General features: G+C 47.9%; 3 protein-coding genes across 18 annotated transcripts; all 3 read right to left on the reverse strand.

The window, feature by feature from the left end:
• Nucleotides 1-6509: 6509 nt before the first annotated feature.
• On the reverse strand, nt 6510-8038 carry LOC149337544 (uncharacterized). Its single transcript, XM_089554898.1, has one exon. It carries the CDS (start codon nt 8030-8032, stop codon nt 6821-6823), a length of 1212 nt encoding a protein of 403 aa, XP_089411024.1. The 5' UTR covers nt 8033-8038; the 3' UTR covers nt 6510-6820.
• A 6641-nt stretch (nt 8039-14679) lies between these two features.
• On the reverse strand, nt 14680-17816 carry LOC149337545 (uncharacterized). Its single transcript, XM_089554451.1, has 3 exons — nt 17813-17816; nt 16246-16397; nt 14680-15280 (listed from the first exon to the last, which is right to left on the reverse strand). The coding sequence occupies exons 1-3, from the start codon at nt 17814-17816 to the stop codon at nt 15011-15013; spliced, it is 426 nt and encodes a 141-aa protein (XP_089410577.1). The 3' UTR covers nt 14680-15010.
• Nucleotides 17817-30244: 12428 nt separating this feature from the next.
• Nucleotides 30245-115557, reverse strand: LOC149337546 (uncharacterized). 16 transcript variants are annotated; one of them, XM_089553461.1, is made up of 6 exons: nt 115129-115557; nt 113929-113953; nt 101992-102025; nt 98943-99088; nt 32244-32395; nt 30245-31278 (listed from the first exon to the last, which is right to left on the reverse strand). In XM_089553461.1, exons 4-6 carry the CDS (start codon nt 99085-99087, stop codon nt 31009-31011), a joined length of 567 nt encoding a protein of 188 aa, XP_089409587.1. In that variant the 5' UTR covers nt 99088; nt 101992-102025; nt 113929-113953; nt 115129-115557; the 3' UTR covers nt 30245-31008. The 16 variants fall into 16 exon arrangements, with proteins under 16 accessions (XP_089409587.1, XP_089409581.1, XP_089409584.1 ...); XM_089553455.1 differs by lacking the exon at nt 101992-102025; XM_089553458.1 differs by lacking the exon at nt 115129-115557 and having other exon boundaries at nt 101992-107079; nt 113929-114010.
• Nucleotides 115558-143631: the final 28074 nt, after the last annotated feature.

Raw genomic sequence — 143631 nt, forward strand, 5'->3', positions numbered from 1 at the left:
TTTAACGAAGCGTATACTTCGCTATATATTCTTATAAGCAGTCTAGTACTTCACGCTTTCGCAACCTATATATATATGTATATATACACGTGTGGGTCTTGGGTCGGTCGGGTCAGTCGGGTCTTGGGTCGTCGTGTCTTGAGGCCCGGGCTGGGGACGGGGCTGGGGTGAGCGGCGAGGTCGGTTCAGGTCGGGCGGGCTGGGGCATGGCCGGGCGGCGTGGACCAGGCACTCACGGCCGACGCCCACGACAGGCGCAGGACACCGAAGCTCCGCGACCAGGATGGCGATGAAGGGATCCCAGCACCTCCACCAAATGTAACGAGGCGGCCAGCCGAAGAATGAAGCGTGATGAACCATGAACAAGAGATGATTTAATGGCCGCTGGCCTAGCGCGAGCGCTCCGTCTCGCGCAACTGCCAGTTTCGTCGTCTTCGTCACAATATATATATATGTATATATATATATATATATATATAGCACAATAAGATAAACGTACTTGGTTGCTAGAAATGAGATGCGAAATTAAGAAACGCTTCTTTTAAGTAAACATTTGTTGGGAGTCGACGTTCCGGACAGAGCCTGTCCTTTTTCAAGTCTTCTTGAAAAAGGACAGGCTCTGTCCGAAACGTCGACTCCCAATAAATGTTTACTTAAAAGAAGCGTTTCTTAATTTCGCATATATATATATATATATATATATATATATATATATATATATATATATATATATATATATATATATATATATATATATATATATATATATATATATATATATATATATAATACTGCCATTAAAGAAATCAATTTATTTACTCCGAGGTGGCAGCTAGCAGCAATGGGCTTTTTCCAGGGGTGCACTCAGAGCAGTGAAACAGAAAATTGGTCGACAGTTACGCTCCTCGGTAATGCGAGATTTGAGCGCAGGTGCAGCAGTACGTTCGACCATACGCGACCATAGATAGAACACGCAGTGCCGAACGGAGGTGGACATGGGTTAGGGCTTCGGCAGTCAGCACAGGAATCCACCGCCGCTGAGCCTATAGCAGAGCCTCTCGTCGGGGATGCCTCACTCGATCATTACCGCTTTAGTCGCGTGATAGTGACGCAAGCAAGGAATTCAACTCAGGCTAATGTCATTCGTCGGAAATGACATTCAATTCGGCCCCTGAAAGACGGCAGTTGCCGTTCCATGGAATTCAGTGGGTTCTGCAGGGCAATTCAGTGCCTATTCACCGTCTGCCCTCTTCTCGAAATTCCTTTAATTTCGAGTGATCATCACCTCTCCACATCTGGTCGCACCTCTCTATGAGCTCCTTCAAAACACCGCGAGTGCCAGTGGACGCAATGGTGCAAAAAAGGCACTCGAAGTAACTAAGTAAATTACGGAAGTGGAGTACTAGCCTAGTTCTACGACCCCGCAAAGCTAACCAGGCTTAGTTGTAATTCTTCCTTTTACGGCTTGGAAGCTGTCATTTTCCATGAGATGCCGAACTGCACTGACCAATTGTTAACGTATCGCATTCATTACGCGCACTTTATCCAGCAGCAGGTGGAACTATGCTAGCGAAAAAATTAGCAGCGGTTTGTTACGCCTAGTGGTCGAGCGATAGCTGTGCTTGCGTCTACCATGATTTGGCCGTTTCTTACCTCTTGGCTCCACTTGTTGCTAGCGCCTGGTGACCCGGGTTAAATTTCATGATTGCAATCGTGATGCCCATAGTCAAATTAGCCTGGGCATCGATTTTGGTCCATATAGAAGGTCAAATTTCGGGGATGGGTGCGCCAAATTTTGCAACTGACTCCGGTCCAATTTGGATACTACCATCGTATTAAAGGGGCACCGCGATGACGTCCTCAGTATCGATAAATATCATAAATAATAGATTCACCATGCGTTCCAGAGTGCAAAAAGAATTCTTGAAATCGGAGCACGCAAACGAAAGTTATTCCAGTTTGAAAATTCGAAATGAAAAGATCAGACGAAAACGCGTGTCACTCGCCCAGTACTGAGATTGCATGGAGGAAAAAAAACTGAGGAGGGAGCGGCCGGCTTCAACCTTGAAGCCTAGTCTTAACAAGAAAAGATATACTAAAAAAAAAAGAGTGTCCCCCCCCCCCCCCGGGATCACACCACGTGATAGCGTGCGGTAAAATCTAGCCTTGCTGCACGCGCGCATGCGCAGATTAGCGCGGCAGACTGACTGTAGATCAACCTCCTTGCTGTAGACGCACGCGCCGCGGGTCGCACATACGCGCGCACTAAAACATACCAGAATCGAAACATAAAGGACTGACTCGGAGAGCGAAAAACTGAGGGAGAAAACGGCTTCGTAAACACTCGGCTTGCGAACGCTGGTGGCGTGACGTCACGCTCCCTCCTTAGTTTTTTTTTTCCTCCATGTGAGATTGGGCTTCTTCGATTATCAGTCCCGGACTCACCGCGGACTCACCACGACGCCGGCCCGAAGCTCGTTTTTCTCCGGCAGGGCGCGAAGCTCCGCGCACCAGTCCGCAACCTGCCGGAAGCGCACTCGATTTTCTCCGTCTGGCTCACCGCGTACTGCCGGAGCTGCTGGGACCCACACGAGCCGGCAGCTAGCAGACGACGCTGCCCGAGAAGCTAGCAGACGAAGCGCATTTACGCGTGCTTTCGCTCCCGTTGTTTTGACGCCGACGGCTGCGCGACATGGCCTACGAAACAATTTTGCTCGACGGATTCGAGACGCGCGCGCACCCGGAGCTTGGCCCGGACGGCATGCCCGTCATAGAAGAAGTATTGCCGGTGTATGTCACCGACGGTACGTACTACTTTGCATGCGCCTGCCATAGTACTATAGTTCCAAGTACAATACCGCATTACCAAGTGCCATATACTCCTTGTCGCATTTACTAGCTAAGCATATCACATTTTGCAGGTGGCGTTCTGCAGGTACAGGCGCAGAAAGCGCCGACTTTCGCGGGCATGAAACAGCCGCCGTAGGCTCGGACAGCGCCGACTTTAGCGGGCATGAAACAGCCGCCGTAGGCTCGGACAGCGCCTCGGATGAACTTTGGCCGAGACAGAAGACTTTGGTCCTGATCCAGCTCTATAAAGAATTTAAAGAAAATAAACCCTGCAAGGCGACTAAAGACGAGAAAACAGATGTGGGAGATGCTGGCGGCCAGGTTGAACGACGTTTTCGGAGGCAACCTAGCACCTAGCCAAATTGAAAACAAGTGGCGTACGCTTGAGAGAGCATACATGGCACCAATGGCACCAATGACGTCTGGCAGGCCAACAGGCTCTCCGTGGCGAGTGTACAGAGCACGAAATGCCCGTTTGTTGAGACCCTGCTCTTCACGATGCGGCCAGCGGATCTCCCTTCCACTTACAGACCATATAAAGTCCAGGACTCAGTTTATGGCGACGTGGGCGGTTGATTCACTGACATCAAATTTGTCGGCGATCTGATAGAGCGCCCATTGGGTCCCGATGTAAGTGAGAGCGATCAGGACAGTTTTCTCGGCTGCGATTTTTGGCCTCCCTCTTAGGCCTTCGGGGTAGAAAGAGGAGTGCTGGAACTCGTCCACTGGAGTCGCCGCGGTTGATCGTGATAGTCGAAAAAGCTTCCTGAACTCAAAATCCAAGTAGCGCGGCACAACCTCTTCCACATATTTATATTTATATTTATTTATTTATTTATTTTATACACAGTACCTACAGCGCCCTCACTGGGGCATTATTGTAGGGGGGAAACATCATAAATAAGAACAAACATCTAGTACACAATAAATTAGGCAAATGATGCGGTCTACAGAGAAAATACAGAAAACCATTGTAGAAAGGCAAACATACCGTAATCACACACACACACACACAAAAAAGATACATTTTAAAATACAGCACTGCTTAAAGAATAAAGCTTTAGGAATAGTCAACTTTGTAAAAATTTCAAAAAAAGTAGCATGATACACTCGGACAAGAATTATTGCACTTATATTGACAGGTGGCTTTGCAAATCGGCCAGAAACGATGTAGGAGGAGCGGTAGCGACCCGAGAAGGGAGACAGTTCCAGTCATGCACTGTTCGTGGGAAAAAACTATATTTGAATACGTTTATACGGCTATTGTACTTGCGCACCTTAAGTGGGTGGTCAGTGCGGGCGGAAATGTAGCTGGGTTCATTAATGTATTTCTCTTTTGGAATTCCAGTTTTATTATTAAGCACATTATAAAAGAAAGAGAGTCTCAAATATTTGCGCCTGTTTTCAAGTAACGGCCATCCCAACTTCTCGCGCAAACCAGAAGAACTTTTTTGGAAATTGTAATCGGCAGACACAAACCTAGCAGCCCGTTTCTGGACGCGCTCCAGCTCCTCAATATTCAGTTTTGTATGCGGGTCCCAAACCGCGCAAGCATACTCAAGTATCGGACGTACAGTAGACATGTATAATGTCTCCTTCAGCGTAAGGGGAGCGTCCTTAAAGTTACGTCTGAGAAAGTTTAATGTGCGGCTGGCTTTAGCAGATATGTAATTTACGTGTGTATTCCATGATAGGTCAGTAGAAAAAAAGACTCCCAAGTACTTATAAGTTGAAACTGTGGATAATTCAGTGCTACCAAGGAAATAGTCTGTTTGGAAGAATTGTTTCTTTTTTGTAAACCGGACCAGATTGCATTTGGAGATATTTAGCGCCATATTCCAGTTGTTGCACCAAGAGAATACAGAGTTGAGGTCATGCTGTAGTGAAATTGCATCTGCTTCAGAAGAAATGTTGCGGTAGATACAACAGTCATCAGCATAAAGTCTGATTATACTTGAAATGTTACTAGTGAGGTCATTTATAAAAATGAGAAAAAGAAGAGGGCCCAAAACCGACCCCTGCGGAACACCTGAAGTTACACCCACACCTTCCGAGCTGACACCGTCGATAACCACGCACTGTTTCCTTTCCGCAAGATACGCTTCAATCCAGGATAAGAGTGAGGTAGGAATATTTAATTCTGAAAGTTTCTGTAGCAATAGGTTGTGAGCAACTAAATCGAACGCTTTTCGAAAATCTAAAAATATACAATCTACCTGACCGGCAGAGTTTAAGGAAACAGAAATGTCATGTGTGAATTCCACGAGCTGTGTTTCACATGAGAAGCCGGACCTAAATCCATGTTGTGTCAAACAGAAAAAACTATTGTTTTGTAGATGGCTAATTAACTGAGTATAAATGACATGTTCCAGTGTTTTGCACGACACGCTCGTCAGCGATATGGGCCTATAGTTACATGTTTTAGTTTTGTCACCACCCTTATGAATCGGAACGACATTGGCACTTCTCCAGTCAAGGGGTAAAGAAGAATTCTCTAACGATTTCTGAAATAATGCAACTAGATACGGGGCAACCGAAGCCGCACAATTTTCAAAACGTAATTGGAAATGTTGTCAGGCCCTGGTGCTGATGTAACTTTAATTTTCTGTAATAAAAGCATGATCCCTCGTTCAGAAATTTCTACGTCATTCATTCTGGTCAGGGTGCTGGAAGATTGAAAATCAGTATGTATATTAATGGGATCGGAAAACACCGATTGGAAATAAAGATTGAAACTTCTCGCTTTACCTTTTGAATCCCTTCCAAAATCAGTTTCGTCTAGTATATCAGGCGCAGAGACCCTGCTGTTTCTCTTATTTTTAACATATTTCCAGACTGCCTTCGGGTTTGTCTTTAGTTGTTGGCCTAGTGTGCTGAAGTATGCCCTTTTTGCTTTACGGATTTCTTTCGATAAGTTGTTAGTTTGCTTTTTCATCTCGGAGTACAAAGTTAGTGCGGGCGTATCACAATATCTGCGAAACAGCCGTTTCCGCCGGTTGATCATTGCCCGCAACTGTCTATTCATCCAATGCATATCGTCACGACGCTTGGCTGAAATCAAGCGGGATGGGATGAAAGTCTGCGTCAGTGACAAAATTTTAGTTTTAAACAAGTTCCAGAAGGAATCGATATCCAGAGATGGCCGATGTGAAAGAAACTCAGGAAAAAATGCGTCGAGATCCCGTGATAGCGAAGCATAATCCCCTTTTTCATAAAAATACACTTTGCGTGGTTGGGTGTAGTGGGTCTTCATAGCATTACAGGATACTTTTGCTAAAACTACATCGTGGTCGCTTATGCCTGGCAGCGTTATGACAGACGAGACTAGGCTAGGGTCATTGCAGAAAAACAAGTCTAATACATTAGCACTGGTAAGGCCGAGTCTGGTAGGGGTTTGAACAAGCTGGAATAATGAGTGAGCACCAATTACTTCACGGAAAGCGGTATACAAGAGCGATGCAGTGCGAATTACTGGTTTAAAAGAAGACCATTCTACGCAGGGCATATTAAAATCACCGGCAAGGATAATATGTGTTGCATCTAAGGCTAATAATGTGTTGCTAAGTTCAAAAAATGGCTGTGCGCAGGTTGAACCGGGCGTCCTATAAAAAGAGCCAATTGCGAAAGAAGTACCATCGCCGAGCTGTACCTTGCACCAGACAGCTTCACAGGAATCGTTTTCTAGGTTAACAGACACGCTTTTCAAACTGCTATGAACGAGGATGAACACACCACCACCGCGTACATTGCGATCCTTCCTATACGTGGTATAGGATGGAGGAAATATTTCACCATCGCTTATGTTGCTGTCCAGCCATGACTCGGTTCCAATCACCACATGTGCGTTTGTCATTTGTAAGAGTGAGGAGAATTGGTCAGTTTTGTTTTTTAGACTGCGACAATTAACAACAATACAGACAAGTTCATTTTTAATAGCAGTCTGTGGGCAAGCTAAAAGCCTCGGTGATGGCTATTGGTTTACGCAAGTGATATCGTCTGTTTCAATGTTGTACATATAGGTTTTGTTGTCCAGGTTTAGCTTATTAAACCGCAGTTTCAACTTTCCGCCGCGTGCCTTAGCAAACTGCATGAGCTTTTTTCTTTGTTGCCGTACTTTGGCCGAATAGTCTTCGCTTATCGCCCAGTCAGTATCTTTTAGTTTGGCAGCATTTGAAAGAACACGATTCTTCTCTTTAAAGGACAAGAATTTAACGATCAGGGGTCTGTGCTTGTCAGGCGCATATCTTCCTAGTCTGTGCGCTCTTTCAATAGCAGCGGCGTCAACGGAAAGCTCTAACTTTTCAGCGCAAAAAGAGATAATTTTAGTCTCAGACTGTTCCCACGATTCGGTTTCTTTGTCATGGATGCCGTAGAATATTAAGTTATTTCTTCGTGATTGGTTCTCCAGGTCATCGTGCGATGACTGGAGGGCCGTGCACGCAACAGCAAGTTTCTGGGAACTTTGAGATAATCTTTCTACTTCAGGCTTTAGCGGGAGCACCAGTGACACATTATCTTCAACGCTCTTGACTTTTTCTGCGAGTTTTGTTAGTTTTTCTTCGAGATTCTTTTGCTCAAGCCGAATGGAACGTAGTTCGTCCAATATTTCGGTCTGTTGCTGTTGTATCACTGGTATTGTCATGATAGTATCGAACATCTGCTTTTCCTGCTCAGCAGACAGAGGCCCAGGGTTTTGCTCTACGTCTCCCGCAAGCAAAAGCTTTCTTTTAAACAAACCTATGTATCCTGAACAGCTCGCGGACACATCGTACAGAAGGCGTAAAAACATGCACACAGCAAAGTTGGGATCTGGCGTCGACTTCCTAAATGGTTTCCCATTAACAGAAAGGTAAGAGTAACAAACCTGAAGAAGAACAAGATGTAAGCGTCTGGCTGCCATGTCGGCGCCAGATCCCGGTGTGGCTGGGTACAACAGCTGCTTATGTAGGTCATGCTTGTGCTGAAGATTCCAGGGTTGCCAGTCGATGAAACGTTCGAGCGCCGGTAGCGCTGTGAGGTCCAAAGGCGAAGCGTCACTCAAAAAAGCCAGGTCAGCAGGACAGACTTGCTCGGTAGAAGCGGCTCCATTCATTGGAAGGCACGTCGTCATCGCGGCAGGATCAAAAATCGCCATCATTTGCAGCATCTGAAGAAGAACAAGATGTAAGCGTCTGGCTGCCATGTCGGCGCCAGATCCCCAACTTCACAACTACAACTACAACTTCACAACTTCACAAACATACAACTTCACCCTGTGTCGGTCCTTGCGTTCCAACTGTGTAAGGAGAAGGCACATTACAAATGTGTCTCCAAAATCGTCGTCGTCGGATTCCTCAGAGTCTGAGCTATCAGACTCCAACATGTGGTCTGCTGCACAAAGCGCGCCAAATTTCTCGAGCGGCATCGCTCCCCTCTTCCCTCTGCGCTGACTGCCCGCGGGCTGCCAGCCGGCACCGCTCGCCCGTGATCATGACGTAGCTTCCTGCTTGACAGGAAACCGCGAACTGCCCGAGGACTATCAGAGCTCGGTAAATCGAAGAAGCCCATTGTGATAGTCCCGAAGGACTATGGCGCTTCCAGTCAGAACCGCGCCCAGCGTACACGCAGCGGCAGGGCTGTAGTGGTGGTTTTATTATGCACTGAATATGGAAGGAAAAAGACTTTTTGCTAGCCCCGGCATCTGCTATCGCTGCTGGAAGCGCCTGAGCTGGGGCAGCGGAAATAAAGAATAGCAGGCAGTGTGTAGAAGTGAAATGAGAGAGGTGAGGGGATAGTAGAAAAGACAGAGGGAGGGGTACACTGGCTAAGGGCTGTCAGCAGCCGCGTATTTTGACGGTGTCTTCCCCCTGTGAACGCGGCGCCGTAGACAGGGCAGAGGTGACTTACAACAAAGGAAGTTCCCCGATGCTTCTTTTTTGGTCGTACAGGATATGGCTGTCGCCAGTACCCCTTCCCCCCCCCCCTTCAAAACTCACCTCCCGTCTCCTGTCCGGCCTCTCTCTTCACAATTTTCGGCAGGGTGTGTGTTGGGTGTGTCGACTGGCTTTTTTCTTGAAGCGAAAAGCTTCACTAGGCTAGTCAAACTCGAGTCTGGCGTATGCTCAGTGATCAGCATTAGCCCCAGGCCCCCAGCTGCGCATCCGCAGAATCGAGGGACGTCACAGGAGAGGCGCAAAAAAAACAAACAAAGACAAAGAGTGCGCCAGGAAACACTCATATCTCGGTGCACACCCGAACCGCGCCAGGAAGGAAAATGAAAATTACGAGGAACTTTATCGGCTAAAGTGGCGAAAGGCGAAAGCCTGAGCGCTGCATTCTGCTACGCGATTGTTCACTTTAAATTCTGTTGGTGCAGTAATTAACTGCCGATTAATGACGCTTAATCTTTGCCTTTAGGAGTGGAACGCGACGGCGTGTTGTAGCGCTGCCAGGCAGTCCACGGAACGCCACCACCCGTTCGGCCCGATGCGTTGCCCTTTGAATGCAACGCTTTTTGAGGAAAGGTTCTACGCCTTGCTCGTCGGTAAATTGGTTTTTGAGGAAAGGAAATGTATCTGTCTCGCGTATATCGGTGGACACCTGAACCTCGCCGTAACGAGAAGGGAGGAAGATGGGAGTGAACGAAGACGCGCCTTTTTTCATTCTGAACCATCGAGCTGGCATAGCGGGGTGGTAGCGTGCTCGTCTCGCACTCCGGAGACCGGGGTTCGATTCCCGAGCTCGAGCAATTTCCTACTCAGTTTTATTTATTTATCTGGTCTGACTAGAAAGGTTAATTAATTAGGCTAATTGGTTAAGCAAGTCCCACGAACTTGGAGCATCACTATACGATCCCTTTAATTGGTTGCATGCTTAGTAGCCAAAGTACAATTGGTGGTGGTGGTGGTAGTGGTTTATTTAAAAAATAAAAAAGTGAAGCAAAAGAGTGTTGCCGGCCGCGGCAATTGCGCACTGTGACGTCACGACCGTTTCGACCAATTGAAAAGCGTGACATTTCTGTCGACAACTCCTGCTTACAACGATGAGGCATTAAAGGCTTCCGCCTTAAAATAAAATTGGTTTTAAGGAAAGAAAACGACTCCAAGCTGCCTCTCTCATATTTCGGTGGATACCCGAACCGCGCCGTAAGGGCCTTAAGAAAAATGAAATGAAATGAAAATTGCTTTTAAGGAAAGCAAATGCCTCTCTCTCATATCTTGGTGTACACCCGAGAGGAATGCACACCGCAGTACAAAGCAACCTTCCAAGACAGCACCGTATTCACTACACGCACGGCTCCTCCGCGTCGCCGCAACTTTTCGCTTCGAAATACCCAGGCTTAACCTTACCGAAGCCACAGCCATTTTTTTTTTCGCTGCCTTCTTGGTGTGGTTTCAACCAACGTTTTTTGAACAGCGCTGGCCCCTACGAAGGTTTGAAGCGGAATGGAAAGCGTCGCCCCTAGTGTGTTATTCTTCTAAGTTTTCGTTCGCTTTCACTGCTTCTTTCCAGTTTTTGTGGCATGCGAAAAGCTTTCAGCACTCAGAGACATATTATGGATCCATTTTTCGAGTATAAAGGAACAATATGCAATATGGATGCCACCTCATTTCAGCTGCCGAAAATGGCCGCTGCGTTGCGACACCATCGGCTCGGAAAGAGCATTTCTGGAGAAAATTAAGATATTAAATATTACGATTTCGGCGATCTCAATGGGCGTTCAGGACTCACTATGTCCCTTACAATGCATACAAAGAATAAAGACCTCATGCTTTACCTACGTGGTTCAAATCGAAGGCCGAATTTCGGGGGTGCAGTGAGCCAAACTTTGGGAGTGGCCCAGGTCAAATTTGGAGACTACCATCATATCAAGCACATTCAAATTATCTTGGAGATCGATTTTGGTCCAAATCGATGAAGGTTAAAGTTCGAGGCGGGGTGGGCCAGTTTTGGAGGTGGGATTGGTTACATTTTGTAAACAGCCCGGGTTTAATTAGCACACACTATCTAATGGCCATAGTCTGTCTGCTCCGGCTGCTGACTTAAGGCTGTTGCTATATGAAATATATCCAACTCCAAAGGGCATTTGAAGGTCATGTATACACGGACTGAAACTCAAGTTTTGCACTGAGTAGAGCTATCGCTCTAAAAGAGGCTCTCGCACTCATATCTGGTGTGTGACGGTTTCATCGCCATTTGTGTGGGTGCAAGTTCAGCCCGTCAACCGCCTATCGGACTTCTTGGGGGTGATAAGCTGCTGCCATCCATAGCATCTGCACGAATGCAGAGATGGGCTCTGTCGTTAACAGTGCATCACATGAACTCAAATTTCGCAACACAAGAAAATGGAAGTCGCCAACGCACTGTCACGACTACCGCTGTCAACAGCTTCAGCAACAACGAGGACGGACTGTTTGGCTGCTTCTGTCGCAACCCCATTAACAGCTAGACAAGTTGCTCGGGATATGAAGCCAGACTTCTTTCTAACATGCCTTCATTATCTACATTCTTTTGAGATGACCAGCATATTACCCTGAAGAACTCCAGCCATTTTTAATTCACAGATTAACTGTCTGCAGAACAAGGATACTTGACTTCAAGCAATCGGGTAATTGTGCCAAAAACCTGGCGAGCACATGTACTATCGTTGCTGCACGAAACACGCCTAAGGATGCCTCGTAGGAAGATGCAGGCAGGGTCATACGTCTGGCGGCCTTCCCTTGACAAAAACATACGAGAAACTGTTCGTCAAGTTTGTCAAAGCACCCATCCAGCAAAGTCGGCAGTGCCTCTGCAACCCTGGATGTATCCAGCAAAAGTCTGGGAAAGGATTCACGCTGACTACGCTGTTAAAGATTTACATTCTGCATGCGAATTATAAGTGGAATGAAGTGTTCTTCCTGAGATCAATGACAGCTGCCAGAACTATGGAAAAGCTGGACGCACTGTCCCCAACCTAAGGCTACCCCGAATAAATTGTTAACGATAAGGGCCACAATTCACTTCGGATGGCTGGAGAGTTCATTAGGCACCGGAGTGCCAAACACACAAGGACACCACTGTACCACGCTGCTTTGAATGGAGCCAGAGAGAGGCTGGTAAGAACGACAAAGGAAGATCTCCTAAAACAGGTTCTGAGCGATAAAAATGCCGAAGTGAAGAGTACAATAGAAGAACGTCTGAAAATTTTTTTTTCTATAGAAATATCCCGCACTCAATGACTTCGCGGACACCTGCTGAAGTTTTCCTCGAGTGTTTGCCCTGAATTACATTGTCCCTTCTGAAACGAAGCTTTATAGGGGAGAGGACCTAGCATCTGAGATGAGACACAGAACAATGCAACGACTAAAGAGGACCTGCAGAATCACACACAGGTGATGGAGTCTACGGGAAGAACACATGAGGTGAGCCTGTATCATGGCAAAAAGATACTGTCGAACAAGTGGTCAGCCCAGTCACAAACATGGTTATGGTTTCAGGTCGACTACAGTTTACTGATGTTGATCACCTATGGCCCAGACAAATTACTCTATGGACCAAAGCTACGAACGATGCAACATCACATACAAGTCAGAGGTATGACAGAGGGACCAGTTTAGGGTGCTCAGAAGTTCCCAAAGGTCTTTTTCAAGAATTCTCTTCTCAAAAGGTCTTTTGCAGACTCTCGAAGCGTGAAACCGAGGCGCAAAGCCAACCTTCTTCAAAAAGAGAACCAACTCGGGCAACCTCACCAGAGCCAAGGGAGTCCGACGACAACCAGACTCCCCAGGCCCTACTGCCGAGGCCGCCGCAAGACCCACTAACAGTTGCAGGAGGAGGGAATTCAGGGCTTAACAAGGCCGGGTCCAACCTTACAGCAGATGAAAAGCCTAAAGTAGAGCGAGTTGGTATCGGTCCATTATGAAAAAACAACGCGAATAAGGACAGGGACAAAAGTAAAGAAGGCACAACGAGCGCTCATTGTGTCGTCTTTATACCTTCGTCCCCGTCCTTATTCACGTCATTGTTTCATAGAGGGGCCTAACCCTACAGGCAACCTTTCATCAGCAGCTTTAGTGCAACGAAGCACCCGTGTGTGCAAAATCCTCTAGAGAGACACACTACAGAAGATTTCAGGAAGAAGCAAAGTAGAAATTAGAATGACTTTTGTTTCACTAAGATGGCAAGGATGTGATATGTGATAAGTGCACCACATGCCCATGACATGGGACTTTCTTGATAAGTGCTATATAAGCAGAGATATCCAAGTATAAAAAGTTTACGAGGTGCACTTATCTCCTTACGTGCGTAAATGCGAAAGCTGTGCGCGGTCCGCCACCTGCACCTTCTGCGGGGCCAGTGCCATACACTCCAAAGGGAGTTTTCACTGGGTGCCGCCTGACGACGCTACGACTTTACGTCAAGCATGGAGGAAATTTGGTACTCTCTTGATTGCGACATATGCAACATGTTCAAAATTACTCATGTAGCTGGCCTTAATTAGTACATATCTAAGAAATACGTTTTTAAGAACTGTGCATTCACTAGACGCACTTTTTTCAGTTTCAAATGTCTGTCATGGTGGAGTCTTCCGGAAATACATACGGGCTGGTAGCGCATAGGTATGTACAGAGATTTTTGGCAGCATTGAAATCATAATTATGTGTACACGACTGGCTACCAGGATGGAAAATTTGAAGTTGTTGAGAGAATTTTAAACCTGACAAGGCCTGCCAAGAAGATCTGGCAGGTTGCTGATATCAAGATTTGGTGATTGTCCCTGTAGTTTTTGTAGTCCTTTGTCGAAGTATGGCAATAAAGGAAAAAGAAGTGTCAGAGTGGCAGCGTCCCCATCTCGCACGGCAGCGGCTCGGGTTCGATTCCCAACCAGACCCCAATTTCTTCTGTTATTCTTTTCCTATGATTAACCGCTCCAGTGGACACTTCTGCGGACAGCCTCTGTCTACAACTTCCATCTCAACACTCATGAGCCAAGAAAGGTTTCGCCTTAACACCACTTCTCTAAAAAAGCAAATGATAATGCAGCAGTAATTCTGCTGCGTCAAAGCCTGCACGATGTGTGTTTGCGTAGGCGCACATAGCACCTAATCGGTCGCAAGGTGCACTGCAGTCATCAGTGGGAGCCGATTGGCTCGCTAAGAATGTGACAGCATTCAAGAGCGAGAGGAAGAGCAGAAACAACTTTTATTTTTGGGGCAGAAATAGGGCCTCGTGAAAAGGAGCTGTCACTATACCAGGGCTCCTTGATGGTCTGCCAAGTTTGAATAACACTTAGCATTCCAGGAGGAAGGTGCGAAAACAGCAAGAAGCAATGGCAGTGATACAAGTGGCTTGCCTGATTCATGAAACCTTTCCTTCATTTTTAGTGCCCTGGGTTGGATCGGGTAAGGTTACATCGATGCTCACCATCGACGTTCGGAGTGCGGCGCCTATACATCACCCTTTCGTAGAAACACAGTTCACGCTGCAGCGGTGTTCCGGAAGGCAGTATTAGACACTTTTAGCATAACGTGTACAGTGTTAGCATTATCGGTACCGGAGTACCGGAAGCCTGCGTGCAGCCAATGCGCATGCGTAAATTGCCTTAACAGCGCCAGATGGCGCCACATACCCGGCAGCTGTGGTCGCGCCCGCAGCGTCGGAACCAATCAGTGGGCGGGCTCCCGGTACTCCGGTAACGGTAGCGGTAACGCGGTGCACGGTATGCTAAAAGTGTCTATTGTTCTAGCTCCTCGGGTGAAGCACCATTCAATATACTTCTGCTGGAGGATGAAGTTGTACGCGATGTAGAAATTTATTGTCTTCTTTCTCTATACAAGAAGTCAGCGCGGTCTGTGTGCTCAATTAACATGTCTCCTGGTTGTGGCTGTTTCCACACTGAAAGGCGGCGCAGCATGGATGAACCCTTAGGCACACTACTTGGCGTGGCCCAGTACTACCTTGATAGATGCAACAGCAGCTGGCATCGCAGAACACTTCATGACACTCCAGACTGAGTTTCCCAGTTCAGTATAGGCCGAGTGCTGTGCAGCCTGCCATGAAAGGCAGCCGCACGCAGGTCCTCACTCGTGTGATGTCCCTTGAGTGCAGAGGCTTTGCAAATAGAGTGGTCGAACTCTGCATTCCGCTTTGCAAACGCGTGTGGCCAGAGGGGCCTTGGGAGCAGGTGATAGCCAGGATGTCACCGGTGCCTGATGCGGACGTGCCGGCGCAGGAGGTCTGACCGGGAGAACGCCTTGCAACACACGTGGCACTTGAAGGCCTTCACGGTGGCGTGGTTGCACATGTGCAGATTCAGGTGGTCTTTGCGCGTGAAGGACGCCGAGCACTGGTCGCATCGGAAGGGCCGCTCGCCCGTGTGCGTGCGCTCGTGGCGAGTCAGGTCGTAGTCGCGCGTGAAGGTCGCCGGGCAGAGGCGACACTGGACAGGCCGCCGCTGTTTCGTACTGGCCTGCGAACAGCGCCGGAAAGAGGGAGCGGAGAGCAGGAAGGTTAGCAGATGATGCGGAGCATGTGCGAGCATTGTATAGTGGCGCTTCTATATGCACACAACTGTCCACAGTTAGGCACAAATTAACGGATGGCTTCGCAATGCACGTTGTGCAACGCAGAATTTAGAAAAAAGAAGGGAAACTTCTTTTTCTAGAAGGAGGCTTTCACCGCATCATGCAACGAGTGACTCTTGCTAGTTATAAACAATCTAATAAGGAAAAAATTTGTCGCCGAGATATATGGCCCAAGCTGTGGCATTCACCAAAACAATAGTTCTGAAACAGAAATGAGTGGAAAGTAATCATTTTATTGAATATTTCTCAAACCACCACATCTCCCGCCTGTAAAAGTTCCCGCAGTACGAGATATGACGTCATCCTTACCCGACACAAGTTATCACCAGCACAGACCGCACGAAAGGGAACGCGTTTGAAGCGCTTTTTGCTTCGTTGTAGTCGATTTGGTTCGGCGTCTTTGTGTACACGCTTCAAGATTCGCTGCCTGCATCTCGTGATTCAGTCAGAACTAACTGGAAATCCCCATAGCCTCCAGTGATAGCAAACAAAAAAGCAACATTTCGCAGAGACGCGGTAGCAGTAGTGCCATCTCGCGTACGCAACTGAAACGAGCGGGCAGGGATTTCTGAACTGCGCACTGCCAAGTCAGCCTGCCTATGGCGCTGCTGAGGGTAGGGTCAGTGGGTTCCTTGTAGCGGCGGCCATATTTATGAACCGCTTGGCTGCTGCTCGCATTTTCAAGGCACGGATAAATAGGCGCACGTGTTCCGTGCGTGGTCGGCTACCTTCCACTTTTAATGTGGGGATGCCATTCTTCCGATCCATCGCTTATCAATTCTTTACTGAAAGGGTTGTGCACTGATGTGACAATCGTACTGCAACTTCAACTGTTGAGAGTGAAGAGCACCTTAGGTCCTTTACGTATCGAAGGGGCGGCAGGCACCTCTTGAGTCGCCTCCATGCTTGTGTTGGCACTGGGCTGGTGGCAGGGCTCTGGCTCCCCGCCACTGGAGCACTCCACCTTTGGCACGACAAGCTGGGTATGCAATGCATTCTGACCTGCAAACAAAACCGAAATTTCTTGGAACTCTTACTGCATACTGGCACTACCTTGAAAGCTCCATTTTCCATTACAAACAAAAAATGCTTAACCTGTGCTGCTCCTGATTCGACGCTAAAGGCATGCAGTCAGTGGTCATTCCCCTCCATTTAAGTATCAAAGTTCTTAGTAAAAATTAATTTCAAGGTTATTTCTGACTACGCTGATGTTTGTCCAGCAGCGAAAAGGTACTTTTGTTCAGAGGAAAATTTGATTTAAAAAGGAAAACTTTCCCGTCACTTGATTAAAACTTCTGATGTGAAGACTGAAAGAGGCTCCGTGATCGCTAACAGGAAATGGATCGGCAGGGCAGCTTAGGCTCGGGACTCCACCACACAAAGCTGTCTTGACGTGAACGAGCTTGCTTACAAAAATAGCTAGTGGTGCAAATACGTGATTTTTGTTGTATGACAGATTTTTTCACTCACAAAAGCTACATTTTCTGTGAATGTAGAGTATTTTTCATTATAATTTAGTAACCTGTCGATGCAGAACAACTTCAGTTTTTCCACAGTGTTCATTTAAGCCCTACTGCACCATTAGATATATCAGAAGAAAACTGCAGACATGGTGAGCACATAGTGCAAATGAATTTTCTTCTCGGCACTACTGAGATCAATTTCGTATCATGAAGCCAAATTACCTATGATATTTTTTTCATTACCAGGTGCATTGCTTAACCAAATCCAACAGCACTCTCCCAAGATTTTTTTTTTACTGTTGTTTTTAACCTCCACATGACAACAGGAAGATTTCCCACATGACAATAGGAAGTTTCACAGTTTCTGAAAGTTGATATATTAAGTGACCTAAAAGAACAAAATTACGATATTTTAGTGCAAATGAATTTTCTTCTCAACACTTCTGAGATCAATTTCGTATCATGAAGCCAAATTACCTACGATATTTTTCTCATTACCAGGTGCATTGCTTAACCAATACCAACAGCACTCTCACAAGATTTTTTTTGCTGTTGTTTTTAACCTCCACATGACAACAGGGAGATTTTCCACATGACAATACGATGTTTCACTGTTTCTGAAAGCTGATATATTAAGTGACCTAAACGAACAAAATTATGATATTTTGTGTAGTTTTGTGTCGGAATCATTATATGTGCTGACCTTGATCAGAATTTATACTGAAGTAAGTACCACACATTGAGATACTTTATGGACAAGCACAAGAAAGTGATATATGTTATTACGTATTAGATGTCAAAGAGAATTAAACAACTGAGGATGCCCAAAAGCTTTTTTTTCAGTTGACATCAGCTTGCAGAGAATCTACAAAGCTCGCAACCCCTCATCAGACCGCTGAAAAAATATAGATTGTCAGCTTTAATCAAAATATATTTTCAAAAGTTTGGATGTACCCATGAGCATGCACAAAAAATTTATACCCATAGGTCTAACGGTTTTTTTTTCTATGACCTTTCTCCATGCTCTGTCACTTCAGAAACATGCAATGCCTTACAATGTGCATTTAAATATGTGTGCAGCACAATCTTAATATAATATTAATATATAAATTAAAATCACAAATAATTTCATGGTGAAGTGTAAAAGATTCAGGGGTAATTTGGCTGCCAATAGCAGGAAGCCGATTTTGATAAAAAAAAACCTCTAGGAAGGCTACTCAGAGCACCCCTATACTGCTATGCAATTCTTGAAAAGACGACTAGGCAGATGTGCCGTGAGTACCCTCACACTTCCAATCGCATTTAGGCTGGAGAACTGGAGCATCATTTTTAAGAACAGCCGTAAAAGACAGATGGGCATTAAGATGGACGCAAGTCTGACTATGACATATGTGTGATTCCACAAGTTCTGCCTTGCAAAAGACTGCAAGAAAATGAACCACTACTGTTCCAGACGTGCTTTTTCTCCTCGCCATTGTCAACACTTGCACGGACACTACAGCGAACACACGTCGAAACTACAGTGAACACACGTTTGAAAGCAAAAGAAGACTCTGAACAAAACAAAAGCCACCTGACGCATATTGCAGTTCAACGCAATAAGAAGTCCGCAAGTGTACACATGAAGCACTCAGTACAGTAGCTGCTGAAATGCATACCTGCAGACTGCCCATTTACTCTGTGAGCTACACAGAAGAATCACGGCCTCTTTTCCTACGCAGCAGACTACAGTCCCAGATTGCATAATTAATTTTCTATGAAAACATGATGTAATGCCAATACCCGTCATTTAAGACATATTTATAACAGAACTGCTAAATTTCAATGTTGAATTAAAGAAAACAATTTTCTTGATTAGAAAGAATCTGCTTGGCACCATCTTATTATAAGCTTCCATAGAAGGCGCCACCTACACCAGCAACAGAGTGAAGGTACCAAGGAGAGAACAATGCATCAGGTAGCGAGGGATACTTCGTATGGACAAACTATATGGCACAATGATGTAGTTACAGATGTTCACCCCTGTCACCATCATCATCATCAGCCTGACTACACCCACTGCAGGGCAAAGACCTCTTCCATGTCTCTCCAATTAACCCTGTCCCTCGCCAGTTGCAGCCACCGTATTCCTGCAAATTTCTTAACCTCATCCGCCCACCTAACTTTCTGCCGCCCCCTGCTAGGCTTGCCTTCTCTTGGAATCCACTCCGTTACCGTTAAGGACCAGTGGTTATCTTGCCTTCACATTACATGTCCTGCCCAAGCCCACTTCTTCCTCTTGATTTCGACTAGAATGTCATTAACCCGCGTTTGTTCCCTCACCCACTCCGCCCGCTTCCGACCTATTAGCGTTACACCTATCATTTTTCTTTCCATAACTCGCTGCATTGTCCTTAACTTAAGCTGAACCCTCTTTGTTAGCCTCCACGTTTCTGCCCCATAGGTGAGTACCGGTAAGATACAGCTGTTGTATACTTTTCTCTTGAGGAATGTTGGTAAACTGCCATTCATGACATGAGCGAACCTGCCATATGCGCTCCACCCCATTCTTATTCTTCTAGTTATTTCCCTCTCATGATCCGGATCAGCTGTCACTACCTGCCCTAAACAGACACAATATGTGGTAGACATACGCAGAGCGGGCTTATAAAGAAATGGGTGGCATTTCTCTTAACTGTGATCTAACCGAGCTCTGTAATGAGAACGCAAAGTTGGGTCTGCAAAGATATGGATATGTAAGCACAGAACGCGTTCCTTTCTTTATAAACAAGAGGGTAAAAGTATAAAAAACTGGCTACATGAACACTAACAGATGCTATTTTTATTCTCCCATATCTCATATCTACTTTCATAAGATCTCAAATCTATTTTCAAAGTGAAAAAGAAATGGTGTGCATTCATCACATGCGTAATATTTTAGCAAAAGCTTGTATGTGCCAACCAATTAAGAGGAGTGCTCAGTAAACACCAGAGGCATGCATTAGCTTAATTTTATAATACTCAGCCTTGAAGACGACAACCAGCTGTGAACTTATCCCGTCATACACTGATTTTTTCACTAACTACACTGGCCCTTCTGAACACGTACGAATTTTAGTAACGCTGGTAGGGCCGCCCTGCATTTCAATTTCAATTCATTTTTTTTATTTGCGTTCTCGGTTTTCAAGGGGAGGCTGAGGCTAAAGGCTCTCTGCAGCCTGACAAAGGTCCCAGCCTCCCTGTGTACAGTCTGACACAGTATTTAATGCATTTAATACATTCCTAAGCCATTTGGTCTCACTGGCATTGCCAGTTGATTTGAAGGCACACATATAGTGAGCAACACATATTCATGATGCAGTGATTAAGTGGAAGAGCAGATAAAATGACACTAGTGCAACAACTCGATCAATGGTTCCAGCAAGGGTTGTGGACTCCATTGACGCATTGTCTGGGCCACACTGTCTCCCACCTTTACACAAGGGAAAAGGACAGAGCAATGAAATGTCCCCTGCATCGCCGATTCAAAATACTAAATACAATGTATCCATCGTAAAGTCTTCTTCCCACTACTTAGACAGCTCCGACAAAAGCTGTCTATTAATTGATTAATTATTAATTAATAACTATTAATTAATGAATAACATAAACCTCTTAAAGGGCACAGATACGTACGAGTAGAGCACTACAGTTGGAAGTGATCAAGTTGCTTGTGTTTTGCTTCAAGATAAAGCAACCATGCTCTCAAGACTGAACTTTTCCAAACCGCAAGCCGTTTTTTTTAACCTGTACTACACGCATTAAACGCATCTAACTGTGGAGCCAAAGACAGTTTGAAAAGAATTCTGGCACTGTTCGAAATCAGCACTGCTCGGATACCGTGCAAGAGAAGAGCAACAAATACAAATGCAGTTGTCATTCAGTGTTTCCAGAAGGTGACAGCAAATCACTGTCCACTACCTGAAATAAAAAGAGAACAAGAGTATTAGGCAGTGCAATGCAAGTGGAATCAGCAAAAAAAAAAAAGATGCAGCATTTTCTCACATAACAATCTCTGCATCCAATGCAGTGCCTTCTCTTCCATTCTGCTATACTCCGTTTCATACATAGCAGGCAATGCTGCGGAGGTTGCTGAAGTAGTCTGTCCGCGAAACCATATTACTCCGCCACGCATCATTCGTTCTTCTCGAAACTCTGGTCATTGTTTGGACGAATACAAAGAGCGGTATAAAAAGATGTGGTAGCATTAAAAATCATGGTCGAAGCTGTGAGGCGCTCAGTGTTTGGGTTCTCTGGGCATAATTTTCATGGAGTGTGAACTACTTTTTGGGCGCAGATTTAGTAGAAGCGATTCGCCCTACCAACCGCATATCACACCACCACGTGTACTTTTTGCTTCTCGAAATCTCGAAGAGTCGCAGGATGAAAATGTGGCAAGAGGTAAAACAAAGTCCAGGAGGTGCCAGTCACGGCACTTAAGATTTGTCGCTCTGAAATATGCTTGTGTTCACTTTGGTTGTATGACGAACTACTTTTTGCGTGCGGACTTAGCCTGCACGAACAGGTGCGCTAGCTTTGGCAGCGTTGCCTGCTCTGTATGAAACGGAGTATAGGCACCATCTTGTTACAAGCTTTCATAGGTGGCGCCACCTACAACAGCGTTTTCATTTACGGCTGCCCCATGCTGTATTTGCTGTAGTGCATGGTGAGCACTCAAGCACTAGTGAAGTCATATTCACTTTCAAAATGAATTCACCTTTTCTCAAAAAAAAAACTATGGAAATTAAACAGCGTGCATCATCACATACAAGACAAGAACAGAAAGCTGGGTGAGTTGGTTGTTATCCATTTTTTAACAGCGCGAAAAAGATGACAACATATACACACACAACAACACGAGTGCTGACTTTCAACTGAAGATTTATTATCACAAACGATGTTTATACATAATCCCACCAAAGACACACAAAAACCTACTTATCCTATCTTAATCTTCCAGCAATAACTTCTCAAGAAAGGCAAATTCACGGTTAATAAAAGACAATGACAGTTCTGCGACACACCCGGAAGCCCCCTTATCAATGTGATACGCTTCTACCAATTCTCTTACCGTCTGATCTTCGTGTTTGAAAATTACAGACATCTCTTGAAGCAAGCAAAGGAGTGCAGGCGTGTTCACGTTGTCTGCGATGGAGAGCTAAATTTGATCTGCCTGCTTTATCCAACGAATTAAAATGTGCACATGTCTGCACACCTTTGCTTCAAGAGATGTCTATAATTTTCAAACACAAAGATCAGACAGCAAGAGAATTAGTAGAAGCGTATCACATTGATAAGGGGGATTCCGCGTGTGTCGCAATACCATCGCTATCATTGATTAACCGTGAATTTGCCTTTCTTGAGAAGTCGTTGCCGGAAGATTAAGATAGGATAAGTAGGTTTTTGTGTGTCTTTTGGCGGGATTATGTATGAATGTTGTTTGTGATAATAAATCTTCAGTTGAAAGTCAGCGCTCATGTTGTTGTGTGTGTAAACGTCATCGTCTTTTTCGCGCTGTTAAAAAATGGACATATATAACATATTAGCAAAAGTTTGTCAGTGGGTAAACAAAATGGGAGGAGTCTCATTATGCAAGCAAACACTATAGACACAAAATAGCTCAATTTTCTAACACTCAGCCTTGAAGACAACAATGAAAATTTGTCACTGGACGTGAAGAAAAGAAGAACAAAGTCAGGCCCACAAATGCCGCTGAGGGCTTGAAAAGCAGTGCCCTGCAAGCAGCCAAGATTAATTACAAGTTGGTGCTGCATCATAGAAAACAGCATCACTCTGCACTCACTGGGATGACTAAAACAATAAACAATGCAGCCAAAAAACATCAGGCAGTGGTTAATGATTAGCATGGCTATGCTCATGGGAGTGCTTAGAAAGAAGTGCTCCCTCCTTTGGAATTTGCTGTAACTTGAGGCATTCCCCTAAACACGCTGGACTAAATGCTGCGGCGTATCTCAAGAAAACAGACATTAGGTTATACAAGAGGCACATTTAGCAGACATACACCAAGAGAATGCAAGCGTAGCAGGGGGCAGCAGAAAGTTGGGTGCGTGGATGAGATTAAGCAGTTTGGGGGTGTACGGTGGCCGCAACTGGCAAAGGACAGGGTTAATTGGAGAGACATGGGAGAGGCCTTTGCCCTGCAGTGGGCATAGTTGAGCTGATGATGATTATGGTGATGATGATGACACCTGTGCTGCAAAAAAAAAAGAAAGGGTGAATAGGTAATAAGTTCAAAAAGCATGGCAATGTACAAATCGGGCACCGCCAACTAATGAAAAAACAACTTCCAGAAATATCAGGAACTAGCTAAGTGCGCATGACTGTGAGCCTTCCCCGTTCCCTAGTTATGGCTATAGATAGTTTGCACAAACTTTGTAACGGCTACCATCTTGGGGACCAGAGAGCGGAGTGCAAGCCTGGGCATTTTGCTAATCTGTTTGTCATCAACCAGTTCCTGTATGTGCTTGTACTCCTGTCTTTTAGCGTGTGAGAATGTAGCATCTTGTTTGACAAGTTAACACAGTTCCGACATAAGCTGTCAAAGCTAGCCTCTGTATCTAGAGATGACACCTCTATCAATAGGCATAACAATGCTTTGTTGTGCATGGCTTATTTTATGAGAAACAGAAAAAAAAGTTCAGGAGGCACTTTGGCTCTCTAAAGTGCTGCAAGGCTTTTAAAAGCCTTTCCTGGCGCACTGTTTGGTATTGACTGCAAGGCTGTTTGTGCTGTACTAGTGCTTTATTTGACTACACACTGACTACACATTACAACTACACATTCTGACTGCCGACTTTGACTGCTTCTCTAACACGACTCTCTCTCTGCTTCGATGAGTTCGGCTGTATCCATGGCTCTGTTCGCAGTAATGAGGCATGTAATGTGGTCACCCACGGACGCCTCATGCCCCCTGTCGGAGCAGACGACAACTATTTCATTAGTTGTCATGTGCTCCAAAAGAGGGCGTCAGGCATCCGTGGGTGACCTCATTACTGCGAATGGGTGCACTCTGACGTCATAACCATTTCGGCCAACCGAAAAGCGTGACACCTCTGCTGGCAACCTTCTGCCGAAAACAATGAGACATTAAAGGTTTTCGCCTTAATACAATAAAAATCGCTCAGCTGAACGACAAACTGCAACAAAGATGCAGGGACGCAAAGAAGTGCTATGCTGTACTTAGCAATAGTTTCTTTCATTAACAATCTCCTTTTGCCCCCAAGACATGGAGTGTTTATTAACGCATGCAAGGATGCAACAAGTGTGCATTCTCTTTGCTCAGATAGAACAATGCTGAACTGAGTAAGAATCTTTTGCACGCAGACAAGTACAAACATATTCAGCTTTGAACTTGCCAGAGTATAAACAGCTTAAATAGGGTAAGGACAGTTCTAAAAAATTGAAACTCTAGTCATCGATGACATGCATCATAATCATGAGTATCTCCAAGCAAAGAGGGCAGCATGAAATCTGTAGCATCCTACTAGCAGCTCGTGTAATAACTACACATGTAAGCATTATTCCACAGTACTAATAAAACTGTCTGCTTCAGGACACAGTCCTTTTCAACCGATGTCCGAATGACTGTTACAGACAAGCCATGGCCATCATATCCCTGAAAACCTCGAAATCTCATTTCCCTGCCTGGCCCACTAGCACCTCTTCGCCATGTGCATTTACCTTTGTTGATTTCTGTTCACTATGGCATTCTTTACACAATTTTTCCAACCCCTGCTGCTTTCATTTTGTTTCTAAATGTTATCCCCATCAATTAACTTCCTTTCCATTTATTCCTCTTCATTTCTGCAGAAATATTATCCGCTCGATTTTGTCCTTCAATCCATACATTGGTGTTTTTGTCTGTCAAGGTTACCCCGCATTTCTTTTTTAAGGTGAAAGCTTTTAATGGCTCATACTGTCGTCCGTCAGCTGAGGGTGTTACAGCTTTGGCGGCGTTTAACTAGTGTTAACTCGGGAACTAAAAACGATAGGAGAAAACACATGATTACTTCAGATAGAGGAGGAAAAAATGAACCAGAAAGCCAAGTTTAATGACTGTAGATTAATTAGTTAATTAATTATAAGCAAAAATGTTGAAATTGTGTCGAAATAGCGTGGACATCGATATAGCCACAGGAACGGTGTGACGTCACATCCAATGGAAGTCGTCACGGCATAGTGAAAATTGTCACAGAATGGTCGGAACAATGTCAGATTTGTGTCAAATTAGATGCAAAAATGTGTAATTAAGCGTAATTAACACTTAAAATCACCCAAAAGATGTATAATTTAGGTATCGATATAGCCACAGGAACGGTGTCACGTCACATCCGCCATAAGTCGTCACGGCATAGTGTCCGGCTTTAGGCTCTCAACACTTAAAGGTGCACTGAAGAGGAATCTGAACTTGTCTTTTTGCCACGGGAACTCGATCTACACGTTCCGAGATTTCTTAGAAACCTCGATTTATTGCCCTGTGTGGCCGATTTCCCTAATTAAATCGAATTAACGTCCGGCTCCCGCCTTTTTTTTTTTTTAATTCTCCCTCATACGATGGGCGGAGTCGACCAACGCGGAGAGTGCCTTTCACCCAGTCCCGTGGCGGCTTGCCGCTCTGCCATCTGCGGAGTAATACGTAGTAGTCCGTAGTGGGAAATAGTCCGCACCGATTTTTATTTCTGCGGGCTTATTTTGCGGCTATATTATCTGCGAATGAAACTATTTATTCATGGAAACCTAAAAAAGAAAATAAAGCGAAAGCAAAGCCTCCACAGAGCTGGCTGAAAGGCACTTCACGCGCTGGTCGACTCCGCCCACCGTACGAGGGAGAATTAAAAAAATAAAAGCGGGAGCCGGACGTTAATTCGATTTAATTAGGGAAATCGGCCACACAGGGCAATAAGTCACAGTTTCTAAGAATGCTAGGAACGTGTAGATCGAGTTCCCACGGCAAAAAGACAAGTTCAGAATCCTCTTCAGTGCACCTTTAAGTTGCCAGTGTCCTCAAAATTTTTCCTGCTCACAGCCCACTGCACTGTCATCAACCTGTTCTAAAACTTTCTGTTAGCCTCCCATGTTTCAGCCCTTTAGGCGAGTACTGGCAGGATGCAGCTTATGTACTCTTCTTTAGGCGGACATCGGTATGCTGCTGTTCATATAACCTGAGAGTGCTGGCCGGATGCAATCTTTAGCGCAATGCCTCATTACTGAAAACCATGACAAAGGAGCTGTTCTGACACGACAGACATGAAAGTTCCTGTGACGCGTACAAGTTATGGCCGCCAAAGCATTGAATACACACTCCCCCACACACTGAATGACTTCGCAAAACAAGATATAGACATTACGGCAATTAAAAAAGACGACACAATGCAGTTGTTTGCTAGCGATCATTAGTGTAACTAGAGACTATTCTTTTATACTTTGTTTTTCGCTGCGATTTTTGTTTCTTTTCCTTGTAAAATGAACAAAATTTAAACTGTTACAGTCGTGTCATTGTTGCCAGGGAGCTTTGTCAAGCTGCTGTTGTGCAGCTTTTTCTCCTACCCCCCTTTTTTGCCATGTATATTTTATTTTGGTGAAAATAAGAGATAATTGATTGATTGATTAATTGATTGACTGAAGCAACTCTTTATGGCTGAGAAAGGGCAGGAACTAGGGTTTCTTGACAGCCCACATAAGGTGAACAAGGGGTAGCCTCAGGGTGCTTTGCCAGCATTTCCACGAGAAGACTCGCTTTCTTCTGGGTGAACCATTCATCACTGGCAGGGGTTAAACAGGTCCTTTGCCCTGAGGAGGATGTTTCAGTGGAGATAGTGAGAGTGATGTGGGAGAGAGAGAGAGGAAGGGAGAGAGAGATAGAGGGAGAGAGGGGGACGGAGGGAAAGAGAGAGAGACAGAGACAGGGAGAGATGCAGAGAGAGAAAGACAGAGAGAGGGGAAGGGAGAGAGAGATAGAGGGAGAGAGGGGGACGGAGGGAAAGAAAGAGAGAGTGAGACGGAGAGATGCAGAGAGAGAGACAGAGATAGAGGGAGAGAGGGGGACGGAGGGAAAGAGAGAGAGACAGGGAGAGATGCAGAGAGAGAGAGACAGAGAGAGGGGAAGGGAGAGAGAGATAGAGGGAGAGAGGGGGACGGAGGGAAAGAAAGAGAGAGTGAGCCGGAGAGATGCAGAGAGAGATACAGAGATAGAGGGAGAGAGGAGGACGGAGGGAAAGAGAGAGAGACAGACAGGGAGAGATGCAGAGAGAGAGAGACAGAGAGAGGGGAAGGGAGAGAGAGATAGAGGGAGAGAGGGGGACGGAGGGAAAGAGAGAGTGAGACGGAGAGATGCAGAGAGAGAGACAGAGATAGAGGGAGAGAGGGGGACGGAGGGAAAGAGAGAGAGACAGAGACAGGGAGAGATGCAGAGAGAGAGACAGAGAGAGGGGAAGGGAGAGAGAGATAGAGGGAGAGAGGGGGACGGAGGGAAAGAAAGAGAGAGTGAGATGGAGAGATGCAGAGAGAGAGACAGAGATAGAGGGAGAGAGGGGGACGGAGGGAAAGAGATTGAGACAGGGAGAGATGCAGAGAGAGAGAGACAGAGAGAGGGGAAGGGAGAGAGAGATAGAGGGAGAGAGGGGGACGGAGGGAAAGAACGAGAGAGTGAGACAGAGAGAAATGCAGAGAGAGAGAGACAGAGAGAGGGGAAGGGAGAGAGAGATAGAGGGAGAGAGGGGGGACGGAGGGAAAGAAAGAGAGAGTGAGACGGAGAGATGCAGAGAGAGAGACAGAGATAGAGGGAGAGAGGGGGACGGAGGGAAAGAGAGAGAGAGTGAGACGGAGAGATGCAGAGAGAGAGACAGAGATAGAGGGAGAGAGGGGGACGGAGGGAAAGAGAGAGAGACAGAGACAGGGAGAGATGCAGAGAGAGAGAGACAGAGAGAGGGGAAGGGAGAGAGAGATAGAGGGAGAGAGGGGGACGGAGGGAAAGAAAGAGAGAGTGAGACGGAGAGATGCAGAGAGAGAGACAGAGATAGAGGGAGAGAGGGGGACGGAGGGAAAGAGAGAGAGACAGAGACAGGGAGAGATGCAGAGAGAGAGAGACAGAGAGAGGGGAAGGGAGAGAGAGATAGAGGGAGAGAGGGGGACGGAGGGAAAGAAAGAGAGAGTGAGACGGAGAGATGCAGAGAGAGAGACAGAGATAGAGGGAGAGAGGGGGACGGAGGGAAAGAAAGAGAGAGTGAGACAGGGAGAAATGCAGAGAGAGAGAGACAGAGAGAGGGGAAGGGAGAGAGAGATAGAGGGAGAGAGGGGGACGGAGGGAAAGAAAGAGAGAGTGAGACGGAGAGATGCAGAGAGAGAGACAGAGATAGAGGGAGAGAGGGGGACGGAGGGAAAGAGAGAGAGACAGACAGGGAGAGATGCAGAGAGAGAGAGACAGAGAGAGGGGAAGGGAGAGAGATAGAGGGAGAGAGGGGGACGGAGGGAAAGAAAGAGAGTGAGACGGAGAGATGCAGAGAGAGAGACAGAGATAGAGGGAGAGAGGGGGAAGGAGGGAAAGAAAGAGAGAGAGTGAGACAGGGAGAAATGCAGAGAGAGAGAGACAGAGAGAGGGGAAGGGAGAGAGAGATAGAGGGAGAGAGGGGGACGGAGGGAAAGAGAGAGTGAGACGGAGAGATGCAGAGAGAGAGACAGAGATAGAGGGAGAGAGGGGGACGGAGGGAAAGAGAGAGAGACAGAGACAGGGAGAGATGCAGAGAGAGAGAGACAGAGAGAGGGGAAGGGAGAGAGAGATAGAGGGAGAGAGGGGGACCGAGGGAAAGAGAGAGTGAGACGGAGAGATGCAGAGAGAGAGACAGAGATAGAGGGAGAGAGGGGGGCGGAGGGAAAGAGAGAGAGACAGAGACAGGGAGAGATGCAGAGAGAGAGAGACAGAGAGAGGGGAAGGGAGAGAGAGATAGAGGGAGAGAGGGGGACGGAGGGAAAGAAAGAGAGTGAGATGGAGAGATGCAGAGAGAGAGACAGAGATAGAGGGAGAGAGGGGGACGGAGGGAAAGAGAGAGAGACAGAGACAGGGAGAGATGCTGAGAGAGAGAGACAGAGAGAGGGGAAGGGAGAGAGAGATAGAGGGAGAGAGGGGGACGGAGGGAAAGAAAGAGAGAGTGAGACGGAGAGATGCAGAGAGAGAGACAGAGATAGAGGGAGAGAGGGGGACGGAGGGAAAGAGAGAGAGACAGAGACAGGGAGAGATGCAGAGAGAGAGCGGGACCAGCGCCGTACATTCCAAAGGGAGTTTTCATTGGGTGCCGCCTGATGGCGCTATGACTTCACGTCAAGCATGGAGGAAATTTACCACAAACGGAGGAAATTTGGTACTCGCTTGATTGCGGCATCCGTAACATGCTCATAATTACTCATGTAGCTAGCCTTAGTACATATCTCGGAGATACGTTTTTAAGAACTGTGCATTCACTAGACGTGCTTTTTTCAGCTTCAAACGAAGTGTCGTGGTTGAGTCTCCCGAAAATACATGAGGGCTGGTCACGCGTCAATATATACAAAGATTTTTGTAAGAGTTGCACTCATAATTGTGTGTACCCGATGGGCTACCAGGATGGAAAATTTGAGGTTGTTGAGAGAATTTTAAACCTGACAAGGCCTGCCAAGAAGATCTGGCAGGTTTCTGATATCCAGATTTGGTGAATGTCCCTGTAGTTTTTGAAGTGTTTCGTTGAAGTATGGCAATAAAGGAAAAAGAAGTGTCAGAGTGGCAGCGTCCCCATCTCGCACGGCAGTGGCTCGGGTTTGATTCCCAGCCAGACCCCAATTTCTTCTGTTATTCTTTTCCTATGATTAACTGCTCCAGCGGACACTTCTGCGGACAGCCTCTGTCTACAACTTCCATCTCAACACTCATGAGCCAAGAAAGGGTTTCGCCTTAAAACCACTTCTCTAAAAAAGCAAATGATAACGCAGCAGTAATTCTGCTGCGTCAAAGCCTGCTCGATGTGTGTTCGTGTAGGTGCACACAGCACCTAATGGGTCGCAAGGTGCACTGCAGTCATCAGTGGGAGCCGATTGGCTCGCTAAGAAAGTGACAGCATTCAAGAGCGAGAGGAAGAGCAGAAACAACTTTTATTTTTGGGGCAGAAATAGGGCCTCGTGAAAAGGAGCTGTCACTATACCAGGGCTCCTTGATGGTCTGCCAAGTTTGAATAACACTTAGCATTCCAGGAGGAAGGTGCGAAAACAGCAAGAAGCAATGGCAGTGATACAAGTGGCTTGCCTGATTCATGAAACCTCTCCTTCATTTTTAGTTCCCTGGGTTGGATCGGGTAAGGTTACATCGATGCTCACCATCGATGTTCGGAGTGCGGCGCCTATACATCACCCTTTCGTAGAAACACAGTTCACGCTGCAGCGGTATTCCGGAAGGCAGTATTAGACACTTTTAGCATAACGTGTACAGTGTTAGCATTATCGGTACCGGAGTACCGGAAGCCTGTGTGCAGCCAATGCGCATGCACAAATTGCCTTAACAGCGCCAGATGGCGCCACATACCCGGCAGCTGTGATCGCACCCGCAGTGTCGGAGCCAATCAGTGGACGGGCTCCCGGTACTCCGGTAACGGTAGCGGTAACGCGGTGCACGGTATGCTAAAAGTGTCTATTGTTCTAGCTCCTTGGGCGAAGCACCATTCAATACTTCTGCTGGAGGATGAAGTTGTGCTCGATGTAGAAATTTATTGTCTTCTTTCTCTATACAAGAAGTCAGCGCAGTCTGTGTGTTCAATTAACATGTCTCCTGGTTGTGGCTGTTTCCACACTGAAAGGCGGCGCAGCATGGATGAACCCTTAGGCACACTACTTGGCGTGGCCCAGTACTACCTTGATAGATGCAACAGCAGCTGGCATCGCAGAACACTTCATGACACTCCAGACTGAGTTTCCCAGTTCAGTATAGGCCGAGTGCTGTGCAGCCTGCCATGAAAGGCAGCCGCACGCAGGTCCTCACTCATGTGATGTCCCTTGAGTGCAGAGGCTTTGCAAATAGAGTGGTCGAACTCTGCATTCCGCTTTGCAAACGCGTGTGGCCAGAGGGGCCTTGGGAGCAGGTGATAGCCAGGATGTCACCGGTGCCTGATGCGGACGTGCCGGCGCAGGAGGTCTGACCGGGAGAACGCCTTGCAACACACGTGGCACTTGAAGGCCTTCACGGTGGCGTGGTTGCACATGTGCAGATTCAGGTGGTCTTTGCGCGTGAAGGACGCCGAGCACTGGTCGCATCGGAAGGGCCGCTCGCCCGTGTGCGTGCGCTCGTGGCGAGTCAGGTCGTAGTCGCGCGTGAAGGTCGCCGGGCAGAGGCGACACTGGACAGGCCGCCGCTGTTTCGTACTGGCCTGCGAACAGCGCCGGAAAGAGGGAGCGGAGAGCAGGAAGGTTAGCAGATGATGCGGAGCATGTGCGAGCATTGTATAGTGGCGCTTCTATATGCACACAACTGTCCACAGTTAGGCACAAATTAACGGATGGCTTCGCAATGCACGTTGTGCAACGCAGAATTTAGAAAAAAGAAGGGAAACTTCTTTTTCTAGAAGGAGGCTTTCACCGCATCATGCAACGAGTGACTCTTGCTAGTTATAAACAATCTAATAAGGAAAAAATTTGTCGCCGAGATGTATGGCCCAAGCTGTGGCATTCACCAAAACAATAGTTCTGAAACAGAAATGAGTGGAAAGTAATCATTTTATTGAATATTTCTCAAACCACCACATCTCCCGCCTGTAAAAGTTCCCGCAGTACGAGATATGACGTCATCCTTACCCGACACAAGTTATCACCAGCACAGACCGCACGAAAGGGAACGCGTTTGAAGCGCTTTTTGCTTCGTTGTAGTCGATTTGGTTCGGCGTCTTTGTGTACACGCTTCAAGATTCGCTGCCTGCATCTCGTGATTCAGTCAGAACTAACTGGAAATCCCCATAGCCTCCAGTGATAGCAAACAAAAAAGCAACATTTCGCAGAGACGCGGTAGCAGTAGTGCCATCTCGCGTACGCAACTGAAACGAGCGGGCAGGGATTTCTGAACTGCGCACTGCCAAGTCAGCCTGCCTATGGCGCTGCTGAGGGTAGGGTCAGTGGGTTCCTTGTAGCGGCGGCCATATTTATGAACCGCTTGGCTGCTGCTCGCATTTTCAAGGCACGGATAAATAGGCGCACGTGTTCCGTGCGTGGTCGGCTACCTTCCACTTTTAATGTGGGGATGCCATTCTTCCGATCCATCGCTTATCAATTCTTTACTGAAAGGGTTGTGCACTGATGTGACAATCGTACTGCAACTTCAACTGTTGAGAGTGAAGAGCACCTTAGGTCCTTTACGTATCGAAGGGGCGGCAGGCACCTCTTGAGTCGCCTCCATGCTTGTGTTGGCACTGGGCTGGTGGCAGGGCTCTGGCTCCCCGCCACTGGAGCACTCCACCTTTGGCACGACAAGCTGGGTATGCAATGCATTCTGACCTGCAAACAAAACCGAAATTTCTTGGAACTCTTACTGCATACTGGCACTACCTTGCAAGCTCCATTTTCCATTACAAACAAAAAATGCTTAACCTGTGCTGCTCCTGATTCGACGCTAAAGGCATGCAGTCAGTGGTCATTCCCCTCCATTTAAGTATCAAAGTTCTTAGTAAAAATTAATTTCAAGGTTATTTCTGACTACGCTGATGTTTGTCCAGCAGCGAAAAGGTACTTTTGTTCAGAGGAAAATTTGATTTAAAAAGGAAAACTCTCCCGTCACTTGATTAAAACTTCTGATGTGAAGACTGAAAGAGGCTCCGTGATCGCTAACAGGAAATGGATCGGCAGGGCAGCTTAGGCTCAGGGACTCCACCACACAAAGCTGTCTTGACGTGAACGAGCTTGCTTACAAAAATAGCTAGTGGTGCAAATACGTGATTTTTGTTGTATGACAGATTTTTTCACTCACAAAAGCTACATTTTCTGTGAATGTAGAGTATTTTTCATTATAATTTAGTAACCTGTCGATGCAGAACAACTTCAGTTTTTCCACAGTGTTCATTTAAGCCCTACTGCACCATTAGATATATCAGAAGAAAACTGCAGACATGGTGAGCACATAGTGCAAATGAATTTTCTTCTCGGCACTACTGAGATCAATTTCGTATCATGAAGCCAAATTACCTATGATATTTTTTTCATTACCAGGTGCATTGCTTAACCAAATCCAACAGCACTCTCCCAAGATTTTTTTTTACTGTTGTTTTTAACCTCCACATGACAACAGGAAGATTTCCCACATGACAATAGGAAGTTTCACAGTTTCTGAAAGCTGATATATTAAGTGACCTAAACGAACAAAATTATGATATTTTGTGTAGTTTTGTGTCGGAATCATTATATGTGCTGACCTTGATCAGAATTTATACTGAAGTAAGTACCACACATTGAGATACTTTATGGACAAGCACAAGAAAGTGATATATGTTATTACGTATTAGATGTCAAAGAGAATTAAACAACTGAGGATGCCCAAAAGCTTTTTTTTCAGTTGACATCAGCTTGCAGAGAATCTACAAAGCTCGCAACCCCTCATCAGACCGCTGAAAAAATATAGATTGTCAGCTTTAATCAAAATATATTTTCAAAAGTTTGGATGTACCCATGAGCATGCACAAAAAATTTATACCCATAGGTCTAACGGTTTTTTTTTCTATGACCTTTCTCCATGCTCTGTGCCTTCAGAAACATGCAATGCCTTACAATGTGCATTTAAATATGTGTGCAGCACAATCTTAATATAATATTAATATATAAATTAAAATCACAAATAATTTCATGGTGAAGTGTAAAAGATTCAGGGGTAATTTGGCTGCCAATAGCAGGAAGCCGATTTTGATAAAAAAAAAACCTCTAGGAAGGCTACTCAGAGCACCCCTATACTGCTATGCAATTCTTGAAAAGACGACTAGGCAGATGTGCCGTGAGTACCCTCACACTTCCAATCGCATTTAGGCTGGAGAACTGGAGCATCATTTTTAAGAACAGCCGTAAAAGACAGATGGGCATTAAGATGGACGCAAGTCTAACTATGACATATGTGTGATTCCACAAGTTCTGCCTTGCAAAAGACTGCAAGAAAATGAACCACTACTGTTCCAGACGTGCTTTTTCTCCTCGCCATTGCCAACACTTGCACGGACACTACAGCGAACACACGTCGAAACTACAGTGAACACACGTTTGAAAGCAAAAGAAGACTCTGAACACAACAAAAGCCACCTGACGCATATTGCAGTTCAACGCAATAAGAAGTCTGCAAGTGTACACATGAAGCACTCAGTACAGTAGCTGCTGAAATGCATACCTGCAGACTGCCCATTTACTCTGTGAGCTACACAGAAGAAACACGGCCTCTTTTCCTACGCAGCAGACTACAGTCCCAGATTGCATAATTAATTTTCTATGAAAACATGATGTAATGCCAATACCCGTCATTTAAGACATATTTATAACAGAACTGCTAAATTTCAATGTTGAATTAAAGAAAACAATTTTCTTGATTAGAAAGAATCTGCTTGGCACCATCTTATTATAAGCTTCCATAGAAGGCGCCACCTACACCAGCAACAGAGTGAAGGTACCATGGAGAGAACAATGCATCAGGTAGCGAGGGATACTTCGTATGGACAAACTATATGGCACAATGATGTAGTTACAGATGTTCACCCCTGTCACCATCATCATCATCAGCCTGACTACACCCACTGCAGGGCAAAGACCTCTTCCATGTCTCTCCAATTAACCCTGTCCCTCGCCAGTTGCAGCCACCGTATTCCTGCAAATTTCTTAACCTCATCCGCCCACCTAACTTTCTGCCGCCCCCTGCTAGGCTTGCCTTCTCTTGGAATCCACTCCGTTACCGTTAAGGACCAGTGGTTATCTTGCCTTCACATTACATGTCCTGCCCAAGCCCACTTCTTCCTCTTGATTTCGACTAGAATGTCATTAACCCGCGTTTGTTCCCTCACCCACTCCGCCCGCTTCCGACCTATTAGCGTTACACCTATCATTTTTCTTTCCATAACTCGCTGCATTGTCCTTAACTTAAGCTGAACCCTCTTTGTTAGCCTCCACGTTTCTGCCCCATAGGTGAGTACCGGTAAGATACAGCTGTTGTATACTTTTCTCTTGAGGAATGTTGGTAAACTGCCATTCATGACATGAGCGAACCTGCCATATGCGCTCCACCCCATTCTTATTCTTCTAGTTATTTCCCTCTCATGATCCGGATCAGCTGTCACTACCTGCCCTAAACAGACACAATATGTGGTAGACATACGCAGAGCGGGCTTATAAAGAAATGGGTGGCATTTCTCTTAACTGTGATCTAACCGAGCTCTGTAATGAGAACGCAAAGTTGGGTCTGCAAAGATATGGATATGTAAGCACAGAACGCGTTCCTTTCTTTATAAACAAGAGGGTAAAAGTATAAAAAAACTGGCTACATGAACACTAACAGATGCTATTTTTATTCTCCCATATGTCATATCTACTTTCATAAGATCTCAAATCTATTTTCAAAGTGAAAAAGAAATGGTGTGCATTCATCACATGCGTAATATTTTAGCAAAAGCTTGTATGTGCCAACCAATTAAGAGGAGTGCTCAGTAAACACCAGAGGCATGCATTAGCTTAATTTTATAATACTCAGCCTTGAAGACGACAACCAGCTGTGAACTTATCCCGTCATACACTGATTTTTTCACTAACTACACTGGCTCTTCTGAACACGTACGAATTTTAGTAACGCTGGTAGGGCCGCCCTGCATTTCAATTTCAATTCATTTTTTTTATTTGCGTTCTCGGTTTTCAAGGGGAGGCTGAGGCTAAAGGCTCTCTGCAGCCTGACAAAGGTCCCAGCCTCCCTGTGTACAGTCTGACACAGTATTTAATGCATTTAATACATTCCTAAGCCATTTGGTCTCACTGGCATTGCCAGTTGATTTGAAGGCACACATATAGTGAGGAACACATATTCATGATGCAGTGAATAAGTGGAAGAGCAGATAAAATGACACTAGTGCAACAACTCGATCAATGGTTCCAGCAAGGGTTGTGGACTCCATTGACGCATTGTCTGGGCCACACTGTCTCCCACCTTTACACAAGGGAAAAGGACAGAGCAATGAAATGTCCCCTGCATCGCCGATTCAAAATACTAAATACAATGTATCCATCGTAAAGTCTTCTTCCCACTACTTAGACAGCTCCGACAAAAGCTGTCTATTAATTAATTAATTATTAATTAATAACTATTAATTAATGAATAACATAAACCTCTTAAAGGGCACAGATACGTACGAGTAGAGCACTACAGTTGGAAGTGATCAAGTTGCTTGTGTTTTGCTTCAAGATAAAGCAACCATGCTCTCAAGACTGAACTTTTCCAAACCGCAAGCCGTTTTTTTTAACCTGTACTACACGCATTAAACGCATCTAACTGTGGAGCCAAAGACAGTTTGAAAAGAATTCTGGCACTGTTCGAAATCAGCACTGCTCGGATACCGTGCAAGAGAAGAGCAACAAATACAAATGCAGTTGTCATTCAGTGTTTCCAGAAGGTGACAGCAAATCACTGTCCACTACCTGAAATAAAAAGAGAACAAGAGTATTAGGCAGTGCAATGCAAGTGGAATCAGCAAAAAAAAAAGATGCAGCATTTTCTCACATAACAATCTCTGCATCCAATGCAGTGCCTTCTGTTCCATTCTGCTATACTCCGTTTCATACATAGCAGGCAATGCTGCGGAGGTTGCTGAAGTAGTGTGTCCGCGAAACCATATTACTCCGCCACGCATCATTCGTTCTTCTCGAAACTCTGGTCATTGTTTGGACGAATACAAAGAGCGGTATAAAAAGATGTGGTAGCATTAAAAATCATGGTCGAAGCTGTGAGGCGCTCAGTGTTTGGGTTCTCTGGGCATAATTTTCATGGAGTGTGAACTACTTTTTGGGCGCAGATTTAGTAGAAGCGATTCGCCCTACCAACCGCATATCACACCACCACGTGTACTTTTTGCTTCTCGAAATCTCGAAGAGTCGCAGGATGAAAATGTGGCAAGAGGTAAAACAAAGTCCAGGAGGTGCCAGTCACGGCACTTAAGATTTGTCGCTCTGAAATATGCTTGTGTTCACTTTGGTTGTATGACGAACTACTTTTTGCGTGCGGACTTAGCCTGCACGAACAGGTGCGCTAGCTTTGGCAGCGTTGCCTGCTCTGTATGAAACGGAGTATAGGCACCATCTTGTTACAAGCTTTCATAGGTGGCGCCACCTACAACAGCGTTTTCATTTACGGCTGCCCCATGCTGTATTTGCTGTAGTGCATGGTGAGCACTCAAGCACTAGTGAAGTCATATTCACTTTCAAAATGAATTCACCTTTTCTCAAAAAAAAAAAACTATGGAAATTAAACAGCGTGCATCATCACATACAAGACAAGAACAGAAAGCTGGGTGAGTTGGTTGTTATCCATTTTTTAACAGCGCGAAAAAGATGACAACATATACACACACAACAACACGAGTGCTGACTTTCAACTGAAGATTTATTATCACAAACGATGTTTATACATAATCCCACCAAAGACACACAAAAACCTACTTATCCTATCTTAATCTTCCAGCAATGACTTCTCAAGAAAGGCAAATTCACGGTTAATAAAAGACAATGACAGTTCTGCGACACACCCGGAAGCCCCCTTATCAATGTGATACGCTTCTACCAATTCTCTTACCGTCTGATCTTCGTGTTTGAAAATTACAGACATCTCTTGAAGCAAAGGAGTGCAGGCGTGTTCACGTTGTCTGCGATGGAGAGCTAAATTTGATCTGCCTGCTTTATCCAACGAATTAAAATGTGCACATGTCTGCACACCTTTGCTTCAAGAGATGTCTATAATTTTCAAACACAAAGATCAGACAGCAAGAGAATTAGTAGAAGCGTATCACATTGATAAGGGGGATTCCGCGTGTGTCGCAATACCATCGCTATCATTGATTAACCGTGAATTTGCCTTTCTTGAGAAGTCGTTGCCGGAAGATTAAGATAGGATAAGTAGGTTTTTGTGTGTCTTTTGGCGGGATTATGTATGAATGTTGTTTGTGATAATAAATCTTCAGTTGAAAGTCAGCGCTCATGTTGTTGTGTGTGTAAACGTCATCGTCTTTTTCGCGCTGTTAAAAAATGGACATATATAACATATTAGCAAAAGTTTGTCAGTGGGTAAACAAAATGGGAGGAGTCTCATTATGCAAGCAAACACTATAGACACAAAATAGCTCAATTTTCTAACACTCAGCCTTGAAGACAACAATGAAAATTTGTCACTGGACGTGAAGAAAAGAAGAACAAAGTCAGGCCCACAAATGCCGCTGAGGGCTTGAAAAGCAGTGCCCTGCAAGCAGCCAAGATTAATTACAAGTTGGTGCTGCATCATAGAAAACAGCATCACTCTGCACTCACTGGGATGACTAAAACAATAAACAATGCAGCCAAAAAACATCAGGCAGTGGTTAATGATTAGCATGGCTATGCTCATGGGAGTGCTTAGAAAGAAGTGCTCCCTCCTTTGGAATTTGCTGTAACTTGAGGCATTCCCCTAAACACGCTGGACTAAATGCTGCGGCGTATCTCAAGAAAACAGACATTAGGTTATACAAGAGGCACATTTAGCAGACATACACCAAGAGAATGCAAGCGTAGCAGGGGGCAGCAGAAAGTTGGGTGCGTGGATGAGATTAAGCAGTTTGGGGGTGTACGGTGGCCGCAACTGGCAAAGGACAGGGTTAATTGGAGAGACATGGGAGAGGCCTTTGCCCTGCAGTGGGCATAGTTGAGCTGATGATGATTATGGTGATGATGATGACACCTGTGCTGCAAAAAAAAAAAGAAAGGGTGAATAGGTAATAAGTTCAAAAAGCATGGCAATGTACAAATCGGGCACCGCCAACTAATGAAAAAACAACTTCCAGAAATATCAGGAACTAGCTAAGTGCGCATGACTGTGAGCCTTCCCCGTTCCCTAGTTATGGCTATAGATAGTTTGCACAAACTTTGTAACGGCTACCATCTTGGGGACCAGAGAGCGGAGTGCAAGCCTGGGCATTTTGCTAATCTGTTTGTCATCAACCAGTTCCTGTATGTGCTTGTACTCCTGTCTTTTAGCGTGTGAGAATGTAGCATCTTGTTTGACAAGTTAACACAGTTCCGACATAAGCTGTCAAAGCTAGCCTCTGTATCTAGAGATGACACCTCTATCAATAGGCATAACAATGCTTTGTTGTGCATGGCTTATTTTATGAGAAACAGAAAAAAAAGTTCAGGAGGCACTTTGGCTCTCTAAAGTGCTGCAAGGCTTTTAAAAGCCTTTCCTGGCGCACTGTTTGGTATTGACTGCAAGGCTGTTTGTGCTGTACTAGTGCTTTATTTGACTACACACTGACTACACATTACAACTACACATTCTGACTGCCGACTTTGACTGCTTCTCTAACACGACTCTCTCTCTGCTTCGATGAGTTCGGCTGTATCCATGGCTCTGTTCGCAGTAATGAGGCATGTAATGTGGTCACCCACGGACGCCTCATGCCCCCTGTCGGAGCAGACGACAACTATTTCATTAGTTGTCATGTGCTCCAAAAGAGGGCGTCAGGCATCCGTGGGTGACCTCATTACTGCGAATGGGTGCACTCTGACGTCCTAACCATTTCGACCAACCGAAAAGCGTGACACCTCTGCTGGCAACCTTCTGCCGAAAACAATGAGACATTAAAGGTTTTCGCCTTAATACAATAAAAATCGCTCAGCTGAACGACAAACTGCAACAAAGATGCAGGGACGCAAAGAAGTGCTATGCTGTACTTAGCAATAGTTTCTTTCATTAACAATCTCCTTTTGCCCCCAAGACATGGAGTGTTTATTAACGCATGCAAGGATGCAACAAGTGTGCATTCTCTTTGCTCAGATAGAACAATGCTGAACCGAGTAAGAATCTTTTGCACGCAGACAAGTACAAACATATTCAGCTTTGAACTTGCCAGAGTATAAACAGCTTAAATAGGGTAAGGACAGTTCTAAAAAATTGAAACTCTAGTCATCGATGACATGCATCATAATCATGAGTATCTCCAAGCAAAGAGGGCAGCATGAAATCTGTAGCATCCTACTAGCAGCTCGTGTAATAACTACACATGTAAGCATTATTCCACAGTACTAATAAAACTGTCTGCTTCAGGACACAGTCCTTTTCAACCGATCTCCGAATGACTGTTACAGACAAGCCATGGCCATCATATCCCTGAAAACCTCGAAATCTCATTTCCCTGCCTGGCCCACTAGCACCTCTTCGCCATGTGCATTTACCTTTGTTGATTTCTGTTCACTATGGCATTCTTTACACAATTTTTCCAACCCCTGCTGCTTTCATTTTGTTTCTAAATGTTATCCCCATCAATTAACTTCCTTTCCATTTATTCCTCTTCATTTCTGCAGAAATATTATCCGCTCGATTTTGTCCTTCAATCCATACATTGGTGATTTTGTCTGTCAAGGTTACCCCGCATTTCTTTTTTAAGGTGAAAGCTTTTAATGGCTCATACTGTCGTCCGTCAGCGAGGGTGTTACAGCTTTGGCGGCGTTTAACTAGTGTTAACTCGGGAACTAAAAACGATAGGAGAAAACACATGATTACTTCAGATAGAGGAGGAAAAAATGAACCAGAAAGCCAAGTTTAATGACTGTAGATTAATTAGTTAATTAATTATAAGCAAAAATGTCGAAATTCTGTCGAAATAGCGTGGACATCGATATAGCCACAGGAACGGTGTGACGTCACATCCAATGGAAGTCGTCACGGCATAGTGAAAATTGTCACAGAATGGTCGGAACAATGTCAGATTTGTGTCAAATTAGATGCAAAAATGTGTAATTAAGCGTAATTAACACTTAAAATCACCCAAAAGATGTATAATTTAGGTGTCGATATAGCCACAGGAACGGTGTGACGTCACATCCGCCAGAAGTCGTCACGGCATAGTGTCCGGCTTTAGGCTCTCAACACTTAAAGGTGCACTGAAGAGGAATCTGAACTTGTCTTTTTGCCACGGGAACTCGATCTACACGTTCCGAGCTTTCTTAGAAACCTCGATTTATTGCCCTGTGTGGCCGATTTCCCTAATTAAATCGAATTAACGTCCGGCTTCCGCCTTTTTTTTTTTTAATTCTCCCTCATACGATGGGCGGAGTCGACCAACGCGGAGAGTGCCTTTCACCCAGTCCCGTGGCGGCTTGCCGCTCTGCCATCTGCGGAGTAAAGGCCGGAATACATGGAGCGTTTTTACCGCGGCGAGTCGTCGATTTTCGCCCGACGGCGCAGATTTGACGCCCGGCGTCGAGAAAAACGCCCGCCGCCGCCGATCAGGACCGGCTTGATTTTGACGCGCGGCGTCCGGTGAGACCGGAAGCGGCGGCTGAAGCGAGCCAATAGCAGCGCAGAGAGCCCGCTCTTCCGGTCCTCTGCCTGCCGCCGCCAACATGGCCGCCTTGGCCGTCGAGCTAGGCCGTGTTTTTAGCACGGAAATGTTGTTATTGTGAAAATAAACGCTTCATCAGACTTGAAATGTCGCTTTTTTTGGAGAACACAGCCGAATCTTGGATCGGAATGCCTGCGCTCCCTCCCTGAAGCGAATGTGTTGAAGAAAACCGCAGCCGCTGGTGTCCGCGGCTGAGCGGCCGTCCAAAGGTACGCGACGGAATGCATTCGAGCACGCAAATCTTTATAGATACTTAAGCGCGCGTGCTAAAATTTGTACAATGGTGTCGAAGTGAAACTTTCCTGATTTTAACAGTATGGTCAGCGTCGCGGTTCTCACAGACCTCCTTGCACAGTGGTGTTTGCCACTTGTTGATCACATTTGCTTTCGCGTCGAGGGATACGCGGCGGCGCGCCGCCGCTTCAACGCTCCATGTATCTCCAGCCGGGCGTCGCGCCGCCGCGATGTTTTCTCCCGCGCGAATGTCGTCGAAAAAAACGTCGCATGTATCCCGGCCTTAAAGGCCGGAATACATGGAGCGTTTTTACCGCGGCGAGTCGTCGATTTTCACCCGACGGCGCAGATTTGACGCCCGGCGTCGAGAAAAACGCCCGCCGCCGCCGATCAGGACCGGCTTGATTTTGACGCGCGGCGTCCGGTGAGACCGGAAGCGGCGGCTGAAGCGAGCCAATAGCAGCGCAGAGAGCCCGCTCTTCCGGTCCTCTGCCTGCCGCCGCCAACATGGCCGCCTTGGCCGTCGAGCTAGGCCGTGTTTTTAGCACGGAAATGTTGTTATTGTGAAAATAAACGCTTCATCAGACTTGAAATGTCGCTTTTTTTGGAGAACACGGCCGAATCTTGGATCGGAATGCCTGCGCTCCCTCCCTGAAGCGAATGTGTTGAAGAAAACCGCAGCCGCTGGTGTCCGCGGCTGAGCGGCCGTCCAAAGGTACGCGACGGAATGCATTCGAGCACGCAAATCTTTATAGATACTTAAGCGCGCGTGCTAAAATTTGTACAATGGTGTCGAAGTGAAACTTTCCTGATTTTAACAGTATGGTCAGCGTCGCGGTTCTCACAGACCTCCTTGCACAGTGGTGTTTGCCACTTGTTGATCACATTTGCTTTCGCGTCGAGGGATACGCGGCGGCGCGCCGCCGCTTCAACGCTCCATGTATCTCCAGCCGGGCGTCGCGCCGCCGCGATGTTTTCTCCCGCGCGAATGTCGTCGAAAAAAACGTCGCATGTATCCCGGCCTTAATACGTAGTAGTCCGTAGTGGGAAATAGTCCGCACCGATTTTTATTTCTGCGGGCTTATTTTGCGGCTATATTATCTGCGAATGAAACTATTTATTCATGGAAACCTAAAAAAGAAAATAAAGCGAAAGCAAAGCCTCCACAGAGCTGGCTGAAAGGCACTTCACGCGCTGGTCGACTCCGCCCACCGTACGAGGGAGAATTAAAAAAATAAAAGCGGGAGCCGGACGTTAATTCGATTTAATTAGGGAAATCGGCCACACAGGGCAATAAGTCACAGTTTCTAAGAATGCTAGGAACGTGTAGATCGAGTTCCCACGGCAAAAAGACAAGTTCAGAATCCTCTTCAGTGCACCTTTAAGTTGCCAGTGTCCTCAAAATTTTTCCTGCTCACAGCCCACTGCACTGTCATCAACCTGTTCTCAAACTTTCTGTTAGCCTCCCATGTTTCAGCCCCTTAGGCGAGTACTGGCAGGATGCAGCTTATGTACTCTTCTTTAGGCGGACATCGGTATGCTGCTGTTCATATAACCTGAGAGTGCTGGCCGGATGCAATCTTTAGCGCAATGCCTCATTACTGAAAACCATGACAAAGGAGCTGTTCTGACACGACAGACATGAAAGTTCCTGTGACGCGTACAAGTTATGGCCGCCAAAGCATTGAATACACACTCCCCCACACACTGAATGACTTCGCAAAACAAGATATAGACATTACGGCAATTAACAAAGACGACACAATGCAGTTGTTTGCTAGCGATCATTAGTGTAACTAGAGACTATTCTTTTATACTTTGTTTTTCGCTGCGATTTTTGTTTCTTTTCCTTGTAAAATGAACAAAATTTAAACTGTTACAGTCGTGTCATTGTTGCCAGGGAGCTTTGTCAAGCTGCTGTTGTGCAGCTTTTTCTCCTACCCCCCTTTTTTGCCATGTATATTTTATTTTGGTGAAAATAAGAGATAATTGATTGATTGATTAATTGATTGACTGAAGCAACTCTTTATGGCTGAGAAAGGGCAGGAACTAGGGTTTCTTGACAGCCCACATAAGGTGAACAAGGGGTAGCCTCAGGGTGCTTTGCCAGCATTTCCACGAGAAGACTCGCTTTCTTCTGGGTGAACCATTCATCACTGGCAGGGGTTAAACAGGTCCTTTGCCCTGAGGAGGATGTTTCAGTGGAGATAGTGAGAGTGATGTGGGAGAGAGAGAGAGGAAGGGAGAGAGAGATAGAGGGAGAGAGGGGGACGGAGGGAAAGAGAGAGAGACAGAGACAGGGAGAGATGCAGAGAGAGAAAGACAGAGAGAGGGGAAGGGAGAGAGAGATAGAGGGAGAGAGGGGGACGGAGGGAAAGAAAGAGAGAGTGAGACGGAGAGATGCAGAGAGAGCGACAGAGATAGAGGGAGAGAGGGGGACGGAGGGAAAGAGAGAGAGACAGGGAGAGATGCAGAGAGAGAGAGACAGAGAGAGGGGAAGGGAGAGATAGAGGGAGAGAGGGGGACGGAGGGAAAGAAAGAGAGAGTTAGAAATATTATAGCGCAAACAAAGACACGGACAAAAAAGAGAGGAAACACACACACGAGCGCCTCACGATCCTTCGGCCTATAAAAAGGTGTGGCTTTCACCGAATAAATTCAGTTGACAGTTAGCGCTCGTGTGTGTGTTTCCTCTCTTTTTTGTCCGTGTCTTTGTTTGCGCTATAATATTTCTAATTCAATATGAACTACCAACTCGCCCAACAGGAAGTTTTAATAAAGAGAGAGTGAGACGGAGAGATGCAGAGAGAGAGACAGAGATAGAGGGAGAGAGGGGGACGGAGGGAAAGAGAGAGAGACAGAGACAGTGAGAGATGCAGAGAGAGAGAGACAGAGAGAGGGGAAGGGAGAGAGAGATAGAGGGAGAGAGGGGGACGGAGGGAAAGAAAGAGAGAGTGAGACGGAGAGATGCAGAGAGAGAGACAGAGATAGAGGGAGAGAGGGGGACGGAGGGAAAGAGAGAGAGACAGAGACAGGGAGAGATGCAGAGAGAGAGAGACAGAGAGGGGAAGGGAGAGAGAGATAGAGGGAGAGAGGGGGACGGAGGGAAAGAGAGAGTGAGACGGAGAGATGCAGAGAGAGAGACAGAGATAGAGGGAGAGAGGGGGGCGGAGGGAAAGAGAGAGAGACAGAGACAGGGAGAGATGCAGAGAGAGAAAGACAGAGAGAGGGGAAGGGAGAGAGAGATAGAGGGAGAGAGGGGGACGGAGGGAAAGAAAGAGAGAGTGAGACGGAGAGATGGAGAGAGAGAGACAGAGATAGAGGGAGAGAGGGGGACGGAGGGAAAGAAAGAGAGACAGAGACAGGGAGAGATGCAGAGAGAGAGAGACAGAGAGAGGGGAAGGGAGAGAGAGATAGAGGGAGAGAGGGGGACGGAGGGAAAGAAAGAGTGAGACGGAGAGATGCAGAGAGAGAGACAGAGATAGAGGGAGAGAGGAGGACGGAGGGAAAGAGAGAGAGACAGAGACAGGGAGAGATGCAGAGAGAGACAGAGAGAGGGGAAGGGAGAGAGAGATAGAGGGAGAGAGGGGGACGGAGGGAAAGAAAGAGAGAGTGAGACGGAGAGATGCAGAGAGAGAGACAGAGATAGAGGGAGAGAGGGGGACGGAGGGAAAGAGAGAGAGAGTGAGACGCAGAGATGCAGAGAGAGAGAGAGAGATAGAGGGAGAGAGGGGGACGGAGGGAAAGAGAGAGAGACAGAGACAGGGAGAGATGCAGAGAGAGAGAGACAGAGAGAGGGGAAGGGAGAGAGAGATAGAGGGAGAGAGGGGGACGGAGGGAAAGAAAGAGAGAGACGGAGAGATGCAGAGAGAGAGACAGAGATAGAGGGAGAGAGGGGGGCGGAGGGAAAGAGAGAGAGACAGAGACAGGGAGAGATGCAGAGAGAGAAAGACAGAGAGAGGGGAAGGGAGAGAGAGATAGAGGGAGAGAGGGGGACGGAGGGAAAGAAAGAGAGAGTGAGACGGAGAGATGGAGAGAGAGAGAGAGACAGAGATAGAGGGAGAGAGGGGGACGGAGGGAAAGAAAGAGAGACAGAGACAGGGAGAGATGCAGAGAGAGAGAGACAGAGAGAGGGGAAGGGAGAGAGAGATAGAGGGAGAGAGGGGACGGAGGGAAAGAAAGAGTGAGACGGAGAGATGCAGAGAGAGAGACAGAGATAGAGGGAGAGAGGGGGACGGAGGGAAAGAGAGAGAGACAGAGACAGGGAGAGATGCAGAGAGAGACAGAGAGAGGGGAAGGGAGAGAGAGATAGAGGGAGAGAGGGGGACGGAGGGAAAGAAAGAGAGAGTGAGACGGAGAGATGCAGAGAGAGAGACAGAGATAGAGGGAGAGAGGGGGACGGAGGGAAAGAGAGAGAGACAGAGACAGGGAGAGATGCAGAGAGAGAGACACAGAGAGAGGGGAAGGGAGAGAGAGATAGAGGGAGAGAGGGGGACGGAGGGAAAGAGAGAGTGAGACGGAGAGATGCAGAGAGAGAGACAGAGATAGAGGGAGAGAGGGGGACGGAGGGAAAGAAAGAGAGACAGACACAGGGAGAGATGCAGAGAGAGAGAGACAGAGAGAGGGGAAGGGAGAGAGAGATAGAGGGAGAGATGGGGACGGAGGGAAAGAGAGAGTGAGACGGAGAGATGCAGAGAGAGAGATAGAGGGAGAGAGGGGGACGGAGGGAGAGAGAGACAGAGACAGGGAGAGATGCAGAGAGAGAGACAGAGAGAGGGGAAGGGAGAGAGAGATAGAGGGAGAGAGGGGGACGGAGGGAAAGAAAGAGAGTGAGACGGAGAGATGCAGAGAGAGAGACAGAGATAGAGGGAGAGAGGGGGACGGAGGGAAGAGAGAGAGACAGAGACAGGGAGAGATGCAGAGAGAGACAGAGAGAGGGGAAGGGAGAGAGAGATAGAGGGAGAGAGGGGGACGGAGGGAAAGAAAGAGAGAGTGAGACGGAGAGATGCAGAGAGAGAGACAGAGATAGAGGGAGAGAGGGGGACGGAGGGAAAGAGAGAGAGACAGAGACAGGGAGAGATGCAGAGAGAGAGAGACAGAGAGAGGGGAAGGGAGAGAGAGATAGAGGGAGAGAGGGGGACGGAGGGAAAGAAAGAGAGAGTGAGACGGAGAGATGCAGAGAGAGAGACAGAGATAGAGGGAGAGAGGGGGACGGAGGGAAAGAGAGAGAGACAGAGACAGGGAGAGATGCAGAGAGAGAGAGACAGAGAGAGGGGAAGGGAGAGAGAGATAGAGGGAGAGAGGGGGACGGAGGGAAAGAAAGAGAGAGTGAGACGGAGAGATGCAGAGAGAGAGACAGAGATAGAGGGAGAGAGGGGGACGGAGGGAAAGAGAGAGACCGAGACAGGGAGAGATGCAGAGAGAGAGAGACAGAGAGAGGGGAAGGGAGAGAGAGATAGAGGGAGAGATGGGGACGGAGGGAAAGAGAGAGTGAGACGGAGAGATGCAGAGAGAGAGACAGAGATAGAGGGAGAGAGGGGGACGGAGGGAAAGAGAGAGAGACAGAGACAGGGAGAGATGCAGAGAGAGACAGAGAGAGGGGAAGGGAGAGAGAGATAGAGGGAGAGAGGGGGACGGAGGGAAAGAAAGAGAGAGTGAGACAGAGAGATGCAGAGAGAGAGACAGAGATAGAGGGAGAGAGGGGGACGGAGGGAAAGAGAGAGAGACAGAGACAGGGAGAGATGCAGAGAGAGAGAGACAGAGAGAGTGGAAGAGAGAGAGAGATAGAGGGAGAGAGGGGGACGGAGGGAAAGAAAGAGAGAGAGTGAGACGGAGAGATGCAGAGAGAGAGAGACAGAGATAGAGGGAGAGAGGGGGACGGAGGGAAAGAGAGAGAGACAAAGACAGGGAGAGATGCAGAGAGAGAGAGACAGAGAGAGGGGAAGGGAGAGAGAGATAGAGGGAGAGAGGGGGACGGAGGGAAAGAAAGAGAGAGTGAGACGGAGAGATTCAGAGAGAGAGACAGAGATAGAGGGAGAGAGGGGGACGGAGGGAAAGAAAGAGAGAGAGAGTGAGACAGAGAGAAATGCAGAGAGAGACAGAGAGGGGGGAAGGGAGAGAGAGATAGAGGGAGAGAGGGGGACGGAGGGAAAGAAAGAGAGAGTGAGACGGAGAGATGCAGAGAGAGAGACAGAGATAGAGGGAGAGAGGGGGACGGAGGGAAAGAGAGAGAGAGTGAGATGGAGAGATGCAGAGAGAGAGACAGAGATAGAGGGAGAGAGGGGGACGGAGGGAAAGAGAGAGAGACAGAGACAGGGAGAGATGCAGAGAGAGAAAGACAGAGAGAGGGGAAGGGAGAGAGAGATAGAGGGAGAGAGGGGGACGGAGGGAAAGAAAGAGAGAGTGAGACGGAGAGATGCAGAGAGAGAGACAGATAGAGGGAGAGAGGGGGACGGAGGGAAAGAGAGAGAGACAGAGACAGGGAGAGATGCAGAGAGAGAGAGACAGAGAGAGGGGAAGGGAGAGAGAGATAGAGGGAGAGAGGGGGACGGAGGGAAAGAAAGAGAGAGTGAGACGGAGAGATGCAGAGAGAGAGACAGAGATAGAGGGAGAGAGGGGGACGGAGGGAAAGAGAGAGAGACAGAGACAGGGAGAGATGCAGAGAGAGAGACAGAGAGAGGGGAAGGGAGAGAGAGATAGAGGGAGAGAGGGGGACGGAGGGAAAGAAAGAGAGAGTGAGACGGAGAGATGCAGAGAGAGAGACAGAGTTAGAGGGAGAGAGGGGGACGGAGGGAAAGAGAGAGAGACAGAGACAGGGAGAGATGCAGAGAGAGAGAGACAGAGAGAGGGGAAGGGAGAGAGAGATAGAGGGAGAGAGGGGACGGAGGGAAAGAGAGAGTGAGACGGAGAGATGCAGAGAGAGAGACAGAGATAGAGGGAGAGAGGGGGACGGAGGGAAAGAGAGAGAGACAGAGACAGGGAGAGATGCAGAGAGAGAGACAGAGAGAGGGGAAGGGAGAGAGAGATAGAGGGAGAGAGGGGGACGGAGGGAAAGAAAGAGAGAGTGAGACGGAGAGATGCAGAGAGAGAGACAGAGATAGAGGGAGAGAGGGGGACGGAGGGATAGAGAGAGAGACAGAGACAGGGAGAGATGCAGAGAGAGAGAGACAGAGAGAGGGGAAGGGAGAGAGAGATAGAGGGAGAGAGGGGGACGGAGGGAAAGAACGAGAGAGTGAGACGGAGAGATTCAGAGAGAGAGACAGAGATAGAGGGAGAGAGGGGGACGGAGGGAAAGAAAGAGAGAGAGAGTGAGACAGAGAGAAATGCAGAGAGAGAGACAGAGAGAGGGGAAGGGAGAGAGAGATAGAGGGAGAGAGGGGGACGGAGGGAAAGAAAGAGAGAGTGAGACGGAGAGATGCAGAGAGACAGAGATAGAGGGAGAGAGGGGGACGGAGGGAAAGAGAGAGAGAGTGAGACGGAGAGATGCAGAGAGAGAGAGAGATAGAGGGAGAGAGGGGGACGGAGGGAAAGAGAGAGAGACAGAGACAGGGAGAGATGCAGAGAGAGAGAGACAGAGAGAGGGGAAGAGAGAGAGAGATAGAGGGAGAGAGGGGGACGGAGGGAAAGAAAGAGAGAGTGAGATGGAGAGATGTAGAGAGAGAGACAGAGATAGAGGGAGAGAGGGGGACGGAGGGAAAGAGAGAGAGACAGAGACAGGGAGAGATGCAGAGAGAGAGAGACAGAGAGAGGGGAAGGGAGAGAGAGATAGAGGGAGAGAGGGGGACGGAGGGAAAGAAAGAGAGAGTGAGACGGAGAGATGCAGAGAGAGAGACAGAGATAGAGGGAGAGAGGGGGACGGAGGGAAAGAAAGAGAGAGAGAGTGAGACAGAGAGAAATGCAGAGAGAGAGAGACAGAGAAAGGGGAAGGGAGAGAGAGATAGATGGAGAGAGGGGGATGGAGGGAAAGAAAGAGAGAGTGAGACGGAGAGATGCAGAGAGAGAGACAGAGATAGAGGGAGAGAAGGGGACGGAGGGAAAGAGAGAGAGACAGAGACAGGGAGAGATGCAGAGAGAGAGAGAGACAGAGAGAGGGGAAGGGAGAGAGAGATAGAGGGAGGGAGGGGGACGGAGGGAAAGAAAGAGAGAGTGAGACGGAGAGATGCAGAGAGAGAGACAGAGATAGAGGGAGAGAGGGGGACGGAGGGAAAGAGAGAGAGACAGAGACAGGGAGAGACGCAGAGAGAGAGAGACAGAGAGAGGGGAAGGGAGAGAGATAGAGGGAGAGAGGGGGACGGAGGGAAAGAAAGAGAGTGAGACGGAGAGATGCAGAGAGAGAGACAGAGATAGAGGGAGAGAGGGGGAAGGAGGGAAAGAAAGAGAGAGAGTGAGACAGGGAGAAATGCAGAGAGAGAGAGACAGAGAGAGGGGAAGGGAGAGAGAGATAGAGGGAGAGAGGGGGACGGAGGGAAAGAAAGAGAGAGTGAGACGGAGAGATGCAGAGAGAGAGACAGAGATAGAGGGAGAGAGGGGGATGGAGGGAAAGAGAGAGAGACAGAGACAGGGAGAGATGCAGAGAGAGAGAGACAGAGAGAGGGGAAGGGAGAGAGAGATAGAGGGAGAGAGGGGGACCGAGGGAAAGAGAGAGTGAGACGGAGAGATGCAGAGAGAGAGACAGAGATAGAGGGAGAGAGGGGGACGGAGGGAAAGAGAGAGAGACAGAGACAGGGAGAGATGCTGAGAGAGAGAGAGACAGAGAGAGGGGAAGGGAGAGAGATAGAGGGAGAGAGGGGGACGGAGGGAAAGAAAGAGAGAGTGAGACGGAGAGATGCAGAGAGAGAGACAAAGATAGAGGGAGAGGGGGACGGAGGGAAAGAGAGAGAGACAGAGACAGGGAGAGATGCAGAGAGAGAGAGACAGAGAGAGGGGAAGGGAGAGAGAGATAGAGGGAGAGAGGGGGACGGAGGGAAAGAGAGAGTGAGAGAGTGAGACAGGGAGAGATGCAGAGAGAGAGAGACAGAGAGAGGGGAAGGGAGAGAGAGATAGAGGGAGAGAGGGGGACGGAGGGAAAGAAAGAGAGAGTGAGACGGAGAGATGCAGAGAGAGAGACAGAGATAGAGGGAGAGAGGGGGATGGAGGGAAAGAGAGAGAGACAGAGACAGGGAGAGATGCAGAGAGAGAGAGACAGAGAGAGGGGAAGGGAGAGAGAGAGGGAGAGAGGGGGACGGAGGGAAAGAGAGAGTGAGACGGAGAGATGCAGAGAGAGAGAGACAGAGATAGAGGGAGAGAGGGGGGCGGAGGGAAAGAGAGAGAGACAGAGACAGGGAGAGATGCAGAGAGAGAAAGACAGAGAGAGGGGAAGGGAGAGAGATAGAGGGAGAGAGGGGGACGGAGGGAAAGAAAGAGAGAGTGAGACGGAGAGATGCAGAGAGAGAGACAGAGATAGAGGGAGAGAGGGGGATGGAGGGAAAGAGAGACAGAGACAGGGAGAGATGCAGAGAGAGAGACAGAGAGAGGGGAAGGGAGAGAGAGATAGAGGGAGAGAGGGGGACGGAGGGAAAGAGAGAGAGTGAGACGGAGAGATGCAGAGAGAGAGACAGAGATAGAGGGAGAGAGGGGGACGGAGGGAAAGAGAGAGAGACAGAGACAGGGAGAGATGCAGAGAGAGACAGAGAGAGGGGAAGGGAGAGAGAGATAGAGGGAGAGAGGGGACGGAGGGAAAGAAAGAGAGAGTGAGACGGAGAGATGCAGAGAGAGAGACAGAGATAGAGGGAGAGAGGGGGACGGAGGGAAAGAGAGAGAGACAGAGACAGGGAGAGATGCAGAGAGAGAGAGACAGAGAGAGGGGAAGGGAGAGAGAGATAGAGGGAGAGAGGGGGACGGAGGGAAAGAACGAGAGAGTGAGACGGAGAGATGCAGAGAGAGAGACAGAGATAGAGGGAGAGAGGGGGATGGAGGGAAAGAGAGAGAGACAGAGACAGGGAGAGATGCAGAGAGAGAGAGACAGAGAGAGGGGAAGGGAGAGAGAGAGGGAGAGAGGGGGACGGAGGGAAAGAGAGAGTGAGACGGAGAGATGCAGAGAGAGAGACAGAGATAGAGGGAGAGAGGGGGGCGGAGGGAAAGAGAGAGAGACAGAGACAGGGAGAGATGCAGAGAGAGAAAGACAGAGAGAGGGGAAGGGAGAGAGATAGAGGGAGAGAGGGGGACGGAGGGAAAGAAAGAGAGAGTGAGACGGAGAGATGCAGAGAGAGAGACAGAGATAGAGGGAGAGAGGGGGATGGAGGGAAAGAGAGACAGAGACAGGGAGAGATGCAGAGAGAGAGACAGAGAGAGGGGAAGGGAGAGAGAGATAGAGGGAGAGAGGGGGACGGAGGGAAAGAAAGAGAGAGTGAGACGGAGAGATGCAGAGAGAGAGACAGAGATAGAGGGAGAGAGGGGGACGGAGGGAAAGAGAGAGAGACAGAGACAGGGAGAGATGCAGAGAGAGACAGAGAGAGGGGAAGGGAGAGAGAGATAGAGGGAGAGAGGGGACGGAGGGAAAGAAAGAGAGAGTGAGACGGAGAGATGCAGAGAGAGAGACAGAGATAGAGGGAGAGAGGGGGACGGAGGGAAAGAGAGAGAGACAGAGACAGGGAGAGATGCAGAGAGAGAGAGACAGAGAGAGGGGAAGGGAGAGAGAGATAGAGGGAGAGAGGGGGACGGAGGGAAAGAGAGAGTGAGACGGAGAGATGCAGAGAGAGAGACAGAGATAGAGGGAGAGAGGGGGACGGAGGGAAAGAGAGAGAGACAGAGACAGTGAGAGATGCAGAGAGAGAGAGACAGAGAGAGGGGAAGGGAGAGAGAGATAGAGGGAGAGAGGGGGACGGAGGGAAAGAACGAGAGAGTGAGACGGAGAGATGCAGAGAGAGAGACAGAGATAGAGGGAGAGAGGGGGACGGAGGGAAAGAGAGAGAGACAGAGACAGGGAGAGATGCAGAGAGAGAGAGACAGAGAGAGGGGAAGGGAGAGAGAGATAGAGGGAGAGATGGGGACGGAGGGAAAGAGAGAGTGAGACGTAGAGATGCAGATAGAGAGACAGAGATAGAGGGAGAGAGGGGGACGGAGGGAAAGAGAGAGACAGAGACAGGGAGAGATGCAGAGAGAGAGACAGAGAGAGGGGAAGGGAGAGAGAGAGGGAAAGAAAGAGATAGAGGGAGAGGGGGACGGAGGGAAAGAAAGAGAGTGAGACGGAGAGATGCAGAGAGAGAAACAGAGATAGAGGGAGAGAGGGGGACGGAGGGAAAGAGAGAGACAGAGACAGGGAGAGGTGCAGAGAGAGAGAGACAGAGAGAGGGGAAGGGAGAGAGAGATAGAGGGAGAGAGGGGGACGGAGGGAAAGAAAGAGAGAGTGAGACGGAGAGATGCAGAGAGACAGAGATAGAGGGAGAGAGGGGGACGGACGGAAAGAGAGAGAGACAGAGACAGGGAGAGATGCAGAGAGAGAGACAGAGAGGGGAAGGGAGAGAGAGATAGAGGGAGAGAGGGGGACGGAGGGAAAGAAAGAGAGATTGAGACGGAGAGATTCAGAGAGAGAGACAGAGATAGAGGGAGAGAGGGGGACGGAGGGAAAGAGAGAGAGAGAGTGAGACAGAGAGAAATGCAGAGAGAGAGAGACAGAGAGAGGGGAAGGGAGAGAGAGATAGAGGGAGAGAGGGGGACGGAGGGAAAGAAAGAGAGTGAGACGGAGAGATGCAGAGAGACAGAGATAGAGGGAGAGAGGGGGACGGAGGGAAAGAGAGAGAGACAGAGACAGGGAGAGATGCAGAGAGAGAGAGACAGAGAGAGGGGAAGGGAGAGAGAGATAGAGGGAGAGAGGGGGACGGAGGGAAAGAAAGAGAGAGTGAGACGGAGAGATGCAGAGAGAGAGACAGAGATAGAGGGAGAGAGGGGGACGGAGGGAAAGAGAGAGAGACAGAGACAGGGAGAGATGCAGAGAGAGAGACAGAGAGAGGGGAAGGGAGAGAGAGATAGAGGGAGAGAGGGGGACGGAGGGAAAGAAAGAGAGAGTGAGACGGAGAGATGCAGAGAGAGAGACAGAGTTAGAGGGAGAGAGGGGGACGGAGGGAAAGAGAGAGAGACAGAGACAGGGAGAGATGCAGAGAGAGAGAGACAGAGAGAGGGGAAGGGAGAGAGAGATAGAGGGAGAGAGGGGACGGAGGGAAAGAGAGAGTGAGACGGAGAGATGCAGAGAGAGAGACAGAGATAGAGGGAGAGAGGGGGACGGAGGGAAAGAGAGAGAGACAGAGACAGGGAGAGATGCAGAGAGAGAGACAGAGAGAGGGGAAGGGAGAGAGAGATAGAGGGAGAGAGGGGGACGGAGGGAAAGAAAGAGAGAGTGAGACGGAGAGATGCAGAGAGAGAGACAGAGATAGAGGGAGAGAGGGGGACGGAGGGATAGAGAGAGAGACAGAGACAGGGAGAGATGCAGAGAGAGAGAGACAGAGAGAGGGGAAGGGAGAGAGAGATAGAGGGAGAGAGGGGGACGGAGGGAAAGAACGAGAGAGTGAGACGGAGAGATTCAGAGAGAGAGACAGAGATAGAGGGAGAGAGGGGGACGGAGGGAAAGAAAGAGAGAGAGAGTGAGACAGAGAGAAATGCAGAGAGAGAGACAGAGAGAGGGGAAGGGAGAGAGAGATAGAGGGAGAGAGGGGGACGGAGGGAAAGAAAGAGAGAGTGAGACGGAGAGATGCAGAGAGACAGAGATAGAGGGAGAGAGGGGGACGGAGGGAAAGAGAGAGAGAGTGAGACGGAGAGATGCAGAGAGAGAGAGAGATAGAGGGAGAGAGGGGGACGGAGGGAAAGAGAGAGAGACAGAGACAGGGAGAGATGCAGAGAGAGAGAGACAGAGAGAGGGGAAGAGAGAGAGAGATAGAGGGAGAGAGGGGGACGGAGGGAAAGAAAGAGAGAGTGAGATGGAGAGATGTAGAGAGAGAGACAGAGATAGAGGGAGAGAGAGGGACGGAGGGAAAGAGAGAGAGACAGAGACAGGGAGAGATGCAGAGAGAGAGAGACAGAGAGAGGGGAAGGGAGAGAGAGATAGAGGGAGAGAGGGGGACGGAGGGAAAGAAAGAGAGAGTGAGACGGAGAGATGCAGAGAGAGAGACAGAGATAGAGGGAGAGAGGGGGATGGAGGGAAAGAAAGAGAGAGAGAGTGAGACAGAGAGAAATGCAGAGAGAGAGAGACAGAGAAAGGGGAAGGGAGAGAGAGATAGATGGAGAGAGGGGGATGGAGGGAAAGAAAGAGAGAGTGAGACGGAGAGATGCAGAGAGAGAGACAGAGATAGAGGGAGAGAGGGGGACGGAGGGAAAGAGAGAGAGACAGAGACAGGGAGAGATGCAGAGAGAGAGAGAGACAGAGAGAGGGGAAGGGAGAGAGAGATAGAGGGAGGGAGGGGGACGGAGGGAAAGAAAGAGAGAGTGAGACGGAGAGATGCAGAGAGAGAGACAGAGATAGAGGGAGAGAGGGGGACGGAGGGAAAGAGAGAGAGACAGAGACAGGGAGAGACGCAGAGAGAGAGAGACAGAGAGAGGGGAAGGGAGAGAGATAGAGGGAGAGAGGGGGACGGAGGGAAAGAAAGAGAGTGAGACGGAGAGATGCAGAGAGAGAGACAGAGATAGAGGGAGAGAGGGGGAAGGAGGGAAAGAAAGAGAGAGAGTGAGACAGGGAGAAATGCAGAGAGAGAGAGACAGAGAGAGGGGAAGGGAGAGAGAGATAGAGGGAGAGAGGGGGACGGAGGGAAAGAAAGAGAGAGTGAGACGGAGAGATGCAGAGAGAGAGACAGAGATAGAGGGAGAGAGGGGGACGGAGGGAAAGAGAGAGAGACAGAGACAGGGAGAGATGCAGAGAGAGAGAGACAGAGAGAGGGGAAGGGAGAGAGAGATAGAGGGAGAGAGGGGGACCGAGGGAAAGAGAGAGTGAGACGGAGAGATGCAGAGAGACAGAGATAGAGGGAGAGAGGGGGACGGAGGGAAAGAGAGAGAGACAGAGACAGGGAGAGATGCTGAGAGAGAGAGAGACAGAGAGAGGGGAAGGGAGAGAGAGATAGAGGGAGAGAGGGGGACGGAGGGAAAGAAAGAGAGAGTGAGACGGAGAGATGCAGAGAGAGAGACAGAGATAGAGGGAGAGAGGGGGACGGAGGGAAAGAGAGAGAGACAGAGACAGGGAGAGATGCAGAGAGAGAGAGACAGAGAGAGGGGAAGGGAGAGAGAGATAGAGGGAGAGAGGGGGACGGAGGGAAAGAGAGAGTGAGAGAGTGAGACAGGGAGAGATGCAGAGAGAGAGAGACAGAGAGAGGGGAAGGGAGAGAGAGATAGAGGGAGAGAGGGGGACGGAGGGAAAGAAAGAGAGAGTGAGACGGAGAGATGCAGAGAGAGAGACAGAGATAGAGGGAGAGAGGGGGATGGAGGGAAAGAGAGAGAGACAGAGACAGGGAGAGATGCAGAGAGAGAGAGACAGAGAGAGGGGAAGGGAGAGAGAGAGGGAGAGAGGGGGACGGAGGGAAAGAGAGAGTGAGACGGAGAGATGCAGAGAGAGAGAGACAGAGATAGAGGGAGAGAGGGGGGCGGAGGGAAAGAGAGAGAGACAGAGACAGGGAGAGATGCAGAGAGAGAAAGACAGAGAGAGGGGAAGAGAGAGAGATAGAGGGAGAGAGGGGGACGGAGGGAAAGAAAGAGAGAGTGAGACGGAGAGATGCAGAGAGAGAGACAGAGATAGAGGGAGAGAGGGGGATGGAGGGAAAGAGAGACAGAGACAGGGAGAGATGCAGAGAGAGAGACAGAGAGAGGGGAAGGGAGAGAGAGATAGAGGGAGAGAGGGGGACGGAGGGAAAGAAAGAGAGAGTGAGACGGAGAGATGCAGAGAGAGAGACAGAGATAGAGGGAGAGAGGGGGACGGAGGGAAAGAGAGAGAGACAGAGACAGGGAGAGATGCAGAGAGAGACAGAGAGAGGGGAAGGGAGAGAGAGATAGAGGGAGAGAGGGGACGGAGGGAAAGAAAGAGAGAGTGAGACGGAGAGATGCAGAGAGAGAGACAGAGATAGAGGGAGAGAGGGGGACGGAGGGAAAGAGAGAGAGACAGAGACAGGGAGAGATGCAGAGAGAGAGAGACAGAGAGAGGGGAAGGGAGAGAGAGATAGAGGGAGAGAGGGGGACGGAGGGAAAGAACGAGAGAGTGAGACGGAGAGATGCAGAGAGAGAGACAGAGATAGAGGGAGAGAGGGGGATGGAGGGAAAGAGAGAGAGACAGAGACAGGGAGAGATGCAGAGAGAGAGAGACAGAGAGAGGGGAAGGGAGAGAGAGAGGGAGAGAGGGGGACGGAGGGAAAGAGAGAGTGAGACGGAGAGATGCAGAGAGAGAGAGACAGAGATAGAGGGAGAGAGGGGGGCGGAGGGAAAGAGAGAGAGACAGAGACAGGGAGAGATGCAGAGAGAGAAAGACAGAGAGAGGGGAAGGGAGAGAGATAGAGGGAGAGAGGGGGACGGAGGGAAAGAAAGAGAGAGTGAGACGGAGAGATGCAGAGAGAGAGACAGAGATAGAGGGAGAGAGGGGGATGGAGGGAAAGAGAGACAGAGACAGGGAGAGATGCAGAGAGAGAGACAGAGAGAGGGGAAGGGAGAGAGAGATAGAGGGAGAGAGGGGGACGGAGGGAAAGAAAGAGAGAGTGAGACGGAGAGATGCAGAGAGAGAGACAGAGATAGAGGGAGAGAGGGGGACGGAGGGAAAGAGAGAGAGACAGAGACAGGGAGAGATGCAGAGAGAGACAGAGAGAGGGGAAGGGAGAGAGAGATAGAGGGAGAGAGGGGACGGAGGGAAAGAAAGAGAGAGTGAGACGGAGAGATGCAGAGAGAGAGACAGAGATAGAGGGAGAGAGGGGGACGGAGGGAAAGAGAGAGAGACAGAGACAGGGAGAGATGCAGAGAGAGAGAGACAGAGAGAGGGGAAGGGAGAGAGAGATAGAGGGAGAGAGGGGGACGGAGGGAAAGAGAGAGTGAGACGGAGAGATGCAGAGAGAGAGACAGAGATAGAGGGAGAGAGGGGGACGGAGGGAAAGAGAGAGAGACAGAGACAGTGAGAGATGCAGAGAGAGAGAGACAGAGAGAGGGGAAGGGAGAGAGAGATAGAGGGAGAGAGGGGGACGGAGGGAAAGAACGAGAGAGTGAGACGGAGAGATGCAGAGAGAGAGACAGAGATAGAGGGAGAGAGGGGGACGGAGGGAAAGAGAGAGACAGAGACAGGGAGAGATGCAGAGAGAGAGAGACAGAGAGAGGGGAAGGGAGAGAGAGATAGAGGGAGAGATGGGGACGGAGGGAAAGAGAGAGTGAGACGTAGAGATGCAGATAGAGAGACAGAGATAGAGGGAGAGAGGGGGACGGAGGGAAAGAGAGAGACAGAGACAGGGAGAGATGCAGAGAGAGAGACAGAGAGAGGGGAAGGGAGAGAGAGAGGGAAAGAAAGAGATAGAGGGAGAGGGGGGACGGAGGGAAAGAAAGAGAGTGAGACGGAGAGATGCAGAGAGAGAAACAGAGATAGAGGGAGAGAGGGGACGGAGGGAAAGAGAGAGACAGAGACAGGGAGAGATGCAGAGAGAGAGAGACAGAGAGAGGGGAAGGGAGAGAGAGATAGAGGGAGAGAGGGGGACGGAGGGAAAGAAAGAGAGAGTGAGACGGAGAGATGCAGAGAGAGAGACAGAGATAGAGGGAGAGAGGGGGACGGACGGAAAGAGAGAGAGACAGAGACAGGGAGAGATGCAGAGAGAGAGACAGAGAGGGGAAGGGAGAGAGAGATAGAGGGAGAGAGGGGGACGGAGGGAAAGAAAGAGAGATTGAGACGGAGAGATTCAGAGAGAGAGACAGAGATAGAGGGAGAGAGGGGGACGGAGGGAAAGAGAGAGAGAGAGAGTGAGACAGAGAGAAATGCAGAGAGAGAGAGACAGAGAGAGGGGAAGGGAGAGAGAGATAGAGGGAGAGAGGGGGACGGAGGGAAAGAAAGAGAGTGAGACGGAGAGATGCAGAGAGACAGAGATAGAGGGAGAGAGGGGGACGGAGGGAAAGAGAGAGAGAGTGAGACGGAGAGATGCAGAGAGAGAGACAGAGATAGAGGGAGAGAGGGGGACGGAGGGAAAGAGAGAGAGACAGAGACAGGGAGAGATGCAGAGAGAAAGACAGAGAGAGGGGAAGGGAGAGAGAGATAGAGGGAGAGAGGGGGACGGAGGGAAAGAAAGAGAGAGTGAGACGGAGAGATGCAGAGAGAGAGACAGAGATAGAGGGAGAGAGGGGGACGGAGGGAAAGAGAGAGAGACAGAGACAGGGAGAGATGCAGAGAGAGAGAGACAGAGACAGGGAGAGATGCAGAGAGAGAGAGACAGAGAGAAGGGAAGGGAGAGAGAGATAGAGGGAGAGAGGGGGACGGAGGGAAAGAGAGAGTGAGACGGAGAGATGCAGAGAGAGAGACAGAGATAGAGGGAGAGAGGGGGACGGAGGGAAAGAGAGAGAGACAGAGACAGGGAGAGATGCAGAGAGAGAGACAGAGAGAGGGGAAGGGAGAGAGAGATAGAGGAAGAGAGGGGGACGGAGGGAAAGAAAGAGAGAGTGAGACGGAGAGATGCAGAGAGAGAGACAGAGATAGAGGGAGAGAGGGGGACGGAGGGAAAGAAAGAGAGAGAGAGTGAGACAGAGAGAAATGCAGAGAGAGAGACAGAGAGAGGGGAAGGGAGAGAGAGATAGAGGGAGAGAGGGGGACGGAGGGAAAGAAAGAGAGAGTGAGACGGAGAGATGCAGAGAGACAGAGATAGAGGGAGAGAGGGGGACGGAGGGAAAGAGAGAGAGAGTGAGATGGAGAGATGCAGAGAGAGAGAGAGATAGAGGGAGAGAGGGGGACGGAGGGAAAGAGAGAGAGACAGAGACAGGGAGAGATGCAGAGAGAGAGAGACAGAGAGAGGGGAAGAGAGAGAGAGATAGAGGGAGAGAGGGGGACGGAGGGAAAGAAAGAGAGAGTGAGATGGAGAGATGTAGAGAGAGAGACAGAGATAGAGGGAGAGAGGGGGACGGAGGGAAAGAGAGAGAGACAGAGACAGGGAGAGATGCAGAGAGAGAGAGACAGAGAGAGGGGAAGGGAGAGAGAGATAGAGGGAGAGAGGGGGACGGAGGGAAAGAAAGAGAGAGTGAGATGGAGAGATGCAGAGAGAGAGACAGAGATAGAGGGAGAGAGGGGGACGGAGGGAAAGAAAGAGAGAGAGAGTGAGACAGAGAGAAATGCAGAGAGAGAGAGACAGAGAAAGGGAGAGAGAGATAGATGGAGAGAGGGGGATGGAGGGAAAGAAAGAGAGAGTGAGACGGAGAGATGCAGAGAGAGAGACAGAGATAGAGGGAGAGAGGGGGACGGAGGGAAAGAGAGAGAGACAGAGACAGGGAGAGATGCAGAGAGAGAGAGAGACAGAGAGAGGGGAAGGGAGAGAGAGATAGAGGGAGGGAGGGGGACGGAGGGAAAGAAAGAGAGAGTGAGACGGAGAGATGCAGAGAGAGAGACAGAGATAGAGGGAGAGAGGGGGACGGAGGGAAAGAGAGAGAGACAGAGACAGGGAGAGACGCAGAGAGAGAGAGACAGAGAGAGGGGAAGGGAGAGAGATAGAGGGAGAGAGGGGGACGGAGGGAAAGAAAGAGAGTGAGACGGAGAGATGCAGAGAGAGAGACAGAGATAGAGGGAGAGAGGGGGAAGGAGGGAAAGAAAGAGAGAGAGTGAGACAGGGAGAAATGCAGAGAGAGAGAGACAGAGAGAGGGGAAGGGAGAGAGAGATAGAGGGAGAGAGGGGGACGGAGGGAAAGAAAGAGAGAGTGAGACGGAGAGATGCAGAGAGAGAGACAGAGATAGAGGGAGAGAGGGGGACGGAGGGAAAGAGAGAGAGACAGAGACAGGGAGAGATGCAGAGAGAGAGAGACAGAGAGAGGGGAAGGGAGAGAGAGATAGAGGGAGAGAGGGGGACCGAGGGAAAGAGAGAGTGAGACGGAGAGATGCAGAGAGAGAGACAGAGATAGAGGGAGAGAGGGGGACGGAGGGAAAGAGAGAGAGACAGAGACAGGGAGAGATGCTGAGAGAGAGAGAGACAGAGAGAGGGGAAGGGAGAGAGAGATAGAGGGAGAGAGGGGGACGGAGGGAAAGAAAGAGAGAGTGAGACGGAGAGATGCAGAGAGAGAGACAGAGATAGAGGGAGAGAGGGGGACGGAGGGAAAGAGAGAGAGACAGAGACAGGGAGAGATGCAGAGAGAGAGAGACAGAGAGAGGGGAAGGGAGAGAGAGATAGAGGGAGAGAGGGGGACGGAGGGAAAGAGAGAGTGAGAGAGTGAGACAGGGAGAGATGCAGAGAGAGAGAGACAGAGAGAGGGGAAGGGAGAGAGAGATAGAGGGAGAGAGGGGGACGGAGGGAAAGAAAGAGAGAGTGAGACGGAGAGATGCAGAGAGAGAGACAGAGATAGAGGGAGAGAGGGGGACGGAGGGAAAGAGAGAGAGACAGAGACAGGGAGAGATGCTGAGAGAGAGAGAGACAGAGAGAGGGGAAGGGAGAGAGAGATAGAGGGAGAGAGGGGGACGGAGGGAAAGAAAGAGAGAGTGAGACGGAGAGATGCAGAGAGAGAGACAGAGATAGAGGGAGAGAGGGGGACGGAGGGAAAGAGAGAGAGACAGAGACAGGGAGAGATGCAGAGAGAGAGAGACAGAGAGAGGGGAAGGGAGAGAGAGAGGGAGAGAGGGGGACGGAGGGAAAGAGAGAGTGAGACGGAGAGATGCAGAGAGAGAGAGACAGAGATAGAGGGAGAGAGGGGGACGGAGGGAAAGAAAGAGAGAGTGAGACGGAGAGATGCAGAGAGAGAGACAGAGATAGAGGGAGAGAGGGGAACGGAGGGATAGAGAGAGAGACAGAGACAGGGAGAGATGCAGAGAGAGAGAGACAGAGAGAGGGGAAGGGAGAGAGAGATAGAGGGAGAGAGGGGGACGGAGGGAAAGAACGAGAGAGTGAGACGGAGAGATTCAGAGAGAGAGACAGAGATAGAGGGAGAGAGGGGGACGGAGGGAAAGAAAGAGAGAGAGAGTGAGACAGAGAGAAATGCAGAGAGAGAGACAGAGAGAGGGGAAGGGAGAGAGAGATAGAGGGAGAGAGGGGGACGGAGGGAAAGAAAGAGAGAGTGAGACGGAGAGATGCAGAGAGACAGAGATAGAGGGAGAGAGGGGGACGGAGGGAAAGAGAGAGAGAGTGAGACGGAGAGATGCAGAGAGAGAGAGAGATAGAGGGAGAGAGGGGGACGGAGGGAAAGAGAGAGAGACAGAGACAGGGAGAGATGCAGAGAGAGAGAGACAGAGAGAGGGGAAGAGAGAGAGAGATAGAGGGAGAGAGGGGGACGGAGGGAAAGAAAGAGAGAGTGAGATGGAGAGATGTAGAGAGAGAGACAGAGATAGAGGGAGAGAGGGGGACGGAGGGAAAGAGAGAGAGACAGAGACAGGGAGAGATGCAGAGAGAGAGAGACAGAGAGAGGGGAAGGGAGAGAGAGATAGAGGGAGAGAGGGGGACGGAGGGAAAGAAAGAGTGAGACGGAGAGATGCAGAGAGAGAGACAGAGAGAGAGGGAGAGAGGGGGACGGAGGGAAAGAAAGAAAGAGAGAGTGAGACAGAGAGAAATGCAGAGAGAGAGAGGCAGAGAAAGGGAGAGAGAGATAGATGGAGAGAGGGGGATGGAGGGAAAGAAAGAGAGAGTGAGACGGAGAGATGCAGAGAGAGAGACAGAGATAGAGGGAGAGAGGGGGACGGAGGGAAAGAGAGAGAGACAGAGACAGGGAGAGATGCAGAGAGAGAGAGAGACAGAGAGAGGGGAAGGGAGAGAGAGATAGAGGGAGGGAGGGGGACGGAGGGAAAGAAAGAGAGAGTGAGACGGAGAGATGCAGAGAGAGAGACAGAGATAGAGGGAGAGAGGGGGACGGAGGGAAAGAGAGAGAGACAGAGACAGGGAGAGACGCAGAGAGAGAGAGACAGAGAGAGGGGAAGGGAGAGAGATAGAGGGAGAGAGGGGGACGGAGGGAAAGAAAGAGAGTGAGACGGAGAGATGCAGAGAGAGAGACAGAGATAGAGGGAGAGAGGGGGAAGGAGGGAAAGAAAGAGAGAGAGTGAGACAGGGAGAAATGCAGAGAGAGAGACAGAGAGAGGGGAAGGGAGAGAGAGATAGAGGGAGAGAGGGGGACGGAGGGAAAGAAAGAGAGAGTGAGACGGAGAGATGCAGAGAGAGAGACAGAGATAGAGGGAGAGAGGGGGACGGAGGGAAAGAGAGAGAGACAGAGACAGGGAGAGATGCAGAGAGAGAGACAGAGAGAGGGGAAGGGAGAGAGAGATAGAGGGAGAGAGGGGGACCGAGGGAAAGAGAGAGTGAGACGGAGAGATGCAGAGAGAGAGACAGAGATAGAGGGAGAGAGGGGGACGGAGGGAAAGAGAGAGAGACAGAGACAGGGAGAGATGCTGAGAGAGAGAGAGACAGAGAGAGGGGAAGGGAGAGAGAGATAGAGGGAGAGAGGGGGACGGAGGGAAAGAAAGAGAGAGTGAGACGGAGAGATGCAGAGAGAGAGACAGAGATAGAGGGAGAGAGGGGGACGGAGGGAAAGAGAGAGAGACAGAGACAGGGAGAGATGCAGAGAGAGAGAGACAGAGAGAGGGGAAGGGAGAGAGAGATAGAGGGAGAGAGGGGGACGGAGGGAAAGAGAGAGTGACAGAGTGAGACAGGGAGAGATGCAGAGAGAGAGAGACAGAGAGAGGGGAAGGGAGAGAGATAGAGGGAGAGAGGGGGACGGGGGGAAAGAAAGAGAGAGTGAGACGGAGAGATGCAGAGAGAGAGACAGAGATAGAGGGAGAGAGGGGGACGGAGGGAAAGAGAGAGAGACAGAGACAGGGAGAGATGCAGAGAGAGAGAGACAGAGAGAGGGGAAGGGAGAGAGAGATAGAGGGAGAGAGGGGGACGGAGGGAAAGAGAGAGCGAGAGAGTGAGACAGGGAGAGATGCAGAGAGAGAGAGACAGAGAGAGGGGAAGGGAGAGAGAGATAGAGGGAGAGAGGGGGACGGAGGGAAAGAAAGAGAGAGTGAGACGGAGAGATGCAGAGAGACAGAGATAGAGGGAGAGAGGGGGATGGAGGGAAAGAGAGAGAGACAGAGACAGGGAGAGATGCAGAGAGAGAGAGACAGAGAGAGGGGAAGGGAGAGAGAGAGGGAGAGAGGGGGACGGAGGGAAAGAGAGAGTGAGACGGAGAGATGCAGAGAGAGAGAGACAGAGATAGAGGGAGAGAGGGGGGCGGAGGGAAAGAGAGAGAGACAGAGACAGGGAGAGATGCAGAGAGAGAAAGACAGAGAGAGGGGGAGAGAGATAGAGGGAGAGAGGGGGACGGAGGGAAAGAAAGAGAGAGTGAGACGGAGAGATGCAGAGAGAGAGACAGAGATAGAGGGAGAGAGGGGGATGGAGGGAAAGAGAGACAGAGACAGGGAGAGATGCAGAGAGAGAGACAGAGAGAGGGGAAGGGAGAGAGAGATAGAGGGAGAGAGGGGGACGGAGGGAAAGAAAGAGAGAGTGAGACGGAGAGATGCAGAGAGAGAGACAGAGATAGAGGGAGAGAGGGGGACGGAGGGAAAGAGAGAGAGACAGAGACAGGGAGAGATGCAGAGAGAGACAGAGAGAGGGGAAGGGAGAGAGAGATAGAGGGAGAGAGGGGACGGAGGGAAAGAAAGAGAGAGTGAGACGGAGAGATGCAGAGAGAGAGACAGAGATAGAGGGAGAGAGGGGGACGGAGGGAAAGAGAGAGAGACAGAGACAGGGAGAGATGCAGAGAGAGAGAGACAGAGAAAGGGGAAGGGAGAGAGAGATAGAGGGAGAGAGGGGGACGGAGGGAAAGAACGAGAGAGTGAGACGGAGAGATGCAGAGAGAGAGACAGAGATAGAGGGAGAGAGGGGGATGGAGGGAAAGAGAGAGAGACAGAGACAGAGAGAGATGCAGAGAGAGAGAGACAGAGAGAGGGGAAGGGAGAGAGAGAGGGAGAGAGGGGACGGAGGGAAAGAGAGAGTGAGACGGAGAGATGCAGAGAGAGAGAGACAGAGATAGAGGGAGAGAGGGGGGCGGAGGGAAAGAGAGAGAGACAGAGACAGGGAGAGATGCAGAGAGAGAAAGACAGAGAGAGGGGAAGGGAGAGAGATAGAGGGAGAGAGGGGGACGGAGGGAAAGAAAGAGAGAGTGAGACGGAGAGATGCAGAGAGAGAGACAGAGATAGAGGGAGAGAGGGGGATGGAGGGAAAGAGAGACAGAGACAGGGAGAGATGCAGAGAGAGAGACAGAGAGAGGGGAAGGGAGAGAGAGATAGAGGAAGAGAGGGGGACGGAGGGAAAGAAAGAGAGAGTGAGACGGAGAGATGCAGAGAGAGAGACAGAGATAGAGGGAGAGAGGGGGACGGAGGGAAAGAGAGAGAGACAGAGACAGGGAGAGATGCAGAGAGAGACAGAGAGAGGGGAAGGGAGAGAGAGATAGAGGGAGAGAGGGGACGGAGGGAAAGAAAGAGAGAGTGAGACGGAGAGATGCAGAGAGAGAGACAGAGATAGAGGGAGAGAGGGGGACGGAGGGAAAGAGAGAGAGACAGAGACAGGGAGAGATGCAGAGAGAGAGAGACAGAGAGAGGGGAAGGGAGAGAGAGATAGAGGGAGAGAGGGGGACGGAGGGAAAGAGAGAGTGAGACGGAGAGATGCAGAGAGAGAGACAGAGATAGAGGGAGAGAGGGGGACGGAGGGAAAGAGAGAGAGACAGAGACAGTGAGAGATGCAGAGAGAGAGAGACAGAGAGAGGGGAAGGGAGAGAGAGATAGAGGGAGAGAGGGGGACGGAGGGAAAGAACGAGAGAGTGAGACGGAGAGATGCAGAGAGAGAGACAGAGATAGAGGGAGAGAGGGGGACGGAGGGAAAGAGAGAGAGACAGAGACAGGGAGAGATGCAGAGAGAGAGAGACAGAGAGAGGGGAAGGGAGAGAGAGATAGAGGGAGAGATGGGGACGGAGGGAAAGAGAGAGTGAGACGGAGAGATGCAGATAGAGAGACAGAGATAGAGGGAGAGAGGGGGACGGAGGGAAAGAGAGAGACAGAGACAGGGAGAGATGCAGAGAGAGAGACAGAGAGAGGGGAAGGGAGAGAGAGAGAGGGAAAGAAAGAGATAGAGGGAGAGGGGGACGGAGGGAAAGAAAGAGAGTGAGACGGAGAGATGCAGAGAGAGAAACAGAGATAGAGGGAGAGAGGGGGATGGAGGGAAAGAGAGAGACAGAGACAGGGAGAGATGCAGAGAGAGAGAGACAGAGAGAGGGGAAGGGAGAGAGAGAGAGGGAGAGAGGGGGACGGAGGGAAAGAAAGAGAGAGTGAGACGGAGAGATGCAGAGAGAGAGACAGAGATAGAGGGAGAGAGGGGGACGGACGGAAAGAGAGAGAGACAGAGACAGGGAGAGATGCAGAGAGAGAGACAGAGAGGGGAAGGGAGAGAGAGATAGAGGGAGAGAGGGGGACGGAGGGAAAGAAAGAGAGATTGAGACGGAGAGATTCAGAGAGAGAGACAGAGATAGAGGGAGAGAGGGGGACGGAGGGAAAGAGAGAGAGAGAGAGTGAGACAGAGAGAAATGCAGAGAGAGAGAGACAGAGAGAGGGGAAGGGAGAGAGAGATAGAGGGAGAGAGGGGGACGGAGGGAAAGAAAGAGAGTGAGACGGAGAGATGCAGAGAGACAGAGATAGAGGGAGAGAGGGGGACGGAGAGATGCAGAGAGAGAGACAGAGATAGAGGGAGAGAGGGGGACGGAGGGAAAGAGAGAGAGACAGAGACAGGGAGAGATGCAGAGAGAGAAAGACAGAGAGAGGGGAAGGGAGAGAGAGATAGAGGGAGAGAGGGGGACGGAGGGAAAGAAAGAGAGAGTGAGACGGAGAGATGCAGAGAGAGAGACAGAGATAGAGGGAGAGAGGGGGACGGAGGGAAAGAGAGAGAGACAGAGACAGGGAGAGATGCAGAGAGAGAGAGACAGAGACAGGGAGAGATGCAGAGAGAGAGAGACAGAGAGAAGGGAAGGGAGAGAGAGATAGAGGGAGAGAGGGGGACGGAGGGAAAGAGAGAGTGAGACGGAGAGATGCAGAGAGAGAGACAGAGATAGAGGGAGAGAGGGGGACGGAGGGAAAGAAAGAGAGAGAGAGTGAGACAGGGAGAGATGCAGAGAGAGAGAGACAGAGAGAGGGGAAGGGAGAGAGAGATAGAGGGAGAGAGGGGGACGGAGGGAAAGAAAGAGAGAGTGAGACGGAGAGATGCAGAGAGAGAGACAGATAGAGGGAGAGAGGGGGACGGAGGGAAAGAGAGAGAGACAGAGACAGGGAGAGATGCAGAGAGAGAGAGACAGAGAGAGGGGAAGAGAGAGAGAGAGGGAGAGAGGGGGACGGAGGGAAAGAGAGAGTGAGACGGAGAGATGCAGAGAGAGAGAGACAGAGATAGAGGGAGAGAGGGGGGCGGAGGGAAAGAGAGAGAGACAGAGACAGGGAGAGATGCAGAGAGAGAAAGACAGAGAGAGGGGAAGGGAGAGATAGAGGGAGAGAGGGGGACGGAGGGAAAGAAAGAGAGAGTGAGACGGAGAGATGCAGAGAGAGAGACAGAGATAGAGGGAGAGAGGGGGATGGAGGGAAAGAGAGACAGAGACAGGGAGAGATGCAGAGAGAGAGAGACAGAGAGAGGGGAAGGGAGAGAGAGATAGAGGGAGAGAGGGGGACGGAGGGAAAGAAAGAGAGAGTGAGACGGAGAGATGCAGAGAGAGAGACGGAGATAGAGGGAGAGAGGGGGACGGAAGGAAAGAGAGAGAGACAGAGACAGGGAGAGATGCAGAGAGAGACAGAGAGAGGGGAAGGGAGAGAGAGATAGAGGGAGAGAGGGGACGGAGGGAAAGAAAGAGAGAGTGAGACGGAGAGATGCAGAGAGAGAGACAGAGATAGAGGGAGAGAGGGGGACGGAGGGAAAGAGAGAGAGACAGAGACAGGGAGAGATGCAGAGAGAGAGAGACAGAGAGAGGGGAAGGGAGAGAGAGATAGAGGGAGAGAGGGGGACGGAGGGAAAGAGAGAGTGAGACGGAGAGATGCAGAGAGAGAGACAGAGATAGAGGGAGAGAGGGGGACGGAGGGAAAGAGAGAGAGACAGAGACAGTGAGAGATGCAGAGAGAGAGAGACAGAGAGAGGGGAAGGGAGAGAGAGATAGAGGGAGAGAGGGGGACGGAGGGAAAGAACGAGAGAGTGAGACGGAGAGATGCAGAGAGAGAGACAGAGATAGAGGGAGAGAGGGGGACGGAGGGAAAGAGAGAGAGACAGAGACAGGGAGAGATGCAGAGAGAGAGAGACAGAGAGAGGGGAAGGGAGAGAGAGATAGAGGGAGAGATGGGGACGGAGGGAAAGAGAGAGTGAGACGGAGAGATGCAGATAGAGAGACAGAGATAGAGGGAGAGAGGGGGACGGAGGGAAAGAGAGAGACAGAGACAGGGAGAGATGCAGAGAGAGAGACAGAGAGAGGGGAAGGGAGAGAGAGAGGGAAAGAAAGAGATAGAGGGAGAGAGGGGGACGGAGGGAAAGAAAGAGAGTGAGACGGAGAGATGCAGAGAGAGAAACAGAGATAGAGGGAGAGAGGGGGACGGAGGGAAAGAGAGAGACAGAGACAGGGAGAGATGCAGAGAGAGAGAGACAGAGAGAGGGGAAGGGAGAGAGAGATAGAGGGAGAGAGGGGGACAGAGGGAAAGAAAGAGAGAGTGAGACGGAGAGATGCAGAGAGAGAGACAGAGATAGAGGGAGAGAGGGGGACGGACGGAAAGAGAGAGAGACAGAGACAGGGAGAGATGCAGAGAGAGAGACAGAGAGAGGGGAAGGGAGAGAGAGATAGAGGGAGAGAGGGGGACGGAGGGAAAGAAAGAGAGATTGAGACGGAGAGATTCAGAGAGAGAGACAGAGATAGAGGGAGAGAGGGGGACGGAGGGAAAGAGAGAGAGAGAGAGTGAGACAGAGAGAAATGCAGAGAGAGAGAGACAGAGAGAGGGGAAGGGAGAGAGAGATAGAGGGAGAGAGGGGGACGGAGGGAAAGAAAGAGAGTGAGACGGAGAGATGCAGAGAGACAGAGATAGAGGGAGAGAGGGGGACGGAGGGAAAGAGAGAGAGAGTGAGACGGAGAGATGCAGAGAGAGAGACAGAGATAGAGGGAGAGAGGGGGACGGAGGGAAAGAGAGAGAGACAGAGACAGAGAGAGATGCAGAGAGAGAAAGACAGAGAGAGGGGAAGGGAGAGAGAGATAGAGGGAGAGAGGGGGACGGAGGGAAAGAAAGAGAGAGTGAGACGGAGAGATGCAGAGAGAGAGACAGAGATAGAGGGAGAGAGGGGGACGGAGGGAAAGAGAGAGAGACAGAGACAGGGAGAGATGCAGAGAGAGAGAGACAGAGACAGGGAGAGATGCAGAGAGAGAGAGACAGAGAGAAGGGAAGGGAGAGAGAGATAGAGGGAGAGGGGGACCGAGGGAAAGAGAGAGTGAGACGGAGAGATGCAGAGAGAGAGACAGAGGGAGAGAGGGGGACGGAGGGAAAGAGAGAGAGACAGAGACAGGGAGAGATGCTGAGAGAGAGAGACAGAGACAGGGGAAGGGAGAGAGAGATAGAGGGAGAGGGGGGACGGAGGGAAAGAAAGAGAGAGTGAGACGGAGAGATGCAGAGAGAGAGACAGAGATAGAGGGAGAGAGGGGACGGAGGGAAAGAGAGAGAGACAGAGACAGGGAGAGATGCAGAGAGAGAGAGACAGAGAGAGGGGAAGGGAGAGAGAGATAGAGGGAGAGAGGGGGACGGAGGGAAAGAAAGAGAGAGTGAGACGGAGAGATGCAGAGAGAGAGACAGAGATAGAGGGAGAGAGGAGGACGGAGGGAAAGAAAGAGAGAGAGAGTGAGACAGGGAGAGATGCAGAGAGAGAGAGACAGAGAGAGGGGAAGTGAGAGAGAGATAGAGGGAGAGAGGGGGACGGAGGGAAAGAAAGAGAGAGTGAGACGGAGAGATGCAGAGAGAGAGACAGAGATAGAGGGAGAGAGGGGGACGGAGGGAAAGAGAGAGAGACAGAGACAGGGAGAGATGCAGAGAGAGAGAGAGACAGAGAGAGGGGAAGGGAGAGAGAGATAGAGGGAGAGAGGGGGACGGAGGGAAAGAAAGAGAGAGTGAGACGGAGAGATGCAGAGAGAGAGACAGAGATAGAGGGAGAGAGGGGGACGGAGGGAAAGAGAGAGAGAGAGACAGAGAGAGGGGAAGGGAGAGAGAGATAGAGGGAGAGAGTGGGACGGAGGGAAAGAAAGAGAGAGTGAGACGGAGAGATGGAGAGAAAGAGACAGAGAGAGGGAGAGAGGGGGACGGAGGGAAAGAGAGAGAGAGACAGAGACAGGGAGAGATGCAGAGAGAGAGACAGAGAGAGGGGAAGGGAGAGAGATAGAGGGAGAGAGGGGGACAGAGGGAAAGAAAGAGAGAGTGAGACGGAGAGACGCAGAGAGAGAGACAGAGATAGAGGGAGAGAGGGGGACGGAGGGAAAGAGAGAGACAGAGACAGGGAGAGATGCAGAGAGAGAGAGAGAGAGAGGGGAAGGGAGAGAGAGATAGAGGGGGACGGAGGGAAAGAAAGAGAGAGTGAGACAGAGATGCAGAGAGAGACAGAGATAGAGGGAGAGAGGGGGACGGAGGGAAAGAGAGAGACAGAGACAGGGAGAGATGCAGAGAGAGAGACAGAGAGAGGGGAAGGGAGAGAGAGAGGGAAAGAAAGAGATAGAGGGAGAGAGGGGGACGGAGGGAAAGAGAGTGAGACGGAGAGATGCAGAGAGAGAAACAGAGATAGAGGGAGAGAGGGGGACGGAGGGAAAGAGAGAGACAGAGACAGGGAGAGATGCAGAGAGAGACAGAGAGAGGGGAAGGGAGAGAGAGATAGAGGGAGAGAGGGGGACGGAGGGAAAGAAAGAGAGAGTGAGACGGAGAGATGCAGAGAGAGAGACAGAGATAGAGGGAGAGAGGGGGACGGACGGAAAGAGAGAGAGACAGAGACAGGGAGAGATGCAGAGAGAGAGACAGAGAGAGGGGAAGGGAGAGAGAGATAGAGGGAGAGAGGGGGACGGAGGGAAAGAAAGAGAGAGTGAGACGGAGAGATGCAGAGAGACAGAGATAGAGGGAGAGAGGGGGACGGAGGGAAAGAGAGAGAGACAGAGACAGGGAGAGATGCAGAGAGAGAGAGACAGAGACAGGGAGAGATGCAGAGAGAGAGAGACAGAGAGAAGGGAAGGGAGAGAGAGATAGAGGGAGGGGGGGACCGAGGGAAAGAGAGAGTGAGACGGAGAGATGCAGAGAGAGAGACAGAGGGAGAGAGGGGGACGGAGGGAAAGAGAGAGAGACAGAGACAGGGAGAGATGCTGAGAGAGAGAGACAGAGACAGGGGAAGGGAGAGAGAGATAGAGGGAGAGAGGGGGACGGAGGGAAAGAAAGAGAGAGTGAGACGGAGAGATGCAGAGAGAGAGACAGAGATAGAGGGAGAGAGGGGACGGAGGGAAAGAGAGAGAGACAGAGACAGGGAGAGATGCAGAGAGAGAGAGACAGAGAGAGGGGAAGGGAGAGAGATAGAGGGAGAGAGGGGGACGGAGGGAAAGAAAGAGAGAGTGAGACGGAGAGATGCAGAGAGAGAGACAGAGATAGAGGGAGAGAGGAGGACGGAGGGAAAGAAAGAGAGAGAGAGTGAGACAGGGAGAGATGCAGAGAGAGAGAGACAGAGAGAGGGGAAGGGAGAGAGAGATAGAGGGAGAGAGGGGGACGGAGGGAAAGAAAGAGAGAGTGAGACGGAGAGATGCAGAGAGAGAGACAGAGATAGAGGGAGAGAGGGGGACGGAGGGAAAGAGAGAGAGACAGAGACAGGGAGAGATGCAGAGAGAGAGAGAGACAGAGAGAGGGGAAGGGAGAGAGAGATAGAGGGAGAGAGGGGGACGGAGGGAAAGAAAGAGAGAGTGAGACGGAGAGATGCAGAGAGAGAGACAGAGATAGAGGGAGAGAGGGGGACGGAGGGAAAGAGAGAGAGAGACAGAGACAGGGAGAGATGCAGAGAGAGAGAGACAGAGAGAGGGGAAGGGAGAGAGAGATAGAGGGAGAGATAGGGACGGAGGGAAAGAAAGAGAGAGTGAGACGGAGAGATGGAGAGAAAGAGACAGAGATAGAGGGAGAGAGGGGGACGGAGGGAAAGAGAGAGAGAGACAGAGACAGGGAGAGATGCAGAGAGAGAGACAGAGAGAGGGGAAGGGAGAGAGATAGAGGGAGAGAGGGGGACAGAGGGAAAGAAAGAGAGAGTGAGACGGAGAGACGCAGAGAGAGAGACAGAGATAGAGGGAGAGAGGGGGACGGAGGGAAAGAGAGAGACAGAGACAGGGAGAGATGCAGAGAGAGACAGAGAGAGGGGAAGGGAGAGAGAGATAGAGGGGGACGGAGGGAAAGAAAGAGAGAGTGAGACAGAGATGCAGAGAGAGAGACAGAGATAGAGGGAGAGAGGGGGACAGAAGGAAAGAGAGAGAGACAGAGACAGGGAGAGATGCAGAGAGAGAGAGACAGAGAGGGGAAGGGAGAGAGAGATAGAGGGAGAGAGGGGGACGGAGGGAAAGAAAGAGAGAGTGAGACGGAGAGATGCAGAGAGAGAGACAGAGATAGAGGGAGAGAGGGGGACGGAGGGAAAGAGAGAGAGAGTGAGACAGGGAGAAATGCAGAGAGAGAGAGACAGAGAGAGGGGAAGGGAGAGAGAGATAGAGGGAGAGAGGGGGACGGAGGGAAAGAAAGAGAGAGTGAGACGGAGAGATGCAGAGAGAGAGACAGAGATAGAGGGAGAGAGGGGGACGGAGGGAAAGAGACAGAGACAGAGACAGGGAGAGATGCAGAGAGAGAGAGACAGAGAGGGGAAGGGAGAGAGAGATAGAGGGAGAGAGGGGACGGAGGGAAAGAAAGAGAGAGTGAGACGGAGAGATGCAGAGAGAGAGACAGAGATAGAGGGAGAGAGGGGGACGGAGGGAAAGAGAGAGAGACAGAGACAGGGAGAGATGCAGAGAGAGAGAGAGACAGAGAGAGGGGAAGGGAGAGAGAGATAGAGGGAGAGAGGGGGACGGAGAGAAAGAAAGAGAGAGTGAGACGGAGAGATGCAGAGAGAGAGACAGAGATAGAGGGAGAGAGTGGGACGGAGGGAAAGAGAGAGAGACAGAGACAGGGAGAGATGCAGAGAGAGAGAGAGACAGAGGGGAAGGGAGAGAGAGATAGAGGGAGAGAGGGGGACGGAGGGAAAGAAAGAGAGAGTGAGACGGAGAGATGCAGAGAGAGAGACAGAGATAGAGGGAGAGAGGGGGACGGAGGGAAAGAGAGAGAGACAGAGACAGGGAGAGATGCAGAGAGAGAGAGACAGAGAGAGGGGAAGGGAGAGAGAGATAGAGGGAGAGAGGGGGACGGAGGGAAAGAAAGAGAGAGTGAGACGGAGAGATGCAGAGAGAGAGACAGAGATAGAGGGAGAGAGGGGGACGGAGGGAAAGAAAGAGAGAGAGAGTGAGACAGGGAGAAATGCAGAGAGAGAGAGACAGAGACAGAGAGAGGGGAAGGGAGAGAGGGGGACGGAGGGAAAGAAAGAGAGAGAGAGACAGGGAGAAATGCAGAGAGAGAGAGGGGAAGGGAGAGAGAGATATAGAGGGAGAGAGGGGGACGGAGGGAAAGAAAGAGAGAGAGAGTGAGACAGGGAGAGATGCAGAGAGAGAGACAGAGAGAGAGGAAGGGAGAGAGAGAGATAGAGGGGGACGGAGGGAAAGAAAGAGAGAGAGAGTGAGACAGGGAGAGATGCAGAGAGAGAGAGACAGAGACAGAGAGAGGGGAAGGGAGAGAGAGAGATAGAGGGAGAGAGGGGGACGGAGGGAAAGAAAGAGAGAGTGAGACAGGGAGAGATGCAGAGAGAGAGACAGAGATAGAGGGAGAGAGGGGGATGGAGGGAAAGAAAGAGAGAGAGAGTGAGACAGGGAGAAATGCAGAGAGAGAGACAGAGACAGAGAGAGGGGAAGGGAGAGAGGGGGACGGAGGGAAAGAAAGAGAGAGAGAGTGACAGGGAGAGATGCAGAGAGAGAGAGAGATAGAGGGAGAGAGGGGGACGGAGGGAAAGAAAGAGAGAGTGAGACAGGGAGAAATGCAGAGAGAGAGAAGGAAAGATAGGGTGGTGGTTTGGGCAGGATGAAGTTGAAATTAAATGTCCAGCCAGGATGGATGCTAAACAGGGTTGACCAGTCGACCTGCAAAATCACGATAAAGAAATACACCAGCTCAGCAGAAAGGAATATGAGGGGTGGAAAGGTAGCGAAGGTGGGCTTGAAAGGCAGTTCTTGCACGGGGAGCCACGAAAGGTGGCCTAGTAAGACTGGTTCGGTTGACCTGGTAAAAGTGGGAGAGAGCAATTAAGCAGCAACTTTGTTCACCCGCAACTTGAGTTTGCATCCTCCGTTTCGTTTACCTATCACAACAACGTGGTCAGTATGTTAGAATTCATCCAGAATAAGGCAGCACGATTCAATTCATGAAGCTACCACTCAAGCCCAACTCAGATTAGAGCACATCTTTTACAACAATCTTTTTGCACATGCGGTGACATCACTCTCTTTACACTATTTCAAAAATATGTGCACTTCAAGAACCATGTTCTTTTCACCTTGATGTTCCATTCCATGTCGAAAAGACTAAACAATAACCTTAGTTCGACACAGTTGCTTTCATTCATGAGCACTTCCATGAACAATCAGGTTATGGAATAACCTACCAGCCAACATGGCTTCTCAGTCCAAGCAGGATTAATTCCATAACTAACTCAATGGATATATTAATCAAGCCACCACTGAGAGAAATATAGACACCAAACTTTCGATTGTGCCCTTACTTCTTTGTAATGTAGCAATAGAAATTATATACATTGATCCCCCCTTGGCATTCACTACAACTCTTAAATAATTTGTAATTGCATTTCCTCTCTCATGCCACCTTGGTTCTGGTTTCAACAACTGAATGATGCCAGTAATGTCCCAGGTAAGTTTATGTTCCTTAAAAACTAAAAAAAAACACATATATTCGCTGATGCCTCGTTTGTTGTTATCCCGGCTCTTGTGGCAGGCTGGATTAACCGGTGTAGTGAATGAAACAAAGTACCGGTAGTTATATTGAGGTTTTTGTCAGGCCTAACATGAACTAATCTCACCTTTGATTTCCCAGCCATCATTCGATTGCTCAGGCTGAAACCAAAACACCAGGAGAGAAGAAATTCAATTACAAATATTCAGCGGTGGTAGGCGAATACGATGAGGCGATGTATGGATACTAACGCATTACGCATCTTTACACATAAGAAATCATACAACTAAAATTAGGTGTGTACAGCTCTTACGTTCGTTCATTTTGTGTTTTCTATGTTGCACCGGTTAGGTGCCATTTCGATGCTGCTTTGCACTTTCGTGTTTTCTTAAGCTATTTTCCTCATTCGTGTGCAGGGTTTTTTCTCCTCGTATCACGAAATGTACTACTTCGCAACTTGTTTCATTGCACACTGATATTAATATGTGCCACAATATTTTATTTAATTGTGCTTGATTCTGTGATGTGTTTTTCCTTTTCTTTTCTTTCATATTTTCTTGCTGTAGCTAACATTTTTTTGCTTTTCTCCATTTATTGTTGAGCAATCTGCTATTTTGAATTTCTCCCTCTTTACACAATGTCCTGCAGGCATGCAACATGTTTTAAAAAATAAATATTCCTATAAACAGGCTGCATTCTGTGGCGGAATTCTTTAAAGTTGACAGAGCTGTTCTGCGGTTCTTCGTATAAGCCATTAATCGGGCACCTTTTCGTTTCCGTGCGTAATTCTGAGAAAGTGAAAAAGATAAAAGAATGCGGCGGGGGAGGGGGGGGTTGAGGGCAGTTAACATGAGAAACTTAGTAAGAGATAAGCGGATTTACGGCACAGCTGAAATGCTACCGGGGCTTTCGTGACGTGCTGCTACGAGCGGCTTTTCACCACCAGTCGACGACAACTTGAAAACGATCGCATGCTCACAGCTTGCCAAGTGTACGCTTCGGTGCATTCACAAAGCAATAGAAAGGTGCAGAAACACATTCATAAGTTTTCTTTTGTGCAGCTACTTCACTATTCCCTCAGCACTAGTGTCTTGACACACAGAGCTTTGCAAGAAAATTTTCAATCTTAATGATTTCAGCTGAACATGTTGGCACCAAATCCTTTTTATAAGCTTTCACCAATCTCTCAGCCTGCTACGCCAGAGATCTCGCTTCCAAATTCTGTCAGCAATTTTAAGAATCCGAACCTCTCGCAGAGCTCAGCGTAGGCAGCCTTTCACACTCACAAGGTACAGTTTAGACTACAACGCTGTAGGTCTCTAAGACTCTTTCAACCTTACAGCACACTATTACTTTTTCTGCCTGGGTACTTACTCAAAGCGATATCTTTGCCCTCATCCCGATTACAGGTGTGCTTTCGTATCAAAGGTATAAAAGAGAGGCAACGAATTTATGAAGTCTTCCAGAGAGCTCAGCAGACTGGTAGCAGCTAAAAATGTCTAAGCCTGGCTTCTGATGTGCAACGCTTGTTCCGTAAAAATGGTTCTAAATTTTGCCCCAGAAAATTGCCATAAATGCAGTTTCTATTTATTCTTTTTAAGAAAGAGTGCGCTTCATTCCCAATGCCACCGTTTTTTTCCTCGTTCTTCAAGATAACTTCAAGGCAACACAAAACGCAACTGAGATTTTGAAGTGAAAGTTTCACTACAAGACCTTGAGCTTCAATTGCGGACTGTGTAAACTTGACCTTCAGCTGAGTTAGAGGTCAAACCGTGAAAAAGAGATTGAATCAATATCCAAGACTGGTAGTCAAACCCGCAGCTGCGTGACCAGATCTCCTCTAAGGGCTGCACCACACTCTCGCGCTGTGCATTAGACAGCATCGTCTTCATCAACTTCCATCTGCTCCGTTCTGCGGCACTGCCTGCTCACCATTGTCTTCTACATAGCACAAATCCGTGCTTTCGCTCCGATTTCAATGTAGTAAACACTCTCTGTAGCGTTTTTTTTTTTTCAGAACACGATTCAGCATGTCTTCAGCACCTTGCTTCAGAAACACTTTTCAAGACAAGGTATTCGCCAGTTGCATCCATGCTATCCAAAAGATACTTCCATCGCTAAATAGTCCTTTAAGAGAATAATGTGCGACAGCACAAGACTTTTCAATAGTAACACTTTATTATGGCACCATGCTCGCGTGGAACATGTCATTGGAGAAGGCACCTGATAAGGCAAGTGAACCCTTTTGACGTTTAACTTCATATGACCAAAGGGATCAGGCGTCGCAGCATGCGGTGTTCCAACAGCGAAGGCTTGTGTTGAGCTGCGGTACGGTTCAGATGTGCAGCTGGAAGAATATACGGAATATATTCCGTATAATATACGGAAGCCACCACGGTGGACAGCGATGCTTCATGAGTGGTGCACGTAGATGTGCCTGTTTAGGGAGTCGGTTCTCTTGAACGCCTTTGCGCAGACGTGGCACCTGAAGGGGCTCTCACAGTGTGTGTGCCCATGTGCGTGCGCAGGTTGTCACTTCGCGAGAACGACGCCGAACAGTGGCCGCACAGGAAGGGCCGCTCGCCTGTGTGCGTGCGCTCGTGTCGCACCAGATTGAAGACGGCAGAGAATGCTGCTGGGCAGAATCGGCAACGCTTGAGACGCGTCGTTCGCTGATTGGCCGTGTTCCGGCGGCAGTAGCTCCACCTGGTGGTGGTCTGTAAAGGAAAGTGGTGGCTGTAGAAAAACTTTTTCTTTAAAAAAAGATGTAGCAGGACAGTTCACTGGGAGAAAGCAACATTGCAAGCCATGAGGAACGCTGTATTGAAGTGGTCCTCGTTTATTGAGTATGAAATGCTTTTAGCGCTTATTGTGCACAAATGGCGAACGTCACCCTGAAACTGAGGCGAACCTGAGGCTGAACATGAAGCGCGAACTTAACCGAAAACTTCTGAGCATTCTTTTCCGAATGGTATGCAGGAGAAAACCAGCCCTGAGCGGGGTTTGAACTAGCAGCAACACAGAGCAGTGTTGAGACTCTGGTTTAGTAGGATGCACCTGACAAAATAAACAGCAGTTGGCAACACTGGGCCCCAGTCCACGGTGTCCTGTATAACTCTGCTGGCCAGTCACAACAGTAAACGTAATTGACTTTTAGTGTTTGACTATATTAAATAAGCGAGGTGACAAAATTTTAGACCTTATAGTATTTTCTTGGTTTCTAACCAGCTTTCTAGCGTTTGACTATAGTAAAGAAGCGACGCAAAACAATATTGAAGTTTATAAATGCTTTCTTGCGATTAGCTTTTTGTATTTATTATTATTTAACCATACTGTAGGCCAATGCTTTGGCCCTAGCAGGAGGGGCCTTTCACAAACAGTGCAAAGTAAAAAGGCTACACAAACAAAAGAAAAAATTCCAGAAATTCAACACTGCAAAGTAAAAAGGCTACACAAACAAAAGAAAAAAGTCCAGAAATTCAACGCTAGCAAGTCTGGCAACAAATGAAGGACGAGTAGTTGGACCTTAGGTCACTTGAGGCCCCAAAAAAAAACTGCAATATAACTGCTCATATGTCGTCTTTGCAACTTTAGCTTTTGAAGGAGGCTGGTTTAAAAAGTGTGGCAAGTTAAAGGTATCTATCAGCATTTATATCGCAGTTTTTTCATCCCTCACGTGACCTAAAGTTCAAATGCATGTCACAACCATCGTTCGGTTGATTAAACGGAAACCAAGACAGCATGAGAGAAGAAATTCAATGATCAAATTTAGTGGTCGTAGGCAAATAACATGATGTGATCCGTGTTTTCTAATGTCTGACGCATCATACAAAAGAAGAAAACATGCAATGAAATTAGGTGTCCATAGTCCTATAAGTTGCACTGGACTATAGCACACACATTCCCACTATTATAAAACCTTCCCTCATTTCTAGGTCCCTGTAGACGGGGACAGCAGTCTCTTCACAAGCATCCAATGACATTTCGACTGCTGATTTCACAAACTGCAGCAAGTGTGCAGACCTACGAGGCAAGGAAAGAGAGAGAAAACTTTTAATAGAATAGTTTAATTTGCAGGAGCTGGGCGGTCGGGGCCCCAAGTCCAGGGCTCCGCTGACAGCTGCTGGCTTGCGGACTAGCTGGATGATCCAGGCTTGCTGGTCGCTGGTCAGGGCCTCCTCCCACTGCTCGTGTGTCGGGTATGGCACTATTAACTTTCTGTCCAATATGTCCTGGCATTCCCAAGATGCATGATAGAGCGAGGGGCTTGCTCCGCACCAAGGACAGTAACTGGGGTATTGTGTGGGCCCGATATTGAGTAAAATGGGAAGACTTGGATATGTGTTTGTTTGTATTCTCCTCCAGTCAGTGGTGCCCAAGAAGAACAGTTGTTTGAGTGCCAGTGAGAAATGTCTTCTTTCTAGCAAAGGTGTTCTAGCCTGTCACCATACGGTCATGGGAGGGGGGTGGGGTAGGGATGACTATACGACCGGTTTGTGAGAGCTCGGGCTAGATCATTCGCTACCTCGTTTCCGGCCAGGCCTTTGTGACCAGGTGTCCATGGTTATTCTAAGTGAGTGTGAGATGCAAGGGAACAACCACTGGCATGCATGACAGGAGAGGCTTTCATTGTCCACTCCTCTGGATGGGCTAACAACCGGACGCAGTTAGCAAGGGCCACTTCCGCGGAATTTGGTAGGAATATGACGCAGCTGCTTTTCCACAAAAAACAGGCCAGGCAGCAAGGCACAGGATGCCTTTTGTTGAAGTTTGAAGAAGCAGCTTTTTTTCAGAGAAACACAGTGCCATCCAGTTTTGCTGGCAGCCCGGCACAGCACCAGATTTGCTTATCGATGCCTGAAACCACACGGCCGTTGCCATAGTGTTTTTAATTGTTTCTGTCGCTCACCTAATAACAGATGGCACATACCCACACTGGGTAATCGGCCAAGCATTGGGAGGCATAGAAGGCTATTCAGCTGCTTATTTATGTGGCCAAATAAAGAAAAAAAGCAGATAATAACGCATGCCGAAGTGCAACACCAGTGGGTCTTAATTCAAGTAAGGCATAGACTCAAAAGAAAAACTAAGTAATTAAAAAGTAACAATAAAGACAGAAAAGGCAGGACTGCAAAATTTAGCAAGGCAGCTAACGAGATTCCAGCAAGAAATTTTGAATAGTGGTAAAAACAGACCTGTGGCTGTACCCAAGCGGGGTGGCACCAAATGACAGCAAGAGCGGGCAGCTCAAACTAAGGCCAAGATTTTGCAAGGGCTCCTCTAGCAACCTTCTTCTCGAAGAGGTGAAACGATGACAATGGAGCCAAAAATGATTGATAGATTCAGGCTCACGGCAAAATGCACAGCGCCGAGTTTTCAATCTGCCGGGGGATGAAGGGGCCCAGTTTGCACCCTCTCTCTTTTTCATTCGCCCTCCCCTCTCCTCCGGGAATGCTCCTTGGCAAGAGATATTTGTTTATTTATTTATTTTACTCTCAGGGTACTAGGTACATTACCAAGGAGAACAGCAATTCACAACAATATAGACAATAAAAAAATGTAAGAAGGCCAAGAACTGATCCCTGATGAACCCCAGAACGAAGTGGTACAGTAGAGGAATCAGCGTCAATAATACTGACAAATTCAACGCGAGAAGAAAAAAATCCACAATACAGTCGAGAACTGCAGGGTCAATGTTAAGCACACTTAGTTTATGTAATAGCAGTGAGTTATTAACTTTATCAAATGCTTTAGCAAAGTCAAAGAATATGCAAATATGCAGTCAGATGAAAAAGCGGAGTCCAAATAGAAGTGCAACTCGTAAGTGAAGGAAAGCAGTTCAATTTAGGGTTTTTTTTTTCTTTCAAACAGCTATGAAAGCTGCTTAAATTTTTCAGTGAGCTGGCGGAACTGTTGGAAAAACAACACCACATAACACCAACTTGCTGCTCACACAGCGAAGAGTTCGGACTTTTCAACAAGCCTCACAACAAGAAGGCACTACCTCAGGGTAAGCTGTTTTTATTTGTGATAACATGAAGGGAAGTCATTCTTATGCATTCTACAGGGAAGAAATTGAGGAACACAGGAGCGAGCCTCAAGCAGAGCCACAGCTTAAGCCAGCAAGAAAAAGGAGTTGCAGGGAGACACATCTGTCGACACCCTTTTGGAGATTATTGCAGGTGCGAAGACTGCCAGACAAACACGACGCAAGAATGGCCCCAGTTAAGGAATTGATAAGTGTCGTCCGCTCCAATAAACAGTAGACATCCAGAACATGTCGGGGAGATGTTTCCTTACGCGAGCAAAGATGTTTTTCTAGCACTTATGCTGAGCATTTATTTGTCTTTGGTTCTCAGACCACGCTGATAAGGTGATTCCGATATCTTCATGACTGTTGCATATATCATCCAGGTGAGGGTTGTCTCTAAGTTCGGCCATGAAATTTTTTAGACATTACACAAATTGTGAAGCACAGTGGCACCCAGTACAATCTTGCAGCACTAGAGAATACTCTCGGCATCAATCAGATACAGCCGCCTGAAGCACTGTTTAAGTTAAAGCTTGAATGTATTCACTATAGCCGCTCTTTGCTGGCTATGGTACTTGTTAAACTTCTTTTTCCACGAAGGAAAGCTTGATTATTGTCCCTGTAGGGAGACAATTGCCGTGGAAGCAGTGGGTACGCCGAGCCGCCCATCGTCCTTGCATTTACTGGTGGCTTCCGAGAAGAAGGGATTCTCCTCCAGCATGCGGGCATCGTGCACAGAGCAGGGGAATCCTATGAATACATCAAGTAATTTGTTCAGGTCGTTGCAGATTCCCTGCAATATTATCGACGACCACTTCTTCCTATTGACCCCGCTGCGGTGGCTCAGTGGTTACGGCGCTCGGCTGCGAGTGCGATCCCGGCCGCGGCGGCTGAATTTTGATGGAGGCGAAATTCTAGAGGCCCGTGTACTGTGCGATGTCAGTGCACGTTAAAGAACCCCAGGTGGTTGAAATTTCCGGAGCCCTTCACTAAGGCGGCCCTCATAGCCTGAGTCGCTTTGGGACTTTAAACCCCAACAAACAAACCAACAAACAAACTTCTTCCTATTGATATAGGAAGCACTGGAGCCTTCAGGCTTGCTAATCTCGACATGGCTGCCATCAATGCAGCCAACAGTGTTTCGGGGACCTTTCCCACCACTCTTAGAGAAAAAACTTGCCTTGCTATGGACCAGCTCTGCATCGTCTGGCCACACGTTCACTTCGGCCCTGACGTCCAGGAAAATGTCCAGCACCCTCCAAAGGCACAACACAACAGAAGACTCAGCCACGTTGAATTGGTCGGCCACAGAATTCATACTTCCCGAGAAAGCTGAGGGCAATCAAAATTGTCTCTTCGGCAGAAATAATTTGCCACCGTCCGCTCACACCCTTTGGATACGTGCTCACACATGAAGTCATAGGTCTCTCGAGACAACCTTTTTTGAACCTCCAGATACAGGGAAGAGCACCTGAAGCGCTCCTACACGAGGTCACAAGTCTCTAGAGGGAAACCTGAAGAGCTCTTTGAACTCAAAGTTGAAGTATCTGGACATCACATTTTTGAAGCAGCCACTGACGCAGTCCATACGTAGTAACCTGCAGGCCGCAAGGGCAAATGCAGCTTCCAAGCTCGGCATCGAACTTGTCGTCACTCTCGTCGTCCTCTATACAATACGTTTTTCCGCGATTCACACATGACGCATACTTTACTCTCATCATCTTCGACTATTTCCATGGCTAACTGAACATCAGCCATGTTCGTCCACGATTCACTCACTAAAATCACTAGTTTAATCGGCCAGTCAAAGGCTGCAAACAACGGCCAACAATGGCGCATGGCTAGCACGGCAAGAGTTGACAGCGTGCGGCATGCACTTGTAAGGTGCACAAGTGTACCAAAAAGTGCGGCTGTGCCACAAAGAGCGCTAGTGTCACGCTGCACTAGCACGGCACTTTCGTGAACTAATGCAGAAAGTGCAGCCCGGAAATTTCAACCACCTGGGGTCCTTTAACGTGCACTGACATCGTACAGTACGTGGGCCTCTGGAATTTCGCCTCCAAAGAAATTCGGCCAGGATCGAGCCCGCGTCTTCCGGGTCAGCAGCTGAGCGCCGTAGCCACTGATTCACCATGGCGAGGCAGTCATTTGATGGTGGTACTTATACATGCTAATACCTTTGTTCTTCTATATAATCTCCAGTGTGAGGAGTTCAAGTGGAACCAGTGGGTGGTACCACTAATATACAGACTGTGGACCACCTTCTAATTGGTGTAGAATGTTCGCAGTGGTATCAAACGATTCAGCGAATTATGGAGAATGAGATTATTAGTTGAATCAAAGCATAGCACATCACAGAAATTCAACAATGACCTTCATTCCTCAAACTGTGACTTCTTCAAAATTCAAACGTCCGTTACGGCCAAACTAACCTTCGTAGAGCATTCAAAGTGGTGTCAAAAGATTTGTCTTCTTGCACTGTATACGTACCGCTACATATCAAAAATGCAGATATCCGGATATAATGAAAAAGTTGTACTGGATATAGCGAAAATGACTAATGATGCAATATTTCTTTGATATTGCTAATGCTCAATACTCATATGCTGCCTCATCGTTTTGCTCTTTTTAACCAGTAGCAGGCGAAATTTCGCCACTCCCCAGAGGGCACCACATCTTGTGAAACAAAAAAGTGGCAGGGTTTCAACTTTTAATGCAGATAAACAGAGTAAACGAGCAAAAGCATGTGTTGGGTCATGGTCTTGCTTTCTTGGGTCGTCAGCATGTCTGGTGACATATAGACTCAGACAAAGCTCTAATCCCCATTAAGCTGATCTGCTATGTTGGAAGTTGATGAAAACGACGACGTGCAACGCACAGCGTGGGAGTGTGTTTCAGTTTAACACGAATCGTGATCGGTTGCAGCGATAGCACAGAGCTCTCGTGCAGTGGTCAGCGCAAAGCTGATCTGTTTGCGGCCCAGCAGGTTCAAAATCCAATCGCTGCAATATTTATTTTATTTCTGCACCCTCGAGATCAGGGCTGCCACAAGATTCTTGGTGGGGTTCGACCCCGTTAAGTAGTGCTTTCGCACTAAAGGGTGGATTAGGTTAATCCTAGTTGTCCTGCGCCAAATTGAGCAATCTTCGCAAACTTACCAGCACCGCTTAACACTGGTAGATGTCACATCTGACCTCACTAAGTCCCATGACTTTCCATTTAATGCCCCGCATATACATACTTCTCGGATACCACCTCTAGGCTAGTCTGACTCGGAAAGGTTCTTGCGTTAAACGTCTTGTTTAGTTTCCAACTGTGCCCTGTATAGATAGTGATTCTTTTGGCACTTGTTGTGTGCGATACCAGAGCAACATTAAAGATCCCCAGGTGGTCGAAATTATTCCGGAGCCCTCCACTACGGCACATATATTTCTTTCTTATTTCACTTTCATCTTACTCCCTTCCCTCATTGCGCGGTTCAAATGTTGTCCACAGAGAAGTGAGACAGTTACTATGCCATTTCCTTTCCTTAAAAACCACTAGTTTTGCTGCTTGAATCCAGGAAGAAGCACAAAAATCATCTCGGCCAATAAGAATTAAGGATTTGAATCCAAACAGCTCAATATGAAGCACACTTTTTGATTTGTGGAGTAAGAAAATGTGCTCTGGATTGCCGAGTCGAATAAGCTACAAGTCCGCCCGCATGCCGGCACTTCGTGAATCATGGTGCCACCTCGGCGTACCAGAACAGAGCACAACAATTCGATCCGCTTTCCTGCAACGCTGCCATTGAGAATAGAACTGAAGTAGGTACTGGTCCTCAACCCTCAAATGATAAAAGCTGATTATTTCCCATTCTACTGGCTCTACTCCCGCGACCTACGTTTCTATTTCCAGGCCTTTCTCATCCTGTACACAACATGCACTCCTTAGTCAATTCTCTTCTCGTCGTCTTCCACGGCAGTTTGCACTATGCTTTTAATGCGTTAGAGCTAGTATTGTCATACAATAGAACCCTGCTACAGCAAACTCGGATATAGTATAGTGAAACTGTGGTCCCATTGCACCTCCCATAGACGAGTGTACATTTTTTGTTTTCGGTTACAGTAAAGATTTTTTTTTTTGAAGAAACGGCTACAGTAAAGAGCGTCTGGCTGTAGTGACGAACTTTCCGCAGAATGATGAGAACGCGGCACGCGCGAGGCCGACATTCGAAGGCAAATAGATACAAAAACAAAAAAAAGGTGTTATTTGAGATAGCTTCACCGCTATGCTCAGAAGCGGTGAGGAGAAGCCAACCTTTTGAACTTTTTGGGGCCGTGAAAAGCAAAGCTGGCTATGAATGCAGAAAGAAGGCAGCGGTACTGCGTAAGCAGTACCGCGGCGCCTCTACCATGTCATGTGACTTTCTTAACTATTGTCTATTAAACGACGCTGAGGCAGTGGAGAATGGTTTTCACATGAAATCAAACTCGTGTTTTATTCGTAGCCGCATGGTATTCGTGCAAATGCGGTACTTCCATAGGACGTGAACAAAATCGAAAACGTGACAACATGAGATGTGAAAACTGAAAATAAATAATTACCATCTAAACGGATGATTAAAGCAGGATGGAAGGTATTTCTGAGTGTTTATTTTATAAACCAACGCTGTGTGTTTAGTAAGTAAGCAATTTATTTATTTAGTATACATACTGCAGACCCTTGGATCCAAGCAGAGGGGCATTAGGATAAATAAAAACAATAATGAACAAATCGAGAACAAGGAAGCATCAAATTACATAATTTTTTTATCACACTACGTAGCTGTCATTAGGGATTTGTTCCAGTCCGATACTGCGCAAGGAAAGAAAGAAAATTTAACTGTATCTATTCTAGCATAGTAGGGAGTGAGTGAATCAGGATGATGATATGTTTGGTTTGGTTTATGGGGTTTAACGTCCCAAAGCGACTGAGGCTATGAGAGACGCCGTAGTGGAGGGCTCCGGAAATTTCGACCACCTGGGGTTCTTTAACGTGCACTGACATCGCTCAGTACACGGGCCTCTAGAATTTCTCCTCCAAAGAAATTCCATCCGCCGCGGCCGGGATCGAACCCGCGTCTTTCGGGTCAGCAGCCGAGCACCATAACCGCTGAGCCACCGCGGCGGCACTTGGATGATGATATGTCTCGAGTGGTGTAATATTGGTGGTGCTATACAATGCGACTGGTTCATTTCAAGCTTACTGTTAAACAAATTCCAGCCTCAGAGTGTATTTGATTAGCCACAATGTTCTCTGGATCATGACAACCTGTTAGAACAGCCTTGCCTCCTTCTATTGATAGAGCACATCTCACTTTACAATGAAACTTCAAAGTTTTTTTCTTTTGCAAGTAGTTCTGCAAATTTTATCAAAGGCTCTGTTGCAAGAGCCTAAAGAAGAACCACTTTGTGGTTCTTTCAAAATGTCAAAACAGGACAAAATTAGCAGAGGAGACCTGCTTTCACATCAGAGAATATGAGCTAATATTTTCCCTTGTTGAACATACTTCCGTTCAGTCATTTGCCTTCTTGGGCTCGAAATAAGGAAAGGAATAATCATCCGCGGCCATTCAGTGGCGTTCCACTAAGCCAACCTAAGTAGTATATGGTCTAGACAAATGCTGACTAGGGTACAGTGAATCAATCAATCAATCAACCAATCAATCAATCAATCAATCAATCGATCAATTAATCAATCAATCAATCAATGAGTTATCCAGTCAACTTTTATGTCCTCTTGAACGAAATAGCAAAGGAAATAGCAATGCCCTCAGGAGCGTGGACCAGCATTCACCGGTGACGAAACTTTCCCAAGAAATGTGGACTGTGTTGGGTTGAAGGTAAAACGGTCTAGTTTCTTCGGCGTGCTAAACTTTGGCCGGCAAGAGGAGTGATTCCACAAGTGCCCCAATGGAAATGAAATTCTCAGGCATTAAGTCCCTCTAATGGGCAACTTTTGTTGTCGGCTTTTTCGAGAGTCACTGCGCCGGGATGCGGTAGCAACTGCTTGGCAGATACGCTTCCATAACGTGCACCTGTGGCGATCAGGTTGTCGGCAAGCTTTAGGAACTCATCGTAAGAGAAAACGTCGAAGGAGCGCATGCTCTTCGCGTACCAAGTGGTAACAGCCTCCACCAAGCTGTCCTTAATGCTAGCTGGCACTGTGGACAGTGTGGCTGGGGTGTGTTCGGCCGTTGGCTTGCACTTGTGCCGATTCAGGTGTGAGGTCCCCGTTTTACCGGCGTCGTAACTAAGGAAGCGCTGGCAACTTTTACACTGCACGTGCCCCGAGGGCGACAGGGTCTTGGCGTCGACAAGCTCGAAGAATTTGTTCCAGACATCGCTTTTTCTCGCTTGCTTGGAGATCAGCTTCAGCTTCCCAGCGGCAATCTCGTTTTTGAGGCGTGTCGCGAGCGTTGTCAACTGTAAGAGACACATGCAAAATAGTATAAGCCTGACAGAAGCCATCTCCTCTAGCAGTTAAAGATTTCTGAGAAACCTCAACTGAATTTCATGTGAACTTTTGCGCCTGACACAAAAATATGAGCTTTTCTTCACAGCATCCTAGTATTAGTTGATACTGAACAGTTTCTGGTTAAAGCTACGCACATGCTTGATTGAGTCCTTTTGACCAAGTGCAAACCAACAACCTCCGCCTAAACGACAACAAGTTTTCGAAACCAGCAAACGTTATTAACCGAAAAGTGAGCCAGTGAAACAAGCTAGGAAAGGACAGAAGCAAGAAGGCTATAGGTAGACAGACCACTTCAAAAACGGTTCATCGCTTTGTACAGAACTGCTTAGTTCTGTGGTCATTACCTATTCAAATACGTATCTGATCACTTGAGCTGCACCGATTTGGTGCCTAACAACATGCTCTTCACTTCAAGTGTGCAACGTTTGGCTTAAACTTTTTTCCAAAAGTTTCGTACATCAGGACAACTCGGGATTTCTCCACGACTCCAATTTAGGACAATGGGAGGTGTTATGCCTCGTCCTTTCTTTCCTTCCAGGAAGACAGCGACCTAACAAGAACGTCGAGTCACAAGGATGCCTACAAATCTTCCAGAATATTTCCACAACAATTATAGCCCCCTTGCATCCTGAATGCTTGCCAGTACTTCTATCAATCTGCATGCCTTTAGTGAAAAACAAGCTCATCTTCACTGCATTAATACGCATGCAGATTGGTCTCATCATATGAATTATAGCAGGATAACAACTTAAAAAACAGCATGTGGTAACACTGGGACCACTAAAAATATTCTAATTAACTGGGTTTTTGAATTAACAGAGCACAGCAAAAACAAAATAAAAATGGGACCCAGGCAACTTACTACCTATATTGGACAAACTTTGTGATTACTACATACTGCCCTGCATGAAGTCTACCCTAACTCGTCGTGGTGGCAAAAAAAAAAAAGGAATTGTCTCCAAATCACGGCACGCACACAACTCAAAGCAATAAACGTTTAACGATGTGATCACAAGGACAGCAGTCTGAAGCCACCGGAAAAAAAAAACGGCGTTCCATCCTGTCTTCCATACTCGTGTGCGACCCAACCGACTACAGCAGCAAGCAGAACTGCGAACAGCCCTGTAGTTTCAGAATTTGGCGTGACGTATGCTCCGGAGATAATCGGAAGCTTGCTCTCGAGTCTCGCGCAACCGATCACTTGTCCGAGGACGCGACTGCCACAGCGAACGAGCCATGTATTAAACAGCGCACAATTCAAATTTTCTATAGCACTATTGATTTGCATATGAATTAACAACTTCTTTTCATGCCTCGAGCCCTGTGCATCCTGTCATAAACGAACGCCGGCATAGGGCACATACTACCGTCGCTCGTCCAAAACTAAACCCCCATATCGCATGGTTGTTTTTCCGAAGAACAACCAACTTACATGCGACGATACTGAGTAAACAGAGATGCTGGTAGCCTAACCCTTCTACCCCCAACACACCACTAAAAGAAACGGCACAGGCCGGTGGTGGGCGCAGTCAACCCGTCAAGGGCACTGAGGGTCGCGTAGCAGGACATGTGCAGGAGTGCGTTTCAGCGGTCTGTAATCCATACCATACACTGGTCCTGAGCTGGGAGTATTGAGGCCGGGATGCTTCGCAGATCAAGCATCGGCATTGCTCTGCGGCGCGGCCTCACGGCTCCAAGGGGCCATCTCTTCACCAGTTTGCGGCGATATCAGGTTCGGGAATTCGCACGTAGCACCCCACAACTTCTGGGGTGCACAATTTCTGGCTATGAACACTTTGGGAGAGAGACCCTCTATTTTCGCCCCGCGTTACGTCCACCCCTGCCCACTCCTTTCCATCACCCTCCTCCTCACCATCATCATCATCACCCTGACTCCGCCCACTGCAGGGCAGAGGCCTCTCCCATGTCTCTCCAATTAACCTTGGCCTTTGCTAGCTGCGGCCACCATATCCCCGCAAACTTCTTAACCTCATCCGCCCACCTAACTTTCTGCCGCCCCCTGTTACGCTTGCCTTCTCTTGGAATCCACTCCCTTAAGGACCAGCGGTTATCTTGCCTTTGCATTACATGCCCTGCCCAAGCCCATTTCTTCCCCTTGATTTCAACTAGGATGTCATTAAACCGCGTTTGTTCCCTCACCCACTCCACCTGCTTCCGATCTCTTAACGTTACACCTGTCATTTTCCTTTTTATAGCTCACTGCGTTGTCCTTAACTTAAGCTGAACCCTCTCAGTTAGCTGGCAAGAATAAAAGCGCAACCAGACAACACAAAGAAGGAGGAAAAACGACAGGACAGGCGCTACTTGCAACACTTTACTGTCTTCACAAACCGCCGCGTATATATCAACCACAAGAGGGGGGGGGTAAAGACACATAGGGGAGAACACAGTTGAAAGCACGTGCGTAGAAACTCGAATGTGGCAAAACAAGAACAGGTGATTCAGCAGATACTATGCCATATCTAAAAACTGATATTCTTTTTTGTATATCAGAATCGAAGGGGTGCTAACACATGCACTCTCACTTTTGCATATTCGGTGCGCTTCTATCAATTCGCGTGCGATCGTGTCTTTACTTTTGCAGATTACACTTGTTTCCACAAGTTTTGCTCCACATGCCTTCTTTTTTCCTCCTTCTTTGTGTCATCTTGTTGCGCTTTTATTCTTGCCAGCTATGAACCAACATGCCCCGGAGAGTATTTTACAGAATCACTCTTAGTTAGCCTCCACGTTTCTGACCCATAGGTGAGCACCGGTAGGATACAGCTGTTGTATACTTTTCTCTTGAGGAATGTTGGTAAACTGCCATTCATGACATGAGAGAACCTCCTTTTTCTTGTCCGTTGTGTTTTGTGCGCTGGTTCCTTCAGATGAGAGAACCTGCCATCTGCACTCCACCCCATTCTTATTCTTCTACTTATTTCCCTCTCATGATCCGGATCTTCGGTCACTACCTGCCGTAAGGAGACGTATTCCCTTATCACTTCCAGCACCTCGCTACCAATTGCGAACTGCTGTTCCCTTGCTAGGCTGTTGAACATTACTTTGGTTTTCTGCATGTTAATTTTAAGACCCATCGTTTTGCTCTGCTTGTCTAACTCATTGATCATGCACTGCTGTTCATCTCCTGAGTAGCTTAGCAAGGCAATGTCGTGAGCGAATCGCAAATTACTTAGGTATTCTCCATTAACTCTTATCCCCACCTGTTCCCATATCTGACCCCGGAATACCTCCTGTAAACAGGCGGTGAATAGCATAGGTTAGATCGTGTCTCCCTGCCTGACACCTTTCCTTATTGGAATTTTATCGCTGACTCTATGGAGGACTACGGTAGCTGTGCAGTTGCTATAGATATCTTCCCGTATTTTCACATGACTTTTCTACACCCTGATTCTACAATGCCTGCATGACTGCTGGTTTCCACTGCGTCAAATGCTTTCTCATAATCAATGAAGGCTAAACCCTCAGTGGCTTTTAAAGATGCCCCCTCAATTGCTTGTTAGGTAGCCCCAATATGGGGCCTAGCCACCACGGTGGCTCAGTGGTTATGGCGCTCGGCTGCTGACCCGAAAGACACAGGTTCGATGCCGGCCGCGGCAGTCGCATTTTGATGGAGGCGAAATTCTAGAGGCCCGTGCTCTGTGCGATGTCAGTGCACGTTAGAGAACCTCAGGTGGTCGAAATTTCCGGAGCCCTTCACTACGGGATCTCTCATAGCCTTAGTCGCTTTGGGACATTAACTCCTATAAATCAAATCATAAACTAAACAAATATGGGGCCCACACAAACAGAACTGAGCAGCATTGCGGCTTGCGAGTGAAGAAGGGATGGAATCAGTGTAACACACACAAGGCTAGGCGCTCCCAGTACTCCAACCTTCACCATGATTGCAGAACCTTCGCAGGCCCATACAGTGCGCTGCTACCCTTCGCCAAACTTCAGTGCCTATAGCGCTCAGCCAGCTAAAGGACTTTCAAAAGGAAAGTTTTGGAAAGTTCCGCTTCAGGCTTGGCGCAGCTTACGAATGATGTTCGCCACAACCTATTATGAATGGTAGCTAAAAACTTGTCATACTTAAAAAATGTTGCTAGCAATATAGCGAAAAGAATTTATATTCCACTAGAAAGCAGGAAACATCCACTCTCAAAACGTTTGAGTGATGAAACTGGGTCTACAACCATGATCCGAAGACCAAAGAAGAGTGCATGCATTGGCCACACAAGGGGTCACCATTTGCGAAGAAGTTTGGTGTGCAGCGGTCAACTGGAGAGATCATGGCAACAGATTTTGGGATACAGAAGGCGTTCTACTACCAGTATATATCAATCAACATTGATGGTGTTATATAAGCAATAAAAGATGACCACCACGGGAAGATGTTGGCAAATGTGTTGGTGCTTCACAACAATGCACCAGCTTACATGTTTCACAAATCACAAGGTCCTATTAGGGAATGCGGCTTTTCGGAGCTTAACCATTAACCCTACAATTCAAACCATGTTCCTGGTGACTACTTCCTCCTTTGCAACCTGAAGAAATTTTTTGTGTGGGCATTGAATTGACGCTAACGCAGTGAAAGAAGCGATGACAGGGCTCCTGCAGCAGCGAAAAGCCTCCTTCTATTGTGAGGGCATCCATCACTGGAGATGAAGTCAAATAAGTGCGTTTGTAGTCAACAGGATTACACTGAGAAGTATTGCATTCAAGTTCCTCTGAGAGGTGTGTTTTTGTATTCAGGTACATAATTTCGAAAAATCCTGGTCAGGAACTGGTGTACAAAATGAAGAGGCACCTGGTGAACACATTAGAAAGCACACTGCTTTGCTCAATTCTTTGACCATTTTTAAAACATTTTGTTCTAAAAACGGACATTGATGCACAGGATGTCTGGAGAACAAAAACCGCAAATCAAAATTTTTTCTTCGACCTAGAGGACTGCAAAGCTGCTGATCACTTCAAAGTCAAAGCATTTTCCCCTTTTGCTTTCAGCAGATAATAGTGCACAGTCTGAGAACCTAGGCAATTCCATGCTAGATGTCAAGCCTGCACCTTCTTTCATGATGCCCCAGAGAGCCATATCGTCAGGAATAATTGGAAGTCTAGCCAAGGAGTTTGGCGACAAAATAAGATCCCACTGAGCTATGGACTTGACTTCGTCCAATGCTGCCGAATGCGTGCCCTCTTGTCGGGTCAATGACCATCTCTCAGGGATTTCTCCACAGCCTAGATAGTTGTATACAACATAAGTCTGCAGTGAAGCTTCACCCACATTCAGGACCACCACATACAATTCCTCCACGACAAAAATGTACTCCATTGTTAAAACTTTTCTGGCTACCTAAACAAGAAGCTAACCAAAAAAAAATTTACAATCTCAAGAATTTTGATACCTCGCTTGCTCAGTAAAGTCAAACATTAAAAAGATGAATTGTTTACTATTATGATCGGCTAGCAGGGCAGTACAGGACACCGCGGACCATTATCCAGTGTTACCGACTGTTTATTTAGGTTGTATCCCACTATTGGCATTTCGATGAAGAGTGCGCTCTCAGCACCACCACCGAGATCAATGCTCCACCCCCCCCCCCCCCCCCCCCCCCCCCCCCCGCAAATGCATTGGATGGATGGATGGATGGATAGGAGCGCCCCCTTTGAAACGGGGTGGTGGCAATTGCCACCATGCTCAGCTTTTCTTTATTTATTATTTTTTTGTTTACTGTGTTGGCAGTTCTCATTAAGATCCGCCATCTTCTTTCACTACGGTTTCCTACACTTCTAACCTTATGTTAAATCTCTGCTTTTCAGCCACCAATCTTCCAATAGCTTTTTGCTAACCTCCACGGCAGATTTATTTACATGACCATTGTTATCTCTAAACCCTAGGGCCTCAGAAAGAGTGACTGCGCCTGCATCGACATCCGGATGGATACCATCACATTTGATTATGAGGTGTTCAATTGTTTCCACAGATATACCACACACTGCACATGTGTCATCTTCTTCGTTAAATTTCTTTTTGTAGCTGCGCATTCTAAGACACCCTGACCTAGCTTCAAAAAGTAGGGAACTGCCTCTTGAGTTATCATAGAAGAATTCTTCCCTGATCTGCCTTTTCCAGTATCGATATAGTTCTGCACTACGTTTCTTTTCCATTGAATTCATCCAATTTTTAACTTCCGCATTTTTAACCTGTCGTTTAATGCTCTTTCTTTCTCCGTCCCCATGACCGGCATACTTACTGGTTAGTTTTCTAGTTCTCTTCCACCACTGTGAGTCAACGCTCTTTCTGTATAAATATTTAAATACCTTAGCTGCCCACCTGTTATCGTCCAATTTCCTCACACCCGGTGTGGTCTGCACCCCCTAGTGACACCATCGGATATCATCAGCTGTATGGACGTGCTCAAGTTATAACCAGCACCAGGAGGAAATAATACCAAGAGGCAACAATGGCCACTTCAGGCTCATGCCAGCCTGTTTATTACATGATCATTAGCTCTCAAACTGCATGACAGTATGCCAGGACCTCTCTAAGATCAGCACAGCAATGGAAGCCGGAAAGACCACAATTTATGTCCTTGGATTTGAAATTGATGAGATCGCATGTGCCTAATCAGGGCTTCAGCTGAGAGGGCTGCGGGTGTGACGAAGGATGGGTGAAGTGTTCAGTGTTGATTACGGGACACATAATAACATCAAGCAAATTTCATAACCAAAGCATGGCATCTCACTGGACGTGCGAAACTTCTCCAAACTTGGGCGCAGAAAAAAAAAATCATGAACAACAGTAAGTATCTACCTTCCTGTCAGGAGACTGTAATGAATGCCAGGTGGCGCTAGCAGTCTCTCATTCACAATGCATGCATAACAAATGGATGACGCCAGCCAAGTCATGTCCCTAATTTGACAGATAACCCAGAATCCTCCTTCTGCTTGGTTTTTTTGGCCCGCAGCATCCTAGATAAAAAAATAAATAGCTGGAATGCTGAGGAACAGGTTGTACGGACAATGGTGACCACGGCGCTCATTAGCAAAGGCCCGTACACATACTGCATCATCATCATCACCATCATCAGCCTGGCTACGCCCATCGCGGAACAAAGGCTTCTCCCATATCCCTCCAATTAACCCTGTCCTGTGCCAGATGTGACCGCCCTGGCCCCACAAATTTCCTTGCCTCCTTCCCTTATCTTAGAGTACCCTATCTTACCTTCCTCTCCGATGGTGTCTCAGTTTCATGAACCAAAGCAATGACTGCGACATGTAAGAAGTGTTTAGACCAGGTGAGGCAAGAAAAAGCTGCAATATATAATCACTGATATGCAATTTTCGCTCACTACAATGCTTTATCCAGCCTGCTTCAAAACCTGGAACAACTGCAAACTATCAGCAGTTATATTGCCGTTTCTTTTATGCATCACGCGACCTAAACGCACCTTACACATCATAGCTATCGTTAGGTTTTTAAACCAAAACAGCATGCGACAAGACAGTTAATTATGGATTACTTAGCAGTGATCCATGTATTCCAATGTCTTATGGATCATAACAGAGAAGAAGTCATGGAAATAAAATAGGTGTCTATAGTCCTTTAAGGAACGACCGGTTATCTTGTCTTCACATTATATGCCCTGCCCTGTGCCCATTTCGTCTTCTTCATTTAAACTAGGACGTTATTAACTCGCAGTTTCTTCCCTGACCCGCTCTGCTAGCTTTCTGTCTTAATGTTTTTGGTGCAAGCAGGAACAAAGGAAAGGTGGATCTCATGCAAATGTTTGAGGCACACCCTTGTCCCTGACTGAGTGTGCACTGTTTACCTGCACTTATGCAGAGAAGCTTTGTGATGTTCGTTTTTTCATTCCCTTTGTTTAAAGTGGCCAGCATGCTGCCTTATCACTTTGCTTGCCGCACAAGGGGGAACCAGACTTCCCTGGTATGATGGTAGATGCCAAATGTTTCAAAAGGGTTCGAGACTATTGAGGTGTTGAGGCGGTTAACCCAAATTCTACGATGCGCAGGATGATTACTTTACATTTACTGGATTTCTTGATGTCACGAAAAAGCAATGGCATGCATTTTAGCAAGCCCCTCGCAGAAAAATTTCTTCAAAGCTCTTGATGAGAAGTTACATCGTAGATTACATAAATATAAAAGCACTAGTATTATATGAAACTAAATGGCACATTTAGAATCAACACAAGAAAACACGTTTCCTGAGAGAGAGAGAAGAGAGCTCTCTAATGAAAAACATATTTTAGCTGGCGTGAATATTCGCTGACATGCTACTCTGTGCAGGAAAGTGAACAGGGGAGTAAAAATGGAAGAAGAGTGGTAGAAAAGAGTGCGGTCATTGAAGAAGGTTGCAACGCAATAATTCATGGTATCTGTGGGTGAGACCGAAGCCAAGTTCTGAGCATGTACAGCGGGCTGATCGAGTGTTCGGCAATTTAGAGTTTGTTCAAAACACCAATAGCCTGTAAATAGGCAAATAAGAATATCATTGCACGTCGCTGCTGTCTGTAGCAGCCTAAAGCACCTAATATAGAGTCCACTGTGAAAGGCACTCGGGTCCCGGACTGCACGCGTTGCTCATAGGGTGCACGACTGTTCGCGTACGCTGGACATGTGAAGAGAATATGAAGCACAGCCTCAATTGATCAACAGTTGTCACACTATGAACTATCTGCTTGCTTGAAACGGTATCGTAGACTGTTTGTAAACGCAACGTTAAGACGAAGGCGATGATAAATTGTTTCTAGATGACTTGGTAAGCCCAAGTGGTAGTCTTGATTTGAGCTGTGGGTCGATGGAATGGAGAAAGGGGTAATGATGACTTGGACAGTTCCAGAGGCGGTTCTTTGCATTCTGGGTATACCGTCTGGCGAGTTGGGATGCAGCTGATTTTGTGAAGAAGACGCACTTGTAGTTACGGCACTGTAGACTTTTACGGGCCACTCCGTCTGCTCTCTCGTTGGCCAGGATGCCGCAGTGAGCTGGAATCCACTGAAAAATTACACGGCGTCCTTCAGCAACAGCCAAGTGGTGCAGTATCCAATGTCATGAGAAACTAGCTGGCGATTTGTTCTCTTCAGTAGGTTTGGCAAGGTTTGTACCGCTCGCTTCGAGTCTGTGAAGATTACCCAGCATCCCGGTTATGGCGCAGGATATAGGAGACAGCTTCTTTTATTCCGTATAGCTCTGCTGTGGTGGTGGACGTCCTACGATGCAGGCACCAGGAAAGCATTTGGCCTCATGAGGGCACATAAAGGTCGCATGATGAGCAGTCATGAGAAGTTGAGCCATCAGTGAAGATATGTGTGTGTCTTGCAAATAGTTCTCAGCTAAGTAGTTCACAGCAGCTTGTAGCAGTGCAGTCTGTGGCATGCCGTTCTTCGCAGTGACACCCGGTAGGAACTGCTTGATTACAAGAGGTGAAAAAGTCCAAAGAGGAAAAGTTTCAGCCAGTAGTGTACGCGGCCGACTGATGGCAGGAAGATGCAATAGCTGCAGAGCTACTGCACAGCCCCAGAAGATTTCATAGAGCCATGCATATGGCTTGACAAAGGCCCAGGAACCATTTTCCTGGGCCTTTCATGACACTCTGCATGTCACGATGGGCCTTTCATGTCATGATTCTTCATGACTGCGACTGCACTCTTTCTTTAAAGGTCCCTCTCCTCACCTCCCAAAAGGAGGTCAAGCGACCGCTACTGGAGGCCCACTCTGTATTACAGTGCAGTTCACTTATAACGATACCACATATAGCAATATATTGGTTATAATGATAAGTTGACTTAAGAGTATCAACTTATGCACTGAGGCTATGGAAAAAAAAAAACATATATAACAACATGTTCGTTGCCGAATACCAGATACAACGATCAGAATTTTGCTTTCTGGACATCATTTTCCATACTGAGTGTGACATTCGCAGTGCAAAGTTCCCTTGAACGATGTCAAGAAGGGGCCAAGATTTTGTATACACGAGTTCGTCATGCCTGCCGCCATTTTTCCCATGCTTGTCGATTACGAAAGCCACGGAGAGCGAGCATCACGAGTATCGCGAGCGATGATGAAATTGACACTGGCCCACCTTCGACACCGATGACCACGCAAAGTGCGCTGTGTAAGATCGAATCACTCATCGACTTTATGCACGCGAAAGGGTTATCGCCACTGTATGCACAGCAGCTGGATGCAATGCACACTGCAGTAGTGAAACTGCAACTGCCACGCAAGCAAGTGCCCATCTCAAATTACTTTAGCGCACCTAACACTTGAGGTGCTTGTTAAACGTGACAAATGAACGCGTTGTTTCTCAAATCGTATGTTCTGCAATTACTGTTCTTCAGCACAAGTGTAAAACTTGAGTCAGGAGCTACAAAGGTATGTTTGGCAGCTGTTTTTACGGCAGTCCAGATATACTGATGATCGGTTATAACGATAATTTTTTCTGGATTTTCCGATATCGTTATAGGTTAACTGCACTGTAGCCGAAGCAAGAATCTCAACTTGTCGTGTGCACGACAGCGCTTGCAAGAGAGCACTGTGCCACTGCTACAGTCGATCACGCCTCGTGTTAAACTGCAACACACTCTTACACTGTGCACTGCATATCGTCGTCTTCATCAACTTCCGTCTGTGGCACAAGAAGATCATCGCCAGACATGCCGATGACCCAGCAAAGCAAAACCATTAGCTAACCAGGCTAAGCACATGCTTTTGCACATCTACTTGGCTGAACTACGTTAAAGCCCTACCATTTTTATCACCTCTCGCAGCCTAGCAGAGGTCTTTAGCATAAGTCGTAAGGTTGAAACCTCCTCTACCACGTAATTTTGTGGTGGTATCTGACAAACACGCTATGAATGCATTTCGCCAACTGACCGCAATCTTTTAAGAGTCTTTTCATTTCATTTATTTTACCCTCAGGGCTTTCGCATTACAGAGGGGGCTTTCGCATGCTGCCCATAGCACAGGGCAGCAATTCTGAATAATTTGACCCCAAGGAACCCCAAACAGTACTGAGGAAAACCGCATATGTTAGCTTAGCTGCTGTCCCTTTCTGCCTGACATTCAATCAAGAGAGAGTGTGTAGATGCACATTCCTTTAGAAAATGTCAAAGTACAATTCATAATGACCAGTTGCATAGTGAAACGGGCTGCTCTGAGCAATTGCAGGGGGATCAGTCTCGAAATAAAGAGGGCAAAAGGAAAGGTGGTTCTTTTGAGCACAGATAGATAGATTCTATGTGCCTTGGGGAACCCCTCAAAAGCATTACAAGGAATCACATTTGAAAACCCCTCGCATCGAATCTCAGCACAGTTCCACTATATATTCTGCCACATCACTTGCCGCTATAAAAGAGACAGAAGCAAGGCTTTGCCATATGACCAGGCATTACAGTCCTAGGCCAATAGCGCCACACTTCAGCTATAGGTGCCAGTGCTCACCTTCTGTCCAGCCTGTACAGGGGAGGCTCCATGCACTTCCAGCGTCCCCTCTGCATCTCTGCCCAACAGGTGAGGGGCCTCCAAATGCTGCTCGCTGGAACACTCCAGACTCGGCAAGGCATCCAACACTTTCAGTTCGTCCCATTCTGCAGTGGAACAATTATCGGCCAGCATTAAGCACACATGTGCCAATTAGCATAAAAGGAAAGTGAATGACCATATTAGCAATGCCGAGGTTTCGTGCTTTACCCATACGAAGCCTTCTCGATACACACTCCCTAGACTCTGTTACTCAACTGCCTTTGACCTGCATACCATCAACTGCATGGCTATGTGAAGGATTGTAGCTGAACTACAACAGCGTGCTTTGCTCTCTGCAAACTGAAGTGAGAACTCCGTCAGAACCCACTGGGCTAGCGGAGCAAGCCTAAAGCTTTGCAACCGAGTACACTCGATTCAGTAACAAAAGAGTGACACAAAAAAACGCAGACAAAAATACCATGAAAACCCGTGCATGTCACTACACCAGTGTCCTTCTTTCAAGAGCTCATAATAATAGAACCAATGGTAATTTCTTTTCAGATAAATCTACACAATTATAGATTATTTCAAGGTCAGTGCGCTGAACTCAATTTTTTTTCTATCTAAAAAAATTTGCCCGAATGAATCAAACATAACAGTTTACGGGCCAATGAGGCCATCACTGCATGACTGTCTTTGCACAGTGTACTCAGACTGCCTTGTCACTTCCATTTTAACACGCATACTTGTATGTGTCTTTTGTGCTGCTTGATATATAAACATATTATAGGGTCCTGTAAGTGTGACAACACAAATTTCTTGTGTGACTACCCAGATGCTTGATTCTATGCATGCCTGCTTTTCTTTCTTAAATGCTTTCAATCAGGGCAGTGGTCTCTTCAAAACATTACAAAAAAATGCACTGTACTTTTAACAGCACTATTCAAGGAGAATAGAAACACTGAACGCAGCACAATTCTGATAAACGTACACAGAGTTCTCAATGTCACAACAGGATAACGGTAATGGAGTGCTTTTGAAGCAATACCCACGATGGAAAGCACTCGGGGTTTAGAAATCTAGTCGACCATTACTACTACTTAACGGGCATTTAACCTCCCTTGGATGTCCTGGGGACATCCAGCATGTCTTCAGGATGTCCAGGGGACATTCAGTGCCCATTGGGATAGCTCCAATTCCGTTTCAAAAATGGTCGATAAAGTATTACCGCTTGGGCATGGCTCTGGTAGATGACTCGAAAAAATACAGTGTTACTCCAAGAGAAGTCCTCACAAAGCACAACCTACTTTCTCCTTCTGTTTTACAGTGTGTTACATTCAAAACACACCAGATCAAACATCAGATCAAACGGAAAGCAAACGGAACATCAGGAAAGCATCAGATCAAATGAGGCCGAGACACACATGCAACGCCTGTCAGCTTGCTCATTTCACAATGACACTACAACCCACCCTTGAGAGACTGGGAAGAGAACACGAAGTGCAATTTCTATGCCAAGAGTGAGAAGAAAGGCACAACAGCGATGTAAATGTTAAAAAATATATTTAACAGTGAAAGTTGTTCCTAACGAAAACATGCATGAAAAAAAAGAACCTTTGCAACAAAGCATTTTTTTCACAAAACTCTACCAGTGACAGCACGAACTGTCATGCAAGTTTGTTTTATAAAATGGTGAAACAACACAGCTGCACACGCACACAAAAGAGAAGAAAGCATGCTCACTAACAAATGACATTTACTGGCACACTCGACATATCAATACACGCAAGCAAATCCAAAAAACCATAAAAACAAAGGAACTAAACCACAACAAAGCATGACAAACCCACAGACACTGAACATTGCGCAGGTAAGGAAAAAAGAGTGTTAAGAAGCGGAAATAAAAAAAAAATATCAGTTTTTGATACCTGCTTCTTAAGATGGTTTTTGCTTTATTTTCATGATGTTCAGGATGCGTTGTTATGTCATGGTCTGTTATGCTTTCCTTTGTTTCTCTGATTTTTTGGATACGCTTGTGTGTATTTACATGTGAGGCATGCCATTAAATGTCAGTTGTTAGTCAGCACTGTGCTACATCCTTTCTTTTCTATGTGCATCTGTGGTTGTGGTGTTTCACTACCGTTCTGTCAGTTATTTTTCACATGCTCAGGATTAACATATTACGAAATCTTCACGAAGTTTAACCAACCAGAGTTGTGTGTAACATAGAATTTTCTCAGTTGTACTGGCTTACTACTGAGCAGTCTTGCCATTTTATGTCAAACTGGGACAACAGAGCGCGTGCGGTGTTTTCTTACCTGTCCCATGTGCGTAACTGAGTGTTAACAAACATATTGAGCATCAATCTGCAAAAGTTTATTTTTGTTTGTTAATCAACGTAGCCTCGTACTCTAAGCACCTCACACAGGAAACAACCAGATGGACTCTTTGACTTTCCCCCAAGGATATTTCAGAGAAGGCACACAATAGCAACTAGTGCAAAAGAAAAATTCTTGACTACAAGCAGAAACTAGCACAGAATTTTGAGCACAATTGCGTCACCAAGATAAACAGCACATTTAAAGTTGCCCAAGCATCGCAGTGTTACATGTGACAAGAATTTTCAATAAATAAGCCCAGCAATTTTGGTGAAGTTTCTGCAAGAAACAACTTCAATACAGCATGCAATGCATTTGTCCTGTAAAGAGAATTCGAAGCTGAGCTTAAAACTTTTCTCAGAAAGTCACTGCAGGAGTTCTTAAAACCACCTGCAGCTACAACTATAGGAAACCTCACAGCAACTGCATAATATAGTGCACACAGGCACTGTTCAATGAAAGAATGTGAAATTGTGCCGTAAAACATCACGAAAATATCGTACTAAAAGAAACACTAAGATTTTTTCATTTTATCTATCGCTCTATTCATCATGAGGTCAGGAGCTGACCAAAATATTATGTGTGCTAATGTGCGAAGTTGATGCTGCCTGGACACCAGTAAACAATAACCGCAGGTCTTGGCTTGGCACCTGTGGTAGCTTGCAGCAAGTCATCCGCCAATGCCTGAAACACAACGAGTAGATTGATGTTAAGGTGCTGCAATGCATATAATATCATCATACTGGCAAAAGTGCCCTCCGTGAGCAACGAAACAGCAAGTAGCCCCTTTGTACACTCTGCATAAGCAGTAAGCCACGTAACACCACATAGCATACTTTTGTGTGACTCCTGTTCCTAAACATCTGCATCGGCTAACTACGTGCACGCGCAATCCTCTGCCTCTCTATTAACGGCCACCTTGAGTTAATATCAAATGTCAGCTGACACCTCTCCACTGATATGACATTTACCAAACAATCTAGATAACAACTGGACAGGATTATCGTGCAAATCTAAATTATCATCGCTATAATCAGCCTGACTACGCCCACTGCGGGGCAAAGGCCTCTCCCATGTCTCTCCAATTAACCCTGTCCTTCGCCAGCTGCGGCCATCTCAGCCTAATCTCATCCAACCACCTGACCCTCTGATACACCTTACTATGCTTGCCCTCTCTTGGTATACACACAGTTACCTTAACGAGCCATCAGTTATCTTGCCTTTGCATTACATGCCCTGCCCATGCCTCTTTCTACTTGGCTTCAACAAAGAGGTCATCTTCAGTATCTTGACCCTACACCTTTAACTTTCCTTTCCATAGCTCGCTGCATACGCTGTTCTCAACTTAATTTAAACGTTTTTCGTTAGCCTCCAAGTTTTCACTCCGTAAGAGAGTCCTAGTAAGACATCACTGTTATATACTTTCTTATTGAGGGATACTAGCATGCTGCCATTCATGATCCGAGAGTACCCGCAAAGTGCACGACCCTCCTTTCACAGTCTTCTAGTTATTTCACTTTAGTAATCCAAAGCAGTGGTTACTACCTGCATTAAGTAGATGTATTCTGTTAGCACTTCCAGTGCTTCGCTGCCTATCGCAAACTGTTGTTCCCTTCAGAGACCACTGACCATTTTTAGATTTCCTCATATTAATTTTTCGACCCATCAACCACTTTGCTTTGCCTGTCTAGGACCTCAATTAAGCAATCTGTCCCTTGTGTTACTTAGCAAGGAAATGTCATTAGCCAACCGGAGATCTCTAAACTGTTGTCCTTTAACCTATACCTAAGCTCTTCCCATGATATGCATGACTACACATAACTATGCATACCATATGCATGACTGCAAAAAGTACCAGACAGTGCAGAAACAGGCCTGTTGCACCTTTTTTTGTACTCGTCTAACTGCAGCTGGTTTTTCTACCACGCCCGACAACAAGTTTGTAACCAACTTCAAGAGACTTGCGTCTATCTTCATAGTAAAATAAGAAAGTTAAGCACAAACAGCACTAATATATGCCACCAACACAATAGTTAGAGGGACCTCAATGACAACAGATTATTAAAACACAAGTGACTGTCTATTTTTTTTCCTCTAACCAACTCATGCACAGCATCAATTAAATGCACACATTCCTGCTTCTCAAAATGTCTGCACAAAGCACTCGACAGTTGATTTCAATGCCAGCAAGTCATGACACAAAATACCTGTGAGGACAGAAATATTGCATGTAATAACAAAATGGTGTTACACTGTAACTACTAAGAAAACAGGACTGCTTGGGTCGAAATGCGGTTTTCAACGGAACAAAAACGTGAGAAAAAAGGAAATCCATTAAAGGATTATAGACACCCAATTTTGGTTGCATGTTTTCCTTTTTTTTGTTATGAAGTGATTATGTTGCAGCTTTCTTCATGCTTCATGTGACCTACCCTACCTTTGGTGTCACAGACGTCACTCGGCTGTTTAAACCAAAACCAAGACAGGTGAGTGAAGAAATTGAAGTGTACATTACCTAGCATTTGCAAGCAAATACTACACATTGATCCATGCACATTAACATCTCACACATCAATACACAGAAGAAAACGTGCAACCAAGAATTTGTTGTCTATACTCCTTTAAGTGAAAGACATTTTCTGCTAACTGTGATTGGTCTCGTATGAAAAAATTGGAAAATTGGTTTTTTATTCGAACAAAAACTGCTATTAGGTTTCCCATGGCTGCCGCGGCAATTCAAGCTCAGGGACCGTGTCAAATCTCATCATCTATGTATGCATGAACAAAGCAGACTTTCATTGCCATGCGTTTTTCTCACAAACGAACTACCGCTGATTCTATCACAATTTACTACAACGAACTACTAGCAGAGCGGAGAGATTTAGAAAAAAAAGCACAGGTGTCCATATTAGCGGGGCATGAGCACGCATGCCTCAGAGAACGTTAAGGGGAGATGTTACTCGAAAAAAATTTTTCAATAAGCCACCCAGAACAATAAAATTTTGTGTGATTACACTTTGTTTCCTGCATTTTTTAGAACACTAATTAGTTTACTTGTAGCACACATACCTTTTGCTCTGTGCTTTTAAACAATAATGAAACAAAGGCCCTTTGTGCACATGCTTTCCCACAGAAAATTTTCACTGGGAATGAAGAACAATAGCTTATTTTTGTAGCTTACTAACTGAAGAATGCAGATAACAAGCAAAAATTTGCTCATGAAAGTTCCTAGTATGGTAAAAAAAAATTACGATTATATTATCCTTTGGTTCTGGGGGCTCATTACTGTTGTATCAAACCCCTATAAACTAATATTAGAGATACTGAAATTCTGAATATACATCTGCAAGCTACACATTCTAAAGAATATGTGTGCCAAGTTTCATTGTGACACTACAAATAGAAGAAGAAAAAAACCTGTGTGCAAACTTGAAAATTTGCTCAAGACTGTAAAAGGAGAAAAATGCATTTCAAAGTTTTAAAGTTCTGCACTCAATAAAATGCCACCGAAATTGTACAAAATTTGGCACGGAGGCTCACGGGTTGCACAGCAATCATCCCGTCCTGTCGTCAGTGTTTCTTCTCTTGTCTCTGTCTGTTTTCGCGCTGGTCATTTCGAATCATTCCCCATCACTAGAATGCCCCACAGCACCATAGGTTAGTCCCTCGTGGTCCTTGCGAGCAGCGTCTTCCATTCGAGCCTTCTCAGAATTCTTTTTTGCGCACACAAAGACGACACAATAAGACAAGGGAGACAGGATGGAGCGAGCCTTCTTCTCCATGCTGTGGAGGTGAGTCTGTGCCTTAGCAGTCTGCCATGCAGACATCTTTTGAATGCGCATCTTGTCACTGGAGTCACTGAGCCCCAGGAGTTCCTCGGATGGAAGAATGCCAAGCTCTTCCAGGACCTGTCCAAAGCTTGTGTGTTCCCTGTTGAACCACAACACTGCACGGGCTGTGGCCGTTTCCACACCGGTCCGAGACGCAAACCTCGTTTAATGACACAGCAACCAAACTTTCCTGTTCAGAGATTATGCAGAATGTTGCGTCTTGACTCAGACGCAACGAGCCAGCAGCTTGTCATCTGTAAGCTGCTTGTATATCGACAGCAATGCCCTCCCTTGGGCTTTTGTCAAGAGGGGTGTGTGGTCCGGTGACAGTTGTCCAAGGGCGTCTCGCCTGTGTTTAAACCATGATGTAGCACAATTTGGTGTACAATCTTGGTGCATGAAAGGCACCAAATGCTGCAAGGAGGCAAAAAAAAAAACTGTCCATTGATGCACGCTAGAATTGAACCACATGCCATTAATGCACATAGAAATCTCAGAATGCAGTTGTTATGCAACCTTTCTTCAGTTACGCAAATTTCTGTGTACCTGCACTAGGCAGCAAACAAACCACCTTCAAGGGCAACTGCACCACTTTTTTGAGAATTTCACGATATTCAACGATTGAAATTTATATAGGCTGTAGCTAAAACACGCCAATTTTTTTTGCACTAGCGTTTAAAACAGTGACATAATCGATGACTGAATTTTACGCTTCTCCTCAATGCACTGGAGGAGTGCAGGGAAGTTCAGTATGACATCACGGAAGGTATGACTTCAAATTACTGCTGTCATCAGCCACACCCTGCCGTGCCTTGTTGGATGCTGCAAAACAACGTTCAGCAGACTTTGCTTTCTTCAGTGGCGTTGGTTTTTTTTCTTCAAAGCGGGCGTTTATGCAATAGAAATGTACTGATACCTTCGATGACGTCATCATGCGCCCCCCACTTGGCGCTGTGCACTGCGGAGAAGCTTGAAGGGCGTCCAGATTTTAATTGGCTATTACTTCAATACTTCAAGCGCCAGCCCAAAAAGACTTCGCATGCTTTACCTGCAAGTTTCATGCATTCAACCCTTTTAAGCTCGTTGACCTCTAAAACATATGCAGTTTCCCTTTAATGCTGCTCTTAGCAGCTTGAAAAAAACAAAAACAAATGCACTCAAGATTGCTTTGCCTGTGCAGAAAGACTGGCACTCCCAGCCAAAATACAGTGTCGCACTACTCAAAGCATGGGTACCACACATCTGCATGTGTTACAGTTTATAAACATAGTTGCAGGTGTGAAAAGGCACCTGTGTTGGAGGCATTAGAGGTCAAGGAAATGAGAATTGAGAGGCAGAGGTCCAAGTTCTATAGCTGTTCTGCGTCTGCTTGCTCATGTACCACAGCCCATATTTGACTCAACACTAGCCTTCTGGTGCAAACAATTCTAATTACTTTTTTTGTATGCAAAATAAAGAAAAAAAGTACAGCTGCTTGTTGTGCGATAAAACGGTGAAAACGCGGGGTGCTTTTGTGCCCACAAACACAACACTCACAAGCTTTGCGTCAAAAGATCGGCAACAGGAGGGCACTTGTACGCAAATAGGTAAAAATGAATTGGTGGGGACTAACAGAAACTAGCCAGCACACTAGATGACTTTTCATGGCAATGCTGCCAAAGCTACCCAGCTGAAATTCGTCTCCCCAGGCAGCTGGACACAGTCGCTGGCTCCCATTAATTGCTTTCTTTTAATTAAAACTATCATTGTAGTACTTGTTATTCCTTAAGGAACACTCTGAACAGAACTAAATGCTTTCAATGTTATAGTGCCACAGCTGAGATACTTCTTCAAATGCAACTAGGCTTCTAAGCTTGCCTGTCACGGATTTTCAAGACAACTGGTCCCTCCAAAAATGGTGCTTGCTCTCTGCATAAGGAAGAAGGAAATACTTTCATAAAATGACATAAGTGAGAAGACAGGCAACACAAGAGTTCTGGGCATCGCCAGTGGAGTTTTATGCCCGAATTATGAGAAACGGACGAGCAGTAGGACAAAGAGAGGCAGTTACATGTTACACATCTCATTATATCAGCTGCGCACTGCCAGAGCCTCTTGATGTGTAAGCAAACATTCTCCTACTTTGTTGCACTCTTCTTCCAATGTGAGGCATCGACTCTCATTTTTTCCAAGGTGTGGCAGGAGCTATTTGGTTCAATGCCGGAGAGGCAAAGATATTGCTGGAATGAGCATTTGGCAGCCAGGCTTGGTTTCAAAATACAATGATACGGCCCACGCAGGCACAGCAAAAAAAGTTTAAGGAGACCCTGAAATGATTTCGGTGGTCACATTCTACAGGTCTATAGAGGTGGTCTTTGTGGGTATTTGATTCAAATTTGAGAGCTCTGCGTGGACCCAATAATTTAGGAATAATTTTTAAAAATCGCTGCTCAGAGCAGCTCGCAACCGATTAGGGCGACACACCTCACCGCGCGTCCCCTTCCCCGATGACGTCAGTGGGCAGACGGAGCGACCTGGAAGGCTGGTTTTCCTGCCCACGGACGTCATCGGGGAAGGGGACGTGCGGTGAGGTGTGTCGCCCTAATCGGTTGCGAGCTGCTCTGAGCAGCGATTTTTAAAAATTATTTCTAATGTAAGGAAGAGAGCTGGAGTTCGATGCCCCAGCAGCTAGCGCCGACGAAGGCGAGGAAGAAGATAGGCGAAGCCGACGAAGTTCGGGTTTTGCGCTTGCGAACGCTGGCCTGCTGAGCGGCACCGCTGGGACAAGGACTGTGCCCGTCCACGCTAACTGTGCGAGTTTCCACATTACACTTGGTGGAGGTGCGGGGTATGAACGTTATTGAAGTGATCGTTGAAGGCCTTCCTGTTGACGCGCTTATTGACACTGGTGCTGCCGTGTCCATCATTAGTCGCAACTTGTGCCGCAAATTAAAAAAAGTGATGACGCCGCTTTCTGACCTTTCGCTTCGGACCGCCAGCGCTGACCCCATTCGCCCTCTCGCAGCGTGCACTGCCCGCCTCGTCATTCAAGGTCTCTCCTACACCATTGAGTTCTTCGTTCTCGCCCGCTCCTCTCATGACATCATCCTCGGGTGGGACTTTCTGTCCGCGCATCGCGCCATCATTGACTGCGCACGTGCTCAAATTGATTTGTCGCCGCTGTGTGATGCTCTTGTGGACGCCTCCCGTTACCGCCGCGCCTATTCTCGTCGCTGACGACGTCGACTTGCCAGCTTTCTCTTCTGTTCTTGTGCCGCTGACTTGTGCTGCCCTCTCTGACGATACTGTTCTTTATTCACCCTCTCCTCTTTGTGCGCACCGCAAGTCTGTTTTGCTCCCTCATGCCGTGCTCACCCTTTCTGGTGGTTGTGGCGCTCTGTACGTCGCGAACCCGTTGCCTTTCCCCACCACTTTACATCGGGGAGAATCGCTCGGCACGGTTGATGTCATCGATCTCGACGACGCTTCTCCTGTCCTTGATGACCCTGACACCCATGACATCAACGCCCTCACCCCTCCCGCCGACGTCGCCGCCCCGTCCTCCCCGGATATGTTTTCCCATTCTGTCGACGCCGCTCTTCCACGTCACCAACGCGCCCAGCTGATCGCTTTGCTGCAGCGCTTCCGCGCATCCTTTGACTCTCCTCAAGTACCGTTGGGTCGTGCAACCGCGGTTCGCCACCATATCGACACTGGCACCCATGGACCCTTGCGCCAACGCCCCTATCGCGTCTCCTCCGCCGAGCGCCGCATCATTGATGAACAGGTGACCGACATGCTGAACCGCGGCGTGATCCAGCCCTCTCACAGTCCGTGGGCTTCTCCAGTCGTGCTCGTCAAGAAAAAAGACGGCTCCATTCGATTCTGCGTAGACTACCGCCGGCTAAACAAAATTACTCGGAAGGACGTCTACCCCCTGCCTCCCTCGTATAGATGACGCGCTGGATTGCCTGCAGGGAGCGGAGTACTTTTCTTCGTTGGATCTGCGCTCTGGGTACTGGCAGGTGCCGATGGCCGACGTCGATCGCCCGAAAACAGCTTTCATCACGCCTGATGGGCTGTATGAATTTAATGTGATGCCCTTCGGTCTGTGCAACGCGCCTGCCACTTTTGAGCGTATGATGGACAACATCCTCCATGGGCTTAAATGGCAGACATGCCTCTGCTACTTGGACGATGTTGTCATCTTCTCCCAGAATTTTCCGTCTCACCTTCTTCGCCTGGAGAGTGTTCTTCGCTGCCTCAGTGACGCTGGCCTGCAGCTGAACTTGAAAAAGTGTCGCTTCGGCGCTCGACAGCTGACTATCCTAGGCCACGTCGTGTCCAAGGATGGTGTACTCCTGGACCCTGCCAAGCTCCGCGCAGTTGCTGATTTCCCGAAGCCCACATCCCTGAAAGAACTCAGAAGCTTTCTTGGCCTTTGTTCTTACTTTCGCCGGTTCGTCAAGAATTTTGCTGCCGTTACCGCCCCGCTGACGCAACTTCTCGCTGGTAGCCAAGACTTGTCGGCTTGGTCCCCTGCATGCGACGAAGCTTTTGCAACGCTGCGCCAGCTTCTCACCTCTCCTCCGATCTTGCGCCATTTCGACCCTTCCGCGCCTACAGAACTCCACACGGACGCCAGTGGCATTGGTCTCGGTGCCGTTCTAGCTCAGCGAAAACCTGGTTTCAATGAGTACGTCGTTGCCTACGCCAGCCGTGCGCTCACAAAAGCGGAGACTAACTATTCTGTCACAGAAAAAGAATGTTTGGCGATTATTTGGGCGATCGCAAAATTTCGTCCTTACTTATATGGGCGCCCGTTCGATGTCATTACAGATCACCATGCCCTTTGCTGGCTGTCGTCACTCAAGGATCCATCTGGCCGCCTCGCTCGTTGGGCTCTGCGTTTACAAGATTACGACATTCGGGTCATTTATCGTTCCGGTCGTAAACACTCCGACGCCGACGCTCTCTCGCGCTCCCCTGTGACCTCTGAGCCTGACCCGCCATCTATTTCCGGCCTCACACCTTCTCTTGACACTATTGATATGGCTTCTGAGCAGCGCAAGGATCCTTGGATTACTTCTCTTCTGGATTTCTTAGACAACCGATCAGCCCGTCTCCCTTCTCGAGCGCTCCGTCGTCAAGCTCATCACTTTGTCGTGCGTGACCAGCTGCTGTACCGTCGGAATCACCTCCCCGACGGTCGCAAATGGCTGCTCGTGATCCCCAGGCATCTTCGCTCCGCCATTTGTGCCAGTTATCACGACGACCCGCAATGTGCTCATGCCGGTGTGCTGAAAACTTTTACCCGCCTGCGTCTTCGGTATTATTGGCGGGGTATGTACCGTTTTGTCCGCCAGTACATACGCTCTTGTCTGGAATGTCAGCGCCGCAAAAACCCACCACCGCACTCACCTGCTCCTCTGCAACCGTTACCGTGTCCGGCCCGACCATTCGACCGTGTTGGAATCGACCTTTATGGCCCTCTTCCCAGCACTGCCGCCGGGAACCGCTGGATCATCGTCGCCATTGATCATCTCACGCGCTATGCGGAAACTGCCCCGTTGCCAGCTGCGACGGCCTCTGACGTAGCCGGTTTCATACTACAGAATATCATTCTTCGTCACGGTGCGCCTCAGGAATTGCTCAGCGATCGGGGTCGCGTCTTCTTGTCCGGCGTAGTGGAAGCCCTTCTTCGCGAGTGTCATATCGTTCATTGCACGACGTCTTCGTACCATCCACAGACGAACGGCATGACCGAACGCTTTAACCGGACCCTCGGCGACATGATGGCCAAGTACGTTTCTACCGATCACTCCGACTGGGACCGCGTTCTACCTTTCGTTACATATGCTTACAACTCTGCAATGCAAGCCACTACTGGTTCTTCCCCGTATTTTCTTCTCTACGGACGCGAGCCTTCCTCCATCATGGACACCATACTCCCTTACCGCCCCGATTCGTCCGACTTTACAACCGTCTCTCAAGCCGCTGCGCATGCCGAAGAATGCCGTCAACTCGCCCGTTCCTTTACTTCTCACGATCAGCACCGTCAGCAAAGCGCCCGCGCCGCTTCTTCCGGTCTGCCGCCGTCATATCTGCCTGAATCCTTCGTTTGGCTGTGGGTGCCCTCCTCCAGCCCCGGCCAGTCTACAAAACTGCTGAGCAAATACCAGGGCCCCTATCGCGTTATTCAGCAGGTCTCCCCAGTTAATTATCTGGTCGAGCCCATCACGCCTTCGTCTGACCATCGCCGCCGCGGTCGTGAAATTGTGCACTTAGACCGCCTGAAGCCCTACTACGACCCAGCCATCGTCTCGTGCCCTTAGGCCGCCAGGATGGCGCCTCTTCACCCCGGGGGTATTGTAAGGAAGAGAGTTGGAGTTCGATGCCCCAGCAGCAAGCGCCGACGAAGGCGAGGAAGAAGATAGGCGAAGCCGACAAAGTTCGGGTTTTGCGCTTGCGAACGCTGGCCTGCTGAGCGGCACCGCTGGGACAAGGACTGTGCCCGTCCACGCTAACTGTGCGAGTTTCCACATTACACTAAATTATTGGGTCCACGCAGAGCTCTCAAATTTTAATCAAATACCTACAAAGACCACCTCTACAGACCTGCTGCATCAGGATATGCCCATTGAAATCATTTCAGGGTCCCTTTTTTAAAGCGACCTGCATGTCCATGTGTGTGTTTTCAGCGTGTGTGAGCTGGAAACAGAAAACTCAAGAAAAAACAGAGATGACTGACTAAGTAATACCGAGTGAACTGGGAGAGTGAGTTTGTAAGTGAATCTGTGCAACAGAGCAACTTCAAGTAATAATTATTTCAGTATACAGGAACTATGTATTAAGTTATAGTATTCAGTTAATGCATTCAGTTATATGATGTGAAACGGAGAAGTATGCAAAAGAAGTCGTAAAAAATCAACAACCTAAGTACTTGCTAATTTCACACACAATGCAGCAATCTAGCGAAGGCGATACCTGAACTCTGGAATGCTCCTAAGTGCAGAAAAAACTTCGGGTTACAAAGTATATCTTGAATGAACTTGAAGCACAAAATGCTGATGCATCATGATTATCATTAAAACAACTTAGAAGAATCATGTCCTGTAAATAATTTTATGTCTGCACCTAGTGTGTGGTTTTGTGCGAATAAACAAGCTTGTTTTTAGACAGATGGCTATCCGGAGCCTTTTTTAAGTAACTGTTCCTATAATTTCCCTGTGTATAATTTCCTATTTATTTCAATGCACTTTTTGTTTCTGTGTGCAGTGAAAAATTTTTTACAGTTCTACTCTGCAAATAATATGCATTGTTGATAAGTCTCTGCCCGCAAGGAACCTTTGTATGTTTACCATTACTGGCATGTCTAACCTGGGGAGGTGGGTATTTCAAGCTTGCCCGTGCAGCTTCTTCCAAGCCCCTTTGCGTGCATTTTCATCAGCAGCAGCCTCAATATGACCACTGCAGTGCAAAGGCCTCTCCCGTGTCTCTCCAATTAACCCTGTCCTTCGCCAGCCACGGCCACCATGTTCCCGCAAATTTCTTAATCTCATCCGCCCATCTAGCTTTCTGCCGCCCCCTGCTACGTATGCTTTCTCTTGGAATCTACTCGGGTACCCGTAAGGACCAGCGCTTCTCTTGCCTTCACATTACATGCCCTGCCCAAGCCCACTTCATCCTCTTGATTTCAACTAGGATGTCAGTCCGCGTTTGTTCCCTCACCCACTCTGCTCTTTACCTGCATTGCCAAGGAAAGTTGGTGCTCAGACGTTTTCACGACATTCAGAGCAAACGGTTTTTTGAGCTCTGGAGTGAGCGTAGGGGCAGCTTAATCTTCCAACTCTTTTTCCTGTACGGCCACTGCCCAATGTCCAATAAGGCAGCACCCCCATTCCATCTCTTTTCAAAAATCACCTGTATGGCATAGAGAGCACTGCAATTGTTCGACAGCTATTGCCGCGAATCTTTGTAGTGTTTGTTTGTTCATGCTTCAAAGCTGCCAGCACGCCGCTTTATCCCTTTGTTTGTGATGCAAGACGCGCCTAGATTAATCGCGACTGCTCGCATCCAGGCGGAGCCGTTTCTTCATTGTTCCAGGGTGTTCTAGTAACTTTCCAAGCTTTATCATCGAAAGTTCGCTATCAGCTTTAAAAAGGAGCATGGCCGAGAGCGGCCGGCATTCTGTTCGACGACCACCGAACACGCTTGTAGCTACGCCGCCGCCAAGTGGTTCAGTTCTTTGCAGGCGCAAGTCAGCCCAAATAAAGAGTTGAGCCATTCTCACTGTTTCCCTGTTCGTCGGACAGCAGTCACCACAACGTAACACTATTGACTCCCCACTGCGGCGATGGCGGCTGGGGTCACGACGAAAACGAGACAACATTCTGTATTATGGCTGACGCACGGTGCTCCGTATACAGATGCGTCCGGCGTGACCCAGCCGCGCTGCCTACATGTGGTTTCTGCACAGCGCGGATGATCCTTGATGTGCGCTGACAGATGTCGTAAAATCGCTGCGTGTTCTATTCAAGGTTGATTCCTCCGCTAGCTGGGCTGTGCTTCATGCAGTTGCAGGAAGTAAGCAAACCTCCATTCGGCACGTTGCATTAAGGGAACGTTCATGCAGACAAACACAATTCAACCTACAAACGTCACGATCCTGGACAGCTCACCGCTGTATATCTCACGCAGCACGATTTGTACGCACACCAAGAGGCGGCACTCACAGCCACGGTCCGGCAGTGTAAGATCACATGCAAGCTCACCAACCTTGGCAAGAACAGCAGCCGCCACACAATTTGGCAATTTCCTCACTGGCGTCCCAGAACCCTCCTCGCAGCGCCGCCTCTCCTCCTCCGCTCTTTTCTCCCTTCTCCTCTTTTTTTCTTTCACGGCTGTTGCGCTCTTCGCTCTATTCCTCCGGCGAGTCTGCCTCCGCGCACCGCCGCCGCGAATCTGCGCGTCTTCTGAACCGCGGCCTGGTCAGCGCGCCTCTCAATGTGCTGACGCATGAACACGTAGGTGGTGGTGGAAACGTTTATTGCCAATGATGTAAATCGTAGGGGGCGCCTGGTTTGCCGCAAAAGTTCGCATGATTACGAGCATTGGTCTGGGTATCGGGCATGCAGCAGTATTTGGTATTGAGCAGTCCGGGTTTGTAGTTGTCGCCAATGTGCAGCCTGCGCTATGGTGAGGGACGGAGCGGGAGGTGCGTATTCCCTTCTTTTGTCTCGGTAATACGAGAGAATATCACGGAAGGAGACCAGGTAGTGCGCGGGCCGCGGGCGAACGGACAATCGTGTGAATCGCCCTTTAACGCCATTTTAAGTACGTGCGCAGTCGCCTTCTTTGCGCGAGGAACGTGCCGGCCACACAAATGGCTCGAAGGGCAACGCGAAAATCGCGAGCCGGCCGCCCTAGAAGCTCGCCAGGAGCAGAACAGCTGTGAAAGACAATACGAGCAGAATCGCTTTATTAAGGCGAAAGCCTTTAATGCCTCATACTGTCGTGAGCAGGGAATGCACTACCTGGTCTCCTTCCGTGATATTCTCTCGTATTACCGAGACAAAAGAAGGGAAAACGCACCCCCCGCTCCGTCCCTCACCATAGCGCAGGCTGCACATTGGCGACAACTACAAACCCGGACTGCTCAATACCCAATACTGCTGCATGTCCGATACCCAGACCAATGCTCGTAATCATGTAAACTTTTGCGGCAAACCAGGCGCCCCCTACGATTTACATCATTGGCAATAACCGTTTCCACCACCACCTACATTGAGAGGCGCGCTGACCAGGTCCAGAAGACGCGCAGATTCGCGGCGGCGGTGCGCGGAGGCAGACTTGCCGGAGGAATAGACCGAAGAGCGCAACAGCCGTGAAAGAAAAAAAGAGGAGAAGGGAGAAAAGAGCGGAGGAGGAGAGGCGGCGCTGCGAGGAGGGTTCTGGGACGCCAGTGAGGAAATTGCCCAATTTTCATGGCACGACATCGCAAGCAGGTGACGAGATCACAATATACGGCGATAGAAACTCGTGCGAGGGGGTTCTCCGGCCACACTGGTCGGCTGCCGTTGCGGCGAAGAACAATACAAAACAGGAGGACAGCAGCGACGCTCCGTGAACTCGATGTCTCTTGAATTCAGTCAGCAGGCGGCGACGCTCCGCGACCCACACGGAATCAAAAAACCACGGTGGCTCGCAGCCGGAAGCACGCAGAGTACACAAAAACGGCACTCAGTAGCGGCCCTTCGACTCCATGAAGAACACGATTTGGGCGTAACCCGCGCACTTCTCACTGATTCAGCGATAGGACACCGCGCATGAACGCTGAAAATTGTGCTGGCTGAAAAACTGTAAACATCCTCCCAGGAAACAGAACAACGATGTGGGCGCAGCCATCTTGACACCTGGTGCCGTTTGCGATGCGTCCATTCACAATTGGTACCGTACGTACTGTAGCCGTACGTTTGCGCGTTTTGACGCGCAAGCGCCTAGGAAAAGAATAGTAACAAAAACAATATCAATATGAAAAGAATTTTACTTTTAATGCCAAAACCTCTTGTCCTCAGGCGAAGAACGGTAAGCAGACGACAGACTTTGCACAGCCCTGCGGCCATTTTGTAAAGGAATATCGCAGACCCGGCGCTGCGCACACACGCTTCACAATTTTCACCCTGACATCCGCCAGCTCAGTGGCGGATTTATGGACAAGCGAGAAAGCTTGCAACGAAAAACCGTACTGCAGCCTTTTTGCTTGCGAAAGAAGTGGAAGAAAAATCTGTGCCTCCCCCGTAACCGAGAGTAGGGTAAGCATGAAATGCAGAATGATGCAGAAGCGTACGCGGACATGACGAGACGCAGGCCTGACAAGAATGTATATGCAGCGCGTTCGAAACTGTCTAAAGTGCGTAGAGGCGAAAGCGTTTTCCGCACCACTTTGCCTGTGACACTGGTGACGTCACCACTGGATTACGTCACACAATTGATGACGAAGTAATGACAAATTACTAATTGGTGACTAATTTCTGATTAATGACAAAATAGTAATTAACTGCCAATTAATCACGCTTAAGCTTCGCCTGTAGGAGTGGAATGCGGCAGCGTGTTGTAGCGCTGCCCGGCAGTCCACGGAACGCCACCACCCATTCGGCGCGATGCCCATCGAACGCGACGCTTTTTGAGGAAAGGAAATGGCACAGTAATTCTCTGTCATCTCGGTGGACACCCGAACCGCACCGTAAAGGAAGGGAGGAACGCCACAACCTGTTCGGCGCGATGCCTTGCCCTTTGAACACAACGCTTTTTGAGGAAACGAAATGGCGCAGTAATTCTCTATCATCTCGGTGGACACCAGAACCGCACCGTACAGGAAGGGAGGAACGCCACCACCCGTTCGGCGCGAAGCTACCGGCGCTTGTATGCCGGTCCTGTAGGAGGGCTTAGAGTGTTTCGTTAAATCTCGTTAAATCTCGTACGGTGCCCGGATGTTCTCGTTTCAGTGCCCGGATGAGTGGAATTCAGTGCCCGGATGTTGGCTCTCGGTCTCGACGTGACGTCACCTTACTGCCGACAACGGGAGCTAAAAGCATTTCATGCTTAATATATCGTTCAAACTAGAACGGTAGGCCTAATAATCAACGCAAAGAAAACTGGCAATCTGGAATGGAAACAACAGCCATGGTAGGGAAGCACAGCTACAGTGTGGTTATACAGACTGTTCCGCAATTAAAAGCGTGCCGAAGAATGCACCTCACAGTGTTGCTAGAACTAAACTAGTTTCGCAGCTTCCAATCAAGGATGGATGGGTAGATGGGAGAGGGAGATAGGAGCGTCCTCTTTGAAACGGGGGGATGGCAAATGACCCATGCTCGGCTTCTTTTTTTATATATATAGCTCCCGTTGTCGGCAGTGTGGTGACGTCACGCTGAGACCGAGAGCCGACATCCGGGCACTGAATTCCACTCATCCGGACACTGAAACGAGAGCATCCGGGCACCGTACGAGATTTAACGACACTCTCTAAGCCCTCCTACAGGACCGGCATACAAGCGCCAGTAGCTTCGCGTCGAACGGGTGGTGGCGTTCCTCCCTTCCTGTACGGTGCGGTTCGGGTGTCCACCGAGATGACAGAGATTACTGCGCCATTTTCTTTCCCCAAAAGCCTCGCGTTCAAAGGGCAAGGCATCGCGCCGAACGGGTGGTGGCGTTTCTCCCTTCCTGTACGGTGCGGTTCGGGTGTCCACCGAGATGACAGAGAATTACTGCTTAATTTCCTTTCCTCAAAAAGCGTCGCGTTCAAAGGGCAAGGCATCGCGCCGAACGGGTGGTGGCGTTCCGTGGACTGCCTGGCAGAACACGCTCGCGCGTTCCACTCCTAAAGGCGAAGCTTAAGCGTCATTAATTAGTAGTTAATTAGTATTTAGTTATTAATCAGTAATTAGTCAATGATTAGTAATTGTCATTACTTCGTCATCAATTAAGCGTGACGTAATCCAGTGGTGACGTCACCAGTGTCACATAGGCAAAGTGGTGCGGAAAACGCTTTCGCCTGTGCTTTAGACAGTTTCGAACGCGCTGCATGTACATTCTTGTCAGGCCTGCGTCTCGTCGTGTCCGCGTACGCTTCGTGTTATGCCCGTAAACATTTCATGCTTACTCTACTCTCGGTTACGGGAAAGGCAGAGGTTTTTTATGCGAAGCATACTACTCGCACAACCGAGCTCTTCCTTGCTGCGCCGCGCACGGCCGCGTAGCTACCACTTGACCTTCATCGGCGCACCACGTGATACGACGTCACAACAGCTGTGAAAGCTGGGGCCTCGTGCGCTCGCTTGCGGACGCGCAGTCTCCGCCGGCGGCCTAACTCCCGCTCCTACCGCTAGGAGATACTGACGTCACGCAAAAGGCGACGCACTCGTTGAGTCAGTTGAGCAGCGAGATGTCGGCCAGGGAGAGGGCGGCTCGCCAGACCGCAAAACTATGCCTCGCATCCTAGGCTTAACCATAAGCTAAGCCAGGCCATTTTTTGTTTGTTTGTCTGTGTTGCAAATTTTCATTAAAATTCGCCATTTTCTTTCACTGCGGTTTCTTACACTTCTAACATTATGTCACCTCCATGCTTTTGAAGCACCAATCTTCCAATCGCTTTTTGCTAACTTTTACCGCGGATTTATTTACATGACCATCGTTATCTCTAAACACTAGGGCCTCAGGAAGAATGACTGGGCCTGCATGGACATCCGGATGGATACCATCACATTTGAGTATCAAGTGTTCAATTGTTCGTACAGATGTACCTCACACAGCACATGCGTCATCATCTCCGTTAAATTTTTTTTTTCTAGACACCCTGACATAGCTTAAAACAGTAGGGTACTGCCTCTTAAGTTATCATAGAATAATTCTTTCCTGATCTGCCTTTTTCAGTGTCGATATCGTTCTACACTATGCTTCTCTTCAATCGAATTGATCCAATTTCTAACTTCTGCGTTTTTAACCTGTCGTTGAATTCTCTTTCTTCGTCCTCGTGTCCCTCATACTTACTGGTTAGTTTTCTAGTTCTTTTTCCGCCACTGTGAGTCAACGCTCTTTCTTTATAAGTATTTAAATAGCTTAGCTGCCCGCCTGTTATCGTCCAATTTCCTCAGGCGTTCTTCATATAGTATTTTACTCTTAGGTTCCCGTGCTTCGAACGATGCCCAGCCCATATCCCCCTGTATTGCCTTGTTTCTGGTTTTGCCGTGGGCACCTAGTGCTAGTTTTCCAACACCTGTCTGATTTAAGTCTAATCTCGGCTGAACTTCTGCCCTTAAGCATAGAACCGCATTCCCGAAAGTAACCCCGGCACCATTATTCATTTCCAAATACCTCTCAGTACTTCATATTTGTTGTAACCCCATAACGCCCTGTGTTTCATTATCCCGGCGTCTCTTCGTCCTTTTGCCGCGGTGGCTCAGCGGTTATGGTGCTCGGCTGCTGACCCGAAAGACGCGGGTTCGATCCCGGCCGCGGCGGTTGAATTTCTTTGGAGGAGAAATTCCAGAGGCCCGTGTACTGTGCAATGTCAGTGCACGTTATAGAACCCCAGGTGGTCGAATTTCCGGAGCCCTCCACTACGGCGTCTCTCATAGCCTTAGTCGCTTTGGGACGTTAAACCCCATAAACCAAACCAAACCGTCATTTTGCCCTAAGAGCCTGGTCATGCTTTTCCGTGTATATCTGCCCTTCGTTTAGCCATATCCCGAGGTATTTGTATTCGGCCACTCTGGGCATTTCGTGGCCTTGTATTGTTAGCACCTGATCAGTTGTATCGTTGAAAATCATCACACCTTACTTAGTTGCGCTAAAACTGAAACCTAGAGCGTCTCTTTCGTCTCCACAACAATTAACCTGAGTTTGCAAATCTTCCTGGCTATGTGCTAACAGTACAACATCGTCCGCATACATTAAACCCGGGAGCCGCTGCTCAACTACATTTCCGCCTAATCTGTACGACAGATTAGAACCTAGATAACTTTCTTGTAGCCAATTCTTTCCATTTTTATCGCATAAAGGATGAACAGCTGCGGTGATAGAGGACAACCTTGCCTTAAACGTTTGTGTATCCCCATAGTTGTGGTACTTTTTATCCCTTCGAGTGTAATTTCAACTTCATTATCTCGGTAGATTTCCTGTAGAAAATCAGTTACCTCATAACCGATACCTCCATCTTTTAATATGTCCCACAGGAGTTCCCTGTTCACGTTATCGTATGCACCGCTTATGTCCAGAAAGGCTAAAAACAGAGGTCTGTTTTCGGCCTCAGCTATTTCTATGTAATGGATAAGAACGAACGGCCTATCATCTAAGCACCTACCCTTCTGAACCAATTCTGAAGTTCTCCGAGTATCCTATTACCTTCTACCAATGACTACATTGTTAATTTCACCGCCTGCATTGGCAGCCTACGCTCCTATATAACAGATGTTATCGAAATCGGACGGAATTATTTTATGTTCATCTTATCTCCTTTCCTTTATAAATCAAATTCATTTTACTCTGTCTCCAGCTGTGCGGAATTTGCTTATTTGTTATGACTGTCTCCAATGCTTTTATCAGGGTCTCCTTGCTTCTTGGGCCAAGTTCATTAATTAGTTTACCTGGAATTGCGTCTATCCCTGCGGATGTGTTTCTAGGAATATTTGCTTCCGCCTTTTTTCAGCTAAGACAAATCAGATCTAAGCTGTTCTCTATTGTGCTGTTCTATAATGCTCTCTCACTTGGGGAGATTACCCTGTTGTCGTTGCTAAATGACGCAGCTATAACTGACGAAATGTAGTTCACAGCATCGTCTCCCTCTAAACATTTTTCCTGAACATCTTTAATCTGTTCCTGTTTTCTTTGATTTGTTTTACCCAACCAGCTTATATGGCTAAGAAGTACTTGAAGCTGGGCTTGTTGGTGCATATTCGTGAAAGACATGAGAGCGCAAAACGAATGAGAGCAGCGCTCGTCGTCCGTGTCCCCGTTTTGCGCTCTCATTTCTTTCACGAATATGCACCAACAAGCCCAGCTTCAAGTACTTCTTAGCAGCGCTCGTCCTATTCCCTTCCTCGTCCGTGTCCCCGTTTTGCGCTCTCATGTCTTTCACAGCTTATATGGTTCCAGAATTTTCGTGGACCTCCTTCATTTGCATTGCGAACTTCAGCCCGCCACTGATCAGAGGACTGCTTTATTTTTAGCCTGGACGAGGACCTGAACGTGCTGTTTCTTTTGTCGATAAGATTCCCATTTTTGGATGGATGGATGGATAGGAGCGCCCCCTTTGAAACGGGGTGGTGGCAATTGCCACCATGCTCAGCTTTTCTTTATTTATTATTTTTTTTGTTTACTGTGTTGGCAATTCTTATTAAGATTCTCCATCACCTTTGCCTACGGTTTCCTACTATTCTAACCTGGATAGGATGGATGGATAGGAGCGCCCCCTTTGAAACGGGGTGGTGGCAATTGCCACCATGCTCAGCTTTTCTTTATTTATTGTTTTTTTTTTGTTTGCTGTGTTGGCAATTCTCATTAAGATTCTCCATCACCTTTGCCTACGGATTCTCTCTTTCTTCCGTGCACGTGTAGAGCTATAGCGTCTCCGATTCGTGGCGCCCCTGGCGGCCGCATCTGAAACTGCGGTGTCACACAGTCCCTATTGTCAGCTATGTGACTCGGCAGGCCGCTCCTACGGAAGGTCGATTGGCCGTGGCGCAGCTAGCGCTTTTAGAGCAGGAGCTTACTCCTCCCATGCAAAACCTCAAGGTATGAGCCATTAAAGGCCTTAAAGTAGCAACTTGGAGTACCCACTGCGCGCCTTCTTTGTGCCGAATTCTCTCTTTCTTCCGTGCACGTGTAGAGCTATAGCGTCGCATCTGCGGCGCGTCGCGATGTATCGTCAGCTGTGCGGCTACGAAGAGACTTGCCAGCTTGACAGCTACTTTTGAAAGCGAACTTGATGAAAGGTTAAAAGCCAGTCGATCACCTGTACTCTGTGGAGCAGTTGACTGTCAACGACGAAGCACAACTGAGCAAGAAATGAGTTTCACAAGTCGGGATCACATCGATTACGACATGTACCTGGAAGTAAGTCTGTCATTTCAATATATGCTCAAAATAACGAACGTTCTATGTGCACAGAGAAACGAAGCGGCGCACTCGATCGATGTTTTCACTTGTCGAATATGAGGCGTATGGCATAGTTCGTTTCAAGTGGCATCCTGGCAGAGTAATCGTGTACACTCGGGACGAAAGTTTTCGGTGTGCGAAAAAGAAAATTCCTCCACGGCCATGGCATTATCCACTGAAAACCCTGGAAAGATACGAGCCCCGCATACATCATCTGCTGGAATATAATCCGCTGACTTGCCGGCGTAGCAGCTACTTTATGCACTGCAAGGCTAAGCGTTCTCATGCCATGCTTTCACTTCAGTTTTGTGAGAACTTAGTTTTTACTGACGTAAAACTTTGTACGGGAAATCGGTGTTCAGTGTGAGCGATGCCGAACCACAGGCGCACGCTGTGGCAACGTGCGCGCGAAGCGTTCCCGTAAATAACGCGCGCATGAACACGCATTGGAAACATTGTACGGAAACATTAGGAGACTTTTAAGTATATTCTTTCGACTTAATTTTGCTTCGGACGCGCTCTCAGAATATTGTGGTGGACGTGCAAAATTGAATTGAGCTGCAAAAATGTACACGTCTCATGTTGCTGAATAACTCTACATGCAAAATTGAAAAGGCAGTTTCTTTTCAAAAAAAAAAGAAACGGCGGAAAATTTCTTATTCCGTTCTTTCACAGCTGGTGTGGCCATGAAAGCAATTTCGTTCGAGAACGAACATAAACCTACCGTGCTGACGTTTATGGGCTTGAAATGGGGGAGATAAATCCGTTCTCCCCGTTTAAGTGCGGCTGACAGAGTTCAAACCCGCGCGGACTCCACCCCGTGGTCGCGTATGCTACCGAGCGCTCGCCGACCACGGCGGGCCTTGCTCTGCGGGAACAAAGGAACGACAGACTGGCTGACACAAACAAGGCATTTATTGATATAACAACAATAACGCCAGCTAGCAACAAAATACACTGAGGAATCGAGGATATCCGACTCACCAGCACGGTTACGAGCGAATGTTCGCCCACGCTAGGGCAGGGGAAAAACTCCGAGGCCAGACGGGACGAGCTGAGGGGAACATGTTTCCACACGAGGTCGCCGCCGGCGAAGAGCGGAGCGGACCGCGAAGCGTCCGCGTCCTTTCCCGGTACCAAGGAGAAGAGGGCCAGCCTTTTTCCGCGCGCGAGCGGCAAAACACGCCATCCGTGGCGCTGGTGTCGCTGCGACGCGAGCGCCCTTCCCTGTTAGTTAACCCAACTAAAGGGAGTGCGTTGCGGGGAAGCTAACCACAGGGAACTAGTGCATTGCGGGAAAGCGAACGCAGGGGACGAAGGCGTCCCCACATCCCCCCAACCTTAAATAGACCCTCGCGCCTGCAAGTTACATCCTATGGAACAGTCTCCTGGTCTACATGCACTTGAGGCAGGTCTTGCAGAGGAGGTCACGCTGACAGCGTGCACGTAGTCTTCCGGGGTATTCCGAAGGCGGCGTGAAGGTCTCCGCTGTGAAGTCTCGCATGGCCCGCGGACTACGTGTCCGCTGGCCCACGAAGAGGAGAGCCGGATGGAAACTACAGGCCAGGATCCTGCAGTAGTCGCCAGGGTAACAGCAGCCGGAGGTGGCTGCTGTCTGGTCTCGCCACGGCTGCCACGGATGGATGCGGCGAACAGGATACAGGCCGCTCCGTCGCAGCAGGCGGCAGCGAGACGATGTGCACAGGACAGCAAGCCGGAGTGGCTCGATTGATCTGCAAAATTTCCGAAACACACTCCGCATGCCTTTAACGTAGGTCACGGGAGGCGAAACGGCGTACACAAGCGCCTCGTGGCTCATTGCTCAACTCGCTAGCAAAACGTGTCGGGCGGCTGTGTAACGCAAAGTTCGAGTGAACAAAGCCCTTTCTTGAGTTGAACGAGAATGCTCGGTTCATGCGAGGTTACAAAAACGGTGGGCAGCAAAGTGCGCCCCCTCTCAACACCAGGATCCGGTGGTCGTGTCACTTTTGACATGGTGCAGGCAGCTCTGAAAAGCCTTATGTCTCACTACCATCGTGACGGTCGACGACCCCCAACAAAAGAAAGACCCGAAACGGGTTTCGTGCACGCAGCCGCGAGGAGACATCAGCTTTGTGGAGTGGTCCTTCCCCGCTCACTGCACGAAGCAGCTTCTGAGCGGCCGGCGCCCACCGTATCGGACGGTGTCGGAGCGCCCGGTGCCGAGCTGCAATACCAGCGAGTTCGTAGCGGCACCCGTGGCCGCAGGCCACCCGGCTCCCGGAGCCGCGACTCCCAGAGTCGAAAAAGAGGCAGCGAGAAAATATATACAGAAAACTCGGACCACCCACGCGGCTTCCGTACTCACTCGCTTCGGGCTCGGCAACTCCGCGGGCGCTAGGCCTCGCGCTGCCTCGATGCGGACCAAGTGGTTCTTGAAGAAACTCCAGGAAGAAAAACTTGACAAAAAAACATGCTGGGCATGTCGAAAAGTTCAAACGTGCTGCAGCGCAATACACCTCGCACTCAAGAAAACATGCCGCAGGTCATAGCGATCAAAATTCACACTAGGCCTACCACTTGTCAAATCCGGACAAAGAGCGTTCCTTGAACCGAACATACAGTCGTCCAATGTTCCAAGAGCAGGCCCCACGTTGGGCTGCCAGATGTGGGGTTGAAATGGGGGAGATAAATCCGTTCTCCCCGTTTAAGCGCGGCTGACAGAGTTCAAAATCGCGCGGACCCCACCCCGTGGTTGCGTACGCTACCGAGCGATCGCCGACCACGGCGGGCCTTGCTCTGCGGGAACAAAGGAACGACACACTGGCTGACAAAAACAAGGCATTTATTGCTATAACAACAATAACGCCAGCTAGCAACAAAATACACTGAGGAATCGAGGATGTCCGACTCACCAGCACGGTTACGAGCGAATGTTCGCCCACGCCAGGGCAGGGGAAGAACTCTGAGGCCAGACGGGACGAGCTGAGGGGAACATGTTTCCACACGAGGTCGCCGCCGGCGAAGAGCGGAGCGGAACGCGAAGCGTCCACGTACTTTCCCGGTACCAAGGAGAAGAGGGCCAGTCTTACCCCGCGCGCGAGCGGCAAAACACGCCATCCGTGGCGCTGGTGGATGGATGGATGGATAGGAGCGCCTCCTTTGAAACGGGGTGGTGGCAATTGCCACCATGCTCAGTTTTTCTTTCTTTATTATTTTCTTGCTTACTGTGTTGGCAATTCTCATTAAGAATCGCCATCATCTTTACCTACAGTTTCCTAAAATTCTAACTTTATGCCACATCTCTGCTTTTCAGCCACCAATCCTCCAATCGCTTTTTGCTAACTTCCACTGCAGATTTATTTACATGACCATTGTTATCTTTAAACCCTAGGGCCTCAGGAAGAGGGACTGCGCCTGCATCGACATCCCGATGGATACCATCACATTTGATTATGAGGTGTTCAATTGTTTCCACAGATCTACCACACACGGCACATGTGTCATCTTCGTTAAATTTCTTTTTGTAGCTGCGCGTTCTAAGACACCCTGACCTAGCTTCAAAAAGTAGGGAACTGCCTCTTGAGTCATCCTAGAAAAATTCTTCCCTGATCAGCCTTTTCCAGTATCGATATAGTTCTACACTATGTTTCTTTTCCATTGAATTCATCCAGTTTTTAATTTCCATGTTTATAACCTGTCGTTTAATGCTCTTTCTTTTTCGGTCCTCATGACTTGCATACTTACTGGTTAGTTTTCTAGTTCTTTTCCGCCAATGTGAGTCAACGCTCTTTCTGTATAAATATTTAAATACCTTAGCTGCCCACCTGTTATCGTCCAATTTCCTCAGGCGTTCTTAATATTGAAGCGGGTAGACGACGACGACAAACCGCGATGGCACAAGTGGGAAGAGTAGAAGACAACAACGAAGTTCAGACTGTGTTCTCGGTGCCGCTCGCAGCTGTTCTTGTCTATTTGTAAATATCTGTAAATATATTCTTTCCCGCAACATATTTGGTGGAGGTGCGGATTTCCCCTACGTCTACCGACGACGGAGCTCCGCAGCGGCCGCCAGTTGCCTTCACTCATCATGACCCAAGACGCGCGCCGCCCAGCAAACCTCAGCCCCGGCCAAGACATCACTCGTTCTTTCTCCCCCTCGTGACCCTGGGACATTTTCTGGTACCGACAACACTGACGTCGACGACTGGATCAGCATGTACGAGCGAGTGAGTACCTACAACCGCTGGGATCCGACCCTCATGCTCGCAAATGTAATATTCTATCTAAAAGACACCGCCCGGGTCTGGTATGAGACGCACGAAGAACATTTGACCAGCTGGGACGTGTGCAAAGAGAAACTCCGCGAATTGTTTGGACGGCCGCTCGGCCGAACGCTTGCCGCTAAGAAGGACCTCGCCTCCCGAGCTCAAACATCTACGGAGTCCTATGTGTCGTACATTCAAGATGTGCTGGCCCTCTGTCACAAAGTTGACGCCACCATGCCCGAGTCTGACAAAGTCAGCCACGTGTTGAAGGGAATCGCCGACGATGCCTTCAACTTGCTTGTATACAAGAACTGCACTACAATCGGCGGAATTATTAAGGAATGTCGACGCTTCGAGGAAGCCAAAAGCAGGCGTATTAGCCAGCCGTACACACGCCTCCCCAACACGGCTGCGACTTCTTCATGTGAAGACCTGAGACACCGGGAAACTCCAGCACCCCCAGAAAATGTGACCCGCATCATCCGACGCGAGCTCGAAGCTATGTCCCCTGCCGCCCTGCATCTACATGATGGCGACAACCGCTTGCCTACCATCTCTCTGGTACAAGCTGTCGTCCGCCAAGAGCTTGCAAACCTTGGTTTCCAGCCCGTCAGCCCTGTACGGTCTTCACCACCACCCGAAATCACTGCAATCACCACCCTTCGTCTCCACAGCAATTAACCAAAGCCTTAAATCTTCCTGGCTATCTGCTAACAGTACAATATCGTCCGCATACATTAAACCCGGGAGTCGCTGCTCAACTACATTTCCGCCTAATCTGTACGACAGATTATAACCTAGATTACTTTCTTCTAGCCTTCTTTTTATATTTATCACGTAAAGCATGAACAGCAGCGGTGATAGAGGACAACCTTGCCTTAATCCTTTGTGCACCCCACAGTTGTGGTGCTTTTTTCCCTTCCCATGCAATTTCAACTTCATTATCTCGGTAGATTTCCTGTGGAAAATCAATTACCTCATGACCGATACCTAAATCTTTCAATATGCTCCACAGGAGTTCCTTGTTCACGTTATCGTATGCACCGCTTATGTCCAGAAAGGCTAAAAACAGAGGTCTGTTTTCCGCCTTAGCTATTTCTATGCATTGGGTAAGCACCAACAGGCTATCATCTAAACGCCTACCCCTTCTGAACACATTCTGGAGTTCTCCGAGAATCCGATTACCTTCTACCCATGCCTGCATTTTTAATTTCACCGCCTGCATTGCCAGCCTGTACATAACAGACGTTATCGTAATCGGACGGTAGGATTTGATGTTCATCTTATCTCCTTTCCCTTTATAAATCAAATTCATTTTACTCTGTCTCCAGCTGTGGAGAATTTGCGGATTTGTTATGACTGTCTCCAATGCTTTTATCAGCGCTTCCTTGCTTCTTGGGCCAAATTCATTAATCAGCTTAATTGGAATTTCGTCTATCCCTGCGGATGTGGTTTTAGGAATATGCGCTTCCGCCTTTTCCCAGTTAAGACTAGTCAGTTCTAAGCTTTTCTCTATTGTGCTGTCCTGTGTTGCCGCCTCACTTGGGGAGATTACCCCATTGTCGTTGCTAAAAGACGCAGCTATAAATGACGTAATGTAGTTCACAGCATCGTCTCCCTCTAAACATTTTCCCTCAGCATCTATAATCTGTTCCTGCGTTCTTTTATTTGTTTTTTCCAACCAGCTTATATGGTTCCAGAATTTTCTTGGCCCCCCCTTTATTTGCCTCGCGAACTTCAGCCAGCCATTTATTAGAGGACTGCTTCATTTTATCCTGGACTAGGACCTGAACTTGCTGTTTCTTTTGTCGATAAGATTCCCATTTTTCGCCTATTTCCTCTTCCGATAACTGCGCCTTCTTTGCTTCTCTGTGTTCCCTTGAAGCCACCCGTCGTTGTTCGATGGCCTCCTTAATTTCCATATTCCACCAGCTTCGTGGCTTCCTCTTTCCTCTCCAGCGGTTTACTCCTTTCACTTGTTTCATTTTTGTAGCGATGAGCAGTTCTAAGTGATTAGAATGCCACTTTTCCATGGGGCGTTTCTCGATTTTTAGGTAGTAGGTAGGTAGTAGGTTTATTTGGCCATATTATATACAATATGCCCTCGAGGTGAGGCTAAAGGAGGTAGACCAAGCATGCCTCCTGACAAGGCCTACACCCCGATCACACATCATGGATACGGGGGCCGAATGGACAAGAGATAAAAAAACAATGAGCAAACATGATCACAATAGAAAATAGTTAATGATAGACAATAATAAATATCAATTAACAATAAACAAAACATTTCATAATATGCACATTTAAAAAAAAAGCAGAACACAAACACACACTAAAAAAAACAACTAAGTATACAGAATTAGCTGAAATTTAACCGGGCGAGAAAAGAATCGTCAGTTTTTTCTTGAATACAGACACACTATAACTTTCTAAAGCAATCTGAATAAGAGACTGGTAGGTATTACACAATGTTATAATTTGATAATCGGTTGTTTGTTTACCATAATTTGTTCTGGGTCTTGCAGTAGATAGGGCAACGGAACGTAGACCATACGCAACGTTTCTTGAATTATAAGTGTTAGAAAAAGAGCTAAAGTCATGCTTGACTTTATAAAAAATATGAAGAGCCAAACTAAAATTGTATGAATGAAAGAAATTGCGAACATGAAATGTTTCGAAAAGATTTGTTTCAACAGATGAACTTGAACTTAATAAACGTAGTGCTCTTTTCTGGAGAGAAAGCAATTTGTATGAATCAGTTTTGTTGCATGTACCCCACACTAGGTTGCAATACACCAGGTGAGAATGAACAAGGGCAAAATATAGCTGTTTTTTAACTTGTAGTGGGAGGAGATGTCTAACACGATAAATAACATAAATAGATCTGGCCATTTTTAGTCTAATGTAGTTTATATGATCAGTCCAACCCAAATCGCTACGAAAAAACACACCAAGGAACCGGCAACTATGAACTTGCTCGATGTTAAAGTCATTAAAAAATAGTTTGATGTGATGATCTAATGGTTTGTTTTTTGGATGGAAGAGCATAAACTTTGTTTTGTTTACGTTTAATTGAAGTTGATTAACATAGAGCCAAACCGCTAACTCCTCAAGCCAGGCATTACATTGGTGTTCAATTACTTGGAGACTGGAGCCGGAAAAAAAGACATTAGTATCGTCGGCATACATCTTGATATTAGGAGTTGATGGAATGTTTACAATGTCATTAATATAGAGAATAAATAAAAGTGGTCCCAAAATTGAACCCTGAGGGACACCGAATTTTATCATACCAAAACTGGATTTTACATCATGAATCTGAGTGTACTGTATCCGTGCAGTTAGATAACTTTCCAAAAGTGAATTTGCCACTCCACGGATCCCGTAAGTCTTTAATTTATGGAGCAGTATTGTATGTTGCACAGAATCGAAAGCTTTGCGCAGATCAAGAAAAATTCCAACTGAAAAAAGCTTAGTTTCTAAATTGTTAATTATAGAGTTCTTAATATCTAACAGAGCAGATTCTGTTGATTTACCGGCCTGAAAGCCATACTGTTGGGGGCAGATAAGATGTTTAGCTTGTAAGAAATTGTTTAGTCGCCTATAGAGTACACGCTCAGCTAACTTCGAAAACAAAGGCAATACCGAAATAGGACGGTAATTATTTGGGTCATTTTTGTTGCCTCCTTTGAATAAAACGGTAACTCGTGCGACTTTTAATTTGCTAGGGAATACACCAGAAAGTAGCATTCTGTTACAAATATGCGTAAGAGGGCCAGCAATAATATTTACAGCACATTTGATAGGAAAAGCAGCAACTTCGTCATCTCCAGGTGAGCAGGTGTTCCTAAAAGAATTAATGATAGAAATAACTTCATCCTCTGAAGTAGGGGACAAAAATATAGATTCAGTACTGCAAGAGGGTAAGTATGAGTCTACAGTCCGAGTTGAATGACAGCTAGCAGAGGGTCGGTATGCTCCGGCAGCTAAAAAGTGTTCATTCAGCATATTGGCAAGGGAAACTCCAGCATAATTCACCCCATTGACTTTCAGCTCAGAGGGAAGACAATTCTTCCTGTTCCCTATAATAACGCTAATACCTTGCCAAAGTAATTTAGGATTGTGTAAGATTGACGAAAACTTATTAATATAGAAAAAAGATTTAGCTTTCTTTAGATTTGAGTTTAATTTATTTCGAAACTTCTTAAACTTAACTAAATCATCCGGGCATCGCGTTTCCAAAAAACGAGAGAACATTTTGTTCTTTTCTTTAATTTGTTTCAAAAGTGCTCCTGTCATCCATTCTTTTCTAGCCTTTCTATGTTTTTTTATAGTTTGAGTTGGGAACGCAGCGTAATAGCATTCAAGCAGCTTCTGAATAAATATATCATAAGCACGGGACGAGTCATTTTCACCATATACATCTACCCAATTAATTGTAGACAACAAGTGACAAAATGTGGAGATGCTCTTCTCATCATTAACTCTACGAGCGTGAACGGGTTTGTTCAATTTGGTCGTATCAGGAAAAAGTGAAAAGAAAGGCAAGTGATCACTAATCCCAGAAGAAAAAACACCGGATATGCAACTCTGAGGTGGGAAATTAGTGAAGCACAAATCAATTAATGTTTCAGAGTGCAAGGATATGCGAGTAGGCAATTCAATAGTATTGTCACAACCATTAGACAGCATTATTTCATTTAAATTAATCTTCAGAGCGTTATCCTCCAAAAAGTTGATATTGAAGTCACCTAGCACAATGATACGCCAGTTGTTTTGGTTTGCAAACTTCAGAAAACAATCAATGAAGCGAAAAAAATTGTCAGAATTTCCTTGAGGGGGGCGATACACAACCATAATAGCAACTCTATGAAAAGCAATGCAGACAGTTTCAAAATCAGTACAAACAAGTGAATAATCCGACAAGACCTCAAAGCACAAATAATTTTGCACATATAAAGATACACCACCACCACGCTTTCCATCTCGAAATACTGAAATAGGTTTGTAACCAGGAAACTCGCTGACATCTGCATTTGAGGTAAACCATGTTTCAGTGAAGGCAATAAGGTCAAAATTAAAGTTAAGTTTAGTTAATTCAGCTTCTACTTCTTCTGATTTATTTTTTAGGCTTTGACAATTCAAGTGGTAAAGAGATAGTGTGTTGCGAGGATTGTAAGCACCGTCCTTTAGAAAGTCCGTGAATGACTCGGCAGTAAAATAAGCCATTGTTGAGCAGGTGTACTGCGCAGTCTCGCAGCAACAGTGATTAAACCATCTTATCAATGTCCTCCTCACAAGCTATCCTGATGGCTCGTGCACCAGCCTGCTTTCGAGCGTAGATCTTTCCTTCCTTTGACCAGACGAAAGCGTACTTCATTTCCTTAGCCTTCATTTTAGCGAGCCACAGTAAATTCCTGCTAGAAGCCGTCAGGTTATCAAAGAATCGAATGTCATCTTCGCATTCTTTGCGCTTTGAAATCCAGTCTGTTTTTGTGGATCGGTTGGCAAAACGGATCAAAACCACAGGCACCTTGTCAGGTTGAGATGGAAGGCGGTGTAGCCCTTCAATGTCCTTTGCTACAAGTGTGGGCAAGTCAAGCTTCACAGCAAGGCTGTTTACTTTGCTCAGTAAATCTTCACCATCTGTCACAGGCATTCCATGTATTTCCATGTTTTGCCGCCTACTGTACTGGCTCAGGTCGTTCAATTCCTGACGCAGTTTTCGAATTTGCTGCTCGTCCTGGTTTGCCTCAATGTCGTCAACTCTCTTACGTAGGAGCTCGATTTCCTTGTCATGCCTATTAGATACTTCGAGCAATTTGTCATACGTGTCAGACATATGTTGTACAGACATTTCAATGCTTGAAACGGTTTCCTTCAAAGATGTCAGATCATCCACTTTGGCTGTGAGATTTGCCAAAGACCTACTAATCTCAGCAAGCTGTTTGCATAAGACAGCAGAAGATGCATTACTGCTGCTATCATGACTGCGAGACGCCGAAGATCGACATGTCATTACTTCTTCTATTTCGGCTGATATTAGCGCTATTTGTTCATCGTGTAATTTTGCGTTGTCTTTTTGACTTCGCTGCATTTCTCTTTTGACTAGGGCTCCCAACTGTAGACTAATACGTTTATGATCACTTCCTAGGCTGTACTTCCCCTCTTCGTCTATTTCCATTATTGCGAGCTTGCTATAGATGCCCTGCGACATTAGACAGTAGTCAATGGTTGTTTGCCTGTTACGGGATTCCCACGTGATTTGTCCCTCACATTTAGTTTCTCTGTTGACAATAATTAGGTTGTGCCGCTCACACAAGTCTAGCATTAACTTCCCGCTACAATCTGTGTATCCATCCAGATCCTCGATGTGGCCGTTCATGTCTCCAAGCAAAATAATATCGACACCGTCTCCAATCTGCTTCATATCGTCATTGAGGCACTCAACTAGATCCTTGTTTTCTTGCCTGCATCCTTGTCGCTGCGACGGATGCGCCCTCCCCTGTTAGTTAACCCAACTAAAGGGAGTGCGTTGCGGGGAAGCTAACCACAGGGAACTAGTGCGTTGCGGGAAAGCGAACGCAGGGGACGAAGGCGTTCCCACATTTTAAAACTCAGTGCTAGCACGCAGCTGTGGTTTGCTTTCATGTAAAAGTTCACGAAGTAAATGCATGCGCCAGCCAGCGTCAGAAATGGTGCAAGACAAGGGGGAAGATTAGGTTTACGTGTATGAGGGTTTAACATCCCAAAGCGACTAAGGCTATGAGATACGCCGTAGTGAAGCGCTCCGTAAATTTCGACCACCTGAGGTTCTTTAACGTGCACTGACATCGCACAGTACACGGGCCTCTAGAATTTCGCCCTCATCGAAATTCGACCGCCACGGTCGGGATCGAACCAGCATCTTTCGGGCCAGCAGCCAAGCACCATTACCACTGAGCAGAAGAAAGAGGCGCTTGTAACAGGTTGTTTTCACATGCTGCAACAGTTTAGCAGGTGTATCGAGTTCATGGTGCTGTCTGCACTGTTGTGGCAGCCCACCACACAGCCCGCTTCTGTCAGTGTGAAAATGCTTCATTCGTTCAACACGCCTGTCGGGTGAGCGCACCACATTAGTGGAACGGCGTTCCCTCCTGTGCCCCGGCCGGACTGCAGCCTCTGTCTTCAAGCCGGCTACATCTCGCCGCTAGGATAGAAATGCAGCGCGGTCGTCGCTCGACCAGGCTTGATCTTGATTTCCCTATGGGCTAGAACGGGTGGCGTTTGACGACGCAGGCGCAGCTCGGCGAAAGCGGCGCCTTACTCCTGGGCCCAAACATATGGTGCGGCGTTGCGGGTGAGACGAGACAGCGGTTGAGCGAGATGAGCGAAATTTTTGGTAAAACGCGGATAGTAGCTACACAGTCCGAGGCAGCGGCGAATAGCTTTCTTGGCATGTGGGGTTGGCAATTCTGAAACCGCTGCAAGCTTATCGGGGTGTCACGCCGGCGGCGCTGACGACATGGCCGGTTTTTAATTGAAAATTGGTTCTTAGGAAATTAAATGACTCAGTAACTGTCTCAGATATCTCGGCGGACATCCGAAGCGCTCCGTCAGGGAAGGGATAAAGGAGGGAGTGAAAGAGGAAAAGGAGAGGTGCCATAGTGTAAGTCTCCGGGATAATCTCGACCACCTTGGGACACTCAGATCGCACAGAACACGGCGCCTTTTGCCCTTCGCCTCCATCAAAACGCGGCCGCCGCGGTCGAGCTCGATCCCAGGTACTCAGGCTCAGTAGACGAGCGGTTTAACCACTGAGCCACCGCGGCGGGTTCTTGGTAGCCAAAGCGCCACTTTTGTGGCTTCGCTGTCAGGTTAGCTGAACGATGGACTTCGAGGACCGTCCGCAGGCGCTCAAGATATCGTCTAAACGACTCTGCGAAAAACACCACGTCGTCGAGACAGACGAGGCAACACTGCCACTTACGGTCGGCGAGGACAGTGTCCATCATCCCCTGAAAGGTGGCAGGCGCAGAACAAAAACCGAAAGGTAGAAGTTTAAATTTATAAAAACCGTCGGGAGTGACAAAGGCCAATTTCTCATGGTTCCTTTCATCGACCTCAACCTGCCAGTAGCCACCTTTTAGGTCGATGGCCGAAAACTACCGAGCAGACCGAAGGCTGTCGATAGACTCGTCAATGCGTGGCAGCGGGTGGAGGTACTTCTTGATGACTGTATTCAGCTTCCGGTAACCGACACAAAAACGTAACAGGCCAGTTTTGCTTTTTAACTAACGCGGACGACCGGCGAGGACCACGGGCTGTTGGAAGGCTGGATAATGCCATCTTCTACGACTTGATAACCTCGCGCCCTGTGAACGAGACTCAGTAAACGTGTTCACGGACTGGGTGTACGTCATCGAACGCCACGATGTGGTGCTTGGTAATGGCAGTTGAACGGAATGTCCGGGACGGGGTGAAGCACTCCCAGCAACAATGCACACAGCTGTTTCCTTTGGTTGGCGGACAGCGAGAAGCTGAATCTAGACTTTCGAGGAACATGTGCGGCACTGTTCTGGGCAGAAACACTCGGAAACATCAGAGATGCGTTCGGCAAATGCTACAGAAGTGCCGGGAAAAAGCTTCCGATCATCGTGAACAAAACTATAACAAGTACCTGTCATTGGTCATGGTGAAGGTAGATCAGACTGCGGGCCACGCACACACCTTGTGTCACGCTGTAATGAAAGCTGGTTTCGGCGATGGCGTCATCGTCCTGAAGTGCAACACACTCTACAGGAATGAAGGCGCGGATTCTAGGCAGCAGGGTGTCCGTAGAAACACGAATAATCTGGCTTGGTCGTGTCGTATTGTTGCGGCACAGCAGCCTTTTAAGTTGAAAACGTGACCTTGCAAACAAGGAGGTGAATAATAGCTCCAGATTCGAGAAGAAACTCGATGCCTAATATAATGTCTCACAAACAGTTTTCTTTTTAAAGAAGACAGCTGACCACAAACGTGGACTCCTGGATCTGAATTCGGGTGGTGCACATGTCGGCAGGATGGCCGCCCGCCTTGCGAATGTGTATGCCAGCCCATGGGCCGTGAACCTTTTTGAGAACCTTTTTTTTTTGAGCTGGCTGCTCAGAATTCGATAATAAGCACCAGTATCCAATAAGGCTCGAACATGGCGACCATCGAGTATCACAGGTATGTCCAGGGAAAGCCGCTCAGGCTCCAGAGGCGGTGATTGTTCTTGATAGAACCATTGATATCATTGTTTGGTTTGGTGTATGGGGTTTAACGTCCCAAAACAACTCAGGCTATGGGGACGCCGTAGTGGAGGGCTCCGGAAATTTCGACCATTTGGGGTTCTTTAACCTGCACTGAGATCGCACAGTACAAGGGCCTCTAGAATTTCGCCGCCATCGAAATTCGACCGCCGCGGCCTGGATTGAAGTCGAGCCTTTCGGGTCAGCAGCCGAGGGCAATAACCACTGAGCCACCGCGGCGGCTGATATCACTGAGATTATAGATTATATGATCGGTTTGCTACGGCAGGAACCCAAGCGGAGGACGCCACTGACGATTACTGACGCCATGTAGCAGCCCCATGCGTTAATTGTCGTTCAGCCCCATGAGGAAGGATAACGCCTTGTAGAATAACTCTGGAACATCGGCAGCGCAACCTACGGATAAAATAATGGACGCGTTATAGTACCTGATCGCATAATCAGCGAAAATGGCAATCCATTATAACCTGAGCGTGACGTCGAGAAATGCTGCAGGATGTCGAGGTCGACGCGCTAAAGAGATTCTGGGGAGTGTAAAAAGACTGAAGGCAAACATCAGTCCGCGCAGATGTCTTTTTCCTGCTTTGACACCGGTCGCACAAGACAACGTAGTTGCATACGGTGCAGCATAAACCCAACGTAAGGAATCTGTGACGCACCCGACCATGCACAATAAGCTAAGATATGGCCTGCGGTTGGAAGCCATAGATTTCCTTCTTAGCGCTCGAGCGGAGTCAGTGAGCACCACAACAGCAACTCAGACCCATAAGATTGACCATTGCGGCGATAAAGAGCGCTGTATCAGGGGCTACCGACTGGAGATCTTCAATGAGCGGTCGTAATGAGGGATCGCGGCTCTCTTCGCCCGTAACGCTTAGAAAGCCTGAAATGACGAAAAGTGCAAAGCCCAACGACGAAGTCGTCCACTGAAAAAGGCCAGGAAACAGTACGGAGTCGGTAAACTGATCGATTAAGTTCGGTCATCGGAAAAGAGCGTTGTCGCGGCTGGCAGAAGCTGTAGCCCCTTCATGGCTGAGCTGGTGTTGGGCTGGGGCAGCACCGATACCTTGATGCGTCAAAAAAAGCTAAAATTAGTCGCATGGCCAGCAGTGTGACGAGCGACTAAAGGCGGCCGCTTGGCCCCCGTTCCAGGTAAAGGAGCACCTTTCTGTTAAGAGGACCAGGAGTTCTGTTAGTGGAGGAGCTATGTTGGCGAACTGTTTAATTAAAAGAGGGAATTGCTAACAAAGGCCCACAACGCTCCGGTTGTATTTTGTTAACTACGAAATGGGAAGTCAATAGCAGCGCGGGATTTACGTGGTTTATTCATAATCCAGAGTCGTTCGATTGGCAACGATAGTGAGCTGACTGCGCTCGAATTGATAATTACAAAAATTGATCGTTACAAAAATGGCACGTATAGAAGAGAGACGCCTCAGTTATGTAGGCGACAGAGCCACTACAATGTTGAGGTGTAGCTAGCAAAAATGGTCAGCTTGATTTAGTAGAACGCTCAGTTGGGCGAGTTTCCAATATACTGGGCGATTTTTTTCCAGTGTGGTCAGCTTGAGCACCGAAGAGCCCATCATCCACTCGAAAGTAACCGGAGCATTACAAAGGCCTAATGATAAGATGTGAAACCCTGCCGCGGTGGCGGAGTGGTTGCGGCGCTGGGCTGCTGTCCCTGAAAGACGCGGGTTCGATTCCGGCCGCGGCGGCTGAATTTCGATGGAGGCGAAATTCTAGAGGCCCGTGTGCTGTGCGATGTCAGCGAACGTTAAAGAACCCCAGGTGGTCAAAATTTCCGAAGCCCTTCACTACGGAGTCCCTCTTAACCTGAGTTGCTTCGGGACGTTAAACCCCAATAAACCAAATCAAACCAATCAAACCTTACAGGTACTCGGCTATGAGGCGGAAACGTGGAGGCTAGCGAAGAGGGTTCAGCTTAAGTTAAGGAAAACGAAGCGAGATATGGAAAGAAAAATGATAGGTGTAACGTCAAGAGACCAGAAGCGGGCAGAGTGGGTGAGGTAACAAAAGGTGGTTAATGACATCCTAGTAGAAATCAAAAGTAAGAAATGGTCTTGGGTAGGGCAAGTAATACGGAAGTAAATAACCGCTGGTCCTTAAGGGTAACGGAGTGGATTGTAAAATTAGGTAAGGGTAGCAGGGGGCGGCAGAAAGTGAGGTGGGCGGGTGAGGTTAAGAAGTTTTGCGGGGTTAAGGTGGCGGCAGCTGGCAAAGGCGGTTAATTGGAGAAACATGGGAGAGGCGTTTAGAATGCCGTGGGCGTAGTCAGGCTGATGATGATGATGACGACACACAAATAACTTGCCACTGCTGACCCGGAATGGCGAGGTACAACGTATGAGGCGCCCGTCATTATCAGTGCTGCAGACATAGCCAGCTGAATGCTCAAAACCAGCAGGCGCCTTCCCCAAAAGTATTGCGAATTGCTGACGATCATATTACTCCACGCAGGCACAAACAGGTCACGAACTAGTTTAGTTCCCTGAATTGCAGCGGCAATCACGCTACATCTTTTAAACTGGCGCTTTAACTAGTACTGTCAGCGGCAATTTCATAGGCCTCTAACCTTAAAGGTAGCGACTTCAAAAGATGTTAGCACCGCCTTTTTGTGTGAGTGCCGTAGTTAACTCCATCCGCCAGGGCAGGGAGAGTCACTTGGGAATTTGCGGCACTTAGGGCTGTGATTACCTTCTTTTCAGAATTCAACCTTCCTTTGCCCTCCGCATCGGATACCTAGCACGGATGTCTGGTTCCACCCGGTTCCTCCTCTGCGGGAAGCTCCTGAGGACCGCACTTTTTCATGGAGTGCTACGCAGTGGCTAAGGCTTTCGACCATGAGGTTTGGAGGACATCATTCATAGCTCGATTGTCACTTGCATGTCGATGGACAGTTGTTTGAAGACGTCAGTGGCTGTCTCCAGACGTCGTGAACTGCAGTCCAGTGACGGGCTACCGCGGAAGGTGTCTGGACGCACATTCGCAGAATCAACGGCAGTCTCTGGTTGCAGAACTTGCGCTCCCTACATCATAGAACGCGGCTGGCCAGGCAACTGAATATCAGGTACGCCATGCACAAGCGGACCAGATTCTGGAGGCTTGGGCTCGGGAGGTTCGGAAAGTGTCGGCTTGATGTCGTGTGGTCAGTGGGTATTTCTTCGCATGAAACCACGGTGCTGAGCTTTCCGGAAGCGGCCACAATGTCCGAAATATTCATTATGCGTTATGACACTACGTCTAGAAGAACTTTTTGTTGGGCTAGATGGTGCATGTTGTAAGAAAAGAACAGTAGCGCAACCAAGACGAACACAAGAGAGGACCACACAGGACTAGCGCTATTAGCGCTAGTCCTGTGTGGTCCTCTCTTGTGTTCGTCTTGGTTGCGCTACTGTTCTTTTCTTACGACACTACGTCGTCTTCCTTGAACCAGTGGCCTTGATGCAACCTATCGGCATTGGTCATGACGGAGCTATCCATTGTGTGACCTAAGCGACGACACTGGGTGCACGAAGGCGTACGGCAATGCCGGCAGACCGTTCGAACCCTGCTGCATCGAACACATAGCGGAGGTCTGCCCGGTGTAGCCACGAGGACCTGATTCCCAAATTCATTAAACATATGGGGAAGATTTGAAGATGAAACCCCGGCTCTCAGCATCGTCGAACCTTCTCGGTTTGCTGTTTTCATGTGTTCCATCCTCGGGCAGCGGCACTTTTTTACGCTCCACCGATTCGACAATGCCATACGGTCCCAAAGCTTCTACAATGAGGCGATTCTCATGTGGCGCGGGAGCCAGAGTAGCTTCAACTTAATATCTCTTGTTTCTGGATCAAATATTATGCATTCTAGACATCTTATGGGTAGCTCCGCCAAGTCAACGAGTTCTGTTCTGATACATTATTCTCACAAGTCACCACCCAAGCATGACTCATGATTTCGTCCATTGATTGTTTTCTGAAGTTTGCAAACCAAAACAACTGGCGTATCATTGTGCTAGGTGACTTCAATATTAACTTTTTGGAGTATAACGCTCTGAAGATTAATTTAAATGAAATAATGTTGTCTAATGGTTGTGACAATACTATTGAATTGCCTACTCGCATATCCTTGCACTCTGAAACATTAATTGATTTGTGCTTCACTAATTTCCCACCTCAGAGTTGCATATCCGGTGTTTTTTCTTCTGGGATTAGTGATCACTTGCCTTTCTTTTCACTTTTTCCTGATACGACCAAATTGAATAAACCCGTTCACGCTGGTAGAGTTAATGATGAAAAGAACATCTCCAGATTTTGTCACTTGTTGTCTACAATTAATTGGGTAGATGTATATGGTGAAAATGACTCGTCCCGTGCTTATGATATATTTATTCAGAAGCTGCTTGAATGCTATTACGCTGCGTTCCCAACTCAAACTATAAAAAAACATAGAAAGGCTAGAAAAGAATGGATGACAGGAGCACTTTTGAAACAAATTAAAGAAAAGAACAAAATGTTCTCTCGTTTTTTGTAAACGCGATGCCCGCATGATTTAGTTAAGTTTAAGAAGTTTCGAAATAAATTAAACTCAGATCTAAAGAAAGCTAAATCTTTTTTCTATATTAATAAGTTTTCGTCAATCTTACACAATCCTAAATTACTTTGGCAAGGTATTAACGTTATTATAGGGAACAGGGAGAATTGTCTTCCCTCTGAGCTGAAAGTCAATGGAGTGAATTATGCTGGAGTTTCACTTGCCAATATGCTGAATGAACACTTTTTAGCTGGCGGAGCATACCGACCCTCTGCTAGCTGTCATTCAACTCGGACTGTAGACTCATACTTACACTCTTGCAGTACTGAATCTATATTTTTGTCCCCTACTTCAGTGGATGAAGTTATTTCTATCATTAATTCTTTTAGGAACACCTGCTCACCTGGAGATGACGAAGTTGCTGCTTTTCCTATCAAATGTGCTGTAAATATTATTGCTGGCCCTCTTACGCATATTTGTAACAGAATGCTACTCTCTGGTGTATTCGCTAGCAAATTAAAAGTCGCGCGCGTTACCGTTTTATTCAAAGGAGGCAACAAAAATGACCCAAATAATTACCGTCCTATTTCGGTATTGCCTCTGTTTTCGAAGTTAGCTGAGCGTGTACTCTATAGGCGACTAAACAATTTCTTACAAGCTAAACATCTTATCTGCCCCCAACAGTATGGCTTTCAGGCCGGTAAATCAACAGAATCTGCTCTGTTAGATATCAAGAACTCTATAATTAACAATTTTGAAACTAAGCTTTTTTCGGTTGGAATTTTTCTTGATCTGCGCAAAGCTTTCGATTCTGTGCAACATACAATACTGCTCCATAAATTAAAGACTTACGGGATCCGTGGAGTGGCAAATTCACTTTTGAAAAGCTATCTAACTGCACGGGTACAGTACACTCAGATTCATGATTTAAAATCCAGTTTTGGTATAATAAAATTCGGTGTCCCCCAGGGTTCAATTTTGGGACCACTTTTATTTATTCTCTATATTAATGACATTGTAAACATTCCATCAACTCCTAATATCAAGATGTATGCCGACGATACTAATGTCTTTTTTTCCGGCTCCAGTCTCCTAGTAATTGAACACCAATGTAATGCCTGGCTTGAGGAGTTAACGGTTTGGCTCTATGTTAATCAACTTCAATTAAACGTAAACAAAACAAAGTTTATGCTCTTCCATCCAAAAAACAAACCATTAGATCATCACATCAAACTATTTTTTAATGACTAACATCGAGCTTGTTCATAGTTGCCGTTTCCTTGGTGTGTTTTTTCGTAGCGATTTGGGTTGGACTGATCATATAAACTACATTAGACTAAAAATGGCCAGATCTATTTATGTTATTTATCGTGTTAGACATCTCCTCCCACTACAAGTTAAAAAACAGTTATATTTTGCTCTTGTTCATTCTCACCTGGTGTATTGCAACCTAGTTTGGGGTACATGCAACAAAACCGATTCATACAAATTGCTTTCTCTCCAGAAAAGAGCTCTACGTTTATTAAGTTCAAGTTCATCTGTTGAAGCAAATCTTTTCAAAACATTTCATGTTCGCAATTTCTTTCATTCATACAATTTTAGTTTGGCTCTTCACATTTTTTATAAAGTCAAGCATGACTTTAGCTCTTTTTCTAATACTTATAATTCTAGAAACGTTGCGTATGGTCTACGTTCCGTTGCCCTATCTACTGCAAGACCCAGAACAAATTATGGTAAACAAACACCGATTATCAAATTATAACATTGTGTAATGCCTACCAGTCTCTTATTCAAATTGCTTTAGAAAGCTATAGTGTGTCTGTATTCAAGAAAAAACTGACGATTCTTTCCCCCCCAGGTTAAATTTAGCTAATTCTGTATACTTAGTTTTTTTTTTGAGTGTGTGTTTGTGTTCTGCTTTTTTTTGAATGTGCATATTATGGAATGTTTTGTTTATTGTTAATTGATATTTATTATTGTCTATCATTAACTATTTTTTGTTGTGATCATGTTTGCTCATTGTTTTTTTTATCTTTTGTCCATTCGGCCCCTGTTTCCATGATGTGTGAACGGGGTGTAGGCCTTGTTAGGAGGTATGCTTGGTCTACCTCCTTTAGCCTCACCTCGAGGGCATATTGTATATAATATGGCCAAATAAACATGCTACTACATGCTACTACTACTACTGCAAAGGATTCATTAGGTCAATAACACGAGCAAGGACACCCCTGAAGTCAGGAGCACGGCACGGACGGCCATTTAGTTCGCCATGCAAAAATATACGCCGTTGAGTACAACATTACCGCATGGGAGACGAGACAGAACTGTCTTGTAAGTGTCCCTGATGATTCCAGCAGGTGCAGGACCCCGACCTACAGCCGATGCGCTGTTTCTAGCTAAGAGCAATGAATACGTTGCCGTTCCGAACAACCTCTGCTTCTTCTCCAAGACAACGCAAAGCACGCCTGCATGGCTTGGGAACAAGCGGGAGTTTATAGACCCACATCCTGTTTACAAACAAAGGGGGCGCTCGCGGCTACCGGACTCGACGGGGGGTGAAAAGTACGTTTAGCGCCAGTAGGAGTACGTGGAAACAAAGTTTTTCAATGCAGTTTATTGATTTCACATCTCCCCATTGACATTGTCCCATCTTAACGAGCAACCATGAGCGTCCTATAACAGACTGTGAAATAGTAGAGCGTAATTTCGAATCCATTGTATTTTTAAACCATGTCGAAACGTGCGCATGGGGGTCGCCCGCTGATGGGGGTACGAGGCGAGTGCGCGACCCACATGCGAGGAGAACTGACGAAACTTTAAGGCGAAAGCCTTTGATGCCTCATACTGTCGTTAGCAGACGCGTCCGCAGCCGTGTCGACAGACGCGTCGGCAGGAGTGTCGACAGACGCGTCGGCCGATTCGTCCGTCTTTGGGTGTCACTGATTAAAAGGCTCAAGGTTCCAGCATGAATGAAGGCGCATCTAGTGAATGCATGGGCTTCATAAATAAAATAAAATGAGTAAAGTCAAGGAAAGGAAAATAAAAAATAAAGAAAATAAAAAAAATAAAAAATAAAAATAAGATGTGAAAATAAAAATAAAAAACAATAAAATTAAGAAAAGGAGCAAATAAATAAATAAAAACAAAATTTGAAAAATAAAAAGTAAATAAAAACAAACAGTGGCCAGGAAACGCTTTCGCCTTGCAGCACTTTAGAGAGCCAAAGTGCCCCTGAAATTTTTTTGATTGTTTAACAGAGCCCCCATGGAGGCGATCATTCGTAAATAGTTAGGCAGTGCTCTGAAGAAGAGAGTGCCAAAGCACTCTTCGTCATTTCGAAGCTAGCTTTGTAAAATATAACGACCACTGCATCTTATGAAGGCGAGCTTACACCAAAAGACGCTCTATCCACAGGGTGTTTCTCCGAATCTAGCAAGCTTCTCGTGTAGTCCGACATGCTGCCGCTCACACGAAACCTGCTTATTAAGACACTCGTTCACATTAGACAGCAGAGACAGCATTGCACAAAATCACTTCTCAAAGCGCCATGGCAAGCGAACGAAAGAACCACGCACTACAGCAGACGACGGCGCTGACAATACCGGCGGCTACCTCCGGCGTTCGCGTGCGCTATTGATCGCGGTGTTGATCGTAGTGGTGATCGCGGTAGTGATCGCGGTGTTGGTCGTCTGTACGCGATACGATGAGGTTTATTTCGCTGTGCTAAGACTGTTTTCAATATAAACTTACACGGTTTTAACTGC

Source organism: Amblyomma mixtum, chromosome 7 (assembly GCF_055824585.1).
Source record: "Amblyomma mixtum isolate Tamu chromosome 7, ASM5582458v1, whole genome shotgun sequence".
Classification (NCBI taxonomy): domain Eukaryota; kingdom Metazoa; phylum Arthropoda; class Arachnida; order Ixodida; family Ixodidae; genus Amblyomma; species Amblyomma mixtum.

Coding starts and splice junctions, on each gene's coding strand:
- LOC149337544 (XM_089554898.1), bottom strand. CDS start 8,032: ATGGCAGCCAGACGCTTACATCTTGTTCTTCTTCAGATGCTGCAAATG.
- LOC149337545 (XM_089554451.1), bottom strand. Junction 15,281..16,245: donor CGATACGTAAAGGACCTAAG/GTGCTCTTCACT, acceptor CGCTGTTCGCAG/GCCAGTACGAAACAGCGGCG.
- LOC149337546 (XM_089553447.1), bottom strand. CDS start 102,175: ATGCTATGTGGTGTTACGTGGCTTACTGCTTATGCAGAGTGTACAAAG. Junction 99,089..101,991: donor CTTGCTGCAAGCTACCACAG/GTGCCAAGCCAA, acceptor GTTCCACTGCAG/AATGGGACGAACTGAAAGTG. Junction 87,416..98,942: donor CTGTACAGGCTGGACAGAAG/GTGAGCACTGGC, acceptor TGTCTCTTACAG/TTGACAACGCTCGCGACACG.